Source organism: Pinus tabuliformis, chromosome J, assembly GCF_031772625.1.
Source record: "Pinus tabuliformis cultivar Carrire ecotype Pingquan chromosome J, CPIR1, whole genome shotgun sequence".
Taxonomy (NCBI): domain Eukaryota; kingdom Viridiplantae; phylum Streptophyta; class Pinopsida; order Pinales; family Pinaceae; genus Pinus; species Pinus tabuliformis.
The window spans coordinates 348,570,775-348,708,098 of record NC_142295.1 but is presented as its reverse complement, the minus strand read 5'-3'; the positions used below and the strand labels follow the sequence as shown (position 1 = coordinate 348,708,098).

The 137,324-nt window shown below is 37.8% G+C and overlaps 3 protein-coding genes and 2 pseudogenes across 5 annotated transcripts; 3 read left to right on the top strand and 2 right to left on the bottom strand.

Annotated features, from left to right (window-relative positions):
* Positions 1–31,296: 31,296 nt before the first annotated feature.
* Positions 31,297–65,724, bottom strand: CHR8 (chromatin remodeling 8). 3 transcript variants are annotated; one of them, XM_089377706.1, is made up of 8 exons: positions 65,531–65,724; positions 65,244–65,358; positions 57,970–58,083; positions 57,241–57,798; positions 56,613–57,021; positions 33,318–34,840; positions 32,604–33,071; positions 31,297–32,341 (listed from the first exon to the last, which is right to left on the bottom strand). In XM_089377706.1, exons 3-8 carry the CDS (start codon positions 58,054–58,056, stop codon positions 31,625–31,627), a joined length of 3,762 nt encoding a protein of 1,253 aa, XP_089233832.1. In that variant the 5' UTR covers positions 58,057–58,083; positions 65,244–65,358; positions 65,531–65,724; the 3' UTR covers positions 31,297–31,624. The 3 variants fall into 3 exon arrangements, with proteins under 3 accessions (XP_089233832.1, XP_089233831.1, XP_089233833.1); XM_089377705.1 differs by lacking the exon at positions 65,244–65,358; XM_089377707.1 differs by lacking the exon at positions 65,244–65,358 and having other exon boundaries at positions 33,318–34,837.
* On the top strand, positions 63,765–64,421 carry LOC149227194 (uncharacterized). Its single transcript, XM_089380424.1, has one exon. The coding sequence runs from the start codon at positions 63,765–63,767 to the stop codon at positions 64,419–64,421; it is 657 nt and encodes a 218-aa protein (XP_089236550.1).
* Positions 65,725–72,125: 6,401 nt separating the features above from the next.
* On the top strand, positions 72,126–74,016 carry LOC149227192 (L-type lectin-domain containing receptor kinase S.4 pseudogene; annotated as a pseudogene).
* Positions 74,017–79,246: 5,230 nt separating this feature from the next.
* Positions 79,247–81,155, bottom strand: LOC149227191 (L-type lectin-domain containing receptor kinase S.4 pseudogene; annotated as a pseudogene).
* Positions 81,156–136,099: 54,944 nt separating this feature from the next.
* Positions 136,100–136,567, top strand: LOC149227190 (uncharacterized). Its single transcript, XM_089380422.1, has one exon. The coding sequence runs from the start codon at positions 136,100–136,102 to the stop codon at positions 136,565–136,567; it is 468 nt and encodes a 155-aa protein (XP_089236548.1).
* The last annotated feature ends 757 nt before the right edge of the window (positions 136,568–137,324 follow it).

Genomic DNA, 137,324 nt, shown 5'->3' with positions numbered 1-137,324 from the left:
TTTTTGTAACAAAGATTATCTTCAGAATGTAGAAAAAATGGTGACAAAATGTTGGGTTATGACTTTGAAATCATCTACAAAAAAGGGAAGAATTGTTGTTTGCATATGCACTCTCAAGAAAGGATGAGGATGTGGAAGCATTTCTTTGTGCCATTTTTATTATCCAACCTGAGTGGATAACTGAAGCAAGGGATGAATGGAAGAATGATGAAGAGGTGTGGTCACTTATTCAAAAGTTGTAGCAATATCCTAGTACATCTGATACATTTAGCTGGAAAAATGATTCATTATGGTACAAAGATTGCTTATATATTTGTAAGACTTCCCAAATCAAATAAAATACTCTTTTGGAACTGCACACCTCTTCCTTAGGAGGGCACTCGAGATTTTTAAAAAATTACCATAGGGTCAAGAATGATTTTTTTTTGGGATGGCCTTCAATATGATATTCAGAAGTTTGTGGTAGAATGTTTGGTTTGCCAGCAAAAATAAAGTTGAGAAAATTAAGGCCCCGGGTCTGTTACAACCTTTAGCCATTCCAATTGAGCGTTGGGAGGAGGTCTCAATGGATTTTGTCACAGGTTTACCCAAGTATAAAGGAAAGTGTGTCATCATGGTGGTAGCTGATATACTTACTAAGTATGCACGCTTTTGTGCATTGTCTCATCCTTTTAAATCCATTACAGATACTACTACATTTATGGAAACAATTCAAAAGCTTCATGGAAACCCAAGATTATAGTAAGTGAGAGAGATCCTACTTTCACTAGAAATTTTTGGATAGAATTATTTTCTGTCTTAGTACTCAATTAGTTCATAGCTCATCTTATGATCCTCAATCTGATGGGAAAAATAAGAAAGTGAACAAATTTTTGGAAGGTTGTCTTCGTTGCTTTGTATCTAATAAACAAACACAATGGTTCAAGTGGTTACCTCAAGTTGAATGGTGGTATAACACTTCCTTCCATAATGCAGTAAAAATGACCCCATTTATGGAACTTTATCGACATCATCCACCATCCATCACATCATCTTTAAGAGAAAGTTCTAAGGTTCAAGCAATGGAATATCACATCGAGCATAAACAACAAGTTCTCCAACTCTTAAAGGATAACCTCACTCTGGCTCCAAATCAAATGAAACAACAGGCAGATCAACATCGTAGTGAAATAAGTTTTGATGAATGTGACTAGATATTTTTACGACCACAACCATAAAACAAATGTCTCTCAAGCAAGCTAAGAAGGAGAATAGATTATCACTCAAGTACTACAGTCCTTACAAGGTGTTGCAAATGATTGGTACTATGGCATACAAATTGGAGTTGCCTGCATATTCCCGAGTACGCCTAGTTTTCCATGTTTCATGCTTGACGAAGGGTATCAATGATAAGATTCTAGTTCGAACAATGTTGCCAGAACTTGACGAAGAAGGAAAAATCATATTTGAGCCTGAAGCAGTCACAGAAACAGGAACCCAATAGCTATGAAATCAATAAATTTCAGAGTATCTCATTAAGTGGAAGAACTTACCCACTAAATATTCCATGGGAGAGGATGAGAATTTTATACAGAAGCATTCAAAACTACTCAAGCATTGAGGACAACAATTTTTTGAAGGACAGGGGCATGTTAGGTCCCTATAATACTAGTGTACCCCCTTATTGTTATTGTTAGTGTATTGTTATTGTTAGTGTATCCCCCTTATTTTTCTTATTGTGCCCATGTAGCCCTCATATTGTGATTGTTGGTCCCCATAGAAGCCCACTATTATTATTGTTGTGCCCTTACATTATTATTGTTATGTAGGCTCTAATTATATTGTGACCCCTTAGATTCCTATATATACAAAAGAGGTAATGTCATTTGTATCATCCAAGAATTGTTCACTTATGTATTGTAAAGGAGGTTTCCCCCTCGAAGAGGATTATTTTTAAGTCATTGATCTATCCATTTGGAGTTTGTTGCATAAAAAAGAAGGATATCATAGGGAAAGTGAAATCCCATATCAGTAAGATTAGTTACATCCATTCAAGCCAAGAGAAGCTACATGAAGAGATGCACCCTATTTGTTGTGCAAATTTCTAGCGATGTTGAAGCTAACAACAACGTTGGGGAGAGAGACAGTGATGTTTTGTCAAAATATCCCATTTTGAAACAATTCCAAGATGTATTTCTTGAAGAGATACATGGATTACCTCCTCATAGAGATTTGGATTTCTCTATTTAATTAATACCATGAGAAACTCCAACATACAAGGCTCCATATAGAATGAGCACTCTAGAATTAGTTGAGTTGAAGCTACAACTCAAGGAGATGTTGGACAAGGGCTACATAAGGCCAAGTGTGTCTCCATGAGGAGCACTAGTTTTATTCGTGAGGAAGAAGGATGGCACACTTAGGTTTTGCATCGACTATAGACATCTAAATAAGGTGACCATCGTGAACAGATAACCATTGCCACAGACTGGTGATCTATTCAATCAGTTAAGAGGAACTACAATCTTCTTCAAGATTGATTTGAGATCAGGCTATCATTAGGTGCGCATTAAGGACGAGGATATCCATAAAATAACCTTCATAACAAGGTATGGGAATTACGAATTTGTGGTAGTGCTCTTTGGAATTACCAATGCACCTACAACCTTTATGTGCCTTATGAACAACGTGTTGCACCCTTACTTAGAGAAGTTTGTAGTGGTTTTTTTTTATGGCATTTTGGTTTATTCAAAGATCAAGGAGGAACATGAATAACATATGGCCGCAGTATTATAGTTTCTAAGAGAACAAAAGCTTTATGCAAATCTAAATAAATGTTATTTCTTTCAATCATGGATTCATTATTTTGGGGCACATTGTCTCAAAAGACGGAGTAGCAGTTGATCTAGAGAATATTAAATCCATCATAGACTGGTCAACACTAAAGAATGTCGTCGAAATTAGGTCCTTTATGGAACTGAAAGGCTATTACAAGAGGTTCGCCAAGAATTTCTCCAAGATTGGTTGTTTGATCACTACGTTGCAAAAGAAGGGAAAGAAGTTTGAATGGAAATTTGATTGTGTTGCAAGCTTTGATCAGCTAAAGCAATTATTAACTAATGCACCAATGCTAAGAATAGTAGATCCTGAGAAATATTTTTTTGTATGCACCGATGTCTACAAGGAGGAACTTGGTGGATGCTGATGCAGAAAGGCCAAGTGGTTTGCTACAAATCTTGAAAATTAAACAAGCATGAGTAAAACTATGTAACTTGTGACTTGGAATTGGATGCCATCATCCATATATTGAAAATGTTGAGACACTACCTTCTCGGTATAAGATTTACTCTAGTGATTGATCATGGAGGGATGAAATATTTTCTTGATTAGCCTAAATTAAATGTTGGGCAAGCTAGATAGTTAGGCACAGTCAACTGTAGTTTGATTTTGAGATCAAATATATTAAAGATAAGGTGAACAAAGTGGTTGTTGCACTTGGTGGGAGAATGAAAATAAACCATATAGAAACCATAAGTTCCTATGGAACTGACCTTGAAGAAAGGATCAAAGATGTTGGATAGAAAGATCATAAATATCAACAGTTAAAGGAGAAATTTCATGACAAGGAATCTTGCCTCTCATAAAATGGGTTGATTAGATTCAAAACAAAATCTATGTACCAAATGAGGGCAATCTAAAGAAGTTGGTATTGAAGGAGTTTGATGAATTAGAGAAATTTTGAGGTCTAAAATGGGCCTCCTAAGGAATATTATAAAATAATAGTGGAAATAATAAAATAAGATTAAATTACATCATCAAATTTTAGAGGAAAAAAGAAAAAACTACTTTTTCAACTTATCTCCCTACTGTTTTACTCAAATTTCGAGTGGGAGCACTCGTTGGATGCATAATTTAATTCCTCATCCAAGGAGTACCCATGTTGCATAGTTTTTATGGACCCTACTACACGAAAAATGAGAAATACATGAAAAACGTGATTGCAATCATGTTTTTCATGTATTTCTCATTTTTCATGTAGCAAGGTCCATCAAAAGTATGCAACATGGGTACTCCTTGGATAAGGAATTAAATTTTGCATCCAACGAGGGCTCTCGCTTGAAATTGCAATCATGTTTTTTCATGTATTTCTCATTTTTCATGTAGCAGGGTCCATTAAAAGTATTCCACATGGGTACTCCCTAGATGAGGAATTAAATTTTTCACCCAACGAGTGCTCCCGCTCGAAATCTGAGTAAAATCGTAGGGAGATAATTTGAAAATATGAGTTGAAAAAGTAATTTTTGTATTTATTTATGTTTTAATCTTTTTACTTTTTTCTCCAAAAATGGTGAATCGTCCCCCATGGTTGACATCATCATCTTGAATCCTATTGGTTCTTATAAAGTTGATTTTGGTTATGCTTTTTTGTTTTGAGGCCCATTTTAAACCTCAAAAATTTTCTAGTGGCTAAACCATACTCCAGCCTCTCGAGTTATCAGCCATCAATAAATTTTACTATTGGCTCGACTTAAAAAGGGAGGTGGTTGATTTCATCTCCAAGTGCATAAAGTGTCAACAAGTAAAGCTTGAGTGCAAGAACCTAGCTAGCTTATTGCAGCATATTCCCATTCCAGAATGGAAGTGGGAAATCATTTCTATGGACTTTATTACAGGGTTTCCAAAGACTTCTAAACAAAATGATGCAATCATGGTAGTGGTTGACATGTTGAGAAAAGTGGCTCACTTTGTAGTTGTTACATCTAAAAATTCATCTAATGATGTGGCTCAATTATTCATGAAGGAAATCGTGAGATTGCATGGAGTTTCCAAGAAAATCATCTCAGTAAGGGATGCCAAATTTAATTCAATGTTCTGGAAGGATTATTTGTAGGCGTGGGAACAAAGTTGGATTTTAGTACAACATACCATCGTCGGTCTTGTGGAAAAGGGAGAGGACAAACAAAACTCTTGAAAACATGCTAAGAATGTATGTAATGCACTAGCCAAGGAAGTGGGAAGAATATCTTCCACTTGTAGAATTTTCATATAACAATGGGTATCAGGAATCACTAAGAATGAGCCCATTTGAAGCACTTTATAGGAGAAGTTGTAATACTCATATCAACTAGAGTGATCCAGTAAATCGGGTCTTCATTGGGCCTGATATGTTGAAAGAAATGGAACAAGAAATGAAAATCATCACAAGGAATTTAAAGGTGGCATATGATAGACAAAAGAGCTATGCGAACCAACATAGAGTTCACAAAGAGTTCTAGGTTGGCAAGCATGTTTACCTGCGAGTTAGACCCAAGAAGAGTTGCTTGAAATTTGGGTCATGTGCCAAGTTGGCACCATGATTTTTTGGGCCCTTTGAAGTGCTTGAGAGAATGAAATTTCACGATGTCTTTCATGTTTCATTTCTTTAAATATATGTACGCGATGCTAATTAGGTGATTCATTGGTCTGTGATACCATAAACCAGAGGGAGAGTTCCAACTGGAACCTCTATGCATCTTAGATCAAAGGAAGCCCACACTCCGAAATCGAGCAATAGAGCAATTCAAAGTGTAGTGGAGGCTCTTTAGGCTTAAGGAAACCACATGGGAAATGGTTGACCAAATACAGGCACCATATATTTTTTATTTTTGGTTGAGGTAAAAGTAAATACAATGTAAATGTTGTAAGGAGTTGTGTGTATAAAGTTCCAAATCAATTATGCTTGGTTTAAAGCATGTTTATGTTTTGTGTTTGATTATAGATTATTGAGGATGGTGTTCCTCCAAAGGGAGGGGTTTTTGATAGCCCTAGGTTGATTCCCCTTCATTGTAAATTTTTCATATATTACGTTTAAAAAAATAAAAGGCTTGATAATCGGACACAAATTCCAGAGTATGAGGAAGGAGGTTGCTTTGGATTTGAAGTAAGTTTTACTTGTCTCATGACATCCATTGAAGGTTGGTAGTTGTGCCTTAAATGGACTAGTTTTACAAATTAAATGAGTTAGAAAAAAGGACAGAAGAACCATGATTGTCTTGGATAAATATACAAGGAAGAAAGGACAAAATAAATAGAGAATGGGTTGCATGGGTAGTTGGGACTAACCGGAAGTGGGTGGAAGCAAGTGTTGACACACAACACTCTCACCACTAGTCATATATGACAGAACCACCATAGTCTAGAAGTAATAGGGGGAACAAAAATGGCTTCCCATGCAACCAAAAATTGTTGCACCGACGTAATGGAAAAATAAAAAAAATAATAAAAATAAAAACATTATAGGGGGAGAAGACATGGGACACACTACAGAGAATAGAGAATTGGAAAAAAGAGAACTCTCACGCACATTGATAAGGGGGAATGACATAGAAAAGGAGACAAAGAACGCAAACACGCCCAACTGAACTAGAGTGGGAGAAGAAAACTATGTGTTGTTACCAGAACACAGGGAATAGGCCATCCTTTGGTTGAGCATTGGGAGGTGGAAGAATAGCTCTCATGTGAGGAAATTAGTATTTTGGATTCCCTGTAAGACTAGAGGGTGGAGATGGTTTTCTATGGATTCCCTTGACAACTTGGGTGGAGGCTTGTTCCTTGGATTCCTGAAAGAGAGTTCTTTAGCCCCCTATACTTATTCTCTTGTTTCTAGAGTGATATTTGGTTTCCCTTGTTGTTTTGAGGGTGGAGTTAATCCTCTAGATTCTCTTGTTGTTTTTTAGGGTAAGGTATAGCCTATGTATTCCCTTATTGCTTTGAAGGGTGGAAGTGGTGGACCTTTGGATTCCCTATGAATATTGACTGCATGAAGTAGTTGGTGTGTGGAAGTGGATGGTCCTCTAGAGTCCTTTCAGCTGGAAGATCTAGGTAAATCCTTACGCACTCTTCCTCAAGCTCTTGAATCTGGATCAAGGGTGACTATTACAATAAAGGCTTGGTTGCATTGTGTTTGAGGTTGGGTGGAGAGTTGAAGTCTCAATCTGAGTTGTCTAGTTCAATCTATCATAGATAAGTGTCCCTCTATGACTCCTATGTTATGATTGCATTATGATTTCTTAATGTATTTAATATCATAACTTGTAATGTTGAAATGAGACATTCCTATATGAATAATAGTTGTTTCTTTAAAAGCATGGGTGTTGTTGGGAGAAGTATCCAATACGGAATGACCCTATCCCACTCTAAGGGTGATAGTACCTCAGCAACAACCGAATGCAAAGCTATTCAAGATTACTTCTTTATGAGATGTAAGAGAGAGGAGAAAGAGATCCACTAACCGTTATCTTCCGCTAATGATTGATCCAATCTTCCCTCTTTGCTGCTTGCTCCCAGCTCCTTGCTCTTTCACTGGCCCAGCTACACAAAGATCCTGCAAAAGCACAAGAAAAGGAAACTACAAGAAGCATACATCCATAAATGATTCAAGGATTAGAATAAATCAAATATACAAGCATCAATACGCCACGAGACACATGCATATAGAAGAACCTCAAATGCTTTATTAATGGAAGAAGTAAAGTTCTGAGAGTGTTACAACCATAAGAGGCCCAATCCAGCAACACCTCCCAGCAGAAAGAAATCTCCTCTTCACCTCCTTCAAAGCAATCACCCAATAGTTCTATACTCAAACCAACAGCCCTTCCTTACATTCACCAGATTCCCTCCTCCCTAGACCTCATGAGAGAGCTCTATATATAGGAGTTTTGGAGAAAGGAATGAGTCAGCTTGAGGCTGGCATGAAGCTGACTAGTGTCCTCTCCCACTTCAGTTATTCTTCAGTTCTTGAGTCCACTTGGAGTTTCTTGCTTCCACTTGGAGATCTAGATCCTCTTACTCATCACAAGGCGAATTCCTGATCCAAGTGTCATTTTGGAAGCTTCCTGGGCATTTGACACCTTGCAGAATGACTGTGCCACTTGGCCAATCTCGCCCAGCGCAGGTAGCCTTCATTGGAGTTGACATTCAGCGCAGGTACAGAGTGGAGCAGTTGACATTCAGCGCAGATGCTCAGTGGAGCAGCTGACATGATCCAGAATTAGCTTGTTTTTTAGTGTTTTCAGGTGGAGAACTGATTTTCAGTGCTGTGGTTTGCTGACCTTGTTCCTCTAGGGTAGGAACAACATGTTTAGGGACTTTGGATCCCTCAGATTATTGACATTTCATGCTTCATGCTGTTAGGCACAAAAATGTCTATAACAGTTGCCCCCTAAAGTATGAGGTCGTTTATCGGGTGAAATGCTTTATCAGGAGGATCCGAAGTTCATTCAATCGCTCAGAGGTGCCCTGTAATAAAATACAATACAATACATTATTTTTCATTTTGCTTTCATGATCTAGCTGAGGCGGGCATTCCCATGCTCATCTTTATAAATTCATTTTGGTACATAGAACAGACGATCGTCTGATGGTAGATTGATAATTCTCTGCTGAAATTATCATCCTTTGAGTAGGATGATCATCTGCTGCAATGATGTACATATCAAATGTATTTATATTTCCTGAATATATATCGCAGCCCGAATGGATGAAACTAGATCCGGGGTCTTCAAAACTCGTTCGATCTTCACTCTAAGTACAAGTCGATCCATGTGAGAATTGCGCTGAAGTCGAACATGGAAAGACATTGCTTGATTACCGGTCAATAATGTAAACCGTTAACAAGCGCGAGAGGAATCACCAATAATGACAATGACCCTCAAGGTACTGCAGTACAATTCACGTGGTGTGAATAAAGGACTTGGCGTCAAACACCACGCAAAATCTTCTGGTCGAAGGTCATTAATGTATACCTGTCGCCGGAAGTGAGAAACTTGCCATTGAGGCATGCAAGCTTCAAAGTACTGGGGGGGGTGTTCCTAGATCAACTTCTTGGATAATGAGCTGAAGTCGACAAGAAGCGATCCGTCAAAGGAGGGCCTTAATGAATCCCACATCAGTGACACGGAACGGAGCTAATGATTTTAGTGGAGGTGAAAACAATCTGTGAAATATGATTCAGGGTGGCGATCATGGGTGGATGAAGGATAATGTATGGCAGTGGATGGGACATGGTTGACTCTTTCTGAACAACATCTCTTGAACATATAACGACACTGATGTGATGGATCGGTAGCATTACCCCAAATGTGGATGGTTTGGCGAGGACCATGGTGATGAGACCGGTGAATGAAACAACCCAACCCGATGTGATACGGAGGACAAAGTGTCATGTTCAAGAGCGACTTGCTACCATTAAAGCTTTGAGGTTCTCCCAATTTTTCCCCAGTCATTTCTGACCAGTACCTCTTTATTTTTGTCAAGCTTGAGGAGGATAACATATGCTTGTTCTATAACCTGCCCTTCGGGCAAGCCCATCGCTATGTTTTAACGAGCCTAGCGATAGGGAAACTCGTTCTCGTCTAAAGACAAGTTTGTCGCTATTTAATCATTTTAACGAGTCTAACGACAAAGAAAACTCGGTCCTTTTCATTTTTAGAGAGTCTGAAAAGGTACAGAAAGTTAACTCCAAAATTCCTTTTTCGTCATCTAATCCCTTAAGTCCGAAAAAGTATAAAACAATACAGAAGGGATGAGTTTTCGATAACTTTAACGAGCCGAATAAAACAAGCGCTCGACCTTTTTGTGCAATAATCCCTCAGGTCCAAAAAGATTAAAATCTAGAGGAGGGATAGCTCTTCCGGTCACTTTAACGAGCTGGAAGGCCAAAACTCGGCAAACTTTTCATATTTTACGAGTCAAGAGAAAGAGCTCAAAGAAGACTCGTCTTTTGAGGAACGAGTGATAAACAGGATAGCAGCAGATTCCAGGTACAGGTTGGAATTTTCCAATCACGGCAGTGTCACAAGGATGGCTAAGTGAAATCACTCTTCGCAGCTGTTCCTCAAAATGGGTAAACAATCATATGGGGGTGAACGATCGGCCAAATGAATGGAGGTGGCAAGTGCAAACACGACCAAGGCTTTTATGGCTAATAAATTTACGATCACAATGGTTATTTACCGGATAGGTATTTTCATTTTTTAATGAGCTTAAACTCTGGAGGAAACTCTTGCTCACGCTTTCTATTTTTTAACGAGCATAAATTCCACGGTAAAACTGCTCGAATTTTTGCTTTTCTATTTTTTAACGAGCATAGATTCCGCGGTAAGACTGCTCGATATACCAGTCATAAGATAAGAAATGTCTCCTGCGAGACTCCAATTTTTATAGAGCTTGCGCCTCACATAAGTTATGCTCCCTCTAATCCTTTCTTTATGCAAGTTCGGAAACGGCTAATCCCAAAAACAGATAAATAACCGCTCCTAGCTTGCACTTCAAAAGGTTTGCATGCCCCCAGGTATAAAGTACAATTTCAAGGCTGCCCCTACTTATCCGATAAAACATTTGTTTTAAAGGGTGAGGCTTGCCTCTTCCTAGTTACCCAAAGATTGTTTTGTTAACACCATCAAACGAAAACACTTCCTCGGCACTGTCTACCGAAGTAGACAATGGTGAATGACCTTTGTCAGACAAGTAACCTTATCAAAAGAATCTTGTTCTAGAACAACCCCTCTTCCTTCCACGGACGGGGTACGGACTAGTCATATTCCTTCGCGGAAATTCTACCTTATACCCAAGGTTTCCTCTGCCCGAAGCAGACCAGGATGCATGCCCCCTGGGTTCCAGTCCCATCTTTCCGAATCACTCGCACTCATCGGGAAGGAGGACTGGGGGGGGAGACATTTCTTGGGTGAATAGACCATTCAGGGTTGGTATTTGACTATTTGCGATGTGTGATCCCGGAAATGAAAATTGGTCTACGAGCTTGACCATTCTTCCTTCGTGTGGAAAACACATTACTCTAAAAGTGAGGAGACTATAGCTCCCATGCAATATATATAGTCTCGTCCAAGGAGTAGGTTATAATCCAAGGGTCCTTGAACGACCATCACGTTCATTTGAACGGTCTTCCCTTTCAATGTAACAGGTACATTGGGGAGGATCCCTAATGGTCGACTGGTTCCTTTATCAAAACCCGAGAGATTTCTTATCTCAGGCAAAAGCTCCGGGGAACCCAGTGCTTTCCAAGCAATAGAGGAAAGGATACTCACAGATGCCCCTTCATCAATGATAGTTCCAGCCATTACCATTCTATAAATTTGGACTATGATTTTGAATGGTATACTGGCTGGTAACCGGGGTCTGCCTAGTTGGTTCCAATCAAAGGACACAACCAGGTTGCTTGGTGGTGGGACCAAATACACGGCCGGATATGACCCTGACGATGTTCCTTCCTGCGATAAAGGAATGGGCGCATTGCCCTGATGCTCATCAGAATCTGTGTTGATGAAAAGAATCTGGATGGTGTCATCCTTATTCTCTTCAGTGAGGGTGTCGTTTGAAGATGAATCTTTAATGACGGTGTCATTTGAAGATGAAACCTCTGAAGGCGGAACCGGGTCAACTGCCGTATCGACCTTTAGACTTTCGTCTGGTCTGGATTCAGTAGGTTCATTTTCAATGACTGACGCTTCAGCTGACCACTTGAGCGGGCCAGCTGTATTTTCAACCAACGAAGGACTTGGCACGAGTTTTTTGTATCCAGGAGGAAGCATAACGGTGAAACCGGACAATCTTCCAAAACTCTCTTCGCTTCGTCTAAGAAGGGACAACGATGGATGGCGTGATCGCCTTTACACAGTTTGCAGGGGGATCTTGCTCCCCCTCTTTGTCTTGAACCTTCACTTTCGCTGGTTGATGGTAAGCATTCAACATGGCTATCAGAGGTTGATGCTCCCGAATTGTGCAAACGAGGTGACCAGTCCCTTAGTATCCGGGGAATACAGGGACAATCTCTATGGAAGTGGTCTCCTCTACATATGACACATGGCGATTTAGGCCCGGTCTGTGCTGTGTGTGGATTTTTGTTAGATGTCTTTTGCTTGCCCCCAGTCGCCTTAGGCTCCTTCTTCTTCTTCTCTCTCTCCTTCTTCTCCTTCTTCTTCATGGGAGCTTAGCTTTTACCGGCTCTACCTTGCGAAGATGAAGGATTGGAGGAAGAGTTATAGGAAGTTGAAGGCTGGTGGGTAGCTCTAGACTCATCTAACTGTTGACTCGACAATTCAGGAACCATGGTGGTCTGAACTACATTAGTTGAGAATAGCCAGATAGGCAGGCCAATTGTCAGTCCTGGAAGCGACAATGTGGCCATGTGGGGCGCACCAACTTCTCCCCAAGAGGAGAATGGACTAGGATTCCCATCATGTGGAATTCCTTGGTTGGGGTGTTCTCAACCTAAGATCAACGCGGGAATAGGAGGTGATTATGTTCCGTTTAAAATAAATTTTATAACGACGCTTTAGACACAACTTGCTTTTTCACTTTTTAAGAGTCGAGAAAAAGCTAAAGATGACTCTAGTCTCCTTCGATGTTTTAACGAGCCCGAAGTGACAAATGCTCGGATGGAATTTTTCAGTTATAGAGTTTGAAAAAGGCCAAAAGAAACTACTCTGGAGTTCTAGGCAGAGGGTGTGCCAAACTTTTCGCAAAACCACAAAATACGTTTTACGGTATGAGTGGTCGATCTTCGTGAATGTTGTGTTCACTGCATTGCGATCAGTAGGGCGGCCGACACGGTTTCCTATGGATAAAGGCTTTATTCCTATAGGGGTCTCCCAATATATACGCGACGGTACGTGGGAGCACAAGTCCGTATTGATACTTATCGCTTCACCGTGGAGGAATCACCCAACCACTCAACGCTAAGATATCACGTTTAACGACGCCGGAACACGTCTCTAGCTTAGACCTCTATGTGTTTGCGTTATGTTTCAATGCGTTGTTATGTAAATTCAATTTATTTTAAGGTTGATCTTGTTTAGCAGTTTGCCTTTATGGATCACCACGAGATGTATGATAACACTCCTAAATGCAGTCTAAGATGATAAGCAAGCTTTTCAATCTTTCAACTTTGAAAATCTTAACTACTGAGGGAAAAGAAAGATAACATCTTTTCACACAGATCATAGAGCACACACTAATGCACTTTTTCCTAAATCAACATGCAAACTGTCATAATGCACATGCACAATGCAGGTATTTCTTTTCTCTTTCTTTAATGTTGGCGTAATACAAAAAGAAAGCTGTTGTATAACTTTGAATTCAATTTCAAGTGAAAGCAAACAAGCTTGTCCAAAATCAAAAGACACCTTAAGATTTACTTGTTTCGACACTAGAAATATATAAATTCAAACCATATGACGAAAGCAAAAGCTCAATCAGCCATGAACAACAAATAAACTAACTCTTAAGATCAAAACGACACTTTATCAGAGGTCTAGATCTAAGAGGCCACGGCAAGACTAGTTCACTTTCGTTACGGGAACTGTAAATGATATAAGAAATACACAAAGAACAAACACAGTTTCTTTATACAACCGAGGCGGAATAGTGGCAAGGAAAGTTGGTTTCAGATAGGCACATTGACTGGTAACAGGCAGCAAAAACAAGAGTGAAAACAGGGCAAGAAACAGCAGGAAACCCCAGTAGCACAAGGCAAGACTGGTCCAGCGCAGGTGGTACACAGGCAGTTTGACCTTCAGCGTAGGTAGCCCCTTCGGGAACTGCGCTGAAATGCAGACTGCCTTCACAGCACCTGCACTGAAGAACGAAACTTTCGTTTCTCTTGGTTTCCGGGTCACAGATTGCTCAAAAATTCACAGTTTTTGGCCAAATCAGAAGCTATCAGTCAAGTACACACTAAGGGATGAAAAGGAGGATGAAAAGCTATCACTAAGAGCTTATTAGAGTCCTTGTGGATCAGCTCTTCAAATCATAAACTTGCCCAGAAACTGAGCTAGAGTAGCTGCTGCCCTCTACTTTGCATTTGAAAGATCCAAATGCAGTTCGATTCGGTACTCCCTGTGTTTATGAAATGAATAGCAAAAACACAAACAACCAACAAGATACGATCCCCAGCGGAGTCGCCAATTTGTTGTTGGGAAAAGTATCCAATACGGAATGACCCTATCCCACTCTAAGGGTGATAGTACCTCAGCAACAACCGAATGCAAAGCTATTCAAGATTACTTCTTTATGAGATGTAAGAGAGAGGAGAAAGAGATCCACTAACCATTATCTTCCGCTAATGATTGATCCAATCTTCCCTCTTTGCTGCTTGCTCCCAGCTCCTTGCTCTTTCACTGGCCCAGCTACACAAAGATCCTACAAAAGCACAAGAAAAGGAAACTACAAGAAGCATACATCCATAATTGATTCAAGGATTAGAATAAATCAAATATACAAGCATCAATACGCCACAGAGACACATGCATATAGAAGAACCTCAAATGCTTTATTAATGGAAGAAGTAAAGTTCTGAGAGTGTTACAACCATAAGAGGCCCAATCCAGCAACACCTCCCAGCAGAAAGAAATCTCCTCTTCACCTCCTTCAAAGCAATCACCCAATAGTTCTATACTCAAACCAACAACACTTCCTTACATTCACCAGATTCCCTCCCCCTAGACCTCATGAGAGAGCTCTATATATAGGAGTTTTGGAGAAAGGATGAGTCAGCTTGAGGCTGGCATGAAGCTAACTAGTGTCCTCTCCCACTTCAGTTATTCTTCAGTTCTTGAGTCCACTTGGAGTTTCTTGCTTCCACTTGGAGATCTAGATCCTCTTACTCATCACAAGGCGAATTCCCTGATCCAAGTGTCATTTTGGAAGCTTCTTGGGCATTTGACACCTTGCAGAATGACTGTGCCACTTGGCCAATCTCGCCCAGCGCAGGTAGCCTTCATTGGAGTTGACATTCAGCGCAGGTACAGAGTGGAGCAGTTGACATTCAGCGCAGATGCTCAGTGGAGCAGCTGACATGATCCAGAATTAGCTTGTTTTGAGTGTTTTCAGGTGGAGAACTGATTTTCAGTGCTGTGGTTTGCTGACCTTGTTCCTCTAGGGGTAGGAACAACATGTTTAGGGACTTTGGATCCCTCAGATTATTGACATTTCATGCTTCATGCTATTAGGCACAAAAATGTCTATAACAATGGGTATGGAATGGTTTAGGTTCTTGTGTTTTAATTTGAGCATAATCCTAGTTTAGATGGCTTGAATGTATATATGCCTAAATATCTATGTATTTGCAGGCTAGGTTGAAGCCTGGTAAGACCGGGAGGGATAACCCAAAAGGCTTACATAACTTACGTATGTCCATAGACTATGTGTTGGAGGCCTAGGCAAAGTCCTTTAAGTTACATCAACTGTGACACTAAACAAGCACTGTGAGGCTGGGAAACCAAGGTCGAAGGAGAAAAAAGGGACTTAAACTTAAGCATTTTATGGCCAAGAGCCAAGTCCAAGTGCGAAGGTAGGATAGATTTGAGTCGTAGAGGAAAGAGAACACGGGCGTCATCCACGTATCTCGGAGGTTTGGTATCCCCCGATATTTCGATGAGAGGTGGGAAAAAACCGTCAGGAATGAAATGTCAAGATGACGTGGCATGCAGGGTCGATCATTCAATAATTAGCGCTTTGAGGCGTAAGACCCCCAAACACTTGTACTGTGAATATTCGATTGCACCATGCAAGGGAAGACTTATGTGGGACTCGTGCCATGTGAATGGCGTGATGATGGATGATGTCACCTCAGAACCCCGGTCCCCGACAGTTTTGAATAGGGGACATGGCAAAACTCCCAGGATTTAAGTATCAATGTGACATGGAGTGTGGGGGAACTACCTAATTGGTCAAATTTTAACCAACCATATATTTTGATCTGGGAGTCGAATCAAGGAAAATATTATTGGAAAGGCCTCGATGAAACAAAGGCAATGTTGTCATCTATTTGAAGTTTTGAGAAAGTTGGAAAAAGGTTAAAAAATTGGACCCCATATCCATAACTGGACTTTGGAATTTGGGTCAACTTAGTAATTTCCTCCTACCCCTAGTTGGGACTAGGGATAGTAGGCGGTATGTTATAGCATAACAAATTATGTTTTATAGATTGAATATAGTCAGGTCAGTTCATATAAATTGTCTTTCTAAGAATATTACGTCCTTGATCTAACGAAATAGCACTATTCGAGGAAGGATTTTCAATTTCAAAATATGTTTTGATCTTCGATAGATCAACTATCCTATTAATTAATTAATAGAACTGTGAATCCCTAAAATCTTGAGAAAACATTTTGTATTTTCAATAATCTTTTGGATAAGTTGAAATCTTCAATGGGCTTCTTAGTACACTAGGACCACCCATACACGGTTCATCTCTTGGAAATATGTAAAAAAGAAAAAGAATAACAAATTTATTTTGTAAACTTTTCAATGACATACACACACACATAATAATTTATATTTATATTACATTTAAATGTTTTGGAGAAATATTTTGATGGATTGTCCAACCGTAAAAGTTGGATAAAGCTTACATAAGGTTTGATAAAAAAAATGGATACAATAAGAATAGATATTATAATAAAAATAAAAATAAATTCAATAAAATAATACATCATTTAAATATAAAAATAAATACAATTAAATAAATAATTAAAAGAAAAAGAAAAATAAATATAAATGTGGAAATTTTGTGTAGGGGAAAGGTATGAGTATTTCATTAAACAGGATTTTTAATGGAGATAACTTTGTCCTTGTAGCTTCAAATCAAGTAAGATTACAGGCATTGGAAAGCTCATGACAAGTATCATGTCATTGTCAAGTTAAATAACGGTGTTAACAGTGAATCCTAGCGAAATTTTTTGATATCCCACCTTCTTAAATGAACTTAGGGGTTGGTAGGTGACATAATTGCAAGCCAAGTTTTCATTGGTGTTATCCTAGATTATGAATTAATGAGTATGTTATCTTCCTCTAAAACAATTGTTTAGGGTTTCACAAGTCAAAGGTCATGGGGCATGAGGGATTCGAGAAGGCAAGGAAGTAATGTAAATGAATTAAGAGGAAGCAGGATTTAGCTATATACACTTGGATGGAAAATAAATTACATGTGATCCTAGAGTTGGTAGACTTAATTCTTGTTGGACACTTTGCAAGCAAAAGAATGGGAGGCAATACATTGAAGGATTAGACACAAGAAAACTTTCAACTAATGGTAGGTTATTCCCCTTGAATTCTTTCTCTCATAAAAGGTGGATGGTGTTAACAAAATCCTACAAAATTGGTGGAAGTGAGGAGCATATCCCTTGTTTTAAAGAATATGGCACTTGGATTTAGATGCTAGAGAGTTTCCCAGTCTAGGTTAGGATTCCAGGGCTTCCGTTGGTTTAGTGTTTTGATGAATTTTTGTGGATAATGGAAATGATCTAGATACTTTTTATGAGGATGATGAGTCCTACTATGATTTTGGGTATATGGGGATCGTTGAAATTCTACTAAGACTATATTTGGAAGAGGGTGTGGAAAACTCTTTGATGATCAATTTATTGATTATGAAGGCATCCCATTTAGGGGTAGGATATGCCATGTGTAAGGAAATCTAGCAATCAAATGTCTAAATCGAAGGAATATATTCATGTGAAAGGAGAAACAAGGAGATTTTAAAGCAGGTTTGATTGGTGGCTTACAAATTCCTAGGGTTGTGATGGATTATTAGGATAACTTGACAAGTATAACATGAACATAAGGAACCCCTATGGTAGAAGCTCCAAATCTTATGGACATAGGACTATTGTTGTTGTAGAATTTGGAATTTGATAAGAACAAAAGGGACATCTCAATAGTATTGAGTAAGTCTAAAAATCAATTGGCACTTATGATAAGAAATAATTCTAATATTTTACTTTTGGGCCTTGTGGGATAAGTTTAGATAAAAGAGAAGTGGATCAGATGGTTTATCTCCTCCACAATAAATCAAATACTAAAAAAAGAAAATCCCAAGCATCATCCTCTTATCCCAATAAAACGGTTAGGAGGGCATGAAGATGGTGAGGCCTACTCATCTAGTGAAGCTATAAATTTAAGAGAGGAAAAAGGGCATCTAGGATCCCATAGTGAAACTCATTCCTTGAGATTACAAAATACAACATTGGGCCAAGAGCGAAAGGACCTACAACTTTTCCAAGAGAGGTATAGTGGGGTTTGGGTTTTTTAGAAGAAAAGGTTGAAAAAGTACCACAAAGAGGAAGAAATATGTATATGTCTCTCGCTAAAAAACAAGCAAGATTTGAAATCAAAAGTGGAAAACAATTGTCTTTAATTAGGACTCTTAGAGAAAATCCCACCAAGAATGTTTTGAAATGGTTTTTTTTAACCCTGAACTATCAAGGGCTGGCCAATCTCTCAAGAAAATTGCCATAAAAAAATAAGAGAAGTTAATAACCCATATACCATTTACTTGTGAAAAATAATTGTTAAAAATTTGAATGTTTTATGTAGAAACTTAAAAAATTCTTTGCAGAAACTTAAAAGATCTATGTAGAAAATTGTATGTACTTTGCTGAAAATTAAATGTTCTATGTTGTTACAATTACTTAGAATGCAGATGTCTTCTTCAAAAAAAATTATATCAGCAATTGTAGATAGAACATAATCATAAGGATCATATGAAGACAACTAATTACAAATATGAGACGTTGAGGTTTCGGTCAAATGACTAGGGGAAAACCCAAATGATTCTTCTTCTATTAGATTTCTTCAATTGTTCAGCAGAGTAAAGAGGAGGAGTGAATGGTAATGAATAAATTCACCAGTATAATCAACTCGTAGTTGAAGTGTTCTTGCTCTTTGCTTGAATATTTCCTCCTTGCTCTTGCTCTTCACTTGCTCTCACACTTCTCACACTTAATACTTGCTCTCCTTCTTCACAATGAAAATGATGCTCTCAACTCTCACTTGATCTTTCTTAAATAGATGAGAAAGGAGAAGAGTTACAAGTTTAATTCATGCCTTGAGCCAACAATAGGAGAATTGAATTCTATGATGGAGGAGTTACTTGAGGAGATTCATTGTAACTCGTCCTAAGAATAGAGAGAGAATAGAGAGAGGGGTACACTTGTCTTGAGGAGTTACAATTAAAATTAGGGGGAGAGAGAGTTACACTTAGACATAAGAGAATATTTATTTAGAGTTACAAATCGAATTAAGTGAGGGAGTTACAAGTGCATTTAATGATGAGTAGTTACACTTTTTCCATATGTCGAATTAGTGAGGGAGAGTTACATTCTCTTAACTGTGGAGTTACTATTTTATTCCAAGATAGAGGTTTGATTTTTCAAGTAAGAGATTCTTAATTTAATTGACTTATTCCATGAAACTATTGAGAATTCATTTTTTATTAATCCGTTAAAGGTGAATGTCTTAAGACTACTTTATAACTAATAGTACCGTAATAATAATAATACTATTAAGGATAAAATATTAATTATTGACTTGTATAATCATGATCGTTTTGATTTTAAAGTGGATTCCATATGTCGAGATCATCCTTGATCTTTTAGACATGACTTTCTATTTTTGGAAAGTCACTTCCAAATTAAGATGTGACTTACTATTTCTAGAAAGTCATATTAGAATTGTCAGAAATGAAATTTTACTATAGGTGGTTCAAACAAAACTAAAATATATGATTTCTTCTAGGAGAAATTTATCCCTGAGTTACCAAATTTTAACACTCCCTCTCAGTTAGGGAGGAATTTCTTTCTGCACCAACGATCTTTGCTTCCTATGATCTCCTTCATTCATCTTTGTTCAACTTTTCTTGAAACATTTGTAACAATGAAGTTGCAATCTAAATAAGAATCATCCACTTGACACAAATTCGGAAAGGAAAGGATTATCACATGTCACATAGACAAGGATTACACTCAACCAATTTTCATCTCAAAAAAGTGACAGAACACAGGTATCACATAAAAAAGACTCAAAAAATTCACACAGACAAGAATCAACCACAACCAAGTTTGTTTAAACATCAAGTGGTGGAACACCTACATCCTATACAAGTTACACAAACAAGTCTACACCTATTGGTCATATAGGTGGCTCTTCCCACATCCCAGATTGTGGGTCAGATGCATACTGAGGCCGACACTTGTGGCACACACTACACAAGAGGTCCATCACCCTTAGGAGCTTTCGAGCATCATTCCCTAATCATGGTAGCTTAGTTTTCTCGATCAGTCATGACCACTTCCCGAAAGGGTCACGTCCATAAGAACAAGTTTCTCTCTAAAAACCAAGAACTTTCCTTTCAGTAAAGCCTTGGTAAGAACGGCGGTTATCTGATCATCAGTGGATATGTGATGGAGCCTCACTACTCCACTCTGCACCATATCTCAGATATAGTGGTACTTGATTTCAATATGCTTGGACTTGTCATGAAACACAAGATTTTTTGCAAGACGAATCCCACACTTATTGTCACAATATATAATTCTTGTGTCTAGAACTTGCTCAAATAGTTCCCCAAAAACCCTTCTCACCTAACTTGTCTCACAGCTAGCCATGCTACCAATAATGCAATCAGTTGTACTTAGTGCAATATAATTATGCTTTCTACTCATCCAAGAGATCATGGAAAATCCCAAGCTAAATCAACATCCAGAACTATTTTTTCTATCAACAGAGTTAACATACCAATCAACATTAGTATATCTATGAAATATTACATTTTTAGCAGTGTATTCAATCCTAGATTGATGGTTCCATGCAAGTATATGAGTACACATTTTGTAGCAATCTAATGGGCATGAAAGGGATCAATCATATGTTGACTTAAAGTGTTTACAGCAAAGCATATGTCAGGCCTAGTGTTTACCAAAAACATCAAAGCACCAATGAGTTGTCTATACTCTGTGGGATTTGCCAGATTAGGTATTGCAGCTTCGCCACATAATTTCTTAAAGTTCATTTCCATAGGAGTATGCATGGACTTACATTCTACCATAGCAAATCTTTCAAGAAGCTTAACAACATATTTTCCTTGAGAAAGATAAATTTCACCAAGTCTTTACCAGACCTCTAGACCCAGAAAGTAATGCATCAAACCAAGGTCTTTCATTTCAAATTCAGAAGCTAACTCCCTCTTACACTGGAGGATAAGAGGTTCTCCTCCTGTCAAGAATAAATCATCAACATACAATACCAAAATCAAAGGTATACCTTGGACAATCTTGAAGTAGAGGTTTGGGTCTGCACTGCTTCTGGTGAAACCAAGCTTCATCAAGTAGTTATCAATGTGAGCATACCAAGCTCTTGGAGCTTGCTTCAATCCATATATGGATTTCTTCAGTCTACATACATGAGTTTCCATGTCATGCTCTTCAAATATTTGTGGTTTTTCCATAAATACCTCTTCATTGAGGAAGCCATGCAAGAAATCAATTTTCACGTCCATTTGGTGAGGAGTAAAACCCCGGCTAGCAGCTAAAGCAACAATAGATCGAATAATAGTATATAAAGCTATAGGTGCAAAAATCTCATCATAATATATTCCCTCATTTTCAGAGAAACCTCTAGCTACAAATCTAGCCTTATATTTTTCAATACTACCATATGCACCATGTTTAATCTTAAACAACCATTTGGAAGTGACAACAGATTTACCTTGAGGTCTAGGAACCGGACCACTTCCAAAACATCATTTTGGATGATGGACTTATGTTCTTCAATCAAGGCATCTTTCCATACTTTTTCTTTTGTAGCTTCTTCAAAGGTGCAAGGTTTTTCTTGAATGATGTTTCTCACGGCAACAACATACCCTTGAAACTGACTTGGCTTCTTACTTTCTTTGAACGTTCCTTTTGGGGAAGCATGTTGTTAAGCATCTTGTAAGGTATCTCACAACCATAGTGGTATATTTATGGTAGGAGGATCATGTGGTGGAGTATCTAGAGGATCCATGGAACCCATGGGATTATTAACAATCTCATTCTCAGGTTCCGTTGAGAATCAGATGCATATTCTTTTTCATTAATAGCTTTCCTTTCAGCAATTATGGCAGGAGGAGGAGAGTCTATTTCTTTTCCAAGAGTTGCATATTCATCAAATTTTATGTGTCTACTTAAATATATTGTTCATTGACCAGGTTCATACATTCCATAAGCTTTTGAATCACAATAACCAACAAACGTACCTTTCTTACCTGAAGCTCTCAGTTTGTTCCTTTTTTATTTCGGCACATGGAAGTACATAAGATAGCCAAAGATTCTCAAACGACTCACTTAGGCCTTTCACCAATGAAGACTTATTCGGGAGTCTTATTGTCTAAGGCTTGATGAGGAGTTCTGTTTTGCACATAAACAACAATATTTGCAGCTTCTCCCCATATAAACTTTGGTAGTTTTTTTTATCATGCAACATGGCTCTGATCACCTCCATAATGGTTTTGTTCTTCCTCTCAACCACACCATTTCGTTGTGGATTGTAAGGCACAGTGGTTTCTTTCTTTATTCTGGTGTCTTTGCAAAGATCATGAAAATCATTGGAGGTAAACTCTCCCCTATTATCAGATCTAAAAGCTTTGATTAACTTTCCAGTCTGATTTTCAATCAGAGCCTTGAAATCCTTGAACATGCCAAATGTTTCCCCTTTCTTTTTCAAAAACCATATCCATGTATTTAGAGAAAAATCATCAACAAAAATTATGAAATACAAGTAGCCGCCAAGAGAAGTAACAGGCATAGGTCCACATAAATCACAATGTATGAGCTGAAGTACTGACTAGTTTTCGTTCTACTTGAAAGAAATGGTCCCTTTACATGCTTTCCACTTGCACATCTTGGTCAAACTCCTTCATGGTCCATTATGATATCAGGAATTCCAGAAACCATCTTACTTATATGAGGTAATTCTTTCTAGTGTAGGTGACTGAATCTTATCTGTCGTAGCTCACACTGAAGATCGATATCATGGACCCGTGCATGAATGGGTTTACCATTGACTTTGTAAAGCCCTTCACATCTTGATCCAAGAGTGAAGGTTTCTCTCTTACTTGAGTTCAAAGTCTAGGATAGAAATTTTCCATTGATAAAAGAAACTTTTATTCCTGTATCTTCTAGCGCAGATATGGATACTAAATTCTTTTTCAAACCAGGTACATACAAAACTTCTCGCAGAAAAATAGATTTGCAATTATCTAACTAAAATGAAACTAAACCATAATCCTTAACTTGGTGAGTAGAATTATCTCAAAAGATGAAATTTAAATTAGTCTCCCTCTCAACGAGATTAGAGCGTGCTTCTTTGTAACCAATAAAATGTTTGGAAGCACCACTATCAACTAGTCGGCTATCAAAATGAATCTGCAGAAGAAGAACTAGAAAGAGCATAAACAAGAAAATATTTTGATTGAGTTTCCATGGCATTATTTCTATACCTTGGATTTCTTGTTTTCTTAAGATGGTATTTTCTTTTATTTTCATAAGTGACTTTTCTATAATTATATTTGTTTTTTAATCTAGGTGCTCTTCTTCTTTCCTAAAATCATGAGCAGTGACCATGCTTTTGACAGTTAAAGCATCTAACTTTTGACATGTCTAGATTTCCTTTAAAGGAATCATTTGATTTGAAAGAATATTTCTTTGAAAAATGATGAGAGTCTTTATTACCTTTATTTCTCTTGTCCTATGTTGAAAATGTAGTAGGTTCTCCTTCTTCATAATGTGAAATTCTCCCTTTGGAGATCATTCTATCCTCCTCTTGAATAGACTTTCCCAGGAGCTCATCAAATGTGGGAATAGTGTTAATATTGTTGATGGTGGTGATAAAAGTTCCCAAATAGGATAAAGGAATCCAAGTGCAGTCAACACCATTTCTTTGTCAAGTACAACTTCACGAATTGTTGACAATTGATTCTTGATTTTGGTCATTCTCAGGAAGTATGCTTGAACTGTCTCTCCTTTATTCATCTTGATGTCCTTCAGTTGATTTTTCAAGGTAATAATCTGGTTCAAATTACTAATTACAAACATGTCAATTAGTGTGTCATACATTTCTTTAGCTTTATTCAAACCAGAAACATAAATAATGAGATGATCACAAATAAAATCAAGGATAATTTTTCTATCTTTGATTTCACCATTTTTATGTTTGGATTTGATAGCAGCACTTGTATTTTTTGGTGGATCGGTTAATGTGTCTTCAACATACTCCATAACTTCGTGTTCTTCAATAGTGATATCTAGCCTTGATTTCCAAGGACCAATGTTTGATTCATCATTTAGCTTCTCCTCTACCTTGAAGTAGGATGAAGTCATCTTGATCAAAAACATTTAGTAGCAAGTGAGGTCTCTTCATGTTATCTCTGATCTCCTTGGACTTGTCTTCACCAAGGCTCTGATACCATGTTAAAATTTTGAAATTTCTATGCATAAACTTAAAAAATTATTTACAGAAAATTGAAAGATCTATGCAAAAAATTGAATGTACTTTGCAGAAAACTAAATGTTCTATATTGTTACAATTACTTAGAATGCATATTTCATCTTCATAACTTTTTATATTAGCAATTGTAGATAGAACATAATAATAAGGATCATATGAAGATAGTCAAGCAAAAATATGAGAAACTGATATTTAGGTCCAATGACCAGAGGAAAACCTAAATGATTCTTCTTCTATTAGATTTATTCAATTGTTTAACAAAGTATAGAGAGAGAGAATGAGAATGAATAAAGTCACTAATTTCTGATCAACTTACAGTTGAATTTCTCTTGCTCTTTGCTTGAACATCTCCTCCTTGCTCTTTTCTTGAACATCTCCTCCTTGCTCTTGCTCTCGCACTTCTCACACTCAACACTTGCTCTCCTTCTTCACAATAAACATCCTACTCTCAACTCTCACTTTCTCTTGCTTAAATAGATGATAAAGGAGAGGAGTTACAAGATGAATCCATGACTTGAGCCAACAATAGAAAAATTGAATTCCATGAGGGAGGAGTTACTTGAAGAGAAGTGTAATTCATCTCAAGAATAGAGAGAGAGTTACACTTGTCTTGAGGAGCTATAAGTCGAATCAGGGAGAGAGAGAGTTACACTTAGACATGAGAGAATATTTAGTGAGAGTTACAAATTGAATTGAGTGAGGGAGTTACAAGTGCATTTAACGAGAAGGAGTTACAAGTTTCCCATACATCAAATTAGTGAGGGAGAGTTACATTCTCTAAAGTGTGGAGTTACTATTTTATTTGAGGAGAGGTTTGATTTGTCAAGTAAGAGATTCTCAATTTAATTGACTTATTTCATGAGATTATTGAGTTTTTTTTTATTATTAATCCATTAAAAGTGAATGACTTTAGACTATTTTATAAATAATAGTGTCATACTAATAATAATAATAATAGTAAGGATAAAATATTAATTCTTGATTTCTATAATCATGATTGATTTGATTTTAAAGTGGATTCTATATGTCGAGATCATCCTTGATCATTTAGACGTGACTTTCTATTTTTGGAAAGTCATTTCCAAATTGAGATGTGACTTACTATTTTTGGAAGTCATATTAGAATTTTTAGAAATGAAATTTTATTATAGATGGTTCAAACAGAACTGAAAGATATTATTTCTTCTTGGAGAGATTCATCCCTGAGCTGTCAAATTTTAACATTAATGATGAACTAGGAGAGATTAGTTTATGAACTTACAAAAATAATAGGGAGTTGGGAATTTATTTATATGGATGCAAAAGGAGGACCAAGGGGAAAAGGACGACTTTATGGCCGCAGGCTGGTGACGAGAACACATTTTTTTTCATAGATATGCCAATTGGAGGAAGAACATTAACTCAAAAAGGAATATGGCACATGAAAAACAAATTTTAGTGATATGGCCACAAAAAGGTGTAAATTACTTCAAATCCTTATTTATGGCCAAGAATCAAAATACAATTGTAGAAGTAATAAGACTGCCAAATACCTTCCCAAGTTTTGTAAATATGGAAGACAATGAGGATTTTCCAACCAATCTCTTTCTGCAATCACATACATAAAGTCATAAAAAATTATTTCTAGAAGACTAAAAGGGATCTTGTAAAAGTAAATCTCTACTAAACGGTTTGAATTTTTGGAGGGGAGGAAAATTCATGATGCAGTGGGGCCTATGGAAGCAGAACTTCATTCAATGAAGGCAAGAAATTTAAGAGTGATGTTTGTAAAAGTGGACTTATCCAAAGCATATGATAGTGTGAGTTGGCTCTATATAAGATTAGTGATAATACATGTAAAGTTTTGTCCACATTATGTTTCTTAGCTGAGGAATTGCATTACAGTTGTTTTGTTTGTTATTCTTATAAATGGTGTAGCCTTTCGTCTCCGTGTTCCTAGTACTCTTGCTTTTAGTTGTTGAAGGTTTAAATATATGGCTAAATGAGGCCATTAGAAATGGTAGTTTCAAAGATATAAATGTAGGATAATTCTGTCATATCACACTTTTTTTTGGGACTAGAGGAATCAGTCACTGGGTCAGGCTCATACTCGCTTGACATGGGATTGATTCTAACCGCTACCACCATAACCTCTAAGAGAAACCACACGTGCCCAAACATGTGGGTCACAGGCTAAATGGAGGGATTTGAACCTGGGATCTCATACTTCATAATGCTTCATTTTTTGTTTGTAAATGATATCCTCATTTTTGTTATGCTTGAAGGAGAGTGGTTGGGAAGCTCAAATAAATTATTGATCTTTTTGGCATCCAGTATAGACATGGAAATAAATATAGCAAAATCAACAATATCCTTTTAGGTATATTTGATGTGGTAACAATCTTAATCACACAATTGTTCACGTACAATATAATTGAATTATATGTTTGATTGAAATATTTGGGCTTTCAACTAAAATAAAATCTATAAAAAAAGTGTGACTGCAATGGTTGATAGCAAAGGTGGAGAAAACAACTAAACACTTGGTGTAATCGGTGGTTATCCAAAGGGGGTCATCTAGTTTTGGTGAAAGTGGTCCTAGAAGCTATTCTAGTGTATTAAATGTTACTCGCATGGATCCCAAAAGTAGTTTCGGAAAGGATTAGAAGATTATGTTATGGGTTCATTTGGTCAAGTGGTCAAGAAAAAAAAAGGCATTGTTTTGGTATCTTGGAAAAAAATAGCATTTCCCAAGGCATAGGGATGATGGTGTTTAAAGAATATTTCCCTTTTCTCTAATGCTTTAGCCGCAAAGAATGTGAGGTGATTAATGCAAATAATTGATCCATGGGATCAAGTTAGTAAGGACAAGTACATAGCTCCAAATTCAATGGAGGAATGGGTTAGAAATCTTGTAAAGAGAATCCACAATGCCAAAATTATATGGAAAGTGGTTAATACAACATTGCTCCTAGTTGGGAATTGGTTGACATGGTGAGTGGAAAAAGGAGACAAACTCCAAATTGGCTTGAATCCATGGATGGGAAATGAGAGACTTCATTGGTTACCTCTACAAATCATACGTGACCTAAGAGATAGGGGTCTTTATACCTTATGATTGATTGTTCACTATGATAGGACTACTATACGGCAACAAAATTGTCTTTTCTTAAGGAAAATGATCTTAGGGAGGAGGATGAAATTGCTTGGTAGAGGTACAATGATAACTTAAAATCTTATTTTGTAAGACTAAGATATGAAAAGGAACAATTGTCTAGTCAGATTACTGTACAGGGGACTATGTCCCAAGATTTGGATATAAAGCTTTAGTCACTAAGGGAAGAGAGGATTTCCAAGTTTGGTGGTGGAAATTACTTTGCTTGGTATTGTCTATGGAAAAAAAGAAGAGAAAACAAATTTGAATATTATTGTGTCTTGCCCTTATGCAAAGTAGGTCTAGGATGAAGTGGAATAACTGTAAAGTCTAAAAAATGTATGGGATGGGAATTTCATTAAAGAGGCTCTCATGATCTGGTGCACAAACAACAAAATTGGAAGGTATAGAGCTCTTATATTAAATATTGTTTGGGGAGTTTGATGATAAGAATATTTTACGTCAAACTTTATCTAGTGTGTTGTTTAAGGCATAAATGTAATATCTATCTTTCCACAATTCCAAGATTAACAATCTATTAAACGATAAGTGAAAGAAGAAATTATAGAGACTTTCGAAAGGCATACTTTGATGGCGCTTCATAGGGGACAACCCAAGGGGTGGGAGAAGGGGGGTTTTTCATCTCTCCCTATAACCCATAGTATATCTTTCAAATCTAGAAGCTAAGAAACAAACAATCCCATGAATAATTGGTGCTTAAGTTGGTTTTGATGTTGGCCCTAGAACATGGAGTAACACCTACAAATTTCAAAGTTCGTTAGAGAAATTTTGAAGTAAAAAATGGGCCTCAAAACAAAAATGTCCAACAAAAAACAACTTTATAAGAACCAATAGGATTCAATATGATGATGTCAACCATGGGGGATGATCCACCATTTTTGGAGTAAAAAAAAAAAAAAATTACTTTTTCAACTTGTAATTTAAACTTATCTCCCTACAATTTTACTCAAATTTCGAGCGGGAGCACTCGTTGGATGCAGAATTTAATTTTGCATCCAAAGAGTACCAATGTTACATACTTTCGATGAACCCTACTACACAAAAAATGTGAAGTACATGAAAAATATGATTGCAATCACAATTTTTCGTGTGGTAAGGTGCATCGGAAGTATGAAAGATGGGTGCTCCCACTTGAAATTTGAGAAAAATTATAGGGAGATAAGTTGAAAATTCGAGTTGAAAAAATAGTTTTCTTTTTTCCCTCCAATACTTGATGAGGTAATCTAATCTTATTTTATTATTTCCACTATTATTTTATAATATTCCTTAGGAGGCCCATTTTAGACCTCAAAATTTCTCTAATGAAGGTTTTTATGAGTAAAGGCTTTTGTGACTAAAAATTTCAATGTGATGGATCCGCAAATACCAAATCAACATATACAAATTGTTGGGGATTTGCTTGTAATAAAGTGGATGAGACAAAGGTTGGCCTTAAGAAATTCCTCTCTATAACCTCTGTTTCTTGATATATGGTCTTTATAATTAACCTTCACTCATATTTCTTATGCACATAGTTATCTGGACAGGGACGAGACAATGGATGGATTATCAAAAGCAAGACTCAAATTGGACTGAGGAGTCTAAAAATTCTTAGAATATCAAAAGGGCAAAAATCTGAATACATTATGATCATTGGCTATAAAATTACACACTCTTACTTGAACTTTGTGTTTTTCTTTCCAAGTTATCTCATGGTTGATGGAAGAAACATATAGGGATTGATAGTTGTACCATTTTTTGCCTATAAAATTATGGAAGCAAACAATTTATTTGGGGAAGTAGGGAATACCATCCTGATGTATTTGTTAGTTTTTTATGTAAGAGGATTCTTATTGGTATTTTCTACATGACCTATGAGGCAAAATATGAATGTTTTACAATATCTGTCAAATGTAATTTTTCCTATAAATAAAATTGCAAAACTCTTTTTCTCAAATGTACATGTACGTATGTATTACATATTATATACACAAAAATTATTTATGGCATGTTGAAATGCTTGTCACTTACATTTACTTATTAAAATTTAACCCCCCTTACCCATGCATGCTTATACATAGTACCCTATATTTTGAGCCCTTGTTTGACAACAATTTAGGTCTTGTCATTGTTGATTAAATCAAGTATGTATGCATGCATGTATGTATTACATATTATAGACACAAAAATTATTTATGGCATGTTGAAATTCTTGTCACATACATTGACTTGGTCAAATTTAACGCCCCTTACCCATGCATGCATATACATAGTACTCTATATTTTGAGCCCCTATTTGACCCCAATTTAGGTCTTGTCATTGTTGATTAAATCGAGTTCATTTCACGTAGCTATGAGTAATAGTCTTATATATGTGTATAAAATAACATAACTTGTGTCAATAAGTAATCATGTCAACGAGTAATTGTATTTACCTTGCAATTCTAACATACATGATCATGGTCATCTTATCTTTACACTACTTGGAGATGACATACACTAATAGTGAGATTTCACTATTTACTTACAATGATTAATTTGTTTAATGAAATATAGGCAGTTTTATACATAATGTTTTATGTGTGTTAAACTGTGCAAGTCTATGTAAAGGATGTTACATTATTACACTTGCAAGCTTGTGCATGGTTTAGTGTAAGAAATCCTATGTGTGATGCCAAATGTAATGCCTAAATTGAATATGTTTGATGCATATTATATCCACTGTGATGATAATGATAGATGTACACATATTTTTACGAACTAACAATAAGATTGTAGACCCTTCAAAGTCTTGGAGGATAGTATCAATAGGTTGACTATAAGACATTGGTTTAGATAATAATATCAATAACAAGGATGATATCAAATATTGATTTTATTTTAATATATCATGCGATGATATCAAAGTTTCTTTCATTAGTTGTCATATAGAACATGGGTAGTTGTCCAATCAACCATTATCTTAGATGCGACTAGACACACGGATGTAGGATGGGGGAGGCTAAAGGGGATTGGTGGGAGCATTCCAATGCAAGTAGGGACAAGGTCACTAGAAAGGGTGGAGATTTGTTCCCTTAGAGTTATATTATTATTCATACACCAACCTTGAGATTGTGAGAATGGGCAAGAAGATCCATTTTCCCCTGACAGATGTGAAAAACCCTGAGATCTCGATGTTGTCCAGGACATAATGGTCTCGTCTAATTTTTGAATTCTATCTTATAGAGTTGTGCATGAGCGAAAAAAGTGTGGTATGGGAAAAGTTAGGAATTGATTTTTTTTAAATCATTTAGATATGACATAACACTTTTGTGTCTCCTCTCCTTGAGGGTGTATTTGTTTAATCAATGTGAAACATGTGTCTCTCTATAGAACACCTTTATAAAGTGATTAATTTTGTGTTATTTTAGTGTGGTGTGTGTGAATAGTCATCTTAATATTAATGTTCCTTATATTGTGATTAATTAAAATAATCACTAAATACACAAATCCATAATTAATATGCTGCATATTTATTGTGTAAAAACTAAAGTTTTTGTTAAATAATATTTTATAGTGTATATGCATATAATCTTTATATATCTCTCACACAATATTTTTATTGTTAAGCAAGATTACTTTGCATGTAATAATATAAACCACATGACACAATATTTTTATTGTTAAGCAAGATTACTTTGCATGTAATAATATAAACCACATGATTTATATTTAAAAAATAATATATATATATATAAAACATGGTTTATATATGACTTTTTTATATATATATATATATATATATATATATTAATGAACCAATCATTTGACAAAGACAAAGAAGCCATCGTTCAAAACAATGAAAAGCATAAGCAGACACAATGATGTGCATCTCAAAAATCCAACTAGCAGTTGTGACCTTCAAATTTCTCAAAATTAATTGTAAAAAGGAGTTCAGACCAGATTTAGTGTGAGTATTCCAAAATACAACCGCTCACCTATGTCAAATGATAATTAGAGACGTGAACACGGATGTCCAATTTGTCTTCTAGACACATTAAGTATGGATTCCAAAACTTTTCTTATTGCACAACATTTACACGTTATTAGAACAGAAAAGGACCTAGTCGGATAACAGGAGGTCTCAACTTGTAGCTGTAGTAATATATGAGACTGAAAACTGTAACTTCAAGAACTCCTGAAACATTCACTGTATCAACCAGCACCAAATTTGTCAATCTGGTAGTCTGGTTTTAATACCCACTCACCTTCTCCACTTTCTTTTCTCAATACAGCAATTTCTTTCAAGAGTTTCTTAAACAAAGCCATATCTTTAGAAGGAACTGTGTCTTTAAAATGCTCAACAATTTTTGCTGATCGTACACTTCCACCACTCTGCTGTACGAATGTACACAGCTGGCGAATTAGAATCTCAGGCTGAATAGATACAGGAGGAAAGCGACTGGTAGTAGGCCTGCTGCTTCCTGGTGGCCTTTCAGATCCATTCACCAGCCTAGGGGTTGCTCTAGATACCGTCTGACACTCTATCCCTGCACCTATAGCACTTTCTCGATTACCCCGTATCCGTGCAAGAAGAGCACCAGAACTCAAGGCCTTCCCCAAGGAGGCTCCAGCAAGGCCTGCTGTAGAACCCTGGGATGTACTTGCTCCATTGATCCTGGAACATTCAGTAGAAGCAGAAACCAATTGGGCATTTATTTTTGATCCAAATCTCCTCCTTACATCTGCTGGAGCTCCAGCTGCACCAGACCTTCCTGTCCACGTCGGGATTGATATGCTATCTTCACGTCTGAGCATCCGTGATTGTCTTAAAGCTTCAGCTGCTCTTTGTGCAACTAGGGAAGCTTCATCATCAAGCTTCATCTTCTCTTCATCATTGATGTCAAGAATAGCATCGTGATCCATAGCGCTCTGGACCATGCAAATTCAAAGTTCAAAAATGGTAAAGAGAGACAGCATATTCTGCAGAAGATGCGAAGTATTCAAGTGATAAACATGCATAGCACAAAGTGATAAACATGCATTAAAAGATTTTAGCCCTTTTACTAGTTTGCGTTTATGAGCAGTTTGCACAACTTGCTCCATGTCATTAAATATAGTTTCAATAAAAAAGAACTGTAAATATTTCTACTTCAAAAATTAACAATTGCGTTCCAACAATATCACCACTTACATGAATTCCGTTAACCAACAAGATTTTTAACATATCAGATTCATCCTTATTTGAGGCCTCTTCCTTAGGTTCAACCTTTTCTTTCCCTTTACTTCTAGACATATCTTTGCCTCGGCCTCCATCACGCTTGCTACGAGTTGAAGAATTTTCACCTTCTACAGGAACAGAAGATACTGCTTGCATGTGATGTTCGTACTGATCATCTAATTTGATTTCTCCAGCCAATTCACTGAAAATGTTAGATGTCTCTGTTTTATCCTGACCTAGGTCATCTTGTAGAGTGAAAAGATCCCGCATGTCTCTGGATTTAAAGAACCTTCGCTGTCGAGGGTTCTTGAGGATCTTATTTGTCAGGAAATGCTTGTAAATCTGTCTATGGTAAACTTTCTCCTCAATTGTTCCACGGGTAATCAATCTGTAAACAGTCACATCTCGGGTTTGACCTATACGCCAAGCACGCTCCCTTGCCTGAGCTATACATTAAGTATGATCAGTTCAACAATAAAGAAGAAACTAGAAAACTAAGATTCAATATTAGCAACCACCCACCTTATCCACCAGCATTTCTTCCTCAGAAAATAGGTACAAAAAAGGCACACAAATGACTAAGTAAAAAGATTGGAACTTCAATTGTGGACACCTAGCTACTCTTGTTGCCTATCTTCCCCGTCTTCCTCATAATAAACTTATAATAGAATATTTACAGAATCATACCTGCATGTCAGTGGAAGGATTCCAATCTGGATCAAAAATTATCACCCTATCTGCCCCGATCAAGTTTGTTCCTAGGCCCCCAACTTTTGTAGTTAGAATAAAGACAAACACATGTGTAGACTCATTGAATTCATCCATTAAGGCTGTTCGTTGTTTGACAGGAGTTAATCCATCCATTCGCCTATAAGTTAGGCCTTCAGACACAAGGTAATTTTCAATGATATCCAGCATTTGCTGTGTTTGAGTAAAAATCAGAACTCGATGACCTTGATCCTTCCATACCTTCAAGACTTGAGAAACCACCTTCAGTTTTCCACTGCGTTCTGGATTTCCAAAATCTGGATGTGTAGCACTGTGGTCCCTTTCCAGCAAATCAGGATGATTGCATATTTTTCGCAATATATCTATTCCATAAAGTGAATTTCTGCTCCCTTCGAATATTTGCTCCACATCAGAACTCGCAAGAAAAGAACGATATGATGTTCGCTGCTCCGCAGTCAAGCTACAAAAAAGAACATGTTCCGTTTTCTTTGTAAGATGTGCATTTACATCCACTTTCATTCGGCGCAACATATAGGGCATTATCAGATCCCGAAGAACCACGGCACATTTATAAGCAGTTGAAACTTGTAATGGACTTGCATTAGCATAACCACCAATTGCAATCGGTACAGCAAATTGGGCCTCAAATATGGGCAACACTCCCAACTTCCCAGGAAAGACAAAGTCAAACAGTGACCACAACTCTGTAAGTTTGTTCTGAATTGGGGCACCAGTCATTATAATACGATGCACAGTTTGCAGTTGTTTGCACACAAGGGTGATTTCTGCATTTGGGTTTCTTATGCGGTGCCCTTCATCCAAAACAGCATACCCCCATTCCATGTCCAGTAATTTTTCCCTTAGAAGACGAAGATGTTCATAAGTAGTAATGAGCAACCCAGATCGAGATTCTATTATACGGCTAATCAAAACATCCCACTTGTTTGGACCTTTCACAGGCTGGACTTCCTCCTCATCACTGACTAATATGGGTTCATCTTCATCATCGCCCTTTATTTGTTTTGCTTTCTTTTTCTTCCAGGAAGATGCTGGAACAGAATCATGCAATATTGCAACATGGAATTGTGGGTACCACTTTCGGACTTCCCGTCTCCATTGGCGTAAGAGAGTTACTGGGCATACAATTATGCTGGGCTTATACATACCACTGAAGTGCAGAGCTGCCAAAAAGGCTATCACCTGAATAGTTTTTCCAAGACCCATTTCATCTCCCATTATTCCTCCTGCCCTCTGGCTATGTAACTCCCGTAGCCACTTTACTCCTGTTTTCTGATAATCAAAGAGATTGTCAAAGATTCGAGCAGGAATTTCCAATCCTCCTTCAAGAGTTACAATGTCTTCCTTAATGCTGCCAGCATCATCCATAGCTTCCTCACAACGTTCAATTTTGCAATCATAGTCTGCTAAATCTGAACCTTCCTGCTGTTCATTCCTATCATTCTGTTTTTGCAAGATGTCTTCTGCCAAAACAGTAAAACCATTAACTGTTAGGCAAAGATAGATTTCTAAAGGACAAAAAACTTCCAAAATATTTTCAACTTTTAGCAAGATAAAGTGGTAATCCTGAGAAGATTGATATTTATAATTTTGTTCTAGGTTTCACTCACAGTTTACATTGCAATATTCCCTAGAACTACACAGAACTGTCATATCCCAGAGTCACCAATCACAATAAGGGAGAAAACAAAGAATTTGCAAAGCATGGTGATCAACCACTTCAAGCACATCTTCCAGACAAATATAGGACATTAACCCAGATGACAGGACTGTTATCCCTTGTTTTGTAGTGTTATCCCAGTAAATTTCTTCGCTTAGATAAGTAATTTTAGGCAATATTGAGTTTTGGACAATAGCAGTAATTCTGTGGCTGCATGGACTGAATAACCATCGACTTTAGTGGCCTTTGATGAGTCCCAAATTGAGAAGACTATGACCCATGGTAAACCACAGACATAGATTAGGTCAAAGGGTTAGCTGGAACACTTTGTTGATGATCGTTGGACCATTAAAAATAACAGTTTAATCACTAGTGTAAACCCTCTCTCAGCATACTCATTCTTTCTTTGCGTCTCATTATCACAGTTAAATGTGGATTCCTGGTGCAATAGCTATCCAAAAGCCAACAAGGTATAATTGTGCTAGAAGTGTGACTTTTTCCATTGCTGGGTAGCTTAGGTAGGTAGGTATTGAGTGACCCAGCAGATGCAGTCATTGGTTGTACCTCCAGCAAGATTTAGGGCATGAGAGGCTCATTCTACAGCCCAGTATGAGATAGATGTGTAAGTATGTCCGTCTTCAACTTGAAGCTAACACGTGGCCCTTTTAAAATAAAATATTTAAATTTAAAAAAACAAAAACAAAACATCAATTATAATTAAAAAACAAAAATGAATATAAGTGTTTGCTTTGTTTAATTAAAGGTCCTATAAAAAATCAATAATCTCACTCTCAACCATAAATAAAATATTTAATAAAGAAACAAAAATGAATATATGTGGTTGGTTTGTTTAATTAAAAGTATAATTAAACATCAATAATCTAACTCTTTGTCCATACTAAGGAGAAGTGAAAATAGTTCACTCTCACTCTCAACCATAAATAAAATATTTCGATGTTCATATGAAACAACATAATCTTATATCAACTTTATAGAAAAACATATTTTAAAGTTAAAAAGAAAATATATATAAATTATATAGAGCAATTGAAAAAAAATATTTTTTTATTGTTAAAACATTTTAAAGATTAAAAAATGCAATATAAACAACAAAAAATTACAAGTAGTCTCATATATATATATATATATATATATGTTGCATGAGTTTCTGGAACATGGGAACATTGGGAACTAGGGTACGGGTGTCGGGAACGGCTAGAGGTTTCCCCAATATTTACAGGAAACGGCTAATTGGGAACGGTAATAAGAAAAAAAAAATATATATATATATATATAAAATAATCAAAATTAATATTAAATCAAAATATTCAAATATTAAAATCAATTTAAATATATAATCTCTCTTATATATAAATATATTCTCTGGGTGTCTCTCTTCCTGAGTCTCTCCCTTTTATATATATAAAATATTAAAATGTCAAGTTCATTATCAGTTCTCTGACACATGACCAGTATTTGAAACAACCTGCCTTAAAAATACAAAGAAACAATTTTACCTATGTTTCTCTAGTTATTCTTATAAGAAAAAGTAAAGCGACTCTAATGGTTAAGCATTGACTGCGACATACAATATGCACACAATCTTCTGCAATACATATACATAAACAAAAAAATAAATACTCATCAACATGATATCCCAGATATCGCCCTTACATTGAGGTGTCACACGCTTCCTTAACCCATCAAGAGATTGCTCCAGTTTCTCAATTAAAGATATCGGTGTTAAGGATGTCTTTGGCCTTTCTTCCTGCGAAGGTTTCAACAAAGCCTCATCTTTTGTGGGCAATTCAACATATTTTTCTACATGCTTTGTATTCCCCAACCCCAGGGAACGTGGGAACTCCAAAAAAAAACAATCTTCAAAGCTCCTGGAACTTTCCCAAGCTCCCATTGCCGCTCTCACAGAAAAGGGAACGTTCCCATACAGCTCCAAAGCTTCCGGGAGCTCGAGAACCACTGGAACGAGTTTCCCACCACTAGGGAGCGGTTCCCGTGTAACATAGATATATATTATCAAATTTGTTGAGGTGCAAACATTTTATTCAAATTTTGCCCTCTAAAATAAGTTTTCACCTCAAGAGATTTGATCCTTCTCAACTCTTGCTAGATCTGTGGTTAAGATGGATCTATGCTGGAGCATATCCATGTTATGAGGATATCATAGCAACGATTTCATGGTGTATATTTGCCTTCTCTTTCCCAGATCTGCGCTATTTCAAACCTCCTATTGATTGTATCGATTAAGTTATACAAAGAACAGGGGATTCTCCCAAATCACACTATCTACTTTGGAGTTTCATTATATGTATAAAAGACACAGCGTATTCATATGTTGGGGGGGGTTGGGGTGGAAGGTGTTGAAATTTGATAAACAAAAAAAAGTTTCCTACAATCCCAACCCTGTTTTAATTTCACCTTATCACTCCCATTCAGTTAAATGCACTTTCCCATAAACATACATTCAACATATAGAATTCTGAAAATGAAATTTTCAGATTAAAACACATGGGACTGTCAACACATGCTTAAAATAAATATGGACATAACCTGACCAGCGACACACATAAAAATACACACAGATCTTTTATCAACTTAGACCCAGGCAAAACCCCTTCAATCTTCTCTAAAGAAAACCTGTTAGAGAGCTCTTCAAATTTATTTATTTATCTTTCAAGTTCAGGAAAAATACATTTGCAGACAAAACAAAACGAAAAAATACAACTTATCTCTTCAGCGCAAAACTCCTTGAAAACTGTGCCCACTTTGCCTTGATTTCCGTGCCCACTTGAAGCTGAAAATATGTACTATACGGATACCACTGTACGGATTTTTTTCAAAAAAAAAAATTAAAAACTTCTCTCGAACAGTGTGCAGCTCACAGCATTCAATGTTGTTCGTACTGTACCTTCTGATGTCTTCTATGCCTTGATTTCCATGCCCAGCTTTGCCCAGAAATCACTCCTTCAGCTTGCTGCAACAAATTTCTCCTTCAAAACTTTTCTCCAACTCTCAGCCTCCTTTCTCCAATCTGCTCATGAAGAATGAATGTAGTCTCTCTTTTCTTTTCCCCCTTTTGTTTCCTTAAATGACTTTTGGGCAACCCTAAGATCTAATGGCTCAAATTCATTTAGATCAAGGGATGAAAATAAATGTGCATTTAATTCTCACTTTCTATTTTTAACTCACCCATTAAATAAAGTACCCACATTGTACTTTATGTCTAAAGTCACTTTTCCCTTTATAATTTAACATTGACTTTACCACTTATAAAATCACTTTCACTTTATAAAGTCACACTTGGGAAAAGAATTATTTTGGACACTTTTCCCTAGGTAGAGACTAACCCATGGGAAACCACTTGTCCAAGGTACATTAAAAATCAACAAAATGAAGCAAAGAGGATAGCTGTTGGTAGTATTTTAGATTCAGACTTGCTCACTATAGTGTAATTTGACCCGCTGATTAACAAGAAAAAGCACTGCCATTTCAAGTTTTTATGTGTTATGTCCTTATTGATTTAACAGTCCTGTAATTATCCTAAGCATCGGGAGTCCAACTGGTAGGGCCCACCAGTCTGGCTCTCGTTGTCTTCTTGCTTAGTGACAGTAGAGGTAACGAATTCCATGCTTGTTTATTTATATTTCAAACAATGGTTGATGATGAATGGCTCCTGTAAATACTTTGCAGCCTCGCTATAATCATAAGTTAAGGAATAATATTATATGATGCTACCAGATCTGCGCTATTTCAAACCTCCTGTTGATTGTATCAATTTAGTTATACAAAAAACAGAGGATTTTTCCAAATCACCCTGTCTACTTTGGGCTTTCAATATATGTATAAAAGACAGCATATTCATATGTTAGGGGTAGAAAAAGGAGGCAAAAAGGGTAGCTGTTGGTAGTATTTTAGATTCAGACTTGCTGACTACAATGTAATTTGACCCGCTGATTAACAAGAAAAGCACTGCCATTTCAAGTTTTATGTGTTATGTTGTTATTGATTTAACAGTCCTGTAATTCTCTTTAGCAACAAGAGTCCAACTGGGTGGGCCCACCAGTCTGGCTCTTGTTGTCTTCTTACTTAGTGGCAGTAGAGGTAACGAATTCCATGTTTGTTTTATTATATTTCAAGCAATTGATTGATGATGAATGGCTACTGTAATACTTTGCAGCCTCGCTATAATCATAAGTTAAGGAATAATATTATATGCTGTGACTGCAGGTGATTACAGATTCAAGTGTATATATTTTAGTTTGCATAACTATTCCCGTTGTGATATAAATATGTAGAGTGACTCTGTTTTGGTTTGAATATTCATGGTACTTAAACTCAGTCTTGTTTTACCTCTGATGTGTATATATAAATAATGTTCTAATGAGAAGTATTATGAGAGTGTGACAAGGACTAGTCCACATCTTCATGTCTTTCTTTGAATCTCTTTCCAATTAGACTGTTCTGATACGATAGGATTCATTGGGAGATGGCTGGTAATAGTAGGTTTGATTTGTTATGCTAACACTATAACCCTTATAGTGGAAGACACATAACTGGTGCCATTAAAGCCCTGTTATACCCAATGGAGATTGCCCTCTTAGTATTGAGTGAATACTCTAGTTCTTTTCTCAAGTGTTTGTTAATCACAAGGACAGAGTCGCTTGAAGGTGAGGATGAGAATTGCCTCAAGCATTAGCCACATGAACGCTTTGTTTACTCATTGTGAAAGATTTTAGCTTGTGCTAGCAGGGGCAACTTTCTTGTTTTGTCACCCAATGACAAGTTTCTTGCAGGTTGCATTCTTTAGTTGTTTGCTTTTATTCCTGCGATCTTGCCATTCACCATAAGAATTCATTGAAGGATATTAAAACATTAGCAAGCTACTCACGATAGATCACATGAACATACATACATGAAAGATTGTAACCCTAAGCCCTTATAAGGGCTATGTGGTTTTATTTCCCAGTGATAGGTCTTGTGGTAGTCTGTCATTTGATTCCGAAGTGTGTTTTGCCGGCATTAGTTGTTAGCATAGATTAGACTAGGCCCTCATCCTGCATTTCCCGTGCTTGCACCTCAAAGCTTACGAGCCCCAGATTGATGATTTAATGTTTAGAATTGAGACATAACAATTTACCCAACAATGACAATTTACCCGTGTCAGTGCTGTGCAGTTTCTTGGCAGGAATATAAAGCTACGGTAAGAGAACAAATAATTGAAACAATTATAAGCCTGGCCAATGTACTGCACTACCTCAAAAAAATTCATTGGGTTTGATGATTGCCTATGTTACCTGAAAGGCTGAACATGATGGTTTCAAGCTGGTATACCCATATTTATCCACAGATGTACTGCAGTAGCACCACTCATCCTAGATCAGAATTTTGATGTGATGCTCCCAAGAAAGGTTTTAGGACTTTCATCCTGGTTATAGCCAAAATGTGCAATATTCCAGAAGCCCTACCTTTTCCTTGTCACTCCAAGATCTATGGAAGAAAACTCATCAGCTCTCCAACAATTACGACACGAGAACAGGGCTATGTTTGAGGATCCTGGTGCAAAATTTGAATTTTAAGGACTTCAAGTCAGCCCTGTTTATGTTGATGATTTTAAATAAGTTTAAGCCTCGGCCTGGTCTATATTTTTGACATATATGTATAAATGGGAGATCAAACAGTTCAATATGTATAGTGAAAAGAGCACCCGGGTCTAGAAATCAATATGATGCAGGATAAACATATGTAGCAGTTTTCTAGCGTTTCCTCTGGCAGAATTCAGTACATTTTGAAGGCTTTGAAGTCACTACAGATATGATGTAAAACAGAGCCCTTGCATACATCATATACCATGTTATTAAAAATTGTTTGAAGTGAGATAGCATGTGCCATATTGATGAGTAAATGCAGCAAAGGAGGCATGTTTGTGGACTGTTGCTGTTGCAGAACAGAAAAGTAGATGGCATGGTTCATGTATGATGAGCTTTTTTGGTATCCTGAGTCAAGGACTTTGAATAGCTCCTCCAGAGGCTACAACAACTGGATATCTGATTGGCAATGGTCTTTACTTTGCAGACCTAGTGAGCAAGAGTGCGTAGTGTTGTTGCACACATAAGAAGAATCCCATGGGATTGATGCTGCTCAGTAAAGTGGAATTGGGAGAAGTTCATGAGCTGAAAAGTGCAAGGTATGTGGACAAGCCTCCCAAAGGGAAGCATTAGGCAAAGAGCGTGGATAAGAATGTAACTCATGGACACCCTGTACCTTCAGGTGTTAAAAACAGTGATTTGATATACAATGAGTATATGATATACAATCCTGCTTAGGTAAAGCTGCAGTTTTTTTTTGAAGCTACTCTAACAAAGGATGGATTGAAGCAATAGCCCAGCATCATGAGAGATAGATTGAAGGGATGGCACTCAACATTTCAAACAGCAAGCTGATGATACATGCTCTGGTGTAATTTCCAACAGATTTGGAGAATTGTATGGCATCATTTCCAAAGGAATTCATCACCAGCATGTCACAAAAGGCAAGAAAATGATAAATCTGGGACAGTTTTAGCCATGTATAACAGCAGGAGGATTAAGTTACAGGGTTATAGCAAGGTCAGAACTCCTGTAACAGAACATTAAGTTACACGTAGAACCCTTCAGCCCTAGAAATCCACAATTGGAGCACGCACATGCATTGGCAAGGTTTGGAGCTTGTTCCAATTTTGAAGTTTGGGTTGATTGCATTTTGAAGAGATGTGCTTAACCTTGGATACTTTGTGATGTATATATATGTGACCAACAATCTTCTTGGAGAAAAGTTGGCATATCTGATAGGCCAACCTTGGAAGGATGTGTCCAAGCTAGAAGAACCATAGGAGAGAGAGTTTGACCTTTGTTGACTTCCAACGCTGGTTACAGGAGGAGATTTGGAAAGGCCGACCCCTTTGAGATATTTTGACTCATGATTTGGAGAAGTGCTTCACCAATGGAGACCACAATGTCAACTTGGAGGGGCAAGGGGGGCTACCAGAACCATTTGGCTTATTTGCAGAAGATTGCTAGCCCCATAAATGGTTTATGCCATATGGAACTGAGTTGGAGGGGTTTGGTTCATAATTTAATGTTTCGTGCATCTTGGAAGCCCGTAGGTCCATTTTGGAGCAGACCTAGGAGGGCTGACTTTGCAAATTATGAGGAACCCACACCCTGGAGAAGTCTTTGGAGGTTAGATGTTGCACCTTGAGGACACCTTTCTCCCTTATTTTTGGTGGAGGAGCCTTTCTATTTAGGGCTTGTTTTCACTTGATTACTGTACATATGGCTTGAACAACCCATCTTTTATGTACTTTGGATTGGTTAGTGGTAGAGAAGTGTGTTTTACTTCTTCGTAGGCTAGATTAGTGGATTTCACTTGAAATATTAATGTTTTAATGTAAAGGAAGTTGAGCATCTCTTTATAAATAGAGATGCACTTCCTCATTTGTACTAATGGTTGGATCGGGGAAGAAATCCCTAAGAATTTCTGAAATTTTGGAGACTTGTATTTTTTCTGTGCTATGGATGGCTAGCTAGAGAAATCTCCTAAAGGTGCTATATAGTGGATGCTTCTTAATGGATGGATGAATGCCTTTGGCTAGCTAGATATGTAAATAAGTAATTGATATCTACAGATAGTTAATTTTATGAATATTTATATAGAGTTATTAGTGTTTCAACTTTATGTGGAAGGGCAAGAAAGACAAGCGGGCTATTCCTCTGGTCAACTGGCAAAGGCTTGCCAAGCATAAAGCTCGGGGGAGGGTGGAGGGGTGGCGGGGGAGGGTGGAGGGGTGGCGGGGAAGGGGGAATAGGGGCTGAAAATTAACCATTTTCGGAAAGTATTGACAACTAAGAGCCTTTGAAGGCTGATCAAACACTCTGATTTGTGGCAGAAAGTGATAAAAATCAAGTATATAGATCCTCTATCAATTGAGGATCGGTTAAGGCTTGGAACTAAAGCTATTGCAGATGCATCCATTATGTGGAAAGCACTGGTTCTGGCTTCCCCACTCATTGGCAACTGTTTGGCATAGAGAAAATTGGAAACCGAATGAAGATTAAAATTGGTATTGATTTGTGGATAGAAAGCAATGGAGAGCACAGGCTTTCAGAAGAATTAGATAGGACTTTTGGCAGCAAGGCTGGAAAAAGGCAAGGGGCATGGAGTTAGTTTGAAAGGAGGCAGTGGAACAGGATTACCTGGTAAATATAGTGTCAATTTGTTCTATGAGGTCGAGGGGAGATGACGATGATTTGGTATGGTCTCAAAATATATCTGCTGTTTAAACTTATACAGCAAGCTTGGGTATAACCGTATAAGGCAATACCTCTGAAATCTATATTATTTTTTTAGTTGGCTTTGTATAATAAAGTTCTAGTTGGGATATACTTCAATAGAGAACTTGGCCAGGGCCAGGGTTCTGCGTACTGCGAAACGTGACAAGGAGAGTATAAAACACATTCTTATGGATTTCCCCTTCTCACGGAAGCTTGGAAAGAAGCCTAGTTTTTAACAGGGGGTACAGGGTCATAAGAAGCTCAGTCCCTAATGGAGGGTGATAAAAATGGATGAGCTTGCAGTTGTTAATCACAAAGCTTTATCTTCGGTGGTTCCTCGGGGTTTGTGGCTCACTAGGAATGTTGCACTTTTCCAAGATCTTTCTTTCCGTCCCTTGGAAATATTTCACAAAATAGAAATATCTGACCATATCAAAATCAGGTAGGCAAAAATCACCCAGATAAATGGGGGTCTAACTTTCTAAGAGATAGAGGTCAAAAGCTTGGGGGTTCTTTGACGATGTCAGCCAAGGCAACCCTAGACGCTTGGGGGTTCTTTGACGATGTCAGCCAAGGCAACCTAGACCTTGTGGTGCCAGGGGTGTTCTGTTTCTCAATAATGGCATTACCTATACTTTTAAGTTGGGGCTAGGGAGAGGCAGTAATAAGGGCAGAGTTTTGTGCTCCGAAATCTTTGCTGAGATTGGCCCTGGAAAAAAAAAGTGCAGAGATTGCAAGTGTTTGATGATTTGAAGCTGGGGATTGAGTGGTCAAGGGTACTTATATCCTAAAGGTTGCAAAACATATACCTGGGCCCCCTATTGAATCGGATCAACTCTGCTGTTTCACAGTTTAGTGAAATCAGTTTCCAACATGTTTATAGGGAACATAACACAGGCTGATGAATTGTCTAAGCATGCTGTCAGTGGTCAGATTGAAGAACTTCTGGAGGAGCAAAGGGTGGATAGATACATGCTCCCCTTCTCCCTTTGAAGCTGAATCTTTTTCCTTGCTTTTTATGGACTGTTTGTCTGAATTGGAGGCTGTGATGAGATGACCCATATTTTTTTTAACGACGTAATTCAGATATATGCTTTTTGTAATGCTTTTAAGCACAGACTACTTTTTTCTGTAGACCAAGTGCCATCCAGGCATATTCTAGACTATATTGAGGGCAGTACAGGAGATAATATAGGCAGAAAAAAATTTCTGCTGGACTGTTTATTAGCTTTTATTTGATATCAGTGCTCTGAGCACCTTCAGAATGTAACTTTCTTCTTGAATACAAAGTTACAGTTTGTTCCTTGGAAAAAAGAATATCAAGACATTCACACACATGTGTGCGTGCACACACACACAACACACACCATGTGCAATTAAAATACATTTATTTTTATATTGATACTGATCGTAAAGATACTTACATATTTATCATACAATATAAATAATCTATTTATAATATGTATTTATAAATATATACAGCTGAAAATATCTACATAACATATATATATATATATATATATATATTAAAACTTAATTAAAATATATCAATGTAAAGATAGTATTTGTTGGTTAAGTTATCGTTCTTGGTTTGTTTCCTTATTTTATTCCACTGGATACTGTGGGGGATTCAATTAAAAGGATTTATCCCGAATATAACCCATATGGATCCAACCCATTTCCAAGATGAATGTATATTCCACCTGGATCTAAGCTATATCCAAGTTGTATCAGTATCTGGATCTGGACAGATCCAAGGGCCTGGTAGCCGGATCCAGTACTATAGATTTGAATATGTGGACATGACAGAAGGCATGGATGAATATGTGTTAAAATTGACAACTAGGGCCAAATTCCACCTTATGACAGCTCATATGATGGAGATGATTATTGCATTGGATTCCTCTTTTCAAGAGGTCCAATTTTGATATAAAGATCATCTCATTCTGAGAAGCAGAAGTGGAATTTTGAATTTATTCTCTCTAATGCACAAATTATCAAGGTCGGTCTCAGTCAAATGCAGTGTTGCGAAAATCGCGATATTATCAGCAAATCACGATTTTTTGAGTTTGGCGATATTATCGCCCGATTTTTACACTAACTTTTTTCTCAAAAAATCGCGAAAAAAAATCACGATAACTTGAAAAAATCGTGATTTTTGAGGGAAAAAAATCTTTTGGGAAAATAAAATAAAATATTTTTTTTTCTCCAATTTTTTTATGGAGAGGAGGAGGTGACACAACCTACCTAGGCTACCCCTGTCACCAGTAGAGGACGTGGTCTACCTCCTGTAGCTCCTAGTTCTTCAGCTTCTAGAGCACAGCAGAGTCCACTGCCAACTCCACCGGCATCTACATCTAGAGGCAAAGGGAAAGCTATTGCATTTTCTCGCAAGAGGGGCAGAGGAAATCAGTAGTATTAGACTTTAGTTATTTGGTTCATTTCATTGTATATGACATTATGATTCATGATATGAGATACATTATTATATTTTTTGTTGATATTTTGAGGCTGAGTTGGGACTCGGGAGTCAGGACTTACTATTCAGGACATGATTCACTGTTATGTGTGATTTAGCACTAGAAATGATATTACACATCTTATATATTAGTTCTTTTATCATATTTATGTGTCAATGTATTTATTTTATGTTGTAGATGCTTTAGATATTAAAAAAATTGATAAAAAAATGAATATTTTTGTATTTTATGATTTTTACCGATTTTTCCTGATTTTTTCCCCTCGCCGATAATATCCCGATAACGATAACTACAACATTGGTCAAATGTAGACTCAAGAAGCCCAATGGATGTGTCTCCTCGCCCTCAACGAATTGTATAAATAGGAGTGACCTCTCTCCTCATTTAGACATCACTCATCACATAATTTCATATCTCTCACTTCTCTTGATTGGTTCGTACAGGTTGGGCAGCCTCTCTCTCTTCTTTGCACGTGTGGCAGGAGGCCGAAAATTTCAAGACAAGGGCAGGCCGAAATTTCAGAGAATCAGACTGGCATTGGCCAGGGGTCATTTGACCAAGTTTGACTTCGGTTTTCAGGGCAGAAATTTGTTTTTCCTAGGCCAAGTTGCTGGGCACAAAAACCAAGGTGTTTTGGGAAGGTTGATTTCAGTGTTGACTTCAGATCTGACCGCAGATAATTACAGAAGTTTCTCTCTCCTTTGATTGGGTTTGACCGAATTGTTTTGGGCTGACTTTGACTCTCCTTGAACGCTGAATTGCGCTGCTGTTGACTGAGCTGCTTGGAGGACGCTTTGGTGCTGATTTGACCAGCGTTGACTTTCTGGTTAGGGCTGTAGTTTACTGTTGTTGACTGCTGATTTTGACAGGGTTGTTTTGACTATGTATTGGGCAAGGGAATTTGATCTATGCACACTTTCTCTTTGTTGAACTATTGAATAATAATAAGAAGATATGATCAGAGGGTTTTCCCCACATTGAGGTGTTTCCCTGGCATCCGCCAAATCTGGTGTCCTCTTGTCTTGGCTTGTTTTCTGCATATGTTTTTATGTTCCATCTGTATTTACTGTCAATGTGATTAAGTTAATGTGATTGCTACTAGATATAATTGGAAATTGTCATTGGACTACTAAAGGAACATTAGAAGTAAATTGTGTTAAAGCATAGAACATACCATTGTTATCTAAAATTAACATGGTATCGGAGCTCAGGTGAAGACAAAGCCCAAGCAAGAGTGAGGAAAAGAAATCACTAAGGGAAGTTGTTGGACAAGAACTTGGAAATAGTCCCAATGATGACTACATCTTACTTCAAATCCGCGAACAAGCTTAAGAACAAATCCAACTATCATGCATGGAAGATGTCTCTAGATTTGACATTGGAAGAAAATGATGCCATGGACTATGTCAAAGGAAGAGTAGTGGAGCCTCCTTCAAATGCATCCGCAGCTACACAAACAAAGTAAAAGAAAGGTGAAGTTAAAGCTAAGAAAATTATTGTTGATTCTATTCACAAACCTTTGGTTGCCTATATTTCTGATTTGGAAACATCTAAGAAGATGTATGACAAGCTGGTTGGGATGTTCAAAGTAAATAATGCAAATCAAATTCTCTTTCTCAAGAACAAGTTGAAAGACATCAAGATGGATAGAGAAGAATCCATTCAATCCTACTTCATGAGGATTACTGAAATCAAGAATGATCTCCTATCTATTGGAGAAGTCATTAGTGACAGGAAACTCACTCTTATTGCACTTGGAGGCCTTACAAGAGAATGGGGTGTCTTTAACACTATCATCCTCAACAATGACAGGATTCCAGGATTTGATGAATTATTGACTAGATGCACTCAAGAAGAAATAAGGATGATGGAAAGAGACAAACCCTCAAATGGAAACAATCCTACCACCTTCTACGCTCATTCTAAGAGGAATAACAATGTTGGCCCAAGAAGACAAGGTCAAGGGTTCAAGTCGGGATTCACAGAAGGAAGAAAAGGAAGATGCTTCAATTGCAACAGGTTTGGCCACATCACTAGAGAGTGTCCTCACAAGAAAGATACTCCAAGAGATGATGAAAACAATAAAAACAACTACAAGGGCAATGGCAATCAAAGGAACAATAGGTTCAACAACAAAGGAAAGAGGAATGCTCCCGCTGCTCGAAATGGAAATGGTCGTCCTCCCAAGAAGTCGAAAGACTCCAGGTATGAAGAAGTTAATATTATAAAGCAAAAAGAATTTTATCTTATTTTTGCCCTCACCACTGCCTCTCCTCTGAATACATTAGATCATTGGTTGATTGATAGTGGTGCCTCAAGGGACTTCACTGGGTACAAAGAGGCTCTCTCAAACTTGATTGAAAAGAAGACAAATATGGAGATTATACTTAGGGATAAGTGGCATTATCCCGTGAAAGGAATTGGGACTGTTACTCTTTACTTAAATCAAGGTCAAACCCTTCATTTACAAGAAGTGTTGTATGTACCTGATCTGAAAAAGAACCTGGTCTCTATTTCTGCAATAGAAGATAAAGGTTTCAAGGTGACATTCATTGATGGGAAAGTTCATGTTTGGCAAAGGAACCCAAGAGATGCATTCACTCTTGGATTCAGGGTTGAAGGTCTCTATCAGGTTGGAGAAAGTCTGTTGGGAGCCATGACTTGCGATGCTTCTCTTCAATCCGAATTATGGCACTGAAGATTTGTTCACCTTCATTACAAAGCCTTACCTGATATAAGGAAGATGGTCACAAGCATGCCCAAATTCAACTTGTCTTGGAAAACATACAAGGGGACCATTCCCCTCAAGTCAAAGTCAAACTACCGATATTCTTCAATTGGTTCATTCTGATCTATCAGGTATGTTGTCTGTGACATCTTTGGGTGGGTATCTGTAATATGCAATTTTTGTGGATGACTTCTCTCGCAAAACATGGATCTATTTCTTAAAGAAGAAGGACGAAGTGTTCAAATGGTTCTGCTTTTCCAAAGCCTTGGTCGAGAATCAAACAAGGAAGAAGATCAAAATATTGAGGACCGATAATGGGACTGAATATGAGCCAAATGAATTCATTGACTATTGTAGAGAAGATGGGATCAAGAGGGAGACCACTACTACATATACTCCTGAGCAAAATGGAGTTGTCGAAAAGAAGAATAGGACTATCATAGAAGCCACATGTGCCATGCTTCATGACTAAGGTCTATCAAAGTTCTTATGGGGAGAAGCTGCCAACACCGCTATGTATGTTCAAAACAGATGCCCACATCAAGCATTGGATTTCAACACACCCAAAGAAGCATTCACCGGTAAGAAACCTGATGCTTCTCATTTTAGAATTTTTGGTTGTCTCGTATATTTTCATGTGCTGAAAGAAAAAAGAAACAAACTAGATGCATCTAGGAAGAAAGAAACGTTTGTGGGCTACAATGAAAATTCGAAGGCATATAGAATCTATGTGTCTGGTGAAAGAAGTGGAATCAGTGTTACTTGGGAGCGGGAGCGGGAGCGGGGAGCGGGAGCGGGGAGCGGGAACGGAAGCGGGAGCGGGAGCGACCATTTTCAGAAGCTCCCGGTTTGGGAGCGAATCCCGGAGCGATTTTTTAAAAATATATATATTTTTTATATTTTTTAATTTTTGATACATATATGTCAACAAAAACATGTAGAATGATGAAATAGACATAAAAAACATAAAAAAACATAAATTGATCATTGAACCATATCACATCAATCATCTAGAAATTATAATCGTCATCAACCTTAGTAAAATAATAAATTAAAATAACATTCAATTCAATAACATTTATCATCATTGATCACCAAAGTAACAAGTTGTACTTGTAAGCCAAGTTTAACCATTACAAGAAGTAATATCGAAGATATTTCTAAGTCCTAACTTCTAACTGTTAACATGATATGAAATGTTAAAAATTTATAAAATGAAACATGAATAATGAGATGAAATGAAACAACTTTAGTCTTTCACAAAGCATCATATTCATAATTCACAATCATTACCAATGAGTTATAATTGCCAAGGCCCAACTTCAAACTTCAAATTTTCATTGTCACAGTGATATAATGTTTACAAAAAATATCATAATGTCATAATGATATGAAAGAGTCAAGAGTCAAGAGTCAAGGACTCAAAACTCAACACTGAACAGTTATGAAAACTAAAGTGACAAGTCTAATAGAAACTAAAAAAGACAAGTAAACTGTAAATCTACAAGTGGCCCTTGCCACGAGAGTCTCCAGGAGTATAAGTAGGTCTTGGCGGTCTTCTAGGAGTCTCCCGCCCAGACCGACGACCAGAACTAGAGCCTCCACGCGAGGGTGTCGATGGAGGTGGCGACAGCAATGGAACAAGACTCGGGCCCCGAGAACTGCTACTGGATGGTGGAGGTGGAGGTGGCATGGCTGCTGCAGCTGCTTCAGCTTCATCCCGTACAAGCTCATCTTCTAGTTCTTCCATATGTACAATGCCATCCTCCAAATTGTCGTCCTCAGGGTGATTGTCCCAAATTTTATATGTGGGATCTTCATTAGCCCGATCACAGTAATGGCTCAACAACCTCAAATTGTAGTGCACATAAACCAAGCTTTCTGCTCGGTTTTCGTTGAGCCTGTTTCTTTTCACATTATGTATATAACTATAGGTGCTCCAACACCTCTCTGCAGAAGAAGAATTTACAACCTGTGCAAGAACTTTCAATGCCAATTTTCGCAAAAGTCCGTCGCCGCCATATGTTTCCCACCATGTGAGAGAATCAAATTTATCTTTGTCGTCCATTGCATGGAAGTTACCATACAAACCACTGCCAGTGAAGTATCTGCCTATTTCAAGGCGCACAGCTGCACATTCCTCCCTGTCAGGCACCAACTTTTCTAATGCATCCAGATATCCTTTAGTTACCTCTCGATCTAAATGGGGTTTGGTCCTAACACCACCCCCTGCTGCAGGTTTGCCCAACCAAGAATCTGAGTAGTATTTTGGCGTAAGGATATACGCCAAGCAATGTAGTGGAAGGTTAAGCCTTTTCCACCGTTCACACACACAATCGTGAATCAGATTGTACAAGTCGGGATCTCTGTTATTAACAATGTCTTTTATTTCCCCCAACATGGTATCCATTTGCTCATACACCTCGCCAATCACTGGTTTGTCTGTATCTGCAAACCGAATCATGTTATAAATTGGCTTGGTGAAATCCAATACCTGTCTCACAGTTGTCCAAAACTGCCCATCAAGAGCGGCCTCCTCCACCGTTTCAAAACCTGCAATGTCAGCTACATTTGTAGCCCTTTCCTTTAACACCTGCCAATTTGGACTTGATACCATGCTAGCTAAACCCTCTCTTACCTTCAAAAGGCGCCTGAAGGTGAGGTAATAGCTACCAAATCTAGTCCTCGCAATCTTCAGCAACTCCAATCTCGAGTGACTGCGGAAAAGGCCATGGGTATTGCTATGATTTGTAATAAATTTTATCATTTTTTTTCCTCTCTTGTACAAATCACCAATCCATTGGTATTGTTCATTTTTGTTTTTGACAATATCATGCAACAGAAGGTTCAATGTGTGAACCAAACATCCAGACCAAAATATGTTCGGGTATCTATCCTCAATAATTGCTCCCGCTGCCTTACAATTAGGAGCATTATCAGTGATGACTTGGATGACATTGTATGGGCCAATACGCTCAATTGTTTCAAGCAATGCTTCTGCAATGTTGATAGCGGTCTTGAACTTGTCTGAGTAATCATGTGCAGCTAGAAAAATGGGACCACTTCGGGACACAGCAAGAACACTTATCAATGGCTTGCCTTTTACATTTGTCCATCCATCAGATACAATGGACACCCCATTGTCAGTCCAAGAACTTGTCATTTTATTCAAAGAATGTGATATTTTTGCTTTTTCATGATCAAGGCCAACTGTTCTTGCCTTGTCATACCCAGGGCTCTTGTATCCTTTAGGGGCATCATTTATGGCAGAAACCATTTCGTGCCAATAAGGTGAGCGTAGAACATTGAATGGTATCCCATTTGCATAGAGGAACCTGTAAATTTTTGAATCCACATCATTCCTACACCCCTCATCAAGGAAATCTGATATGGTTCTACGGCGTAAAGATGATGACCCTGAGCCTCCATGTCCATATCCACTGCCTTGGGAGGATGCTGAAGGAGTTCTTTGTGAGCTTTCAAAGAAACCCCTTGATCTTTTTGCTTTGTATTGGGCGTCCTCCTCTTCCTTTATGTATTTGGCTCTATCTGCTGTTGACACCGCGTCGCAAGTTCTGATTCCTATTTGTTTCTCTCCATCCCATGCCCTTTTCCCGCAAAGGTGTCTTCTCAAACGGGTGTATGAGCCTGTGAAATCAGTGTTGCAATGGGGGCAATGAAATTTAGTGGTTCCACCCCCTCTCCCTGTTTCAGGCCTCTGAACATATTTCCACAATGGAGTTTGGTCTTGTTTAGTTTTTTGACCCTCATGTTCACCCTCCACATCCTCCTCACTGGGGTTTTCACCTATTTGACTTCCTCCGGCTTCTTCATCCACCTCTTCAGTTTCAGGCCCCCTCCGTTTCCTACTCTCCACCACCATAATAACCAGAAAAGGGACCAGGAAAAGGAAAATGCCAATAAAAATCCCCAGGTCCATCGTGTTTGATGTTTGTAGGGTTTGAGTCTTGAATCTGCAAATTAATTTAGTTTATTGGGATTAATTCATTTAATTTATTAATTTAATTTAAATTAATGATCTTTAAACTCAAACAGGTAAATTAAACTAAACAAACTAACTACCTAACCAACTAAACTAACTAAATGATTAAGTTACTTACCTCTGCAAGCTTGCTCCTCGCTCCTTGGCACTTGCTCCTCGCTCCTCAGCTCTGGCTCCTTGCTCCTCAGCTCTTGCTCCTTGCTCCTTTGCTCTCAAACTCAAGCTCAATCTCATTGAAATGATTTTGTTTTGGCCCATTGGGCTTATAAACCCAAAAAAATTAGTTAAATTTTTTGTTTTTTTTCGGGTCCGCGGAATTTTTTTCCGCCGAACCGCTCCCGGTTCACTAAAATTCGCTCCCGGAGCGTTTTTTAATGCCCGGGAGCGATCAGGGAGCGATCGCTCCCCGATCGCTCCCGGGCATTAAAAAGCGCTCCGGGAGCGCGGGAGCGATCGCTCCCTGAAGCGCTCCCTCACAGACCAGGGAGCGCAAATTTTTTTACGGGAGCGCGCTCCCGCTCCCGAGCCGCTCCCGCCCGGAGCGCGCTTCGGGAGCGGGTTCGAAGGGGGGGGGCGCTCCCCCGCATCACTGAGTGGAATTGTAGAAATAAGTCATGATGTCACTTTCGATGAAAATTCTACCCTTAGAAAAGTTTGAGATCTTCCTATCCCTAGGAAGGACAATAATGATGATGATGCAAGAAAGCAGGATGAACCTCCGTCTGATGACCCGATGCCTGATGTGGAAGGTCTGATGGATCCCATTGATCCACCTCCTAGTGAGCCCTCTACTTCAAGAAAAAGACCTTTGTGGCTCAAAGATACTCTTGAAGATGCTGAGAAACATATTGCACCGAGGGGGACATTTCGTTAAAGCAAGAAGTCGAACAAGTACTAAGGGTACTTAGCTGCCGTGAGTACCATTATACAATCTAAGCCTTGTACATTCGAAGAAGCCGTGAAACACCAAGTTTGGAAGGATGCGATGAACGAGGAGTATGAGTCGATCAAACATGGAGCTGATAGAAGTGCTGAAAAGTTCAAGGCCAGATTTGTTGCTTGAGGCTTCTCTCAAAAGGAAAGAGTAGACTATGATGAGATATTCGCACCAGTTGCCTGATATACCACCATTTGTTCGATCATAGCCTTTGTTGCCTCGCAAGGATGAAGCCTACACCAAATGGATGTCAAAATTGTTTTCTTGCATGGCTTGCTTAAAGAAGAAGTCTAAGTAGAACCAGAGGGGTTCGAAGTTCAAGATCATAAGACACATGTATGCAGGTTGAAGAAAACCCTCTATGGGTTGAAGCAAGCCCCTAGGGCTTGGTATGAAAGGACTGATAGCTATCTTATGAAATTGGGATTTACAAGGAGTGACCCTGACTCGAACCTATACTTCAAGATTGAAAAGGATAGGCCTCTCATTCTGGTCCTTTATGTAGATGATCTCTTTCTGAAAGGTGATGACCCTCTCATTCATCAATGCAAGAGGGAGTTGGCTTCTGAGTTTGAAATGAAGGACCTAGGATTGATGCACTACTTCCTAGGGCTGGAGGTCTAGTAAAATCCAAGAGAGGTTTTCCTTTCACAAGAAAAATACATTGTGAAGTTGCTTAAGAGATGTGGGATGGTGGATTGCAAGTCTGTGTCTACTCCAATGGAACTCAACTTCAAGAAGCTATGTGGAAGTGTTGTTGGGCCCAGATTAGCGAACCCTTCCGAGTATCATCAACTTGTGGGGGCCTTGATGTTCTTGGTAAACTCTCGTCCTGACATATGCTTCGTTGTGAACACGTTAAGTCAATTTCTGGTTAAGCCTCATCACATTCATTGGATTGTTGCTAAGAATCTCTTGAGAGTCTGCCCAAGCTCTTGCATTTTACCAAAATGGGATTCACCTATCAGAGAATCTTGTGTTCCACAACCGCTTCAAGCACATTGATACCAGGTACCACTTTATTCGAGATATGGTACAACGGGGAGCAATAAGGCTCCAACACATCAAGACGGATGAGCAAGTCACAAACATTCTCACGAAGCCTTTGGGAAAGGTCAAATTCTTAACCTTTTGCGAGAGACTTGGAGTTGTGGAACAACCCTCCTATGAGGGTCTCGTATGAGTTGGACACTAAGCTCTAGGAGCGCTCCTGGGGTTTGGGGTACTTCTTGGAGCTATGAGCAACCATAGGGTCAGTGGTTCACCTTCCACTAGTGGTGCACTGGATACAAGGTAAGTGGTTCACCTTCCCCTGTGATATCCCATGATGGTTGACATGTGTGTAGGGTGAGTGGTTCGCCTTCCCCTACGATTGTGGACACATGTATATAGGGTGAGTGGTTCACCTTCCCCTTTGATTGACATATGCATAAGATGAGTGGTTCACCTTCTCCTATGGCATATGAGCAGGATGAGTGTTTCGCCTTCTCCTTCCGATGCCCCAACACACATCCTACCCATGGAGTCTGGGACTCATGGGAAGTACCTCTCATCTGGCCAATGAGTTGGAAAAAGATAATTAGGGACCATAGCACTACCGATGGACGCATCGTGTACTGTTGTACTCCCTATGACTAGGATGCATGGTGTTCAACAACTTGATCTGGGATCAAGGACTAACTTTTGTCAATGGAGAGTGGTATGATCTTGTGACTGGCTCTCGATCACTTCTTCATTATTACTTCATGGTTCAGTAGAGCAGTGCAGAGTATAGCATGATGACAAGATGGCATGATGGATTGGTAGGTGGAATTCTCCCTAATTGAGAGGGAGTGTTAAAATTGGAAACTAGGGCCAAATTCCACCTTAGGACAGCTCATATGATGGAGATAATTATTGCATTGGATTCCTCTTTTCGAGAGGTCCAATTTTGATATAAAGATCATCTTATTTTGACATGCAAAGGTGGAATTTTGAATTTATTCTCTCTCATGCACAAATTATCAAGGTCAGCGTTAGTCAAATGTAGGCTCAAGAAACCCAATGGATGTGTCTCCGCACCCTCAACGAATTGTATAAATAAGAGTGACCTCTCTCTTCATTTGGACATGACTCGTCACATCATTTCATCTCTCTCTCTTCTCTTGATTGGTTCTTACAGCTTGGGCAGACTCTCTCTCTTCTTTGCACATGTGGTAGGAGGCCGAAAATTTCAGGACAAGGACAGGCCAAAATTTCAGAGAATTAGACCAGCATTGACCACAGATCATTTGACCAAGTTTGACTTTGGTTTTCAGGGTAGAAATTCGATTTTCCTAGGCCGAGTTGTTGGGCACAGAAACCGAGGTGTTTTGGGCAGGTTGACTTCAGCATTGACTTCAGATTTGACCGCAGAAAATTACAGCAGTATTTCTCTCTCCTTTGACTGGGTTTGACCGAATTGTTTTGGGCTGACTTTGACTCTCCTTGAAGGCTGAATTGGACTGCTGTTGACCGAGCTGCTTGGAGGACGTTTTGGTGCTGATTTGACCAATGTTGACTTTCTGGTTAGGGCTGCAGTTGACTGTTGTTGACTGCTGATTTTGACAGAACTGTTTTGACTATGTATTGGGCAAGTGAATTTGATCTATGTACTCTCTCTCTCTCTCTCTGCTGAACTATTGAATATTAATAAGAAGATTTGATCAAACGGTTTTCCCCACATTGGGGTTTCTCCCTGGCATCCGCGAAATCTGGTGTCCTCTTGTCTTGGCTTGTTTTCTGCATATGTTTTTATGTTCTATTTGCATTTACTGTCAATGTGATTAAGTTAATGTGATTGCTACTGGATATAATTGGAAATTGTCATTGGGCTACTAAAGGAACATTGAAGTAAATTGTGTTAAAGCATAAAACATATCATTGTTATCTAAAGTTAACAATATGTGAACATGACAGAAGGCATGGATCTATGTCTGCCACATAAGCACACCTACAACATTATAAGAATGTGATTAAGAACTCTAGTTTGATATAAGTATCAAGTTTCAACATACCATAGTATCCTCTAGATGATGTCCTACATGCTCTGAAATAAACAAAAGATTTATGATCTGCTTACCATAGCTTTCATGGTGATCAGAATCATTCCATGGCTCATCATCACTTGAGGTAGCTTTCCTCCAGTATTGATCAGGTACAGGTCGTCTTCTTCGCTTTCCTAAATGATTTGTTTGATCCTTTGGAGGTTTCTCAACCTCAATGGATTCTTGAATATTGACAGGTCTTCTAAGCCTTCGGAATTCATGTGTGGGAGGATTCAGTTTAGGTAAATCTGCTGCATCAAGCAACTTTGTCGAATGTCGAGCTATTGAGAGTGCAGACAACGATCTGGAAGCTTTTGAGACAGAATTTAAAGAAAATTTGTCCCCATCATCCTCTGTTGGGCGAGACCTTTGAACACGGCGTTCAAAACCTTTGACTTGGTCAAAAGGTGTCAACACTCCTTTACGGATAAGCTTATCACGTTCCTGCCAAAGCAAATAATTGCCAGGTGGTGTCATTCAAAGATTCAAAATTATGTTATCTGCAGTACAAAACTATCTTCAAGATGCACGATACAACACAGAAAACATAGAACTTTGCTTACCGCCCCTGAATTTTACTCTTTTAAAAGAAAGTTCAATAGAATTCATATTGCATTTAAGACATCTGATTCTAATACAGGACTAAAGGGCAATGCAAATTACAGTTTCAATGAGCCCTGAAGTTGCTGCATCCAACACTGCATCAAACTCATCATCCTCCTGCAATGAAACAATCTTCTTTTTCCCTCTTGTTGGCTTATCCAACAGACGCCCAGTTCCCTTAATCACTGCTTCTTCTTTTTTCTTCGCTGAATTCAGAAGCACTTTATGTTCCTCAAGTTCCCGTGTCTTGCCATCTCCCTCAAAAGCTTTCAGGTGTTTCTTAAGCTGTCCTCTTTTCTGCTTAAGGCTTCTAAGCCTTTCAGTAGCTAATGCTCGTTGAAGCACTCCTCCATCCACTACAAAAGGCTTATGTTCACTCAAGTCTTGATCATTTTCATCCTTTTCACCTTCTGAACTCTCTGAATCTTTGTCTGCAATGCTTTGAACTATTTCAAGGCCTGCTGAAACTGCAGCTATTTCAGCCTCCAGTGCCCTTAATTGAGCATGAATTTGCACCTCCGTAAGCAAATTTTCCTGATTTCCTTCTCTTTCAGGAGTTTTTCCACCATCACTTACCTGTGCAGGTTGACTGATGTTTTCGTAAGCTCTGTTCTCAGCCTATCACACCAAGAACCAGTACAATGATAAGTGGGAAGCAATACAGGAAAGTGAGCTACATTTAACAAAAAAATAAAATGCCTCAGTGATACACTCTAGAAGACTAAGTACAGTGACAAGACATATGATCATCTTGTAAACTTATTAAGCTAATTTCACAAGAAAAGATACCTTGGCAAGTAGCTGGTGCTCAATGTCATCTGGGTTAGCAGATACAACACCTAAGCTAGTCAGCAAAAGTCTGTCCTCCTCTTTCATGCCTGTTTTATGTGGTACTTGATTTCACTATAAAAATAGTAAATTGGCAAAACATAAACAAGCGTTAATTTCTCATGCAAAGCATAAAGGGAATAAAGACTTAATTAAAGTATTAAACAATGATAGAACTAACATTTTAGATCTCTAGTTGCACCAAGAGAAAGTGAGGTGCATTAAAGCCTGGGTGGCAGAGAAATCATTGTAACAGACTTGGACACTGAAAAAATAACATGGCAAATATTTCATATCCAATGTTTAATGTTACAAATATATATAAACTAGCATAGATCCATCTTGACCCTAGACTTTTTAAGCCCGAGAAGTTATTTATCCCTTTTGTTGCTTAATAGATCCAGAGTTACAATGAATCTATACTAGTATTTGCATCATTTCTTCCCTAACAAAAGTCTAAGGTTGATGTGACCATTGGTCTATGAGAGTTTATGTGCATCTTTTTCTGTAACAGGATTTTTATGTGTATAACTAGAATCCAAAAAAATTTGAGGTGCTAAGAACGGAAGGCATCTGAGGAACTGTCCCTTCATACTCTTCCCATGGCATGCATGTAGATTTAAGATTTGTTTGAAACATTGAACCGTGGCCATTGTCTGGACAATAGGAGCCTTAGGTACCACGAGACCCCACTCCATCTTGAACACATTATTATCGCAATCAATGCAAAAGACTCAAATGTACTGGAGTTAAGAGAATTGTAAGGGACTTTCGCAAATATGTATAGAAATGGAAAAAGCACCGACTAGTATTTTTCAGAGTAAATGATTCAACATTTTCGCAGAAAATGTGCAGTGCACAACAGGGTCACTTGGGTTCTTCCCCTCGACTACTTGGCCCCAAGATGACCTTCAGGCTTCTATACTGAGCATTTCATGCAGATAGTAGACAATCTTATAATTCACTCAGACTACTTTTCAGTAGTACTGGTCACATGGTTTTAGAATCCCTCTCAGTCAGTTGAGGATTTGCGTTCATCAGTTTTGGGTTGGGCCTTATCACCAATGAATAAATAGGATCTGTTGACTATGTTCTACTCTGGGGACGAGGCTGAGGAGCATTTTAGTTTCAGATGCCCCATTTATTACGAAATTCTGGGAAGATTTTACTATCTATATGAAGATTTTGGGAGGGTTTCTTGCCACCTTTCTGCTGCTAACCTGATCAGAGATGTTTAGCTCTCTATTTCGAGAAGTAATGACTTTCAGGGGGCAGACTGTATTGGACTCCTCCAGATCCAGATCCATTAGATTGATCATGTCATCTTTTGGAATACTTTGGTCAATTGGAAGATCAAGCACCCCAGGAGATAATCTGGTTATAGAGTCTGAGGGCATTAGACCAATGAAGATGTATCCCTATCGAGAATGACCTTGAGATCAACCCATGCCTGTTCTACGCGTAAATGATGACACTCACAGATATCTAATGAGCTAATGTCTTTGCCTTGATTAAATCATTTTTCTGCCATTAAAATGAATACTGATTCTTCAAAAGAATAGACAGTGTCCACTACACCATTAAAAGCTTGACTGGCTGGTCAAGCGGGGCCAGTGATATTCCTCCTCACCAAGGTTCAATTCCTGGGCAACAAAGACAGGCACACAAATCAAAAACTTCTAAGTGATTGGGCAACCAAGAAAAAGCGCACTCCTTTCCTTGGAAACATCTAAGTGTAGAAAAGACGAAACATCTAAAAAACTAGGAAAAAAGGAAACATCTCAATGTATTTGCTTTATCTAATAATGTATTTGATTTTTATGCAATATCTTTTGTAATTACAAAATTAAAAATAACGAGAACGTTTGCATTGCTTATAAAATGCTCATCTCTCCCTCATAATAAATGATGATATTGTTTCCAGAGCTGTTATGTTATCCTCTTTTCTTTGTTATGTGATTCTCTGAATCAGTTTTTTAGATCTGCAGGTAGATCAATTGGTATCAGAGCATAAGATCTTGGAAGCCATCCACCTCTTCGAAGAATTTTTTTTTTTTTAGGCTCATAGATTTCAATCCATTCGGTGGATGAAAATCATGCCTCCCCGTCAAGAGCCCTCAACTGCAGACTCACCAGTCCATGACTTAGCCATGGCTCTTCAAGAGCTAATTACATTGCAGCAACAATGGCGCCCCCAGGGCAATTGCAGCTCGATACACGCTTTCAGCTGCCCAAATTCTCAGGCCAAATGAATGGTGAGGCTATCGATTCTTGGCTCCGCAGTCTCTCCAACTATTTCAGAACATGTCCAACGATGGAAGAGGAAATGAAACTTCAAATCGCCAGTCTACAATATATGTCCTTGGTTGTCAAACTTGGAGAACCAACAGAGACCAGATCGACACCTATCACATCTTGGGATAACTTTTTCCAGGCCTTAAGAGAACGCTTCTATCCCCCAAGATATATCCAAAATCTCCTTGCCAAATGGTTACAGCTTCGACAACTACCAAATCAATCAGTGCAAGCTTACATTGATGTCTTCTGCAAGTTGCGGATTCAACTCCGTATCTTCGATCCATAAGAGGTACTAATTATCAAATTTAATTCTGGTTTGCTAATGCATTTTGGCCGAGAAGTTGATTTGTTTGATGGTACTTCATTAGACAAGGCGTTTATTTGGGCCCTGACTGTGGAACGCAAAGTGGGTCCTCGATCTCCTCAAGCCAGAAATGGTCCATCTCCCTCTAGTTCTTCTAATATATCCTTTGCCTCATCCCCCACACCTCACAATACCCCCTGGTGTACATTTCATAAGACCAACTCACATGCTTTTGTAGATTGTAAAGTACTGAAAAATCTATGCCCTAACAAGACTCTTATTACAGAGGTCGAGCAACCAAATGCCACTACCCCACTTGCAGTTGTTTCTCTTGACAACCCTACCAAAGTGGACCCCTCTCTCATCCTCATGACTGCTAATGCAACAAACACCTCTGTTGCACCTTTGTTTACCCATAATTGTCAAATCAAACATGAGTTGGCCACTCTTATTCTCGACAATGGGAGTCAAAAGAATCTTGTGGCATAGGACTTGGTTCAACACCTTTGCCTTCCCACCACTCCACACCCACACCCTTATCAGCTTGGTTGGGTCCAAAATGACGGTCCTCATCTTACCATCTCCCAATGATGTGTTGTAACCTTTGCTATTGGCCCTTTCCACGATACTATGGTATGTGATGTTTCTCCTCTCGATTGTGTCGATTTGTTACTGGGCATTCCATACCAACAAGCCCAACATGTTGTTTATCATGCTAAAGATCACCAATACCACTTGCAGCACGATGGGCACACCTATGTGCTCACATCCTCAGCTAGCACATCAACCCAACCTTCTACTGGCAAAGCTCCCATTACGAGAGTCAATTTAAACCAATGTGTTTCTTTGTGCTTGGTTCGCCCTGTCAAGCCAGACAACCTCACCAATCTGGTCCCTCCTGCAATGGCTCCTCTACTCCAAGAATTTGCAGATGTCTTCACCCAACCCACAAGGTTGCCTCCAGCACACTCTGTTGAACACAAAATCATCTTATTCCTGGTGCTTCCTTACCCAATACCCCATCTTATCGCCTCGCTCCTCGAGAGGCCACTGAGATAGAATGCCAAATTGAACAATTGTTGACATCTGATCATATTCAACCTTCATCCTCGCCATGTGCATCTCTAGCTTTTATTATTCCCAAAAAGGATACTTTTGAATGGTGCCTCGTGACAGACTACCGGGCCATTAATAAAGCCACTGTTAAAAACCACTACCCCCTACCCTGCATTGAGGATTTGTTGGACCACTTACATGGGGCTTGTTTCTTCACAAAGATGGATTTCACTGCAGGCTACCATCAAGTTCGCATGCATGCATCCGACACATGGAAAATTGCTTTCAAAACAAAGTTTGGGCTATTTGAATGGTTGGTCATGCCATTTGGACTAACCAATGCACCAACGACCTTTATGAGATTCATTAATGATGTTTTCAAGGCACACTTGGGTAAGTTTGTGGTCATTTACCTTGATGATATTTTGGTATTCAATAAATCTTGGGAAGACCATCTTCAGCACGTTCACAACATACTTGAGTTATTGTGAACACATCAACTTCAAGTCAAAGAGAAGAAATCCTATTTTGGACAAACATCAGTTCAATATTTGGGATTTATTATTGACAGCACAGGGGTTCGCCCAAATCCCTCTCGGGTACAGGCTTTGGCACAATGGCCAACACCTTCCAATGCACATGATCTCAAGAGCTTCATGGGAGGTATTAATTTCTACAGAAAATTTGTCTCTCATTTCTCACAGTTGGCTCGCCCTTTGCACCAGTTGTCAAATCATGCAAAGTTTGTTTGGGATGTCGAATCTGAGCAACAGTTTGCTCAACTCAAGAATGCATTATGCTTGGCCCCTATTCTTCGTTTGCAAAATTGCAAGATATGAATCAACCATTTGAGATGGAAACTGATGCCTCTCAATTCGCCATTGGGGTTGTTCTTAAACAGGGAGGCCACCCTATGGCATACCATTCTAAGGCGCTTGCGGATGCTAAGCTCATGTACAACACATATGACAAGGAATTCTACAGTTTAGTGCAAGCTTTGAAGCAATGGCGCCATTACATTCTTGGCAAAGAGACCATCCTCCATACAAATCATCATCCATTGATCTTCATCAACTCACAACACAAGATTCAAGAGCAACACCATCTAAAGTGGGTTGCTTACATTCAACAATTCCATCTAGTGATTAAATTTAAGAAGGGGACAACAAATAAAATGGTTGATTTGTTAAGTCAACCACCTACTCAGGTCCTACACATTCTAGAGGTGCGTTGTGCTGCATATGATGCCTGGAAAGATATGTATGCAACAGATCCGGTCTTTGGGGAGATATGGGAAGCTCTGCAACAACCTACAATCATCAACCAAACTCCCTTTCTTGATTATACCATTCGTGATGGTTGGTTGTATAAACTTAACCAACTCTGTGTGCCACAATCTGATGATCATCTCCTTCTCATCTATGAAGCACATGCCTCTTCATGCAGAGGGCATTTTGGCACAACCAAGACCATTCTCAATCTTCAACGCCACTTCTATTGGCCTGCCTTACCCAAGCAAGTGGAAAAATTCATTCGAGCATGTTCTCTTTGTTCACAAAGCAAGCCCTCAAACCGTAAGCATGGTTTGTATCAACCATTACCAATTCCCTCTCATCCTTGGGAATCCATTTCCATGGAATTTTTAAGTGGTCTTCCTACTACTTTCCACAAACATGATGCTATTTGGGTAGTGGTCTGTCGTTTCTCCAAGATGGCTATCTTTCTTCCTTGTCATAAGACTACCTTTGTTGTTCAGATTGCGGATCTCTTCTTCCAACATGTTTGGCCACACTTTGGTTTGCCAAGTAGCATTATTTCTAATAGTGACTCTCGTTTTCTTAGTACATTTTGGTGTACTCTTTGGTCTTTGTTGGGTTGCCAACTTCGTTTCTCCACTGCCTTTCACCCACAAACAGATGGACAAACCGAAGTTGTCAATCGTACTTTGGTTCACTCCCTTCACAGTTATTTTTCCAGAAACAAACAGTGGGATACATATTTGCACATCATTCAGCATAGTTACAATAGGGCCACACACTCAACTAGTTTCTCACCTTTTGAGGTTTGTTTTGGGTTTCAGCCAAGTGCGCCCTCTAAGATGCCACTGACTATCACCCCTTCTGGGTCTGCACATCAACAACAGGAACAAAAATCAGCTCAGCATTTCATACACTCCATATCTCAACGCCAAACTCAAGTAAATGTTGCTTTGCAAGCAGCCCAAGATTGCGCCAAACAAAGGCATGACAAGCAGCGAACACCTTTGTCTTTTCAACCTAGAGATCGTGTCTGGCTCTTATTGGACAAGCAATGCTTCAAGGGCCACCACCATAAGTTGCACCCTCTGCGATATGGCCCATATACTGTTCTGGAACGCATTGGCGACAATGCATATCGCTTGGACTTGCCTTCCCAACTTGGCATCCATGATGTGCTTAATGTTCTCGAGCTCTTTGAACCACCTCTCGTTGAGGAATCTGTTATAGTTCGTCGCCTGGTAGATAATATTCCAGATTTTCAGCCTCCTCTGCTCAATGATACAATTCTTGACTCCAGGAAAAGGAATACACGCAAGCAGCCTTACTTATCATATCTGGTTGGTCGGAAGGGACACACACCAGCACAGGCAAAATGGATGACTGTTGAAACATTGCAACGCACTTTCCCTCATTTGGTGGAGGAAGCATGGACGCTTCCTGCTCTAAACAGGGAGGAATTGGGCAACCAAGACAGGCACACAATCAGAAACTTCTAACTGATTGGGCAACCAAGAAAAAACGCACTCCTCTCCTTGGAAACATCTAAGAGTAGAAAAGACGAAAACATCTTAAAAAAACTAGGAAAAAAAGAAACATCTCAATGTATTTGCTTTATCTAATAATGTATTTGATTTTTATGCAATATCTTTTGTAATTACAAAATTAAAAATGAGGAGAATGTTTGCATTGTTTATAAAATGCTCATCTCTCCCTCATAATAAATGATGATATTGTTTCCAGAGCTGTTCTGTTATCATCTTTTCTTTGTTATGTGATTCTCTGAATCAGTATTTTAGATCTGCAGGTAGATCAATTCCCCTCAAGAGTGTGATATGCTTTGCCCCATCATTGAGGCTGGCCACCAAGGCCAATTCAAGCAGGCCAGGCATGGTGATGGACAAGGTTCCTAGCCCCCAGGGCGGTCAGCTCATCTGCTAATAAAGACATTGATGGGGCACTCGATTTAACTAGGTCAGTCACAAGCGTGGAATCGATGAGTATGTACTAGGGTTTAATAACTCTGGTTCGTGAAGCGAGGTAGCATTATATCAAATACAGATTCTGTTTAGTTCGCTTATTTGAAAGGAATCAAGGGCATTCATCGTAGGAGATGGCAAATTACTATCACAGGAGGCCTTCCACGCTAAATGAAAACCTTGCCAACCAAACTGGATCAACGGTTATGACGATATAGAAAATCAATTGAATTGTGAGGAGGATAAAAAATGCAACTCATTGTCAAATCATGCCTCTAAGATGATAGTCGTCTCAGAAAAGCATTAAAAGAATAAGATGAAGAAGCATTCTGGGGAAATTACATCAACTGAAGCGAATCCTTTGGCAGAAATATTAGCTCTATTGCAATTCAGACACCTCAAATCTGCGGCAAAACAACGGGTTTGCGGGATCCTGGTCGAAAGAATCAAGAGCGCCCTAGAATTCAACGGACATTAAAAAAAAGGATTATTAATTTTTGGTACAGTTGAAAATAGTCAATTAAAAGTGGATTTTGATATGAATTCATGGACCTAAATGGGCATTCAGAGGTTTGTCTTTAAATCGAATTTACAGTATTATTTTCTATTGGAGCTGCGGGAACTCTTACCGCAATAATTATTGGGTTAAAAGCATGCTGAGTCCGTATCCTCTGATAAATTTCCTGCGCCCCTTCGAGACCTGAGCTTTTGGCAATGGAGATGTGGGGCGAAAGTTGAATACGTCTACAAAAATGGACGGCCCAATGAACAGTAAACACGACTTTACCTCCTCCCTGCTAGTTACAAAAGATACCAAAATAATAAAAAATTATTTGCGATATAAGATGATCTGATATCTATCTCTCTTGTTGGTTGATTTGATACACGTAAGCTTAAATTTCAGTTGCTATTGTGAACTTTTCAGTGGTTCCACATCTCGTGGTAGCTCTTCCTCAACGTCGGCCCTTCTTAGGGTGTAACGGAACCAGCTTCGTTTGTGATGGGATAGAATATACGGGTGTTTTTAAAGCTTCTTTAACTAAACTCATTGCGAAAATTAAAAAACCTAAGAGTGGTATTTATTAAAAATTTAATTATTTAGACATGTTATAATAAATATAATAATTTAATTTTAAGGTTACAATAAGTTGGACATTAAATTGGTATATGAAACTTATAGTTTATTCGAGAAGAGATTTATTTCTATTCAAAGATTTGACTCAAAGGACATATTCATACTATTTGTATATATCGAGGGGAAAAAAACTTGTAAATGACATGCATTTCAAAAAATACATTAGTCTACTTGGGATAGCTCAATTGGCAATGGTCATGGAAATAAAGTCTCACTGAATCGGAAGTCTTGGGTTCAAATCTTGTGCTATCCCTCCCGATGGGGTGAGAAGTTGGACATTATGAAGATGTAGTCCTACCAAGCTTACAAAACAAAAAATACATTAATCCAAGCACGTGGCTCAATAAGTTGTTGGTATAGTAGAACCTCCTCCAAAATTTATCATGATCCTTAGTTCGGCCCAACTTTCAATAGCAAGTTTAGGGTTGAGAATTTTTGAGCTCTCGAGTTTCTTAAAATATGAAATTAGCAGAGTAAGTATGGAATTAATCATTCTAGTGGGTAAGAGGCAGAAGTTGATGAGCACAAGGTGTAAAACTCCTCCCTTCCACTCTCTTAAGGATCCTCGAGTTGACAAAGGTATTTCCTATTTGACTTGATCCCCCAAGGTTTGTTATGGAGATGGGGTTAACAAAAACTTCATTTTTGCAAGTCTACGGAATTTAATTCTGACACCGCCATTGAGATCAACTCATCAAGAGCTTTCTGACAATATAAATTTTACCTCAATCCACATTCTAGATCAAAAGTTATTCTCGTTAGAAGTTTTAGCATATTAATATAGGTCATGTCATCACAAGGATGTCATGTGGCACCCAAATGGCTTTCGCCCTACTCACATGGCACCGCCACACCATCTGTAGATGGGTCTCAAGTTACCATGCCATGAGACTGTGCTTCCCCTCATTGCACTGTGTGTCTGAGGTTGAGCCCGTTGGCCCACATCATCTCAACGTCTCAGCATCAAGGGTTTTCTCCTCACACGTGAACACTTTGGGCTGATGGTCAAGGTTTGAAATCGGCCCATCAACAGCAAGTCTTTCCATAAGATGGTTCTCAGAACTTTCTTTGAGGCCTGATGGCCCAATGGCAAAGTTCCATGACCAAGGTTTCGCCTTGGTCCCACTCGTTTCATTTCCACGAACATATGTTATGTTTTAGCCAACGCTCGACCAAAATAGTTGGTAACGCAGACCCCCAACGGTCGTTTCAAATTTGGGGAAGGGGAGGCCCTTAATTAATCTCAACCATCAATTAGAGATTAGTGGTTTGGCGCTAATCCCAACCACCCCCTATTAGTTAAACTTCAACCATGAAGGGGCCTCCTCAATCAATCTCAATTTTTGATCTCTAGGCCGCTTTCCACTTAATTCCTTTGAAAAGCCAAGTGGCTCGAAGAACCATAAGCCCTGTAGGCTCCACCCCTAAGCCATGTTATCCCAGGCCATGTATCCTCAAGCCACATCATCATTATGATGCCACATGGCCCCTACCTGGCCCTTGTGGCACTGCCACCCAACACAACATGGGATCCGCCATATACTCCCATGTCATTACGAATGTATCTGACCCTAGCTAAATATGGGCTTGCACATTTGTGTTGTCACTTTCCACCCACAGATTCCTAGACTCTCAGATAGCCTAGTGAAAGGTTTTGTTGTGACATGGTTTCGTTGGTGGGGCAGCCTTCCAGCACCGAGAAAAAAAATCTAGTTCTAGCCATATATGGGTTGTTGAAAGGTGTGCGCTTTTGGCCACCCTCGGATCCCTAGACCCCCAGATTCAATACTCATATAAAATAATAAGCACGGACATTAACATTATATATGCAATGCTAGCCTAGGTGAATACTAAAAAGGATTAATCTAGACCCAAACACATCTGAGCCTCTAAGAGGTGTGCGCCCTTTTCCACCCTATACTTTTGAATCTCAAATACAATTTGACTAGGGATCAATCCAATCCAGGTGCAGTATAGGCATGGACAAAAGCATGAGTCGCATTAACCCCTAGACCCTTGGATAAAAACATAACTCAAAAAGGGATCCATGCCATTGCAAAGAAGGCTACTCCCTACCAGCCCTGGACCTCTAAATTTTCTAGATTCTACCAACACATAAGCGAAAAGGAAGAACAGGGAAATTTCTTAAGGCATAAAGGTGACACCTGAACAACAATTCTTGGATTTATGGCCCAAGGCCTAAACATTGATCTCTAGATCACTAAGACAAAACCTGAATAAGAAAAGGGTATTGGCATGGCCCAAAATATACTAGCTCTCAGATGAGAGAAAGGGCATGGCCCCCAAAGGCCAATTCACACATATCACAACGTTGTTAAAAAAAAAGGCACACAAAGTAATCCAACTTTGTTGTCGATTACAAATTGGTCAAAATTATGGAATGAAAGATGAATCCATAAAACATACAAGGATGTACACCACTCAAAGAGACCTATAGCATGTCTTTTACACAATATGAAATCTCTTAACATCAAAAATTGTTGCAATCCTCAATCAAAGCAATTAAAAGAGTATGCATAAATCCACATATTATCACCTCATTTAGGAACTATGTAGTCATCAGTATAAAGTAGATATTCATTCAATTCACAATAAGTATACAAGATAGCATGCAAAGCATGAGTATTGAAACAACTTCATAGTGCAACCATTCACTATAATGATAAGCATATAAGACAACGGTCAATGAGTATAATAGTGAATTTTAGGCATTCAATCATGAATATACAAGACCATTCAACAATCAAAAACATAACAAGGACTGCCATAGCCCATAATCCAAATACGCATACAATTCATACTTATTTTAGTGTGTTAGAATTTGTGGCAACTAAAGGAGGGACTTCCACTCTCCACCCAACCATAGGCCAATTACACTGCAACTCTCTTTTAGTTGACCACCCTTGAGACAGATCCAAAGTTTGAGGGGATGTTTGCTCAAGGATATTTCACACCAATGCTTGGTAAAAACGTAGGAGATGGAGTCCATTATCCAAGTTATTTATCAATTTCCCTCTAGCAATAAGCACCATAGTGACCCACTCACTCCTTTGACATCATTTATAAGGTTTCATCTAAGGTCCAGATAGGGTATTACGTAGTCCAAGAAGTTGAATCCATTGTTCGGGTGGTTTTTCAATTATCTTTTAAAGCAATCACTACAAGGGTATGCATTCCCTTGTCCACGTGGTTTATCATCTCTCCAGCAAGCACCATAGAGACTCAGATTGCTTTGTTGAAGTGGTTTATCAGATATACAACAAGCACCACAGTGATTCAATCATCCACAGAGACTCCCACTAACCACTCAGACTTAGACACACAGTCTAGTGGCCTCGAACAATTCACAGGGAATATCACCCAATTTCATAGCAATTCAAATTGATCACAAGGTTCAACAATCAGTTCCCCAATTAATCTAACTACTACTATCACTACTCCATAGGTCTATGCAGTCCACAAGTGGTATTGAATGACCTTTGTCCCCTAGTAGAATGAGAGAAAGCTCACACACAAGAAGTCGGAGAGAGAGAAGGAGAGACAGAGACAACTCTCTCACATGACCAGTGATAAATGAGCATCTCCCACCAGAAAAGTACCAACCCATGTCTCTCTTTTGTTGTGCATATTTATATTTTTCCTATGCATCCCTTCGCATGTCTGAGAGAGCACTCAATTGGCTCTTCCTTCCTGTTAGGGACATGGGCACTATTTTATGCTTTCATTGCCCCAATCGAATCACATAACTGATTGTCGACCAGTCAACTCTTCCCCGATTGCATCATATACAAAATTTGTCAAGTCGATTAATTTGTCGAGTTTAGTATTTAATTTAGTTGGGCTCATGGCATTTCAAGGCACACAAGCTCACCACCCCCTCAAAGTATGGATCTGTGCGTCCCTTCCTTCAGGCCACAATCAAAATTTTATATTTTTAAAAAGATTTTCAAGTGTCTTTAGGAATGTGATTTAGCCAATTGTGGCTTTCACACTAGCATACACAGTCATAATTAATTTTACAAAAACAAGGAGAGTTGGGGATGTCGCACAAGGGGTTATTTCAATCAACCATCATTAACATTATTGGATATTTAACTAGTTTGTGTTAATAGATTTCAAGTTTGAACTCTCGAGATGAGACACATTAGTTTATGTCGACAAGTTCACTATGGATGTCATCCATGAATGTGGGGAAGTATTCTAAGCTTCCCTGTGAGATTTTCCTTGGAACCAAAAGAAAAGGAAACTTATTATGGTGTTGTTCCCTTTATTCCCTAACAATGTCAATAACCCAATGGGAAGGTCTTCTCTCACAGTTTCCGCACCATCAAGAACAAAACAAATGTGCAAGAGAAGAACTTAGGAGCACCTTGCTCATGGTGCAAAGAACACCCCCCACCGTAAGGAAAGAAAAAAGAAAAAGAAAAAGAAAGAAGATGATGTTGATGCAAGGATCTCAAGTGAACCATATTCATATCAATCTTCTAAACATATAATATGTATGTGTATAAATATAAATTAAATGGTTAGTAAATGTTAATAGGCATCAATCCATGATAAACATCAAAACACACACTTGCTAAAAAAAAAAAATATCTAAATTATAACTTTATTATTTTATTAAAATTATAAAAATAATTGCAGTGTTTGCAAATGAGTGTAAACATTTTAAAGTCGGTTCGATAAAATTTTATAAGAGAGGAAATATTGTAGTATTAGTAAATGAGTGCAAACATTTAAATGTCTACTCAATAAAAATTTCTTTCAAAAAGTATATACATATATTTTGGGTTTAGAATTTCATATGACAATCCTTTATAGCACATGGATTAATATAAACAAATAAATATATACTCATATAAATAAATATATCTACCTAGAATTACTTCCTACCATAATTTAAGCAAGTCATTCCACCAAAATAGGTAGGATTCATATGAATTACTACCCACCATTATTTATGCATTTCTTAGTACAAAAAGGATGAAAGTATTAGAATTCCATATGACAATTCTTTATATGACACGGATTAATATAGACAAATAAATATATATTCATGTAAATAAATATATTTACTATCTATCATAATTTAAACAAGACTTCTCACCAAAATAGGTAGAATAGTGGCCAATATTAGTTATGCATTTGAAGTGTTAGAATTCTATATGACAATAATTTATATCACATGGATTAATATAAACAGGTAAATGTACACTCATGTAAATAAATCTATTTACCTAGAGTTACGACCTACCGTAATTTAAGCATTTTCACCCAAATAGATACAATTTGTATATAATTAAACATATTGACCAAGAGTTACTCCTAGGCGTTTCTTAGCACAAAAATAGATAGAAGTAAAAATTTGATAGTTGGTTCCCTTAACATATATTTTAACTATAAAAAATTCATGTATAAAATACATATTAGATAAAATTATTATTATTATTAATTTATATAATTAAAGTACGTGATTCACACTTATCAATATACATTAATATATTGATATTACGTTGTATGATGATTGTTTTATAACTATTATCATATTATAATTATTTATGATACCGCGATAATAGATTTAATATAAATTATATATTTTACATCATACTAAGTTATTTAAGTGAGATAGGATTGTTGTATGACTTGGAAATGAAGGTGATGTTTCTGTCATGAAATTCATAAAGAATTTGTCCAGAATAAACTTCAAAATGATAGAAAAAGAGGTGAAGATTGTCATGGAGGACCTTTTTATAGGAGTAGTCTATCTAGGCGGTAGAATGGCCCGTTTTCCGGCACCGGCCGGAAAATCGTCCGGCTCCGGCCACCGGGAATGTCTCCGCCCTCCGCCACCCTCCTCCTCCGCTTCTCCGCCACCCTCCCCTGGCAATCCTGACATTCCTGCCACGGACTAAACCAAAAATCGGATTCCGAGCGCAGGGAATGGAGCCTGACATCCCCTGACAGACTACTCCGATCCGGTTCCAATTCGAATTGTCACCCGCGCGCTGGTATTCATAATCATAACCCTGTTGCATAATCGCCAAGATTGCAATGCATAATCGCTGACTCGGAGAGGTAGACTACTCCTGATATCTATTCATGTTAACCTCTCAGATGTCCTTCTTGATTATATGTATGTTGGGTTTTCAGCATCCACAGGGCTGCTTTCTAGTGCTCATCGCCTTCTCGGATGGAGTTTCAGGATGAATGGGCCTGCACAGGACCTTGAACTCTCAAAGCTTCCTCAGATTACATCTGCAAATTCTATGGTGAAGACTAGAAGGTTCATAGTTGAGGTATCCATAGCTGCCGTAAGTATCACAGTTCTTGCAAGTCTGGCAGCAGTTTACCTTATTAGGGGGATTCGACAGAGTGAGGTGATTGAAGAATGGGAGCTTGAATATGGTCCTCATAGATTCCCCTACAGTGAACTTAAAGTGGCCACAAAGGGATTTAGGGACAAACAGCTGCTGGGGTTTGGAGGTTTTGGCAGGGTTTATAAGGGCGTTATTCCCAGCACTGGGCGGGAAGTTGCAGTGAAGCGGGTTTCGCATGAATCCAAGCAAGGGGTGAGGGAATTTATTGCAGAGATTGCAAGCATTGGCCGGCTGAGGCACAGGAACTTAGTTCAGCTTCAAGGTTGGTGTCGGTATAAGGAAGAGCTTCTGCTTATCTATGATTACATGCCAAATGGTAGCCTTGACAAGCTCTTGTTTGAGAGCACACAGAATATGTTGACTTGGTCGCAGAGGTATACAATTTTGAAAGGGGTTGCTTCGGCTTTGCTTTATCTTCATGAAGAATGGGAGCAGACAGTAGTCCATAGAGATGTCAAAGCAAGCAATGTATTATTAGATGCATATTTGAATGGCAGGTTAGGGGACTTTGGGCTTGCTCGTTTATAGGAACATGGTTCAAATCCTCACACCACCCATGTAGTTGGAACTATTGGATACCTTGCTCTAGAGCTTCCTCGTACTGGTAAGGCCACAACAAGCACTGATGTGTTCGGATTTGGGGCTTTATTGCTTGAAGTGGCTTGTGGAAGAAGACCCATTGAGCCGAAGATGTCTCCCGAAGAATTAATTTTGGTTGACTGGGTTTGAGAGTTGCATTCCAAGGGAAAGCTTTTGGAAGCAGTTGATCCTAGACTTCTTAATGAGTACCCTGTTGAAGAAGTTGGGCTCGTTCTTCAACTGGGTTTGCTCTGTTCCCATCCTCATCCCGAAGCTCGACCTAGTATGAGAGAAGTAGTGCAAATGCTTGCAGGCGATAAAGCACATCCTGTGCCACCTTCTGAACCTCCTTCGGCAGACACACCTACAAGAACTGAAAATCTTGATGAATTCATTGTTTCATTTTCTTCATACAAGCATGGTTCATCTATTGCTATCTCACATCCTAACAGAAGCTCAGATGGTAGGCTAGTTTTCACACCGGATAGAACATCACCACTTTCACTGTTAGCAGCAACAGCTTGAAAGGTGTGTGTAATTAAAACAAGTCATGGAGTAACTGTTGTTGAAAAAACATATTTATTTTGGTCCGTTGGTGCATGATCCATGTCTTCTTGTTTATTGGACTGGCCAATGATGAGTTACTTCCTCTTCAAACAGAATAAGAGCTGGAGTTCCAGAGATACAGAGCTTGGAGTTTTCCTTTTGATATATCAGAAAAAAGGCTAACAGATCTGAAGTCTATGATTGCTGAGTGTAGACAAACTGTGTGCAGTTTTACTAATCTTCAAAGAGTATTTGATGCAACAAAATGTAGTGATTTTTCTTCAGTTGACCCAGTTTTTCATCTCAGCAAATGGCTTGATTATCTGATACAACAGAGTGTAAATTTAGAGGAGAATTTCTTCTCTGATGTTTAAATTATATTTACAAGTCACAAAAAAATAACAGTGTGTGTTGAGTTTCTTTCAAGTGTGAAGATATGCCGAGTTACATTATCTGTGTAACTAGCAGTTTCCATTGTATTTGAAATGCATAAAGAAATCTCTGGCTTGCATTCTTGTGCTTCAGAAACAAAGTTGTTTCCCAATTGTATTTATGATTTTAGGGGCGACATTGTTTCAATGTTTCTACATTCCTTATAGAAAAAAAGGTGAACAATCATCTGTTCCCTCTATATTAAAAAAACAATCCTTGTTGCTTTATGTACTTCTTTGTTATAGTTTTAAATATTTTGAATTTCCTATTTATCTTCACAATTTTTCTGCTGTAGATTCTTCTCTAATTGCTATAGGTTGCTCTCCAGGTAAAACAATTTAGTATCAAGTGGTTGTTGGTTTCAAAGGGGGACATCTTTGTTGCCAAGTTGAAGAAGCTTGGTTTGCAGAATCTTGTGTTCTTGAGGCCTTGTTTTGAGGTCTTGATCAGAAAGCTAGAGAAATCTCATTTTCTAGGTAAAGAAGCTCAAGTTGGACAATGTTGTGTTGTTGTAGTAGTGATTATTTTGAGGTAGCTAGCTAACAATTTTTATCTAACTTCTTCGGAAAATGAGGAACTGATGTATACAAGCACTGTATATGCAAGCACTGTATATGCAGAGTATACAAGCACTGTATACAAGCACTGTATATGCAGAGTTTAGGGCATTAGTGGCTTTATAACTTATGCTACAAACAAATGACAAAAAACAATTTTAGGGAAGAAAAATTTGGCTGTAAGTTCTAATAATCAAAAGCAAATAGTTTCTATTCTATGAAGCCTGATTTGGTACTTTTGAAGAAGATTACAAACTTGCCCATGCCCAGGTCTGATACCACTTGAAAGCTTGGTATTGCATATTCAAGTGTCAATGTTTGATAATTGGGTGCTTGTGTGAATTTATTATCTTAACATCATGGATCTGCATATCATATCTTTGTTTAGATGGACATAATGAATCACTTCTAGAGGCTACAGTTTCTTTTTTCTCCTTGTAAACAAATAAACCCTTACATCCATACCAACCAATACATTATGCATCCTGTCCTTACTCTATAACCTTCAATGCTTACATAAATACAAGTTTGTAGTTTTATAAAGTACACAAATAAAAAATATGTCCATACCAACCAACACATTTGTCTCCTTTACATAAGAAATCATGGTGATGTCCATGCTTTTGATGCATTCCTCCTGTCATTTGTGTTGTAGATGATCCATCCTCTTGTCAAGTAATGACTTGAACCACTAACTTGACACTGCTTCATTGTGCACTATGACATTTTTATCTAACTTCTTCGGAAAATGAGGAACTGATGTATACAAGCACTATATATGCAAGCACTGTATATGCAGAGTATACTCTGCACTGTATATGCAGAGTATACAAGCACTGTATATGTCTCAGATTTTATGGATAAGAATCAGCAACTGTGGAGTATATATCAGATTTCAAGGCATTGGGTCAGCAATCAACTGTGGATCTAATTCAGATTTGAAGCATTCCATTTCATCATTTCCAGATTTCCTGTAACATGCCAGAGATTGTTTTATTTTTAGTTTATTGTTAGGATTTCATTCCTTAAAGCTAGTAGCTTTATTTCTCTGTAAAGTTGATCATTTTCAATGTAATAGGGGTTGGCTTTCGGGCCAAAGGGAATAGTCTACCAAAAATCAAAGAAAAGGGTGTTGATTGCTTTGCTAAACAAAATCTAACCCATGTAGCATGCTTACAATAAATCCTCACTTAATTATATTATATGACTTGTCAAGATCAAATTCAAGGAAGTGAGCCTTCTTACTCATCTCCCTGGCCAATTTGATGCTCTGCAAGGTGATAATATTCTTTCTTATGATTTTGGAAGCTTGCGACTTGAATCATTTTCTTAAAATGTTTGTAATAACCTCGTGGGAGACATTGAGGAGGGTTATAGGCCTCCAGCCTCAAATTTCTTGGCATAGTAACATACTACATTGTTGACATCATCATAGTTTTATATCATCTCATGACACAAATGATTGGGAAATATAGAAAATATATTTTGTTAAATATTGATTGAATCTCATATCAAGGTTATAGTGTCTAAGTCACCTTTATGAAATTGTTGAAGTGATTTGCCTCTCCATCAACAAACTCTGGTTGATCAAAGACATGTTCACATATTTTAGAAACCTAAATGTGAGAACTAGATTGAGATTAAATGAAGATGTTCAATTCTATGTACAGTTTCACCCATTGCTTATATACTTGTTTTAGTCCCTTTTAGCATTCAGTGAGTGAATTAGTAATCTAAGGTACCTTTTCTTTTCTTTTCTACTTTGCCTTATGGACCAGCATTGATCTCTTTTATATTTGCTTATGAATGGCTTGACATTGGTAATTCAACTATATGAATGAGTTATAGCTCATATTTAGCATGGCTCTTATTGATTTTGTCTGTATATCATTTAGTTATGGCACGGTAATAGAATACGGTTATTTGCTTTTCTAAAGCATTAAACAAAGAGAGTGATTTGGTCACAAAATGAGAAATTTTGAATAATAATTCTAACGGTGCATCCATTTTCTATGGCTTCATTTCAAGCTTAAAAAGTGTATGTTGTAAATTTGTAACTTCCTTTTGTATCTATACACTACATCTCTAGAAGGGCAGGAATGGAAGTGAACAGATTCTTGAAATCTGCAAATGAATCTTCAGAGGAACAAACAGTGTTGTAGTGGGTAATAGACTGTCAAAGGATTTGATAAAGTCTGCGGATGAACCAACGGTGTTTTGGAATGTATTAAGTGAAAAGCAAAGCTATGTGAGCCAGAGGGGAGCCGTCGAAAGCTAGACACACAAACCAATGGCACCTCTATGTATTTTGAATCTGCTCCTTTGGGCACTCATTTTGTAGTTCATGTTTCAAAACCACCTGATGCTTTAAACAAGCAAAATGCTCGAGATTTAATTTGAGTTACTCTTCCTCGAGGGAGAATACTTCTCCTGGTAAAAGAAAAAGGTGTTGTGTGACAACAGATAGGTGGCAAAATTTGCGTTGTTTAAAGGATATCTGACAAATTTTCAGGGAACAGCTTCATGTCTCAGATTTTATGGAGAAGAATCAGCAACTGTGGAGTATATATCAGATTTCAAGGCATTGGGTCAGCAATCAACTGTGGATCTAATTCAGATTTGAAGCATTCCATTTCATCATTTCCAGATTTCCTGTAACATGCGAGAGATTGTTTTATTTTAGTTTATTGTTAGGATTTCATTCCTTAAAGCTAGTAGCTTTATTTCTCTGTAAAGTTGATCATTTTCAATGTAATAGGGGTTGGCTTTCGGGCCAAAAGGAGTAGTCTACCAAAAATCAAAGAAAAGGGTGTTGATTGCTTTGCTAAACAAAATCTAACCCATGTATCATGCTTACAATAAATCCTCACTTAATTATAGTACACATTTTCAGGTTAAGTTTGTGTTATGTACTATCGATAATTGTCATATTTGTGCCTTTGGAAACATATTAATCTCGTTAACTGAGTTTCTTTGAATAAACAACTGTTAGTTTATTTTATCAGTTTACATGGAATGTCAAATTAAACAAAGCCATAGTAGCTTTAAACAGGTGCATTTTTCATTATTCATATAAATTCTTGGAAAACACCACTTTGAAATCAATCTTTGTTTGTGTTAGATATGGATAATGACCTAGATGAAGCAATTCCCTTAATGACCTAGATGAAGCATATCTATGCCCTCTTAATTCTGACGTCATGGAATCTAGCTATATCTGAGCTCATATAAATTTATTAGTCATACAAGAAGACTTCATTAATAAATCTAGGGACTTCAAGGTCTTATGTGTAGTGATTTCACATCTGCTTAATAGGGAACTATTTCAACAACTCTTTGAAGTTTACAGAGATTTGGTGTCTTTATCAATCAATAATACTTGATAGCCCAATTGGGTTTGATACATGTATGCTTTATGATTATTATTGCCAGGTCTGAAGGCTTAAGTTATGAAATCATTCATTTTAACTGTCATCCGAGTTGGAATCTAAACATGAGTGGAGAGGTTCACTGCCCTACTCAGATTTTGTGGCAATTCCTGTTACTTTATGCTCATCCTTCAATAGTACCTATTCTGCAGATGAGCTACTTTCACACATATATTATAGCTGTTATCAATCAAATTGTGCACCCTGTTTAAGTTAGCTTCTCCTAACACATCCATTAACATAGAATTTGATATATCAAGACCAATCAAGGCCATGACCTTATCATTCATCTTGCCCCAGTCCTCCTACTTCACGATGTCAGACTTTGTGTCCTTCATACTGATTTCTACTCTCTTTCAATAAGAAAATATTCCATCTTCAACCTCCATAAATGGAAGTTGTGGCCATAGAATTTATCGATCTCTAAATGTCTAGATGTCATTTCTCCTACCACATATATCTTATTAGCCTCTCACTGAAGCTAGCTACCTCAAAATAATCACTACTACAACAACACAACATTGTCCAACTTGAGCTTCTTTACCTAGAAAATGAGATTTCTCTAGCTTTCTGATCAAGACCTCAAAACAAGGCCTCAAGAACACAAGATTCTGCAAACCAAGCTTCTTCAACTTGGCAACAAAGATGTCCCCCTTTGAAACCAACAACCACTTGATACTAAATTGTTTTACCTGGAGAGCAACCTATAGCAATTAGAGAAGAATCTACAGCAGAAAAATTGTGAAGATAAATAGGAAATTCAAAATATTTAAAACTATAACAAAGAAGTACATAAAGCAACAAGGATTGTTTTTTTTAATATAGAGGGAACAAATGATTGTTCACCTTTTTTTCTATAAGGAATGTAGAAACATTGAAACAATGTCACCCCTAAAATCAGAAATACAATTGGGAAACAACTTTGTTTCTGAAGCACAAGAATGCAAGCCAGATATTTCTTTATGCATTTCATATACAATGGAAACTGCTAGTTACACAGATAATGTAACTCGGCATATCTTCACACTTGAAAGAAACTCAACACACACTGTTATTTTTTTGTGACTTGTAAATATAATTTAAACATCAGAGAAGAAATTCTCCTCTAAATTTACACTCTGTTGTATCAGATAATCAAGCCATTTGCTGAGATGAAAAACTGGGTCAACTGAAGAAAAATCACTACATTTTGTTGCATCAAATACTCTTTGAAGATTAGTAAAACTGCACACAGTTTGTCTACACTCAGTAATCATAGACTTCAGATCTGTTAGCCTTTTTTTTCTGATATATCAAAAGGAAAACTCCAAGCTCTGTATCTCTGGAACTCCAGCTCTTAGTCTGTTTGAAGAGGAAGTAACTCATCATTGGCCAGTCCAATAAACAAGAAGACATGGATCATGCACCAACGGACCAAAATAAATATGTTTTTTCAACAACAGTTGCTCCATGACTTGTTTTAATTACACACACCTTTCAAGCTGTTGCTGCTAACAGTGAAAGTGGTGATGTTCTATCCGGTGTGAAAACTAGCCTACCATCTGAGCTTCTGTTAGGATGTGAGATAGCAATAGATGAACCATGCTTGTATGAAGAAAATGAAACAATGAATTCATCAAGATTTTCAGTTCTTGTAGGTGTGTCTGCTGAAGGAGGTTCAGAAGGTGGCACAGGATGTGCTTTATCGCCTGCAAGCATTTGCACTACTTCTCTCATACTAGGTCGAGCTTCGGGATGAGGATGGGAACAAAGCAAACCCAGTTCAAGAACGAGCCCAACTTCTTCAACAGGGTACTCATTAAGAAGTCTAGGATCAACTGCTTCCAAAAGCTTTCCCTTGGAATGCAACTCTCGAACCCAGTCAACCAAAATTAATTCTTCGGGAGACATCTTCGGCTCAATGGGTCTTCTTCCACAAGCCACTTCAAGCAATAAAGCCCCAAATCCGAACACATCAGTGCTTGTTGTGGCCTTACCAGTACGAGGAAGCTCTGGAGCAAGGTATCCAATAGTTCCAACTACATGGGTGGTGTGAGGATTTGAACCATGTTCATATAAACGAGCAAGCCCAAAGTCCCCTAACCTGCCATTCAAATATGCATCTAATAATACATTGCTTGCTTTGACATCTCTATGGACTACTGTCTGCTCCCATTCTTCATGAAGATAAAGCAAAGCCGAAGCAACCCCTTTCAAAATTGTATACCTCTGCGACCAAGTCAACATATTCTGTGTGCTCTCAAACAAGAGCTTGTCAAGGCTACCATTTGGCATGTAATCATAGATAAGCAGAAGCTCTTCCTTATACCGACACCAACCTTGAAGCTGAACTAAGTTCCTGTGCCTCAGCTGGCCAATTCTTGCAATCTATGCAATAAATTCCCTCACCCCTTGCTTGGATTCATGCGAAACCCGCTTCACTGCAACTTCCCGCCCAGTGCTGGGAATAATGCCCTTATAAACCCTGCCAAAACCTCCAAACCCCAGCAGCTGTTTGTCCCTAAATCCCTTTGTGGCCACTTTAAGTTCACTGTAGGGGAATCTATGAGGACCATATTCAAGCTCCCATTCTTCAATCACCTCACTCTGTCGAATCCCCCTAATAAGGTAAACTGTTGCTAGACTTGCAAGAACTGTGATACTTACGGCAGCTATGGATACCTCAACTATGAACCTTCTAGTCTTCACCATAGAATTTGCAGATGTAATCTGAGGAAGCTTTGAGAGTTCAAGGTCCTGTGCAGGCCCATTCATCTTGAAACTCCATCCGAGAAGGCGATGAGCACTAGAAAGCAGCCCTGTGGATGCTAAAAACCCAACATACATATAATCAAGAAGGACATCTGAGAGGTTAACATGAATAGATATAAGGAGTAGTCTACCTCTCCGGGTCAGCGATTATGCATTGCAATCTTGGCGATTATGCAACAGGGTTATGATTATGAATACCAGCGCGCGGGTGACAATTCGAATTGGAACCGGATCGGAGTAGTCTGTCAGGGGATGTCAGGCCCCATTCCCTGCGATCCGAATCCGATTTTTTGTCAGGCCGTGGCAGGAATGTCAGGATTGCCAGGGGAGGGTGGCAGAGAAGCGGAGAAGGAGGGTGGCGGAGGGCGGAGACATTCCCGGTGGCTGGAGCTGGACCATTTTCCGGCCGGTGCCAGAAAACGGGCCATTCTACCGCCCAGGTAGACTACTCCCTTTTTATATAGTTATATCTAATTTTCACTTACTATAACTTGAGAGATGGATGAGTATTTGAATAATATAAAGAGTTTTAATATAATATTGGGTTTAATATTAATATTGAATGGAATATTAATATATTCTTAGGCACAATCTAAGTTATAGACAAAATAACTCAAAATAACTTTTTTCACGGGAATTCAATAATACAATTCCAAGCAAAATTGTGATTTTGTGTTGTTTAAAATAATTCTTTTAAATGCATATATGGATTTAGCACCCTGAAAAACCCTAGGACACTAGAATTCTACAAATTAAACAACTTAAATTCAAGTTTTTTTAAAATCTCTTCGTGATTTTAGTTAAAATTAACCAAATAAAATATCGTGCCAAAGACCATTTCGTTTATTAGACTACATGTTTATTGTTATATTAATATTATTATGTTTTATATAATATAATATATATTAATGCATTAGAGTAGAGAGCTTTAATATCATATAATATCATATAATATGATATGATAATAAAAAATCTTAATATTATAAAACTATATTATATTAGACATAATATTATCAAATGATAATGTTAAAGATAATGCCCACGGGGATTTGGATTGACGGTGAATGGGTGCACTGTTAAGGCACTCCTTGCGATAGGTCACTGGTTCAAATCCCCCGTGGGTGCTTACCTACCAAAAAAAAGATAATGTTAAAGATAATATTATAATGCCTAAAAATAAACTATTATATATTATTTAACATAATATTATATAATATTATATGATTTTTTTCAATGTGGTTCACGGACCCTAAAGATTAGTGGTCACTACGTCCATGGAATATTTGTACCAAGCAAATCCACCCGAAGGGATCGCTTCATGCCGACTCAACCACAGACCCTGACCCCAAGGGCATCGAGAGAATTGAACTTGTAGAATTCTTTAGAATTTTTCTACACATCAACTAGCTCCAATACCATGTGGAACTTTTTCTACAAATCAACTAGCTCTGATACCATGTAGAAATTTACCACCTGTAGATCACCTGGTAATGCAATATACTAAAGCAAAACACTTGATCTACTTCTACAAACAATTTAACAGAAGCTTAATCAACCATGAGCAACATCAATAAGAACACATATCACTGATAAGAAGGAATCAATCACACATAACACAGAAGAATTTACCCGGGGAAAGGACCTGCCTAAAACCCCATCTCTGTATTATCATACAAGTGGAAATATAGTCTAGATTACACAAAGCCTGAGCTCAGAAGCTATCCAGCTCTCAGTACAATCCCTCTGCTGCTCATAGACAGTCAAAGGCCTCTCACAAACCTTCTCCTCTGCCCTCCAAGCCTCCTATTTCTATGCACAGTTTTCCTGGGTCCTCTAGCTGCAACCTGTGTGATTCTCACCTCACACACAATACTGACCTCTGAAATAACTGCACAAACCTGAAGGAGATAAACCCTCATCATGGATGAGCTTCCTTTATAAGAAAAATATTCATCCAACTGATAGTGCATTGTCCCTTCTCTAATCTCAACTGGGTCTCTATCTGAACTGACATGCATCAGTTATCCATGAGTGAATACACAGTTATCTGAAAATAATAGTTGTCACATGCATGCAAACATCAACAAACTATATCTCATTAATTTAACAACTTGTTAAATTAATCTAACTGGACTTGACTAAGTAAAACTAAGTCAACTGATCCTCACATTATAGAACTGAACCTTATCTCTTTTAATCAAGGGATAAATTCCTAAATCAAGGGAGAAAATAATTGCATGATCTCACAAAGACTTCAAGTTTGCTTTTTCTTAACTAATTAACTCATGGAGAATTAATTAATTAATATTCCAAACTACTGGTAAGACCAAATTCGAATTTTACTTCCTATTTCTAGTCCGGGGACTGACTAAAATAGGAATCCACACTGAATTGCTAAAAATAGAACTTCTATTTTTAGCACTTCCATTTTTCATTCCCTGTTGCCCAGTCCAGCATTAGTACCCAAATTGTTATTTTTAGCAGTGCTATTTTCAGCACTTCTGTTTTTAACAATTTCTTGTTGCCACTTTTCAACACTCCCTCTCAACAAGAAAGGCTTCCTCTCGAACCCGATCATGTACCTCTGGAATGTTCTACATGCAACACATCTACCAAGTGTGGTTACTCCAACAACTCTTGAAACAAAAAAACTCCCAACTAACCTCTCTATTGGGCTAGAAACATACTCTAATGTTGAAGCTCTACCTGCTGCTAACAAGTGCTCCCTCACTGACCTGTACACTGCTACAACATCTCCATGCATCTTGCACTGTTGCACCCTTCTCTGTGCTACCCTGCACTATGCAACACACTTGTGCCTCTCACATTGCTGCAGCCTGCATGCTCTGCGCTATCCTGGGATTCCCTGCACTGTAGCTCTCTCTGCCGCTCCATCCGCATCTGTCTCTACCCAATCAGTCAGTTCCTGCTACTCCACATCGGGGCTCCCATAACAAGGTATCATCCAAGAGGTTGGGTACCTCAAGGATCCTACCCCTCCTCCTTGGGACGATCACTTTACATCGCCCCACCTCCTACTTGGAGGTATGGCTGCATGTGATCCCTCTGCCCACCTGGCTCGAAGTTTCCCCCTACTGGAGGTCTCTGCATGAGTAGATGTCTCTACTCGATCTCCTCTCAGCTTCTCTAGTTGTGGCTACTCCACAACCTCCTAAAGCTGCTGCACCAATCGTGGCTCCTCCACAATCGTCTGAGACTTCTTCTGGCGCTGCATGTTGAGAGGTAATTTACCCTCCCTCTCAACCACCAAGTATATAACCTTTGCCCTGCTCCTCAAGGCTTTGCATGCATCTTGTACCTCAAGTGCATACAGGTTCTTGCCTAGCACACCAATCTATTTCCACTTTCTCGCCGTCACGAAATTTTCTAGAAAAATAGTTGATTTTAAATCAGCAATATCTCCCTCATCCGAACTCCGATTCAGTCGATCTTTTTTTTGATTTTGGGTATTTTTCCGCAAGGAATCCAAATCTGCTATTTATTTCTGAAATTTTGTACAGAAATTTTCAGATCTACTCTGCAAACTCTCGGCCCAAAAGTCAAAACTTTGAAATCTCCTCTTAGTATACGGTTCTTCCTTGATCACCTGTGCTCTGATACCATGTAGAATTTTGTAGAATTTTTCGACACATCAACTAGCTCCAATACAATGTGGAACTTTTTCTACAAATCAGCTAGCTCCGATATCATGTAGAAATTTACCACCTGTATATCACCTGGTAATGCAATATACTAAAGCAAAACACTTGATCTACTTTTACAAACAATTTAGCAGAAGCTTAATCAACCATGAGCAACATCAATAAGAACACATATAACTGATAAGAAGGAATCAATCACACATAACACAGAAGAATTTACCCGGGGAAAGCACCTGCCTAAAACCCCATCTCTGTATTATCATACAAGTGGAAATATAGTCTGGATTACACAAAGCCTTAGCTCAGAAGCTATCCAGCTCTCAGTACAATCCCTCTGTTGCTCATAGACAGTCAAAGGCTTCTCACAAACCTTCTCCTCTGCCCTCCAAGCCTCCTATTTCTATGCACAGTTTTCCTGGGTCCTCTAGCTGCAACCTGTGTGATTCTCACCTCACACACAACACTAACCTCTGAAATAACTGCACAAACCTGAAGGAGATAAATCCTCATCATGGATGAGCTTCCTTTATAGGAAAAATATTCATCCAACTGATAGTACATTGTCCCTTCTCTGATCTCAACTGGGTCTCTATCTGAACTGACATGCATCAGTTATCCATGAGTGAATACATAGTTATCTGAAAATAATAGTTGTCACATGCATGCAAGCATCAACAAACTATATCTCATTAATTTAACAACTTGTTAAATTAATCTACCTGGACTTGACTAAGTAAAACTAAGTCAACTGATCCTCACATTATAGAACTGAACCTTATCTCTTTTAATCAAGGGATAAATTCCTAAATCAAGGGAGAAAATAATTGCATGATCTCACAAAGACTTCAAGTTTGCTTTTTCTTAACTAATTAACTCATGGAGAATTAATTAATTAATATTCCAAACTGCTGGTAAGACCAAATTCGAATTTTACTTCCTATTTCTAGTCCAGGGACTCACTAAAATAGGAATCCACACTGAATTGCTAAAAATAGAACTTCTATTTTTAGCACTTCTATTTTTCATTCCCTGTTGCCCAGTCCAGCATTAGTACCCAAACTGTTATTTTTAGCAGTGCTATTTTTAGCACTTCTATTTTTAACAATTTCTTGTTGCCACTTTTCAACAGAACTCGTGATCTCTCAATAGCAAAGGTGCTTTAATGAAGGACTTGACCAATTGAGCTAACCCCGGGGCTACCTAATATTATATGATAATATATAATATTGAGCATTATTCATTATAGAGAAAGTGAAAGTAATGAACACTTCTAAACAGATCCTTTTCAGGATCTTTGATATGATATGTAATGAATATATAGTGAGAAACTTATGGGCTACATGCCATATGAATGTTATAAGTATTTGCGTCAATGTATTTTATTTTGCCTAGGAAACAAGCAAACAAACAAAAACTGGAAGGTTTTTAAAAAAGGTAAAGAAGTTGGATTTAGAAACCCGTCAAAGTTTCAAAATTAGATTAAAAAGAAGATACAAAAAATTGTTGAAATTTCACTAAATTAAAAGGGTAAAGACATATGTAAGATCCTAACTTGAGTTTAGATTATTTTGACAATAATATTTTGTTTTTGTTACAGAAATATATGCATTGATTTCAGAGTAGATGTTGATTTCTAACCTTATTTGATTGATTGCACTTGATGCGTTAATTTTAGTCTAGATATTGATTTCTAATCATATTTGATTGACTTGATGCATTGACTTCAGCGTAAATGTTGATTTCTAATCTTATTTGATTGTTTGCACTAGGCGCATCAATTTTAGGGTATATGTTAATTTCTAATCTAATGTAATTAGATGAACAATTTGCATTGCTTTCAAAATAATTAGATTAATAGTGTGTATTGATTTCAATGTATGCACAAAGTAATTATTAACGACATGTATTGATTTTCATGTTACAGTTATCATCAGTTTAGATCCATATTAAATAGAAATGAACAAACAAAGAGCCTAGATCCATCTTAACCATTAGCCTTGATCCATTTTAAATAGAATTGAACAATAAAGAGTAGGTCAAAAGAGAAAGGCACAAGAAATGACAACTAAAGATGCATTGATTTCAATGTAGATGTTAATTTGTGATATGATGTAAATAGATGGATGATGTGCATTATTTTCAAAGTAATTAAATTAATAGTGTGCATTGATTTCAGTTTATGCACAAAGTAAATAGTGTTGAAAATGTAGCGAGTAAAGGTCTTCTAGCTTGTGTTTTAGCTAGTGAAGACCTTGAATTGTCCTTCTCCTAGTATGAGTGTGAGCTCATGAGATTGACTTCAATTAGGTTGAGTTATTTCTAGTTTATTAGAATAATCATCAAGTTAGCATGCATAGAGTTTGAGCTTCAGTTAAGTGGATTCTTCATCAATTTGACTACAGAATGAGGTGGCAGTTACAAGTTTAGTTAGATCAGGTTAGTTTTCAATCTTGATTGAAGGAAGAATGAGTTAAGACTCCAAGTGTTGATTAGAGAGATAAAGAGTATCACTCTCAGTTAACTCGTTAATTAGAACTTGAGTTCTAAAATTAAACTAAGCCTTCCATGTATGATCGAATTGGGTCTATAAAGAAGAGGACAATGTTAGGTCCCTATACTACTAGTGTAACCCCTTATTGTTATTAGTACAACCCCCTTATTATATTGTTGTGCCCATGTAGTCCCCATATTGTTATTATTGTGCCCTTACATTATTATTGTTATTCCGGCTCTGATTATATTATGACCCCTTAGACTCCTATATATAGAAAGGAGGTCTTGTCATTTGTATAATCCAAGAATTGTTCATTTGTGTAATATAAAGGAGGTTGCCCCCTCGAAGAGGCTGAATTCTAAGGCGTTGATCTATCTTTTCTATCTTTTTGTGAGCTGGTTTCATAACAAACAAGGCACAAAGAATTCATTTGTTTTGTGCATAGAGGTTTGTGTGATAAGACAAAGTTCATGAGTTTGTGAGAGAACCTTCATTGTGGAGAGCATAGGAATTGTTTCCTAAGAAATAGGAGGAACAAGTGTGCTAGGATTTAGGAGTTAGTTGTGCGCAGAGAAGAGGATTTGGGTCTTAATAAATAGGGTTGGCAAGTGCGAAAGGAATTAGGGATTTCCCCTATAAAATAGGAGTTGAGTTGCGCTAAAGAATAGGGGCTCATGTGCGCTATGAAACATGGATCTAGTGCACAAGGATTAAGGAGCCTCTAGTGCGCAAAGATCAACTAGAAGAGAGCAGGTTTTGCAGAGCAAGTCAAGGAGGCAGTAAAGGAACAATTGTGTATTAGAGGGTCGAGATCAAGCAGGATCAAGGCCAACCAAGATCAATTGCATCAACTGAGATTTGAGAGAGAAGCAGAACGCTTTCTCAAAGAGACAAATTGCTTTGCAATAGATCCAAGTGCTCATGAACAATTAATAAAATAGCCACATTAAGCATGCAGGTTTCTCTGTTGGGTTTCCTGAGAAGATAAGTGCGTCAATTTGTGCATGTGTTTTTATCTCTATGTTTTTTATCCTACTGCTTATGAATTTTTAAGAGACTATATCTTAGTGAAATTAAACTAGATTTCAATTTTTAGATATTTATCTAAGTAGTTACAGAGTTTCAAGGAAATTTAGTATGGTATCATAGCAAAGATCAATATAAAGACTAGCACCAAATTGGCTAGTTAGTGGACAGTGTAGATCAAGAAGAAGGCTTGTGCTATAGTTTGAAGTGCAGATTTGTTCTTTGGATAATGGTATGGCGTTCCAAGGACTGAGGTCAGATCATAGTTTAGAAGGATCCTCAAATTTATGCTCGTGGAAGGAGTAGATATCAGTGGTATTGGAAGGTAATGGAGTGTTTGAGTATGTAAAGCGGGCAATAGATCCACCTCAAGATGCCCAACAATTGATCCAACATAACAAGAATGGAACCAAGGCAAGGAGGATCATTCTTGATGAGATTAGAGATCATATTATCCCTCATCTCCATGAGAAGAAGACAGCATATGAGATAGCCATCTTATATTTGTATCAGGGTTCCAAGGAGAAGCTAAGGAGTATCCAAATGAGCAAAGGAGAGCCCATCATCACATATCTTTCTAAGTTCACTTAGGTCTAGGATGAGCTAGGTGGTGTGGGCATGGTTGTAGCAGACAATGACCTTGTGAGTCTTGCGCTTCTAGGACTTCATAAGGCTTGGGAGAATTTCCAGGATGTAGTAAGTGGCAGAGAGAATATTCCTAGTTGGGAAAGGTTATGGAGTGACTACGTTCAAGAATAAATTCAGAGAGGAATGAGGGCTAATAGAGAAGTTTCATTAGAAGATGAGGAGAACTTTTCCCTATCAAGCAAAGGTAGCAGATCCAAGGGAAAGAAGGGCCAAGGAGAGGTCGAGTCCAGTCAGAAGGGAAAGAAGAAGAAGAATAAGGATTTGAGAAAATATCAAGTGGTTCCATTGCCATGATTTTAGACATTATGCCACTAGGTCTCCTAATCGAAAGGTGGGGTCTAAAAAGGATCATGTAGCTGCATCAGTTGAGGTAGATGGGTTTTCTACTGAGTTCAAAAAATATTTATGATTGATAGATTGTATGGAAAGCTCAGGAAAAAATAATGTATGGTATATTTATTCATGAGCACCCTTCCACGTGACTAGGAACAAGAAGTATTTCGGCTACCTGGATGAGAAGTACATGTAATTTCAGATTAAGCTAGGAGACGATGCAAAGTATGCAAGTAGGGGAGTTGGTACTGTCAGTTTTGAGAGGGAGTCGGGTAGCTCTCTCCATCTCAGAGATGTCCTCTTTGTTTTAGGCCTAAAGCATAACCTTTTTTCAGTAGTTACTCTTGAGGAGAAGGGTTATGATGTCATCTTTCGCAGAGGCAAGGCTTACCTCAAGCACTTAACCTCTAGACGTAAGAAGCAAATAGGTGTGAGGAAGAAGAATTTATACCTGCTACAAGTTAAGACAGGCATAGCCATGAGAAACAAGGTAGGAAGTGTGTAGAGTAGAGACATGAGAGTTTAGGAGAGCGGAGCTCTGAGGGAATCCTTAGAGCAAGAGCATGATAAAGCTCCCAAGAAAGAGCCTCATCTAGTATCACAGTTTGAGTCTCAACTAGTTGGCAAATGGGTCAACCAGCAGGATGATGAGGAGAAGATACCAAGGTGAGTAGAGGCAACCACTCAGCCAGTGACTCCCAATACAGGGAGAGTTTAAGCCAATTGGGCAGACGAGTTTTTAGGCGGGGTCAAGAGAGAGTCGGTGTTACAGATCCATTTGGGCACATCATTCCCATCATCCATATCAGTGTTTTAGGGCTCATCAAACCCTAATTTCAGTTGCTACATGCCCTAAACAAGTCAACCTTTTGAATGCCTCCTTCCCAGACAGTTTCATGGCCTGAAGACATCCTGAAATGACCTCTAGAGGGACCAGCGCAGGTAGGCCCATGCAAGGGTGCGCTGCAGAGCAATTAAGTCCATGCCAGGGTGCTCTGCAGAGCACTTAGGCCCTCTTTGACCTACGCTGGGCGAGTTTGAGCGAAATTCACATAGGGTTTGGGGAATATTCTTATCTTCTGGAGCCTTCTAGAATATTCCCACACTTATCATCTCCTATGAGCTCAAAAATGGATGAGGAATGAGTTAAGATGCCTCTTATCCTCTCATCCATTCCTCCATGGAACTAATTCTAAGTATGGAAGGCCATTCAATACCCTCATTGATGACAAAACCTCCTCCATCTTCCTATAAATTGAGCACTCATCTAAGTGATCAGGGGCTGGACTTTGATGAATTGTAAGGAGATAATGTTAGTTTGAGAATTGAGACTATTGTAAGTGTTGTTATGCTGCCAGAATGCCATGCTTATGATGTGATGTGGATGGAACCAAAGCTGGAGGAGTGAATGTCATCAATGATATGTGATGCTTATATGTGTGAATGTATCTGATTCCATTTACTTGTAATCAATAGATCTTTTGCTTTGATTGGTTCTTTGTCTTCTATTGATGTTTACAGGTACTTCTCAAGCGTGTTAAGTACAAGAAGGAGCGACAAGACCGATACAAAGGAGACAAGAGGAAAGAGAAAGTACAAGTAAGTCATCTCATTCTCTTTGTCTTATCTATTGTTTATAGAAAAAGGTTAAAGTGCTTTAAACTGTTGTTCTAGATATGGTTACTTATCTAGGGAATTAGTATTTATCCGTAGATACCAAATTCTTCATAACAAATTAGCGACTCCGCTGGGGATCGATCATCATTCCAAGTAGCTTATCCACATCCTAGGACACTCTAGCAGACCTTACTGCCTTTCATTGATTGTATTTCAGCCTTGTTGAAGTGAATTTTGGTCAAAAACTGTGTTTAGTTGCCTCTTGAAATGGCTTACTGTCACCAATGCAAGCTTGTGAGGGACACAGTGCGCTGCAGAGCACCCTTGGCTTAGGGACAATGCTCTGAAGCGCACTGTCTCCCATTTAGGGCTACGCTGATCCTCCTTGGGTCAGTTTTCCACCTTTGGATAGGGTTTTTTACCAAATTTCTTCTGTTTGATTGCTTGCTGAATGATTAATGTGTGTCATGTCTCTGAAATCAATATTGTATCTCCTTTGCTAGCCCTACTTTGTCCTTGATTTTTTAGTGTTTCTTAAATGATTTCTTTATCACTATCAATTCATTGTCAAATCTAGTTTATAGTCAATTAATATTTGTTCAAAAGAAAGTGTCGTAAAATTATTCATTTCTTTCAAAAAGGAACTGTCGTAAAGTCTTCGTTCTTGCAAAAAGATTTGCAAAAAGATTGATTGATTGTAAGTGCATTAGTTTCCTTTTGTTCATTTTAACATTAAGGGAATTGAAAAGAAAAACATGCATTGTGCATTGAAAAGTTTGTGTGTCCTCATAGGAATAGTTTAGGGAAATTGCATTAGATTGTGCTATTTGCTCTTTGATTGGAAGAAATCTGATTGCTCTATCCCTATTAGCTAAGGTTTTCATTGTTAAATTGAATGGAAATAATGCTTATCATATTAGTTTCATTCTAGGAATTGCAAACATACATCACGTGGTGAACCTTGAAAGGCAAATTGTTAAGAAACAACTTAAAATTCTGAATTAACCTAATGGAGCATTGTCACCTAACGCAAAACATTTAGAAGTTCTAGGCTAGAGACGTGTTCCGACGTCGTAAAACATAGCAGATGTCGCTAACTTGTCTGCAATACATCCCGAGTGTGATACCTCATTCCATATACGTGAGTATATCGTAGCTCGTCCACGTACCTTTGGGTATATAGGGCGGTGTTACAGTATGTAAAGTATATGGGAATGCTCTCTCTATGCAGTTTCGTATTAGACAGTGTTAATACAGATTGGGCCTCCACGTACTTTCAGGTATATATGGGAGGACAACCCTAGGTTGTTATCCATCTTTAGGTAACCGAGTTGGCCGCCTTGTACACTGTGATACACCGCACATAACATTCGAGGAGATTGCTTGCCCGTACTTATAAGTTCACCGGGAGGTATTCTGCAGTTCACAGTTGCTTGGTAATCCTTTTTACTAGATCATCCATCTTTTGTTTTGTTATGTTATTTTGATTAAAATAAAATTAATTGACCGCAGATAACATCCTCAACGCTCGCTCCTTAGTTGATCTTAGGTTGAGACATATGACGACAAATCCGGAGTCCACCAATCAAGGAATTCCTTTTGATGGGTATCCTAGTCCTTCTCCTCCTTTCGGAAATATTGGTGCTCCTTATATGGCTACATTGTCCCTTCTGAGATTTACCATTGGCTTGCCAGTGTGGTTCTTTTCAACCTCCTTGGTTCAAAATGTTGTGATTTCTCCACAATCGAGTACTCCTCCAACTAGACAAAATCAACCTCCAGTTGATCCCAAAGTTGACCCTTTGCCTTCTTCGTCAGTTGTTTCTTCCTCCCCTTCTTCCTCTTCGCCTGGTGAAAGTATTGATACTAGTAACCAGGTGGCTAAGAAGAAGAAGAAAGGGAAGAAAAAGAAGAAAAAGAAAATTCAGCAGGGGGGCAACCAAGCAACCATTACTTTGAATGCAACTTCTGATGAGAAACCGTCTGATAAACCTCACAAAGTTCGATATCCATGAAAACTTTGTACGAGAGACCATCTTCTTCGAAATTCTCCTGATATTCCTCTGATCTTAGAAGAATGGTCTTCTCGTTCATATCATCCTGTGTCATCAACTTCTGGAGATCATGCTGGTGACACACCATCAACTAGTGGTAGTAAAGTTCATGGAAAGAAGGGTAAAGTTAAGTTTCCCTGTAGGTTATGTGAAGGGAATCACCCCATTCACCTTTGTCCCTATCTGGATGAAGCCAAAAAAGTGTTGGATAACCATCCTGCTTCTCTGCAATAACTTCCATCTGGTTACAGGAGACTCTCCCTTAATCCTTCACTAGTTGATAAAGTGACTGACCCAAATCAACTGTCGGTCAAACCCACTCTCTCTGAATGTGAATCCCATGAGTCTATACCTGACCAATCACAGGTCGAGGAAATAGTTGACCCGATTTCACCTTTAGTTAATTTTAATTTTCCCGAAGAGAGTGAATATGATACCACTCAGGTTCTTTTTGTTTCTTCAGATTCTAATGAGCTTCGATACAACCCTCCTGTTCCATCAAGACAAGAGGAAAATTCTCCCGTTCTCGTAACAAAAGGGGATAATATTCTCGTTTCTATGGTACCCCCTCCAAGTAGTCTAGTCACTTCCTTTGATTGGAATCGACTGGTAGGATGTCGTCCTCCTTCTTATGTGCCCTTCCAGATCATAGTACAGGTTTGTAATATGATTGTACCTAGCACTATTATAGATGAAGGTGCATCTATGAGTATACTTTCCTCCACAGCTTGGAAAGTGCTCGGTTCACTACCACTTGTACCTGTTACCCAGAATCTGTTGGCTTTTAACAGAGGAACCAGTCAACCATTAGGGATCCTTCCTCAGTTGCCTATTACTTTGGGAGGAAAAATTGTTTATTTGAATGTGATGGTAGTCCCAGGCCCTTTAGATTAAAATTTACTTCTTGGGCGCGACTATGTTTATGACATGGGAGCTATTGTTTCAACACTCTTTCGAGTGATTTGTTTCCTGCATGAAGGCAAAATTGTCACCGTTTACTAGCTTTCATTTCCCGGTCCAAATATGGCTTCCAATCAACCATCTTCCCTAAATTGTCCTTTTGTACCAATAGTATCATCCCCGCCATGGGTTAATTATGTGGCAACCCATTCCATGCCTACATCAACTAACGATCAATTCAGTGATGTTGTACATTATGTACTGGGGGCATTGGAACCAGATCTCTCTAATGGATTCCTTGCTACGGATCCCTTCCAGAGCATTGTTCTCCCATCTGATGAGAACCTCTTGGAAGTCATGACCTCTTATGGGTCGTGATCAAGGAATATGAGGATATTTCTTAGTCTTGTGTCAACCTCGTTAAAAAATGAAACAAAGGGCATGAGCATAGTTCCTTGTCTTGTGTCAAGCTCGTTAAAAAGTGAAACAAAGGGTATGAGGATAGTTTCTGGTCTTGTGTCAACCTCGTTAAAAAATGAAACAAAGGGTATGGGGATAGTTCCTTGTCTTGTGTCAACCTCGTTAAAAAATGAAACCAAGGATATGAGGATAGTTCCTGGTCTTGTGTCAACCTCGTTAAAAAATGAAACAAAGGGTATGAGCACAGTTCCTTGTCTTGTGTCACCTCGTTAAAAAATGAAACAATGAATACAAGGATAGTTCTTTGTCTTGTGCCAACCTCGTTAAAAAATGAAACAAGGAATATGAGGATAGTTATTTTACTTTGTCAAGCTCATTAAAAAATGAAACAGGTCTCAGAGCATAGTTCCTTGTCTTGTGTCAAGCTCGTTAAACAATGAAACAAGGAATCTGAGCAGAGCTATTTGCCTTGTGTCAAGCTCATTAAAAAATGAAACAAGGTCCCCTGGAGCAAAGTTCCAATTCGAGTCTTTGATTAGATCTCGTAAAATCCCAGTTGAGTCTTTCACTTGATCTCGTATATGAACCTTCATTCCATCCACCTCATAGCCACGAATAGTCTACTTAGGTGACTGTAATGAAGCTTGGAGGGCATGCACCTAGAATCGAGTCATCACACTGGGGGCATGTAAACCAATCTCAAGCATAGTTCTTCATTTTAAGCTTGTGTAAAAATGAAACTGAATCCAAGCATAGTTTTTCGTTTCAAGCTTGTGTAATAATGAAACTGAATCCAAGCATAGTTTTTCATTTCAAGCTTATGTAAACATGAAACTAAATCCATGTATAGTTCCCTATCATTCAAGCTTGTGTAAAAATGAACCCATCTCCATTTTAACCCTCGTGATTGCCATTCTATCAAGCTCTTCCATCAGATGAGCCTTGGTTTTTCTACTTCCATTGTCAATATCTGCTTGGCTGATCATACACTTTCACTTGGTTGTTTCACCCTTTTTGAGGAACAGTTTCAATGAGTGGTCTTATTATCCAGCCTCTTCACAGAAATCAACATGTTTTGAGAAGTTCCAACATCACCGGAACCAGTCGTTATCCTACTTTAAGCTCTTTTCAAACTCTCGAAATATGAAAAGATTGCCGAGTGCTTGTCCTTTCCAGCACGTTAACGGATTGGAAACGACATCTACTCAGTATAAGTTTAACCCTTTTTCGAGCTGAGATAGATTATTTACGAAAAAGGAATACGTTGAACAAACATGGTCAATAGGTTCTCTCTTGTATTATTTTACACTTTTTCGGAATAGAGAGACAAAACTACGAAAAATAACTTGTGGATTTTTCTTTTTGTCCCTTTTCAAACTCTCTAAACATGAAAAGGACAGAGTTATCTTTGTCGTTAAACTCGTTAAAACATCAAATAGCGACAAACTTGTCCATCACGACAAGACTGAGTTTCACCTTTGCTAGACTCATTAAAACATCACATAGTGATGGATTCACCTGAAGGGTGGAATTATACAACAAGCATATGTTATCCTCCTCAAGCTTGATAAAAATAAAGAGGTACTGGTCAACAATGACTAGGGAAAATTGGAAAAGGGGTAAACCACTTTATGGTGGCAGGTCACTTTGAACACGACACTTTCACTTCATCACTGTGACTATTTGGGTTAGGTTATTTACTTGATGGTTATCATACCTATGGTCTATCACACCATCCATCACTTTTGTTTTGGGTTAATGCTACCAATTCATTCAGATTATTTGGGTTGGGTTATCTGCTTGATGGTTATCATACTGATGGTCTATCATACCATCCATTACTTTGTTTTGGGTCAATGTTGCCAATTCATTCAGTGTCACCGACATGTTCAAGAGAAGTCATTTAGTTAAAATTCATCCTTTGCGATACAATAAACCTTCATTTTCATGACTGCCATTCCTGAACCTTGTGTCGTCAGTCAAATTCCGTCTCCAAAATCATTACACTCATTTTGTGTCGTTGATGTGGGATACATCAAGGCCCTCCTGTGACAAGTCACTTCTTGTCGACATCAGCTCATTATCCAAGAAGTTGACTTAGAAACACCCTTCCAGTACCTTGAGGCTTGCATACATCAATGACAAGTTTCTTGCTTCTGGCGATAGGTTGACATCACTGGCCTTCGACCGAAAGACTTTGTATGGTGTTCGACATCAAAACATCTATTCATACCATGCAGAATGTGCTGCAGTACCTTGAGAATCATTATCATTATCGGTGATTTCTCTTGTGTTTGTTAACAAATTACATCATTGGCTGGTAATCAAACTGTGTCTTCCCATGTTCGACTTCAGATAACATATTCACATGGTTAGACTCGTACTTGAGTGAATGATTGAAAGAGATAGAATACCCCAGATCTAGTTTCATCCATCTGGGCTGCGATTTCAAGAAATGTACCAAATCATCCATACAATGGCTTTACATTGATGGCCATCCGATCATGGGTCTATATCTGTAGACCACTGTCTATGTACTTGTAATGAAAGTTTATATGTTAAGCATGGGGATGCCTTCCCTCAGTAATTAATGAAAAATCCAAAATATCATGAGATTATGTATTGTAATTAATGAAGGTCACCATCCACTTCGGAACCTCCTCATCACATGGTAAAGCATATCACCCGATATTATTATTTTTGACTTCATGCTTTAGGGGCAGTTATTACAGATCCATTTGGGCACATCACTGCCATCATCCAGATCAATGTTTTAGGGCTCATCAAACCCTAATTTCTGTTGCTACATGCCCTAAACAAGTCAACCTTTTGAATGCCTCCTTCCCAGACAGTTTCATGGCCTGAAGACATCCTGAAATGACCTCTAGAGAGACTAGCACAGGTAGGCCCATGCAAAGGTGCGCTGTAGAGCAGTTAAGTCCATGCTAGGGTGCTCTGCAAAGCACTTAGACCCTCTTTGACCTGCGCTAGGCGAGTTTGAGCGAAATTCACATAGGGTTTGGGGAATATTCTTATATTCTGGATCCTTCTAGAAGATTCCCACACTTATCATCTCCTATGAGCTCGAAAATGGATGAGGAATGAGTTAAGATACCTCTTATCCTTGCATCCCTTCCTCCATGGAACTAATTCTAAGTATGGAAGGCCATTCAATACCCTCATTGATGACAAAACCTCCTCCATCTTCCTATAAATTGAGCACTCATCTAAGTGATCAGGGGTTGGAATTTGATGAATTGTAAGGAGATAATGTTAGTTTGAGAATTGAGACTATTGTAAGTGTCGTTATGCTGCTAGAATGTCATGCTTATGATGTGATGTGGATGGAACCAAAGCTGGAGGAGTGACTTCGAATCAGGCTTCATGGTTGTAATTCTTCCTTCTATTCAATAAAGTATTTACACCTTTTTCCATATGCTTATCTTGATATGTGATGCTTATATGTGTGAATGTATCTGATTCCATTTACTTGTAATCAATAGATCTTTTGCTTTGATTGGTTCTTTGTCTTCTGTTGATGTTTACAGGTACTTCTCAAGCGTGTTAAGTACGAGAAGGAGCGACAGGACCGATACAAAGGAGACAAGAGGAAAGCGAAAGTACAAGTAGGTCCTCTCATTCTCTTTGTCTTATCTATTATTTATAGAAAAAGGTTAGAGCGCTTTAAACTATTGTTCTAGATATGGATGCTTATCTAGGGAATTAGTATTTATCCGTAGATACCAAATTATTCATAACAGTTGGACCTCGCAGTACCACATTCAGGAAAAGTAAGTAGCCACAAAGGTACACCGGGTATATGGAACTAATGAATGGGTTGATAGACTCAGAGCCAGAGGGAAAATCAGTAGTAGGCTCAAATGGGGTGTACAAGGTGGATCATAGGAGCATGGTTGGAAAGAACATGCATTCAGATCAGATTATGCAACAAGAAGTAGGGAAGCCTTCTAGTTCAGAGGGAGAAGCTGCAGCAACAGATAACATGGTGGTTTTGGAGACAGATCCAAGTGGAAGAGGTTCTTCCAGAAGTACCTTGTTAAGAGGGAGTGTTGAAAATGTAGTGAGTAAAGGTCTTCTGGATTGTGCCTTAGCTAGCGAATACCTTGAATTGTTCTTCTCCCAATATGAGTGTGAGCTCATGAGTTTGACGTCAGTCAGGATGAGTTATTTCCAATTTACTGAAATAATCATCAAGTTAGCCTCCGTAGAGTTGGAGCTTCAGTTAAGTGGATCTTCATTAGTTTGACTATAGAACGAGGTGGCAGTCACAAGTTCAATTAGAGCTAGTTAGTCTTTAGTCTTGATTAAAGGTTGAATGAGTTAAGACTCCAAGTGTTGACTGGAGAGAGAAAGAGTATCACTCTCAGTTAACTTGTCAATTAGAACTCGAGTTCTAAAATTTAATTGAGTCTTCCTTACATGATCAAATTGGGTCTATAATGAGGAGGATGAAGGCACAAAGAAATTATTTGTTTTGTGCATAAAGGTTTGTGTGACAAGACAAAGCTCACGAGTTTGTGAGAGAGCCTTGATTATGGAGAGCACAAGAATCGTTTCCTAATAAATAGGAGGAACAAGTGTGTTATGATTTAGGAATTGGTTGTGTGCAGAGAAGAGGAGTTGGGTCCTAAGAAATAAGACTGCCAAGTGTGCAAGGAAATATAGATTTTCCCTATAAAATAGGAGTTGATCTACGCTATAGAATAGGGGCTAATGTATGCTAGGAAATATGGACCTAGTGCACAAGGATCAAGGAGTCTCTAGTGCGCAAAGATCAAGTAGAAGAGAGTGGGTTTTGCAGAGTAAGTCAAGGAGGCAACAAAGGAACAATTGTGTGCTAGAGGATCGAGATCAAGCAGGATTAAGGCCATCCAAGATCAACTATATTAGCTGAGATTTGAGAGAGAAGTAGAACAATTTCTCAAAGAGATAGACTGCTTTGTAATAGATCCAAGTGCTCAAGAACAATCAATAAAATAACCACATGAAGCAAGCAGGTTTTCCTTGTTGGGTTTCCTAAGAAAATAAGTGTGTCAATTTGTGCATGTGTTTTTATCTCTGGGTTCTTTATTCTGCTGCTTATGAATTGTTATGAGACTTTGTATCTTGGTGAAAGTAAACTAGATTTTATTTTTCAGATATTCATCTAAGTAGTTTCCAAGTTTTAAGGAAATTTAACAATTAGTGATGTCGGACATTGATTTTTGTGTTACAGTAATCATAAGTCTAGATCCATATTAAATAAAAATGAAAAACAGAGAACATGGATCCATCTTAACATTAGCCTAGATCCATCTTAAATATAAGAACAACAAAGAGAAAATTGACGGAGAAAGCCATAAGAGATGGCAGTTATCGAGGAGTGTCAACAACAAAGGGAGAAGCAAAAATAAGATCAAATGAAAGTCACAACAAATGACAGTTGGACAACGACAAGAATAGATGAAGGAAAAACTTAAAGGACAAAGAGCATATCAAAAATAACATCAAAAAACATATCGACAAAGAAGGTCACAACAAACGACAACTAGATAGTGTCAAAGAGTAATTAATACAAGAAAATGTGCAATGAAGAGGAAATAGACCAAAAAAAGGGCAGAGGGAATGACAATTAAAGAGAATAAAGAACAAAGGAAACAAAAATATGAATAACAAAGAGCATATCAATAAAGAAAACAATATTCAACCAACTCAAGAATAGTACAAGATGGAAAAAAATCCTATGAAAAATAAAATTGTCTAAATATTTTAATCTATGCCCAAGCTCGACCTGTAACTCTCACTAATATGAATATTGCACATCGAAATTTGCATGGCGGGATTTATCGATTAGCACAAGTTCAAATATGTCTTTTGTGTGAGGAGTCATATGTTGGAATTTAGGAGTTTAATATAAATATAGGCCTAATGTGCATGAGGTGTAGAAGGGAAGGAACTCATTATATTAATCTAAGACGTATTTAACATATTTAAAATGATTAGATTAATCATATGTTAGACAAATTTTATGTGGTTGCACACAAATAAAACCAGTGTTGGGTGTGGAGCCTGATTATCTTTTGTATTCAAAGGTATTGCTGCATTGAACCCCAGTTCGAAATGGGGCGGCAATGTCGCCCGTAAAATATTCGCTGCAGGGGGGGTCCAGGGGAGGGTAGCTACGACATTTTGGGAGCCCCCCCCTGGCGGGGGGATCGGGGGCAGCACCCCCGAAGCTAAGAATAGATGTAAAATTGCCTTGTAAAATGTTGTAATTTCGTAGTTAATCTAGGCCGTTCATTAGGCAGAGATCTGACAGTAGAAGTTATGCTTAATTTAGGGTTTTTTGCCCTAGAAGGCAACCCCTCGCTATATATGAGGGAATTGTATTGCGTCTATGTAGATCTGTATTCTGAGTGAGGAAGAGAGAGGAGATTGAGAACGAAGAGGGAATTACAATGGATATGCTGTAGGTTGTATCTCTTCAGTTTGCTGGATAATATAAATCGAAGGACTGGCTATTTCTCTGTGGACGTAGCCCAAACTAGGTGAACCACGTATATCTATGTCTCTCTTGTTTTATGTGTTTTCTGTGTTTATATTTCTGCAATATTTTATGTGTTCCATTGCTCTGTAATATATATTTTTCTAACAACTAGCATAGATCCATCTTAACTACGAATCTATCAAGCACTAAAAGGGATCAAATCTCTTGAGGTGCAAACCTTTCCTCAAATTTTTCACTCAAAAATAAGTTTGCACCTCGAGGTATTCGATCCCTCTTGGAGCTTCATAGATCCAGAGTTACGATGGATATATGTTGGTTAATATATAAGTTTTAGCATATATACATTTAAAAAAACATGTAACACGATTCTTAACCATGGAAATTCACACCCACTTTACCATAGAGATTTTTTATTTGTAAATATGCTTTGTTACAATACCATGTCTTATCAATAATACATGAGAAAAAAGTCATAACTCATTTCATATGACATTTTTTTAATTAACCAATTTAATTAAAAGGGAAAAAAGAGCATAACTAGTTAGGAGATAAATCTCAACCTATGTTTTATGGATAATACTAAGAATGTTTTAGAATATTTTTTGGAGGTTAAATCCCTACCATGCACCTAATAATTATTGATGGTTAAATTAAAATTCCACAAGTCGTATTCCAAAATAGACATGCCTATTGACACAATTCATAAATTTTCATATTATAAATTCTTAGCATATTAAGTACAATTAAACTTAAAATTACTTATTTTCTTCCCTATGACCATAAAATAAAAAAAATAAAAAACACTTACGTTCTTATTAAGTGACATGCTACTTGAAACTCCACATCTCATCAACTTTCTAGATAAATAATGTGGGAAGGCACTAATCACAAAAGGTAGAGACATGGACACAATCTAGCTAGATAGATGGGCTTGAACAAGACAAGCTTTGAAGAATTTCAACCCTACCATATGAAGGGACATTTGCATTATTGAATACCTTGATTAGTAATACTGCATTTTTTTTGTATTAAGGTATCTTTTTTTGCCCTTTTTTTAATATATATATATATATATATATATATATATATTTGAAGATGATGTGTAAATAATGTATTGGTGAGATTGAGGGACGAAGAATGGAGGTGTGCGCTAGGGGTTTTTCTCGCCACCGCTCTCAGCTTTACGCCACCAAGGATTTCAGACATGTGAGAGGATGGGATCTATATTGATCATGAAGTCCCTCTCACATTATGGAGTGACGCCTCCAGGGAAATCCATGTTTGTGATTTCATGAATCTTCAATCGAACCCCAACACACGGAGCTACAAAAGCGATGGGGTTGGATCATGATGGATGAGTTTTTATTTGAGACTATTGCAATGGTGTGTTCTTTCCATGTGGAAAACCTCCAAAGTATACCCTTTCATCACAATTCAACTTGTTTCTAGGCAGATCAGGCTGTCAGACTTTACGATACCAGTTCGCATGGATCACTAGGGATCTGAGAAGACCCAAGTTTGTTGGCTAGGGTTTTGATATGTTATTATTTATATATGGTCAACGCAAACATGCCTAAGGTTATAAAATATTTCAAGGGACATTGGTCAAATTCTCCCCAGATCACCATGCCCAGTTCACATACCAATAACCCTAACTGGTTGTAATGTGATTGCAATTTAAAGGATTCCCATGAGCAATCTGTCTAGCTAGATCTGGGATCTTATCAATCTCTATCAGATCCAACAAAGTGACAAAAGGAGAAGGAAAATTTTCAAATCTTCATAAAAAACTCAATGGGAAGACCTTCGTCTACTAGATTCAGGGTTTGCATCTAGTGGAAAACTTGAAGTAGACCATCCAAAACAAGATGGGTATACCAGAAATGCTCCAAGTGTTGAAATATGAAGGTAAAGTTCTACAAGTCTCTTTTTGTCTGGAAGATTATGATGTGGCAAAGGACTCTACTATAATATTAAATTTGAGGATGTGGGGAACTTCTTTAGCCTTCAGAAACCCTAACAAAAATCTTAGGAAACCTAACGGACATGTATCATTCAAGGATGCACTCAATGCGAAGATTATCGCTCAAGTTCACCAGCGTCAAAATCTACGAGGACCTTACATTCTCAAGCAATTGGACAAGGTACCAACCATGGACGTAAAAACCCCAAAGGTAAAATCTTACTTTGTTGACCTTTAATCTACAACATTAATATGTCGATTTAATGGTTTTTAGTCAAAACCAGAAGATTTATATGAATGGGTGTACTCTTCTTAGACAACAAGGTGTGATCTCTACTTGTGCTCAAAAGGTTTCTTCATAGTACGATTTGAGACACAACAAGATATGGAAAAAGTTCTAAACGAAGGATGATAGTTTTGAGGTAGAGATAGGATTTTTGTTATCCCATGGCTCCCAGAGTTTGATGCAAATAACATAGTGGTAACTATGATATTAGTCTGGGTGAGGTTGCAAAACCTCCCCCTTCCTATCTGGCACCATCAAGTCTTGTAGGATATTCAAAATATATTGGTAAATTTAAAAAAACGGGACCTGGATAGAACATCAAAAGACATTTTCACTTTTTCCAAGATATGTGTAGAGAATGACCTTAACAATGGTCTTCATGATTGTCTCCTTATAAAACATGAAATTTTCAGTGGACACGTGTTAAACTGTGAGAATATGGCTTTTATATGTTGAAAATGCTTCCAAACAGGATATCTGCAGAATTCTTGCCCACAAGAAAAAAGGGTACCAAAAAAGAAAAAGAAGCATTCCCCTAAGCAAAGGGGATGGCAATTTCCTGATAGCTCAAAAGATGAAAAAGAAGAGCCCGAGGAAAAGCAAACTCAACCCAACAACCAATCAAAAGGTGGTGAAGGGGTTATGTCAGAATTAGTGGATGTTACCTAGAAGGCTATTGAAACAACAAAGATCATAATACTAGAGCAGGAGAAAGTGGAATCACCCATGGAAAAGGATCCAAGAGGCATAAAGAAATCTCATTTATCTAAGAGCTCATACTTAGATAAAGAAATCCCCCCGTAGACATATGTAAATAAACTGGAAATAGTAACAACTACTCCCAATCAAGGAGTTTGGCAAAAGGTGGAGAAAAAGAAAGGAAAAAAGGGGAAGCTAAATGATTTTTAGTATACTTAGCCCTGTAAAATTTATGTAGTTTTTATATAAACTATTTTCTTCTTACTGTGCATTAGTTACAAGACTGTTACGACTAATGCTTTAGATCATCTACATAATGTAATTGTGTTCCTTGTTTTCTCAATTTGAATCAAACTAGCAATTGCACCACATTTTGCAAAGGAAACACCGTAAGGCAGTAGCATAGAAGAAATAAGTAAAAAATTAATGCAATTTTTTTCTTTATTAGCGTTTGTCTGAGAAAAAACTTTGAAATTTAAACTTTGCATAATTGAGTTACAATAGTTAGGAAGGACGGTAGTTTGAGGAATCCCATAAATATCCACTTCTCAAAAGTATGTTCACTTATAATGTGTGCTTCTTATTCTGGAGGCTTGGATTTACCAAAATCATTTTGTAGGAATTTTTACGTTTCGGGTCTGTAAATGGATCCATCATGAGGACAAAAATTCTTGAGGAAATAGTACCAAGAGAACAACATATCTATCTAAGAAATGAGAAGCAAAAAGAAAAGTGTGCTTCTTTAGAATGTATGTAGTATGTACTTGCAAACAACAAAAACAATAGAGGTGTGTGTTGTCTTCTCGTCCAAGGGCACATAGCTATTATGGTGCCACCAATAGGTAAATGGAAGGGAAAATGGAACTGAATCCTGAAAGGTCTGCATTGAAAGCATTTGATGTGAATTTGTTCGTGAGATGTGAATTTGTGCTTAGATTTACTTATACAAACACTCAAGTTGTGCTATTCACAATTTAAACCTATTATATTTTGCATATATGAAGCCTCTTGTAAGAGAAGGGAAGAATATCCTCTTCATGTAGCTTCATCTAATGCAATCCAAAATTGTTCAACAACAACACTACTCTAGGAAACTGCATGTTGTGAAATGTGACATGTATTACCAAGGCTAGAATTGAGAGGCCATAGGATATTGAGATATTGTTGCAATGAGGCCTATTTCACTTTATTAAGTTTGTTTTGCATTAGGTTATACGTAAATTTGATTAGCTAGCTAGCCTAACCTTCTTATATATTACTTGATTATCTCTTGTACACTAATTCCTCTTGTAAGCACTAAAGAGGCCATCCATCTTCAATGTGTTTTGAATAACTCAATTCTCTTTCATCGACCATCTTATCTTTGGGTCTATTAAGCACCTAGAAGATCAAAAACAGATTGAGACAAAAATCTCTTTATGCTTAAAAGATCTCATATTTATACTACTATGTGTGTTAATTAATGCTTGGTATTCCTTTCTTACACTAATGATTTATTTTTATTTTTTTATAATTTGATTTATAAGCATGGCAGTTACACATTAGCTTCATATTATGGTGTTATATAACATATTCCACATATCACTTCAGCATTAAGCATGGACATTACACAACTTCTTCATACTACCTCACTATTGTGAGTGCAATGAAAATTTATGTCTTGAAACACTATAGTTAGAAGCCCAAGCCACATATTGAAAGCATCATGTAATCATCAAAGTCTTCAAAATAGAATCCTTGCGACATGGATTTTAGTTTACAAACACCTTACCAACAAAGTAAAATCTCAAGATTAATGTTAAAAACAACATTTGAGTAAGTAGATTTTCATAGTTCAGCATAGTTCAAGTAGGATTTCAGAATTTAAACTATGGAAAAGTTTATAAATATATTAGAGATGTGGTAGTTGATGTGCAATATGAGCATCCAATTAGATTGTTTTATGTTAAACAACTCTACGTAACACTTATCATATCCATAGTACTAAATACTCTCATGATTAATGCACTTTATTAATGGCATAAGAACTTATGAAAATGACAAGCTATAAGTTGTAAGAGACTACTAAGAATCTTAAGTATGGTATATAATTCTAATATTTACGGTAGTGAGTTAAGCATTTGATGAGAAGATTTTTGTTTTTTGGATTTCGAAGTTTCAATGATTGTTGACAATGGGTTGCATTTTGTGATATGGAAAATGTGCCAATTTAAGGAACCTTTAAAGTTCGCGAGATGTGAATTTGTTCTTGAGAAGTGAATTTGTGCTTAGATTTACTTATACAGACATTCAAGTTGTACTATTCATAGTTTAAACCACTTATATTTTGCATATATGAAGCCTCTTCTAAGAGAAGGGATGAATATCATGTAGCTTCATCTGATGCAATCCAAAATTGTTCAACAACAACACTGCTCTAGATTGTTGAAATATGTAACTAGATTCGGTCTTCATAATGTCTTATGTATTATTGATTTTATGTATTTGATGTAAAGAGAAAAGAAAAAAATATTATTGTTATTTTATAGCATGGGTTTCATGCTCAAGGTCAATTTATTTATAGGTCAAGCACCCATTTTGTGCTTCTAGGGTTTGTCATAGAGTCAAGAAGTCAATAGAGTCATTGCCATATATAAAAGACCCCATTGGGGATCTTGTAACAAGTCAAAATAATTTATTTGAGTCAAAATTGTGTGAAAAGATCCTCCAAGATCAAGTCGTCCTACAAGAGATTAAGTCTGTCTCATGAATGTAATTCGTACCCTTGGGTAGTCTATATATAAGAGGCATTCAACCTCATTTGAAAAATACATCCAATACATGTAAAAAAGCAAGATAAGAAGTTTGATCTTAAGGAGAAGAAGTCTAAGAGGCAAGTGAAGTTCAAGAAGGAAGTTGGAATCGAAGTTGTGGGTCTCTCTCTCTCTCTAATGTACAACGAAATTTAGAAGTTGCTAGGTCGGAGCTCTGAAGACGCAGGGTCGAAGTTGTGAAGTTGCATCAAGGTTGAAGTTGTAAAGATGCATCAAGGTTGAAGATCTGGAGTTTCATTAAGAACGAAGTTGTGAAACTGCATCAAGGTCGAAGTTGTGAAGCTACATCAAGGTTGAATTTGTGAAGATGCATCAATGTTGAAGTTGTTGAAGCTGCTAGGTCAAAGTTGTTGGAATGTTGAAGTTTGTTGCTGAAAGTTGTGTAAGGAAAGCTCATCAAGAAGGAAGGTTGGCTTGGTCTTGGAGGGGTCTTTGTCTTGGGTATAAAGGTCTTGGAATTCATCATTTGAAGATTCTATAAGAAGAGAAGAATTACTTGTAGGTTTTCCTCTCTAGGAGAGGTTTTGACCCTGGTTAACAACCTATATCTTGTGTCCATTTGTGTTATTGATCTTCATATTTCGGTAGTTGTTTGATGATAAAAACACTACAATAATCAAGTGAAGAAGAATCTAATTACAAGTACATCAAGATAAAGTAAAAGAACATCACAAGTAGTTATCAAAGTAAAGAGAAACCACCCTAATCTAGTTGCCCTTGATTTCTCAACATAAACAAATCTATGGTGTGAAATGTGACATGTATTACTAAGGGGAGAATTGAGAGGCAATAAGATGTTGAGATATTGTCTCAATGAGTCCCATTTCCCTTTATTAAGTTTGTTTTGCATTAGGTTATACATAAGTTTTATTGGCTAGCTAGCCCAACCTTCTTATATATTACTTGATAATCTCGTGTACACTAATTCCTCTTATAAGCACTAAATTGGCAATCCATCTTCAATGTGTTTTTAATAACTCAGTTCTCTTTTATTCACCATCTTATCTTTGGGTCTATTAAGCACCTAGAAGATCAAAAACAGATTGAGACGCAAATCTCTTTATGCTTAAAATATCCCAAATTTATACTATTGTGTGTGTTAATTAATGTTTGGTATTCTTTTCTTATACTGAGGATTTTTATTTTTTTTCGTGTTTCTTTTTGTTTTTTTGTTTTTGTTTTTTTTTGTTTGTTTGTTTTTGTTTTGTTTGTTTGTTTGTTTGTTTTTTTTGTTTGTTTGTTTGTTTGTTTGTTTGTTTGTTTGTTTGTTTGTTTGTTTGTTTGTTTGTTTGTTTGTTTTTTTTTTTTTTTTTTTTTTTAACCATGGAAATTGCACATCACATTCATATTATGGTGTTATATAACATATTCCACATATCACTTCAACATTAAGCATGGACATTACACAGTGTCCTCATACTACCTCGCTATTCTCAGTGCAAGGAAAATTTATGTCTGTACATCACATTCATATTATGGTGTTATATAACATATTCCACATATCACTTCAACATTAAGCATGGACATTACACAGTGTCCTCATACTACCTCGCTATTCTCAGTGCAAGGAAAATTTATGTCTGTATATATATCTTTAGTCTTGAATAGCTTTTTCTCTACTAGGCTATATAATGTTTGACATGAACTTGAAAGGAAGAACTTTGTATTTGAAAATATTCCTACCCAAAGAAATTAAGAAACATCTAATTTCCTTGCACTTTTTCTATTTGCCCAAAGGGGAATGTATTTTGCAATCAAAAGTCTTGTAAGCCTATCGCATGTATTTTAACATAAAACCACATTTCAGGTATTAGGAAATCCAAAAAAAAACTAGTATTAACACAATCTATGGTTAAGCATTTTGAAAATATAAAAAAAATAAGTTCTAATTCAATAATTAGCATTGTTAATCACTTTGAAAAATAAAAATAAAAAGTAATAGTACTTCAATAATTCTAAAATTAACTATCTAAATTTAAGTAAAATATTTAATCTGATTTTTTATTCCAAGTAAAATATTTAATCTAAATTTTATATAGAGAATCAATTTAAATTCATTTTTACACTTCATATTTTATGTATATGGAAATGAATCAATAAAGCACCTCATAATCATGAAAGTCTTCAACATAGAATCCTTGTGACAAAGGTTGCTTTATTAACAAAGTGAAATGTCAACCTTAATGTTAAAAACAACATCAAGAGTACATGTACGTAGATTTTCACAGTTAAGCATTGTTCAAGTAGGATTTCCGGATTTAGACTGTGGCAAAGTTTATTAAAATATTAGAGACATGGTAGTTGATGTGCAGTATGAGCCTCCAATCAGTATTTTTTTTTTTAAACAACTCTACGTTATTTTTATTAATGCTTGGTATTCTTTTCTTACACTAAGGATTTATTTTTATTTTTTTATAATTTGATTTATAAGCATGGAAATTACACATCACATTCATTTTATGGTGTTATATAACATATTCCACATATCACTTCAACATTAAGCATGGACATTACACAACTTCCTCATACTACCTCGTTATTCTTAGTGCAATGAAAATTTATATCTTTATATATATCTTTAGTCTCGAATAACTTTTTTTCTACCAGACTATATAATGTTTGACATGAACTTGAAAGGAAGAACTTTGTATTTGAAAATATTTCTACCCAAAGAAATTAAGAAACATCTAATTTCCTTGCACTTTTTCTATTTGCCCAAAGGGGAATGTCTTTTGCAGTCAAAAGTGACGTAAACCTCTTGCATGTATTTTAACATAGAACCGCATTTCACGTATTAGGAAATCCAAAAACACAAGTACTAACACAATCTATGGTTAAGCATTTTGAAAATATAAAAAAAATAGTTATAATTAAATAATTAACATTTTAATAATACTTCAATAATTCTAAAATTAACTATGTAAATCTAAGTAAATTATTTAATCTAATTTTTTATTTCAATTAAAATATTTAATCCAAATTTTATATAGAGAGTCAAGTTAAATTCATTTACACTTCATATTTTATGTATATGGAAATGAATCAATAAAGCATCCCATAATCACCAAAGTCTTCAACCTAGAATCCTTGTGACAGAGGTTGCTTTATCAACAAGTGAAATGTCAAGATTAATGTTTAAAACAACATTCAAGTACATGTACGTAGATTTTCACAGGTAAGCATTGTTCAAGTAGGATTTATGGATTTAAACTGTGGCAAAGTTTATAAAAATATTAGAGACATGGTAGTTGATGTGCAGTATGAGCCTCCAATCATATTTTTTTTATGTTAAACAACTCTACGTAATAGTTATCCTATCCATAGTACTAATTACTCTAATGATTAGTGCACTCTATTAATGACATGGCAAGTTATGACAATGATACGATGTACTTCGTAAGAGACTACTATGAAGCTTAAGTATGGTATATAATTCTAATATTTATGCTAGTGGGTTAAGCATTTGATGAGAAGATTTTTCTTTTTCTTTTTCGAAGTTTCAATGACTATTGACAATGGTTTACAGTTTGTGATATGGAAAATGTGCTAATTTAAGGAATATTTAAAGTTCACGAGATGTGAATTTGTGCTTAGATTTACTTATATAGACACTCGAGTTGTACTATTCACACTTTAAACCTTTTATATTTTGCATATATGAAGCCTCTTCTAAGAGAAGTAGTGAATATCCTCTTCATGTAGCTTCATATGATGCAATCCATAATTGTTCAACAACAACACTACTCTAGACAATTGTATGTTGCGAAATATGATATATATTGCTAAGGGGAGAGTTGAGAGGCCATAGGATGTTGAGATATTGTTGCAATGAGGCACATTTCCCTTTATTAAGTTCATTTTGTATTAGGTTATACATAAGTTTGATTTTCTAGCTAGCCCAAAATTCTTATATATTACTTGATAATCTCTTGTACACTAATTCCTCTTGTAAGCACTAAACTAGCCATCCATCTTCAGTGTGTTTTGACTAAATCATATCTCTTTTATTGACCATCTTATCTTCTGGTCTATTAAGCACCTGGAAGATAAAAAACAAATTGAGACACAAATCTCTTTGTGCTTAAAAGATCCCAGATTTACACTATTGCGTGTGTTAATTAAGGCTTGGTATTCTTTTGTTACACTAAGGATTTATCTTTATTTTTTTATAATTTGATTTATAAGCATGGCAGTTACACATCACCTTCATATTATGGTGTTATATAACATATTCCACATATCACTTTAACATTAAGCATGGCAATTACACAACTTCCTCATACTTCCTCAATATTCTCATAGTTAGAAGCCCAAGCCACACATTGAAAGCATCATGTAACCAAAGTCTTCAAAATAGAATCCTTGTGACAGAGATTGTAGTTTACAAATACCTTATCGACAAAGTGAAATGTCAAGATTAATGTTAAAAACAACATCCGAGTACATAAATTTTCACAGTTCAACATAGTTCAAGAAGGATTTCTTGATTTAAAAGGTGGCAAAGTTTATAAACATATTAGAGACATGGTAGTTGATGTGCAGTATGAGCCTCCAATCATATTGTTTTATGTTAAACAACTCTACGTAATAGTTATCTTGTCCATAGTACTAATTACTCTAATGATTAGTGCACTCTATTAATGGCATAACAACTTATGACAATGACACTACTAAGAAGCTTACGTATGATACATAATTCTAATATTTATGCTAATGGGTTAAGCATTTGATGAGAGCATTTCATGAGAAGATTTGTCTTTTGGATTTTGAAGTTTCAACGACTCTAGACAATGGGTTGCATTTTGTGATATCAAAAATGTGCCAATTTAAAGAATCTTTAAAGTTTGTGAGATGTGAATTTGTTCGTGAGATGTGAATTTGTGCTTATATTTACTTATATAGACACTCAAGTTGTACTATTCACAGTTTAAACCTCTTATATTTTGCATATATGAAGCCTCTTCTAAGAGAAGGGATGAATATCCTCTTCATGTAGCTTCATCTGATGCAATCCAAAATTGTTCAACAACAACACAACTCTAAACAATTGTATGTTGTGAATTGTGATATGTATTACTAAAGAGAGAATTGAAAGGCCATAGGATGTTGATATATTATCGCAATGAGACCCATTTCCCTTTATCAAGTTTGTTTTGCATTAGGTTATGCATAAGTTTGATTTGCTAGGTAGCCCAACCTTCTTATATATTACTTGATAATCTATTGTACACTAATTCCTCTTGTAAGCACTAAATTGATCATCCATCTTTAGTATGTTTTGAATAACTTAGTTATCTTTTATTGACCATCTTATCTTTGGGTCTATTAAGCACCTGCAAGATCAAAAACAGATTGAGACATAAATCTTTTTATGCTTAAAAGAACCCAGATTTATACTGTTGTGTGTGTTAATTAATGTTTGGTATTATTTTCTTACACTAAAGATTTATTTTTATTTTTTTATGATTTGATTTGTAAGCATGGCAATTACACATCACAATTATATTATGGTTTTATATAACATATTCCACATACCACTTCAGCATTAAGCATGGACATTACACAACTTTCTCATACTACCCCGCTATTCTTAGTGCAATAAAAATTTATGTATTTATATATGTCGTTAGTCTCAAATAACGTTTTTGCTACCAGGCTATATAATGTTTGACATGAACTTGAAAGGAAGAACTTTGTATTTGAAAATCTTCCTACCCAAAGAAATTAAGAAACATCTATTTTCCTTGCACTTTTGTTCGCCTAGAGGCGAATGTCTTTTGCACTCAAAATTATCGTAAACAAACCTCTAAGACGCATTTTAACATAGAACCACCACATTTCGGGTATCAAGAAATCCAAAAAAAAATGTTTTAACATAATCTATGACTAAGCATTTTGAAAATATATAAAAAAAAATAGTTATAATGAAATAATTAACATTGTTAATCACTTTAAAAAAATAAAAATTAATAATACTTCAATAATTCTAAAATTAGCAAATCTAAATTTAAGTAAAGTATTTAATCTAAATTTTTATTTCAAGTAAAATATTTAGTCTAAAATTAAGAAACATCTAATTTCCTTGCACTTTTTCTGTTAGGGAATGTCTTTTGCACGCCCGTAAACCTAATGTCTTTTGTGGTCATAATTCCCGTAAACCTCTAGCATGTGTTTTAACATAGAGCCACCACATTTGGCATACCAAGAAATCCAAAAGATTAGTTTCAACACAATTTATGGTTAATCACTTTGAAAACTAAAAAATTAAAAAATTACTTCAATAATTCTAAAATTAACATTATAAATTTAAGTAAAATATTTAATCTAAATTTTATATAGAGAATCAATTTAAATTCATTTACAGTTTATATATATATATATATATATATATATATATATATATCTATATGTATGGAAATGAATCAATATCTTTTTTAATGTAAATTGGGGAAAATAATTACATCTATAAAAAAATTATTAGTCTTAATATATAACCAACTTAGATCCATCTTAACTTCATATTTTTCAAGGATCAAAATTATGGAGCCCACATTAATAATTACCAATTAGAATTACTAAGTTTGTTTATTTCATTTTTATTTTTTTTTAATGTAATTTTACTGAGTCAAAATGTTTATGTAACATAAATTCCAAAAATCCAAGTCCTTTTCGTGTCAACTTCAGATTTTGGCCCTCCTTCCTTCTGTGAAATTTCATAACTAATCATAAGGAATTTTTTTCGCTCTGCGCAAGCTGCTGCAGATCGGATCGAATCTCGCAGAGGGCTTCCTTCGCGCCTGCAGCCCGGGCGCTGGCTATTGTCGCAGAGGTCAAGAAGGCGTTGAATCCTCAGCACGCAGGAAGACATCGGCAGGAAAAATGTATTTGGGACAGGTCAAAATATATTTGGTAGGATCCGCGCCCCCGCATGGAGGCGCTGCTACTGACCTAGCAGCGCCAAGCCAGCCTTTCTAACTTCGAGTGCTTTAGACATGGATCCTGGTGGGGGCTCTGTGGCTACCCCCCCATTACCTCCAGAACTAGAAGCGTTCAGATCCCTAGTTGCAGCATCAGGGAAACGGACGACTGGCTCCCAGTCCAAGTTTGTCAAAAAACTAGGAAGTATTCCCACGGTGGCATTGTCGGTGGAAGAAACATGTAGAACAACGTTGAATCTTGCTGAAAGAGGCCTCATCGGTCAGTTCACAGGGTTATGGCCATCCCCGAAAGCTGTTGAGGAATGGGTAAGGCGAAACTGGACACCCCTGGTCAGAGAAGGTATAAAAAGTCATTTCGTTGGCAAGGGTTTCTTTGTGTTTGTGTTCGAAAATGCGGAGGATAGAAGCCTGATATTTAGAAACGGACCATACTTCATGGGTCCTCAAGGGCTCTATCTGAACAAATGGTCTCCTGACTTTGATCCAGCTCAGGATGTGCCCACGGCGGTACCTGTGTGGGTACGCCTTCCACATCTCCCCCTCCACTGCTGGAGCCAGAACTCACTGCAATCCATAGGTAACGCTCTTGGCAGATACATAGATCAGGCGCCGAGGAAGGATCAATACTCATGTGCCCGCATCTGCATTGAGGTCGATCTTGAAGTTGGATTACCCGAAGCCATCAAACTCTCAGTAGCAGACTGGACCCATATTCAAGAGCTTGATTATGAGCAGTTGCCTTTTAAGTGCCGGCACTGCCATGAATATGGGCACTTTGCAAGATATTGCAAGAAAAAAAATGAGGAAACTGCAGAGAAAGAAAAAGGAGAGCAATGGAAACAGGTAAAGAAACCAGCAAATAACAGGCAGAACAACAAAAACAAAGGCAAGGAGACAGGAAACAAAGCAGGGCAAGAAAATGGAAGCACACAAAACGCTGGAAGCAAGGAAACCATCAGCATAGAGGAGGACAAAAATCCTTTTGAATCTCTCATTCCATCCTCAGATCCTCCAGAGGCAGAAAGGGAAGAACCTCCCCAACAGAACAACACCGAGCCATCAGATCCAGGTAACACCTCAAATCCGAACCCATGCAATATTTCATCCCCCTCATATGCTGATATAATCAAACAAAAGAAGAAGAATGTCGAAAACGAGGGCTCATCGGATGAAGAGACCCTAGAAAGGACATCAAAGCGAGCGGGAAGGAAATCAAACAGAGAAACTAGGGAGGAAGAATCAGAGAGACAAAAAACCCTGGGAAGTCAAGCCACCATAGAAATGACTCTCGGAAGGAACACCAGACCAAGGGTCCCTAAGGGAGGTGGACCTACCCCAACAAGTCATAAATGATGCAGCTGGTCTCTTGGAACTGCAGGGGTCTGGGGAATCCCAATAAGGCAGAGGCTATTAGAGATTTACTGAAGATGGAAACCACAGACATACTTATGCTCCAAGAGACAAAAATAGAAGGGGAAACCCTTCTTAACACAAGCAATACAAGATGGAAATTTGATTCAGGAAAGGTAGTCAGCGCAAGAGGTTCAGCGGGAGGAATAGGCACATTCTGGTCCAAAAACTTCTTCTCTTTAGAGAGCTCCCATGTGACCCAGCACTGGATTTATACAGAACTGCGCCACATAGTAAGTAATTTCAAGCTAGCCTTGTTTAATATGTATGTACCTGTGCATTATGATGAGAAGAAAGATTGTTGGAAAACTCTCTTGGACTACTTGGAATTGCATAATCCTCTGAATATAGTCATAGGGGGAGATCTGAATATAATCTTAGACTTCAAAGAAAAGAGAGGAGGGACCAACTTGAGAGACCCCTTCCTCACCACAGTGGAAAATCTCATCCAACAATGGGACTTAGTAGACTTCAAACCTGTAAAAGGGGAATACACCTGGACTAATAATAGAACAGGGGAACAGCACATCTCAGCAAGGCTGGACAGATTTCTCACCAGCAATTCTATTATGCTGAATAAAAGAATTGTTTTCTCTAAGATTCTTCCGAAATTAACCTCAGATCATAAACCAATCTTACTATGTCTAAAGGAAGAAGAAGACCTCGGCCCTCTTCCATTTCGTTTCAGCCCTCTTTGGACAGAAAGGGAAGGGTTCCACGAAACGGTCCAAACAGCATGGAGAATAGAAGTATCAGGCTCCCCAAGTTACGTTTGGGAACAAAAAATGAAAAACACAAAGAAGGCTTTAAAAGAATGGATAAAGAAAGTCACAGTCACTCCCACCAGTCAGAGAAAAGATGCAGTCAACCAGTTGGAAGATCTCCAAGTGGAAATGGAAGAGAAAGATATCTCAGCTATTGATCTAGATAATGAAAAAATTGCACAGAGGAAAACATACAATTCTTTTAGAATCGAGGAAGAATATTGGCGCATCAAGTCACGCAGCTTGTGGCTCAAAGCTGGGGATAGAAATACTAAGTATTTCCATAGACAATACAGGGCTCGTCTGTCGAGAAATCACATTGCAGAAATCATCACAACTAGGGGTCAGGTATGCAGAGGATTTGATCAAATCAAGGAGGCCGCTGTGAACCACTTTCAAAACCTACTCAACGCAGATAAGGACGGGAGTGAGGAGGATGTTGAAGAATTCCTCACAAATATTCCACAGCTTGTCAGCGCAGAGGACAATAACATTCTTTTGAGCCCCGCCACAGAGGAGGAGATTGCCAATATTGTCTGGTCCATGGAGCCAGATAAAGCACCTGGGCCAGATGGGTTTTCAATCCACTTCTACAGAAAATGTTGGGATCTAATTAAAACTGATCTCATCAGAATGGTTCACGGTTTCATGAGAAAGGCAAAGATTGGAGGAGGCATAAATTCTACCTTCCTTGCACTAATTCCAAAGGAAGCAAGCCCAAGCTCTTTTGACAGATACAGGCCAATCTCCCTGTGTAATTCGTCCTACAAGATTGTGGCCAAACTGTTGGCAAATAGAATCAAACCTCTTCTGCAAAAATTAATTTCTCCTGCCCAAGGGGGGTTTGTGAAAGGAAGGCACATTCTGGACAATGTCATTCAAGTCCAGGAAGCTCTACACTCCAGCCACTCACGCAAAGAACAAGGTATGCTCATAAAACTTGATATGTGCAATGCATTTGATAGAGTGAATCGTTCCTATTTGTACAGGGTACTTTCATCATTTGGCTTCAGTCAGGACTTCATCAATCTTATCAAGGCATGCCTGGAGAAGATTTGGATCGTGCCCATGATAAACGGTAGACCTGCTAACTTCTTCATGGCCACCAGGGGTTTGAGACAGGGCTGCCCCCTCTCACCATTTCTCTACATTCTGATGGCAGATTCCCTGAGCAGAAAACTGACTCTAGAAAAACAAAAGGGGTGTCTACCAGGGATCAGAATTGTGAAAGGCATAGACCCGGTGAATCATGCCCTTTTCGCCGACGATTCACTATTGCTTGGAGGGGCCTCTCCAAGAATAGCTAAATCTTTCAAAAGCATACTTCAGAAATATTGCAGCATATCAGGAGCACTGGTAAGTGAGAGGAAAAGTGTTGTATATGGGTGGAACACTGAGCAGCACAAGATTGAGACAATTGCAAACGAGTTGGGGTACACAGGACATGCAGATTGGGAAAAAATAAAATATTTGGGCCTTCCAATAACCCTGGGATCCAACAGAAACCAACTGTGGGAGGAAGTTATCTCGAAATTCAAAAGGAAGATCACTGCGTGGGGAGGCTTTTGGCTAACCACAGGGGGCAAATTGACGCTCATCAAATCAGTTCTCTCTGCTCTGCCCACGTTCCAAGCATCTCTCATGCTGGCTCCAAAACTAATTTCAGATCAAATTTCCAGACTTATGCGCAATTTCTTATGGAACGGTGGGAGAGGAAACGCAAATAGATTTCATTTAGTAAGCTGGGATATGGTGAAACGGCCGCTGGCAGAAGGCGGACTTCAAATCCACGACCCAGTCAATGCAAATGTAGCTTTGGGATGTAAGCTGTTATGGCAGCTCCACGCAGAGCCGTCCCATCCAGTGAGTCAGATCTTCAATCTGAAATACCTGAACAATCAGCCATTAAAAACATATAATATTGAGAAACCCCCAAAAGGAACGCAGGTCTGGAAGCTGTGTAACAGAAGCATCGAATTTTTCAGATCCCATTTGTACCGAATCCCTGGTAATGGTAAAAACACAAAACTTTGGAGAGACAGCGTTATGGGACATCGCCCTCTAGCAGAAAACCACGAGATTGCAGAAATAAGAGTCTGGCTACAGTCGAAAGGCATAAGGAAATAAGAGGATATCTCTAGTTGGGACAGAAAGGGGAACTGGCAACGTTGGACTTTCCCCAGAATTCTAGAACATTTAAACACTCAGCTAGACGCTCTTCAAGTCGCAATCTCTGACTTTTCCCCAGTTCACAAAGAAGACGAAGATGTTTGGGGCTGGGGTAAGACCGGGGAATACACAGCTAGTCAAGGATATTATCAGATGCAGAGCAAAAAGGATTCACCTCACCTGGAATCCGTGTGGAAGCAGATTTGGGACAGCTTCAGCATTCCCAAAATCAACTTCTTTTTCTGGACATTGTTCCACAACAAAATTTTGACAGGAGATAATCTGTGTAAAAGGAACATAGCTGGACCACATAGATGCGTCCTCTGCAAAAGAGACTCGGAAACAACAAATCATCTGTTTTTAGCCTGCGAATTTGCAAAAGCGGTCTGGTCATTCTTTCTCACCGGGCTGAGTGTGCCTCCTCCAACTCAAAACTCGATTGACACCATGTTCTCCTCCTGGAATAACAGTTATCCCTACAGCATAGTAAGCAAATCACTTTGGCAAAAGGTGTGGATAGCTGTACCAAAGTATGTTTGTTGGAAACTTTGGTTAGCTCGGAATGAAACAATATTTAACAACACTGAATTGCCCGCAGCAAAAGTGGCGGAACAGGCAAAGAACCTCCTCTTAGAAACATTGAACCACTCCTCTGTCAAAGACGACAACTCCTTGCGAACCGAAGAGAGGGAGTGGTTGGATGCCTATACAGGAAAGGCTAATCTACCAGCACCCAACCGAACATTGCACAAAGGAAAATGGCAGATTCGAGAATCAGAGGACAGCTTCCAGCAATGGTGGAAATCACAGGCCAAGTGCACCATTTTTTTCGATGGAGCCTCAAAAGGCAATCCAGGGAGGTCCGGAGCAGGAGGAGCGATCTTCTTCCAAGATGGGAAAAAAGACGACTTCAGCTGGGGCCTTGGAATGAAAACCAACAATCAAGCTGAAATTCTCAGCCTCTTGAAAGCCTGCCAAATGGCCAGAAAAGGAAATCCAGAAGAAATTATAATCTTTGGCGACTCTGAACTGCTGATCAAAATGATGGTAGATAAGAAAAGACTCAAGGACCCAGTGCTAAACAAACAACTTTCAAGAGTGACCAGAACTCTGAAAGAATTTCAATCAGTCCAATTCTTCCACATTCTCAGAGGATTAAACAAGGAAGCAGACAGATTGGCAAATATTGGATGCACTTTACAGGAAGGAATGATCAACACAAATGCAAGAACAACGATCTTGGACATCATCCCTTAAGCAGAAAGAAAGTCAATGTAAACTCTGAATGCTGTAATGGTTGATTAGGCTCTGCCCAACCTGCTTTCTATCAATAAAACATAACCGTTTCAGTTAAAAAAAAAATGTTGATGTAACATGACATTTCATCATCTCTTCTACACCACACTAAGCTCCTAAGCGCAATAAACTTAATATTAAAATAAAATTACACATGTTTAAATAAAAAATAAAATAAATTAAAATTTTAAATAAACAAAATTATTCTAACTTGCAAAATTCTAAAACATCAAAGAAAATAAAAAGCTAAGTTGATAGACACCAAAATTTTGCAAAAGCAACACTTTACAATTTCAAACAATGTAGGATATTTGTCTTTTTTAATTCTAGTTTCAAAGGTATACACACTCGAGTCACGGGGGTTTCACTCAATGAACCTCTCACATATCAGGTGAGTTCAAGGCATACTAAACAATATCCCTTATTTGACTACATATTGGAAAATGCCTCTAAAAATCACATTATTTAACCTGCTACCAATACAAAGCCAATGCACCTTCCCAATTTAAAAAATCCATAGTTTCACTAGATATTGTAGGTATACATTTTTTATTAACATTTTTTATACCCCTTATATTTTTTCATTAACATTGAGCTCTGTTTTTATGCCTTCCAATATAAAAACCCTTTACCCCTTAATATATGCTCAATATATTATGTCATTTTTCCCTCAATATATATCCCCCAATATGAACCCACCTAGTATGGTATTTCTCCCCCAGTGAAGCGCCATGATTGGAGTAAAGTGTGAATTTGTATCTTTTAATATAAAAATATATTTGACATATTGAGGCTTGAATATGGTATTTTTGATATATATACATATTATATATCTTTTAGTACTATTTTTGATGTGGCATTTGCTTTCTTTTTTTAATATAAAAAACATGCAATTGTATAGTGTTTGACATTAATTTGAAAAAGATAATTTTTTATTTGAAAATCTCCCTACCCAAAAAAATATTAAGACATATCTAATTTCCACCCATTTTTTATGTTTGCCGAGAGAAGAACGTTGTTTTTTGTTTTTTTGTTTTTTTGTTTTTGTTTTTTATCAATGAAAGCTCTAATAAATCTCTAACATGTATTTTAACATAGAACCACATTCAAGTATCAGTAAATCCAAAAAAAAAGTTTTGACCTAATTTATGGTTAAATATTTTGAAAATATCAAAAAATGAAGTTATAATGAAATAATTAACGTTAATCACTTTGAAAAATAAAAGAATTTAATAATACTTTAATAATTTCAAAATTAACAATGTAAATTTTAGTAAAATATTTATTTTACATTTTTATTTTAAGTAAAATATTTAATCTAAATACTTCGATTCAAAGTCTCCATTACGCTCATCTCTCATATTCATGTTTAATCAATAACAATCACTTTACTCAAATCCTCTCATCTCTCATACTCTTGTTCAATCAATAACAATCACTTTACCCAAAAACTATTTAGATCTCTAGAAAAACATGGCTCGTGTGTACAGTTTGAAAATATCAAAACAATTAGTTAAATGAAATAATTACTTTTTTATTTTAAATAAATTATTTAATTTAAATACCTCGATTCAGAATCTCTATTACTCTCATCCCTCATACTATTGATCAATCAAATAGCAATCACTTTACCTAAACCTATTCAGATCTGTGGAAAAATATAGTTCTTTTTGCACTCAAAATTCTAGTAAACCTAATGTCTTTTGCAGTCATAATTCTTGTAAACCTCTAGCATGTATTTTAACATAGAACCACCACATTTAGGCTATGAAGAAATCCAAAAAATTAGTTTTAACAAAATCTATGGTTAATCACTTTGAAAAAAAAAAGTTTAATAATACTTCAATAATTCTAAAATTAACAATCTAAATTTTATATAGAGAATTAATTTAAATTCATTTACACTTCATATTTTATGTATATGTATAGAAATGAATCTATAATTTTTTAATGTAAATTAGGGAAAATAATTACATCTATAAAAAAATATTAGTCTTAATATATAATCAAGTTAGATCCATCTTAAATTCATAATTTTCAAGAATCAAAATTATGGAGCCCACATTAATAGTTACCAACTAAAATTACTGAGTTCGTTTATTTCATTTTATTTTTATGTAATTTTACTGAATCAAAATGTTTTTGTGACATGCCATTTCATTATCTCTTCCACACCACACTAAGTTTCTAGCACAATAAACTTAATATTAAAATAAAATTACACACATTTAATTAAAAAATAAAATAAAATAAACGTTATAGACTTTTAAATAAACAACACTATTGCAACTTGCAAAATTCTAAAACATCAAAGCAAATAAAAAGCTAAGTTGATGGAAACCAGAATTTTGCAAAAGCAACACGTTACCATTTCAAACAATGTAGTATATTCGTCTTTTTAAATTCTAGTTTCAAAGGTAAATACACTGGAGTAAGTGTGAATTTATATCTTTTGATATAAACCTATATTTGACATATTGAGGCTTTAACGTGGTATTTTTTGTTTTTATATATGCATATTATATATTTTTTATTACTATTTTTTATGTGATATTTGTTATTTTTTTAATATAAAAAGCATGTAAGATTGTATAGTGCTTGACATGAATTTGAAAGGAAGAACTTTTTATTTGAAAATCTCTTTATCCAAAAAAATAAAGAAATATCTAATTTCCATGCACTTTTTTTTGTTCGCCTAAAGAGAAATGTCTTTTGCAGTCAAAACTCCCATAAATCTCTCACAATAGTTTTAACACAATCTATGGTTAAACATTTTGAAAATATATAATAAAAAAAATGTAGTTATAATGAAATAATTAACGTTAATCACTTTGAAAAATAGAAGAATTTAATAATACTTTAATAACTCCAAAATTAACAATCTAAATTTCAGTAAAATATCTAATCTAGATTTTTATTTTAAATAAAATATTTAATCTAAATACTTCGATTCAAAGTCTCCATTACTTTCATCCCTCATACTCCTCGTCAATCAAATAACAATCACTTTACCCAAACCTATTCAAATCTCTAGAAAAATATGGCTCTTGTGTACAATTAGAAAATATCAAAAAAATTAGTTATAATGAAATAATTACATTTTTATTTTAAAAATATGGCTCTTGCGTACAATTAGAAAATATAAAAAAAAATTAGTTATAATGAAATAGTTACATTTTTATTTTAAAAATATGGCTCTTGTGTACAATTAGAAATAAAAATAAAAATAAAAAAATAAAATAAAATAAAATAAAATAAAATAAATAAATTAGTTATAATGAAATAATTACATTTTTATTTTAAATAAATTATTTAATTTAAATACCTCGATTCAAAATCTTTATGACTCTCATTCCTCATACTCGTGGTCAATCAAATAACAATCACTTTACTAGAATCTATTCACATCTTTAGAAAAATATTGTTCTTGATTAAAATTGTCTATCATTTATTTTTTATTTTATCTTTATTTTTTTCCATTAAATATTTAACTAACTATGATACAAATATTTAATTAAATATTGATTATGAACACATTTGTGTATAAATATTTTCTTTCAATTTTTTTCATCTTCAATAAAAATGGAAAATAATAATTTCCTATTCCAGATATTTTTATTTTTTTTTTAATAAGATAACAACAGTATCTTGAATTGAATATTATTTATATTTCCATATTATGTTCTTTCCTAAATATGCATTAGCCACATTTAGCTTCTATTCTTTCCCTAACTATAAAGATATTTTATTATCACATTTTAGAGATCTATCCTGATGATGAGCCACAGTGGATGGCTCGAAACGTCAATTCTAAAAATAATGGATGCGATAATTCCGGAAGAAAATTTACACACAGTACAAATCACAGAAGCCTCAAAACAACGATATATATATATATATATATATATATATATATATATATATATATAAATGGAGACGAGAATCCAAAGTATCAGTAATTGTTAAAATATAATGTAGTCGGGAATTGAAAGAGAGAGGAGAGACTCACATGTTTTTTTTTTTCTCTGCAAATACTAAATTCTATTAACTGTAAGGCAAAATATTTTTACATAGTATCGAGGCTTGGAAGCGCTCAACAGAACAGAACTGCCCCTTTACAAACATAAGCTGGGGAAACCAGTTACAAAGATCAAGAAACCAGATAAAAGACATAAAGAGAGACATGTTTTGCCGAGAAGGAGAACTGAGCCAGCACAGAAACACAAAATCATTGCAAACCAACACATAATGTGTCACCAAATCCCCATCTGGAAGCCAAAAACAGTAGGATATTAGCACTGAACCTTGACCATGAGCCTGAAGTAGTAGCCGAAACAAAAAAAGAGGCAGTCCCAGGTGGCGCTACTTCTCCTTTGTCGGGCCATGGTTCTTCTTCTCAGCCAGACCTGCATCACCAGTCTTCAGACCTTCATTGCTGCCCAAGTCGTTACCAGGGATTGCCATGGCATGGCCTGCTACGCCATGAGTCCCTTCCTCAGCAGCAGGTCCTGTATCTTCAAGGGGAGGAAGATTTTTGAGAAATTCCTCCTGTTCAGACTTCTCATTTTTCCAATTCTCCAAGCTGTCTTTGTCCGTGGAATGCTCACTACTTTGGGAAGGATCAGGGGTTATGCAGGCCAGAGGGGAGACCTGATTTTCCTCTTCCGAAAGAATGATAGTGATGTGAGTAGAGATAAGGGGTCTATGCAAATTACTTTGAAATTTAAAGTGCGTGGTTTGGAAGGCACTGTTCGGAATAGGCTTACGACTAGAGCTTAAAGATGGCCCAGCTTCATGGACGGGGGAGGGATTGAAGGGTTCTGGCGCAGTTTCCATAGCATGACCGGCTGGGGGATGCAAGCGGCTGTCACGACGCCCCCCTGAACGATGCCTCTTGCCCGAACGAACCATGATGACAGACAGGAGGTAGGGCGCAAATGGATTATGGACAGGAGAACCAACAGAACAGAGTCGGTTGAGGCGAGAGGGATGCCCAACAGAACTTGCAACCGACAACACAATACAACAGAACTTGCAGACGACCACAGAACTTGCAGACAACAACACAATGCGTGAATCCAGAACAGGGGAGAAATTACCCTTGATAGAGTTGGCTTGGAGCTCGCAGCAGTGAACCAGAATTAGTCCATCACCAACAGCCTCCGCAAACCAGGTTCCATTGCCGAGCGACTGAGCACAAGGCATGGTGAAATAGCTATGGAGCAGCATGATTATAACTGAAGGAATGTTGCGTCGATCAGCGCAGAGCATAAATGCGAATCCGCCAACCGATCCAGCATTAATAACTTTCCCCAGCTCGCATGAGTTTAAGTCCCGGGAGGCCACGCTGCTCTGCAGCTGGCAGTACCAGACATTAATTCCTTGCATGGGAAAGAGTAAGGTTGATGGTGCCACCCGCATCCGGGAGAGAGACTCACATGTTATTTGCATGGTTTGCATTGAATTATTTTGGAAGCAAGGGGATTCGATTCTTGCTTGGTCTGTGTGACGCGTGGCATCACTGCGATGTTTCAGGGGTAATTTTGTTTTCACGGATAATTTGATTGAAATATGGGAGGGGAAGAGGGCCTATTGTACGTTGTATGGGAACAGGCTAAAGAAATAAACGAAAAGTATTTGCCCTGAGGTCGTTGTTAGCAGGTCCATCGCAACCACAATAATATTATGAATAATCAAGGCCCATTTTGTTTTTCACCGCCCAATGTGATCTGGGCCTCGCTAGTTTTTGGAATGGGCGTTAGCCATAAGTAGGGTAGCTGCTTATTGTAATTTTTCATTGTATTGTGGTCTCCACAGATACATAAAAAATAAAAAATAAACACGCTAAATCACACAATTTTCTCTGACATTAAAGTCTAAATATATAAGAAAATTTATAGAAGTAGTCCACGAAAATTACGACATCATGGGATTTACTTCATGAAGAAAGAAACATTTTGAGTGTAATTGGCCTCATGAACTATACGGTTTGAACGGATTAGGATCGCTGAGCTCTGGAGCGCTGCCATGAAACCCTAGCCTGCACCTCGGTGCCTTTGCGCCCTTGCTGCTCTGCGGCCCGTGGCTTTGGGCCCTCTGCCCTCCCGTGCTGTTCCTGCGTTCTTTTTTGAGTTCTTGTGTTTTAGAGCGCTCGTCTGCTGCTGGGAGGGACTAGTAAGCCGGGCTCGCCCCTCGCAGGCCCCCCCCTTCGCCTTCATCTACCGAAGTCTTCTCTCGGCTCTTGGCTGGCTTGCTGCAGAAGAAAAAGAGTGAAGTAGCCAAGTTTGTCAAGAGGCTGGAAGACATTCCTGAAATCTCCCTGCCGCCAGATACTCCAATTCAAGTCGCCCTCTCCTTGGTTGAGTGGGCTCTCGTTGGCCAGTTCACCAGTCTATGGCCTTCTCCTAAGACCACTGAGACCTGGGTTAACAAGAACTGGGCTCCTCTGATCAAGAGCAGCGTCACCTCTTACTTCTTAGGACGAGGGTTCTTCCTCTTCGAATTCACCTCAAAGGACGACAAGGACCTGATCTTTCAGAATGGCCCCTATTTCATGGGCCCCCAAGGCTTGTACCTCAACAGATGGATGCCGGATTTCGACCCTGCAGTCGATGTTCCCACGGCTGTCCCTGTATGGGTCAGACTCCCTAATCTCCCAGTACATTGTTGGAACTGGGACTCGTTGAAACACATCGGAAACGCCCTTGGGAAATTCATAGATAGGGAAAACAACAAAGATCAATATGACTGTGCCCGTATCTGCGTAGAAGTAGACCTAGAGGTGGGTCTCCCGGAAGCCATCAAAATCAAAGTAGGAAACTAGACCCATTTGCAGAAGTTGGATTACGAGCAGTTGCCTTTCAAATGCCGAAAATGTCATGTCTACGGTCACTTCACCAGAGGATGCCCATCCAATGTGGAACTAGATAAGGGTAAAGAAGAACGCTGGAACCAGGTCAAGCACGCTAGGAAAATCCAAAAGCAGGCTGGTCCAAATGGAAGAGGTCCTCAGGCCCCTCCTCAACAACCCCCTCCCAGAATGGATCAAGAAAATGAATTCGTCCCTCTAAGCTCACAAATAGAGGAAACACAGGAACCAGACAATCAAAAATCAACCCCACCCTCTAAAGGTACCCCCTCTTCTCCCAAGGGGGCAAGCCTTGCTGAGAGTTCCAAAGGAAACACTATCGAAGTAGAGGAAGATGAGCATGAATCAGATTGCTCGGAGGAAGAAGGGGAAATAGGAGAATCCCAAGCTTCGATAAGGAGATCCACAAGAGGCCGCAAATCAGATTAGGAAAAAAGAGAGCAGGAAACTTTCAAAGATAAGCTCCAAGGCAGCCAACCAACCCTTGAGAAGCTACTAGCATAAAAAACAAAGATGGCGAGAAACCAGCCCCAAGGCTCCAAGGGAGCCAACCAGAAATACAAATGATGAAGATAATCTCCTGGAACTGTAGAGGTATGGGGAGCATAATCAAAGAAGAAGCCATCAGAAGTTTAATAAGAACAGAAGCTCTGACATACTCCTCATCTAAGAGACTAAACTGGAAGACTCTGTCTTCCTTCAAGCAAGTAAGAAACTCTGGAACAAATGTGAGGCGAAAGCAATCTCAACCCGAGGGGCTTCTGGTAGGTTGGGCACTCTTTGGAACGCTAGCAAATTCTCAGTCGTTTTTGAGACCCTCAACATTCACCGGCTATTCTTAAAATTGCAGCACTTAGACTCAAAAGATATTATCAGTCTGTTCAACGTGTACATCCCTGTGGACGCTACGGAAAAAAAGGCCTGCTGGGAATCCATAAGAACCCAAGCAGACCTCGTTAATCTTGAGAATACCATCATAGCAGGAGATCTTAACCTCACTCTCTTATCAGTAGACAAGAGAGTGTTATGAAACCAGCTCACAAAAAGATAGAAAAGAGAGATCCACGCCTTAGAATTCAGCCTCTTCGAGGGGGCAACCTCCTTTACATTACATAAATGAACAATTCTTGGATGATACAAATGACAAAACCTCCTTTCTATATATAGGAGTCTAAGGAGTCACAATATAATCCAGCCGACCTAACAATAATAATATAAAGCCACAAAAATAACAATAGAGGGATTCTATGGGGCACAGAAATAACAATATGGGGGTAATAGGGGCACAACAATATAAATAAGGGGTATAACTACAATAGTAATGGGGTAATCACTAGTATTATAGGGACCCAACATGCCCCTCTCCTTCAAAAAAGTGTTGTCCTCAACGCTTGAGTAGTTCTGGATACTTCTGCATAAAATTCTCATCCTCCCATGTGGAATCTTCAGCGGATAAGTTCTTCCACTTGATAAGATACTCTGAAATTGATCGATTTCGTAGCTGTCGAGTTCTTGTTTCTGTGACTGCTTCCAGTTCCAATATAATTTTTCCTTCCTCATCAAGTTCTGGCAATATTGTTTGAATTGGGAGCTTGTCACCTATAACTTCTTTAAACATGAAACATGGAAAACTGGGTGCAATCGAGAAGCTGCAGGAAGCTCCAATTTGTATGCCATAGTACCAATCTTTTGCAACACCTTGTACGGACCATAATACTTTGGTGATAATTTATTATCCTTCTTAGCTTGCTTTAGGGACATTTGCTTATATGGTTGTAGCCGTAGGAATACCCAATCACCTACATCAAAACTTCTTTCACTGCGATGTTGATCTGCCTGTTGTTTCATTCTATTTTGTGCCAACACGAGGTTATCCTTTAAGAGTTGGAGGACTTGTTGTTGATGTTCGATGTGATGTTCCACTGCCTGAACCTTAGAATTTTCTCTTAAATATGATGTGATGGATGGTGGTTGATACCCATAAAGTGCCATAAATGGGGTCATTTTTGTTGCTGTATGGAAGGAAGTGTTATACCACCATTCAGCCAGAGGCAACCATTTGACCCATTGTGTCTGTTTATCAGATACAAAGCAACGAAGATATCCTTCCAAACATTTGTTTACTATCTCAGTTTGCCCATCAGATTGAGGATGATAAGATGAGCTATGAGCTAACTGAGTACCAAGACAAGAAAATAATTCTGTCCAAAAATTTCCAGTGAAAATGGGATCTCTGTCACTTACAATAATCTTTGGGTTTCCATGTAGCTTTTGAACTGTTTCCATAAATGCAGTAGAAACTGTACTGGCTTTAAATGGATGTGATAATGCACAAAAGTGTGCATACTTGGTAAGTCTGTCAACTACCACCATGATGACACTCTTTCCCTCAGACTTGGGTAAACCTGTGATAAAATCCATTGAAACCTCCTCCCAACGTTGGCTTGGAATGGATAAAGGTTGTAATAGACCCGGTGTCTTAATTGTTTCAACTTTATTTTGCTGGCAAACCAAACATTCCGCCACAAACTTTTGAATATCTGATTTAAGGCCATCCCAAAAAAATTCCTTCTTAACCCTGTGGTAAGTTTTTAAAAATCCTGAGTGCCCTCCTAAGGGAGAAGTGTGCAATTCCATAAGAATCTTTTGTTTTAGCTGGGAATTCTTACAGAGGTATAAGCGATCTTTGTACCATAACGAATCATTTTGCCAGCTAAATGTATCAGAAGTACTGGAATCTTGTTGTAGCTTTCGAATAAGTGCCCACACTTCTTCGTCATTCTTCCATTCCTCCCTTGCTTCGTTTATCCAATCTGGTTGGATAATAGAAATGGCACACAACAATGCTTCCACATCCTCATCCTTTCTTGAGAGTGCATCTGCCACCACATTTTGCTTCCCTTTTTTGTAGATGATTTCAAAGTCATAACCCAACATCTTTGTGACCCACTTTTGTTGCTCTTCAGAGGATAATCTTTGTTCTAAAAAGTATTTAAGGCTATCATGATCCGTTTTTACCTTGAAGTGTCTTCCCATTAGGTAGGGTCGCCATTTCTTAAGTGCATGGAGTATTGCCAACATTTCCTTCTCATAAATAGCTTTGCTTAAAAACTTTCCCTTGATTGGACGACTTTCAAAAGCAATGGGTCTTTCATCTTGCATTAGAACAGCACCAATTCCATTTCCTGAAGCATCACATTCCACAATAAAGGTTTTGTGAAGTCCGGTGTAGCTAAGACCGGTGCTTGGCACATTGCCTCTTTAAGATGTTCAAAGGCCTTTGTTGCTTCCGAAGTCCATGAAAATGAATCTTTCTTCAATAATGTTGTTAGAGGTGCTGCTATTCTCCCATAATTCTTAACAAACTTGCGATAATACCCTGTCAACCCAAGAAATCCTCGCAGATGCTTTATGGATGTGGGGATTTTCCATTCCTTAATGGCTTTAATTTTGCTAGGGTCTACCTTAACTCCTTCATGAGATACAATATGACCCAAATATTCCACCTCCTGGACTCCAAAGAAACATTTGGATCTTTTTGCATATAATTGTTTCTCCTCCAATAGTTGTAGCACCCTGTCAACATGTTCAACATGATCCTTCCAAGACTTGCTGTAGATTAGTATATCATCAAAAAATACTAACACAAATTTTCTAAGGAATGGTTTGAAAATTGAATTCATCAAACCTTGAAATGTTGAAGGTGCATTGGTAAGGCCAAAAGGCATGACCAAAAATTCATAATGACCCTCATGAGTTCTAAATGTCGTTTTTGGAATGTCTTCAATCTTCATTCTGATTTGATGATATCCCGAACGAAGATCCAACTTGGTGAAGTAAATTGATCCATGCAATTCATCCAGTAATTCATCAATAACAGGAATGGGGAACTTATCTTTAATAGTGAGCTTGTTGAGCTCCCTATAATCTGGACACATGCGCCATGATCCATCCTTCTTGTGCACCAATACTACTGGAGCTGAGAAAGAACTTTGACTCGGTTGAATTATACCAGCCTCTAGCATTTCTGCAACCATACGTTCAATTTCACTTTTTTGGACATAGGGATATCTGTACGGCCTGATGTTTGGAGGAACACTTCCTGGAATCAGATGAATAGCATGATCATGATCACGCATAGGTGGGAGACCCTTGGGAGTCTCAAATACCTTGGAATGATTGTCCAAGACTTTTTGGAGATCTGGAGAAATAGATGATTCCAATGTGGAAACATCTAGCGAACATAATTGTGCAATTACACCTCTTTGCTCCTTTTTTAGAAGCTTTGTCATACCATTAGAGCTGATTATCTTTCCTGGTTTCCCTGCAATACCCCTTAATTCAACTTCCTTTCCTTCCGAAGAAAATTTGATGAAAAGTTCTTGAAAATTAAAAGCTATTGTACCCAAGGATTGTAGCCATTGGACTCCTAGTACAACATCAGCACCTCCCATTGGAATGGAAAGCATTGGGCTAGTCAATACATATTCTCCCATGGATAGCTTGATATTATGGCACTTTCCAGAGCAATTTATTGTTCCTCCATTTGCAATCATCACTTGACACTCTGGTGCTGGATATAGGAAGCAATTCAATTCTTTTGCTACCCTACAATGAATAAAATTGTGGGTGCTTCCTGAATCAATCAACACTATTACCTTTTTCTTCTTGATTTGTCCTTCTATCTTGATGGTTTGAGGAGTGGTAATTCCCGCCAATGCATTACAAGATATGGTCGGATTTATTTTTTCTTCATCTAGGCTTTGTTCCTGGAATATATCCTCTTCTTTTGACCTTTCTTGCTCCTTTTCTTCTTCCTCTTCACAATCTATGTAGAATAATTTCTTCTCAGCACACTTATGACCTTTTGTGTATTTGCTATCACAATTGTAACAAAGCCCTTTTGCTCTTTTTTCTTCCAATTGTTGTGGTGTCAACCTTGTAGGTTGTGGAAGACTATGGGCAACAACACTTCCATCTTTATAGTTGTGAATGGTATGCTTCCTAGTTGCCATAATTTTGCTTTCCATTTTTCTTGCTAACCTGAATGCCTTCTCTAATGAATCAGGTTCCCAAAGGCGCACATCATGTTGGATATTATCCTTTAAAGACCCTATGAACACATCAATCCTATGCTCCTCTGGAATATCTTTTACCCTTATGTTCAATTTTTGGAACTCCTCAATGTGCTCCATTATTGAACCCTTTTGTTTGAGACTTATCAATTGGCTAAAAAAAGTGTTGCTTTTTGTATCCTCATAATGTGCTATCAATTCTTCCGTAAAAATTGCCCAAGTGATAAATTGTTTACGAGAAAAAAGCCATTGATACCATACAAACTGATTTGGTTCCAAATATAAAGTTGCCATACGTACCTTTTGTGTGTTTTGCACATTATTGAGATCGAAGAATTGCTCCATCTGTAATATCCATGTGGCGGGATCCTTGCCATCAAACTTCCTCATATCGATTTTTGGAACATGGTGAGTCTTCGATCCAACATTAGAGTCTATGGAATCATGATTAACATTTCTTTTGTTCTCATCATGAGTTTCCTTTACTACCTTTTCACCATTAGTGACCCTTTTTGTAGCAAGTTCTTCAATTCTTCCATGTCTGTCTTCAAATCTATCTTCAAATTTACCATCGAATCCTCCATCTTAGCTTCCATGCCCTTTATCTTAGATTCCACGCCATTTATCTTAGATTCCACACCAATTATCTTAGCTTCTGTTAGCTTTTGTGAGCGTGACATTTGTTGCACTTGTTCTTGTAATTTTGATATATCATGTAGCATTTCTTCCTCTTCTTCATGAGTCATGCTAGAGCTTTCAGGTTCCTTACTAGGTGTTTGCATTTTCTTTCCTTGGGGCATCAGTTACCGATAATAATGCTTTACTATGCCCTTTGAATTCCGTTAAACCAAGCTTAGATAAAAAATTTAAAAAAAACTACACACCTTTTTTCACTTTATAGAAGCCTGATATTGAATCTGATGTATCTTTGTAATTTCGGATCCTCCAGTTCTGAAATTGCTACCTGTAGTAGCCTTCTGCGTCCTCTTTCCAATGCCACAAGTCTGAGCCAAATTGGATTCTCCAAGTAAGAGTTATGTGAAATCTCCCACAGTGACTTGCTTTTAGACTAGTTCAGTAGAGCGAACTTGTACGACGTGCCACGAGTCACTGTTTCAACCTTTGAATCTGAAACACACATACAAGAAACTACAGTCCGTCCTCTTTCTATACCTTTTTACGAAATTTCAATCCGATCCTCAGAAAGAGAGTTATGACGATTTTCCCCAGGTCACCTGTTTTGAATGTAATTCAGGAGTCTGCAAAAAGGCCAACTTCCTCAGATCATATCTCCGAAAATATCATGCGAAAAGATCTGAAATTTGGACCCAAGGTTCAGCACCAATTCTTCTCAAATGGGTTTTTTTTGCGACTTTTGAAACGTCACAGAAAAAAAGTTATAGTGAAAATTCCACGATGACTTGTTTGGAGCAGCGAAACCCTAGAATCCAAAGCTCTGATACCAAATGTTATGAAACCAGCTCACAAAAAGATGGAAAAGAGAGATCCACGCCTTAGAATTCAGCCTCTTTGAGGAGGCAACCTCCTTTACATTACATAAATGAACAATTCTTTGGTGATATAAATGACAAAACCTCCTTTCTATATATAGGAGTCTAAGGAGTCACAATATAATCCAGCCGACCTAACAATAATAATATAAAGCCACAAAAATAACAATAGAGGGATTCTATGGGGCACAGAAATAACAATATGGGGGTAATAGGGGCACAACAATATAAATAAGGGGTATAAATACAATAGTAATGGGGTAATCACTAGTATTATAGGGACCCAACAGAGAGGAGGCAGCATTGTTCGAGATCCGGCAAGGGAATGGGCAGAGGACTTTATCCAGGACTAGGACCTGCTGGACATCAAGCCAATCTCTGGTAAGTACACTTGGACTAATAAAAGAATTGGTCCTAGCCACATTGCTGCCAGATTGGATAGATTCTTACTTCAAAGCTCTTTTCTTCTGCTTGGATTAGAGGCTAGAGTTCATATTCTCCCATGTAACACTTCGGATCATAAACCCATCAAGCTGGAACTGGTGTTTCAGCTTGACCTAGGACCGATTCCCTTTAGATTTAGCCCGCTTTGGGCTAAGGAATCAGACTTCATGCAATTAGTTAAGGGCATCTGGATGCAACCGGTCAAAGGCTCCCCCTTTTTCGTTTGGGAGGAGAAGCTTAGAAGAGTGAAAAGGGCTTTGAAAAGCTGGGCCAAAACTCTGCCCAATCCAGCAAATGAAAGAAAAAATATCCAACGCATTCTGGAAAATCATCATCTCCAAGCTGAAACAGCTGACATAACTAAAGAGATTCTAGACAAAGAAGCCCAGCTCCAGCAAAACTACCACAAGGCTTGTCTAGCAGAAGAAGAGTACTGGAGACTTAAGTCACGCAGCCTTTGGCTTAAAGCAGGGGACAAGAACTCTTCCTTCTTCCATAAACAAGCTCAGGCAAGGAAATGTACCAATTCCATTTCCGAAATCAAAGATGGCACTATTATTCACAAAGACAATGCAAGCATCAAAAAAGTTGCCTCCCTTCACTTTAAAAGCCTATATAGTGAAGATATAAATCTGGACCAAATCTCTAATATGATTGACGTGGTTCCCTCCTTGATTACTCTTGAAATGAATCAACTTCTTGAAGCTAAAGTCACCAAGAACGAAGTCAAGGATGCCCTCTTCACCATGGACCTAGACAAAACCTCTGGGTCGGATGGATTTACAGCCAGATTCCTCCAATCTTGCTGGCCGATTGTGGAAAAATATCTATACAAAATGGTTATTAAGTCCCAAGCTTGCCAGAAAATCAGAGGCAGCACGAACTCTGCTTTTCTTGCTCTCATCCCCAAAGAGAAAGGAGCCAACACCTTCAACAGGTTTCGACTGATTTCGCTATGTAATATTGGTTACAAACTGATTACTAAAGTCATCGCTAATAGACTTAAGCTCATCCTCCCCAAAGTCATTCCGGAAAGCCAAGGAGGATTCATTCAAGGTAGACAGATAGTGGACAATTTCATTCTGGTCCAAGAGGCAATCCACTCAAGCCTGAGTCGCAATGAAAAAGGTATGGTTGTCAAGCTTGATTTAGCAAATGCTTTTGATAGAGTTAAGCATAGTTTTCTGTTGAAAGTCTTACACAAATTTGGATTTGGGGAGAAATTTATAAATTGGATTCGGGCCTGCATTTTGGAGCCTTGGATTGCTCCATTAGTAAACGGCAGAGCTGCTGAATTTTTCAAAGCCACGAGAGGGCTTAGGCAGGGGTGCCCTCTCTCACCCCTTCTATTCGTTCTTCAAGCCTCTGTCCTCGGTTTCTATTTAGACAAAAAAATGAGGGACCAGGAAATTGCTGGGCTATGTATAGCAAGAGGTGTTAAAAACATCAATCATGCCCTCTTTGTGGATGACACCTTATTATTGGGAGTTGCCTCTGTGCTTATAGCCTCCAGATTTAAAGGAGTCCTGGACGAGTTTTGTATGGTTTCGGGAAGCAGTCTAAACAATGGCAAATGCCATATCTATTGCTGGAACACCACTTCCAGCTTGCTCAATTCCATTTCCAGAACCTTTGGTTTCGCAGCCTCCTCAAACTGGACTTCCTTCAAGTACTTAGGCCTTCTTGTTTTTCTTAAAAGAGCCTTCAGCAGAGATTGGCTCCCTCAATTGGAGAAATTCAAGAACAAGTTGCTTGCCTGGGGCTTTTCCTGGCTCAACATTGCTGGTAAGTATGTCCTCATTAAATCAGTCCTTAACAGTCTTCCCTTATTTCAGTTTTCTGTTCTTCTCGCTCCCTCTGGCATTCTCAGAAAAATGGAGGAGATCATTTGAAAAAAAAATTGGAAGGGGGGCAAGCAAAATGAGAAAAAGATTTCGTTAGTCAGCTGGGAATCCATCTCCAAACCGCTCTTGGAAGGAGGTTTGAACTTCAAAAATCTTGGATATCAAAATATCGCTATGGGAGCTAAGCTCATCTAGAGAATTATTGCTCCTAACCCTAGCTGGGCACAATTAGCTCTTTGGAAAAAATACTTTAAAGGCAAGCGCTCCCGCTGTCTAGATCATCCTCTGTTGCTCCTGAATACACCCTTCCTGAAGCTCTATACCAAAGCCTATCCTCTTATAAATACTCATGCCTACTGGGTCCCTGGCAATGGAAAAAGGATCAACCTTTGGACACAAGAATTATGAACAATGAGCTGCTGGGAGACTGTCGCTCTCTTCAAGCATTGCGCAGTTGGATGAACGATGTTGGATTGCGTTCCCTGTGGGACATTTCAGTCTGGCAGGATTCACGTTGGGCTGGCTGGAAACTTGAAACGCCCCCAGATTTGTCTATGGAACGCGAGGTACTGCTCTCCAAGCTTCACGGATTGGCTCCAACGCGGATGCGAAGTAGGGATTCAAGAGGTTGGGGTGTGCAGGCTGGTGGTTATTCCGTTGCTCAGGGATACACCAAGCTGTGTGAGCGCCCCCATGTGGCCACGAATCCAGAGCCATGGAAAGGGATATGGAATTATCCCTCACTACCAAAAATCGACTTCTTCAATTGGCTGTTATGCCATTCCAAAATCTTGACAAACGATAATCTTCAGAAGCGAGGCTTCCACGGCCCTTCAAGGTGCAGACTTTGCAAGGTAAACCAGGAAAGCGTTTCTCATCTGATGCTTGAGTGTTCCTTTACATTGCAGATCTGGAACGAGCTGCTGGAAACTTTGAGTTCCAGCTTTGCGTTACCTTCCTTCACTTCTGATTTTTTTGTCAAATGGCTACAAAAATTTGCTCACAATCAATGCCTTTCGCGTCGACATGTCTGTTGTTTAGCCAGCTTAGCACCCTAGCATCGAAATCAGGGTTCGTAGCTAGCGGGATGTGTTCGTAGCTAGCGGGATAGAGTGTGCTAAATGTAGACTTTCAAATCAGGGACGGAGTCACTCACTATTCCGATGGTGAGGACCGGCAGGATGCGTAAGCATGCTCGACTGGCCGCCATCGGCTCGCCCCCCTCTCAAATAAGTAACTAAGGCCGCCATCGATTTCACATCGATACCTAAACTACCACATGCTCATATATAACTACCACCATTTCACCTATCCTCTTTCGTAGCACCTACCCTTCTTCGTAGCACTTATCTTCCTTGCCCTCAGAAGCGCAAGCCCTCCGTACCCTGGTCCTCCTCCAAAAAACAAAATTATTAGAGCTACTTGGTTTATTCTCCCTAAAATTATCTGCTGGCAAATTTGGCTTGAGAGAAACAAAAGGATTTTCAGAAACTGTGAACAGGATGTCAAGCTAGTGGTAGTTAAAATTAAATGCCAGTTAAAAGAGTGCCTGAGAGACCACAAAGATGATTTAAGTCTCACCCAACAAGATAAAAATTGGGGTTCTTCTCTTGATCTTCAGTTCCAAAAAATGGCAAAGAGTATCTCCCTCCCAAAAGTTTGGCAAATAAGGGCTACAACAAAAGAGTTCCAGGGATGGATTGCAAACCATCAGAGGCACTTTCTATTTTTTGATGGGGCTGCAAAGGGCAATCCTAGAAGAGCTGGTGCTGGAGGAGTTATATTGAATCCAGCTGGTTTTAGGATCCACAGTTTCGCCTGGGGTTTGGGCATCGCTTCTAGCATTCAAGCTGAGGCTTTGGCTCTTTTTCAAGGACTCAAGATTTTGAAAGTGTTGAACATCAAGGAGGCTAATGTTATTGGAGACTCTCAGGTTATCATTAACACTATGGTGACTCATTCTAAGCCAATGGACCTAAGGCTAGCAAGGCTGATTCACAGAATTTCAGACCTTGGAGACTCTTTCCAGAACTTGAATTTCTATCATGTATTGAGAGCCAATAATAAGGAGGTGGACACTGAAGCGAACAAAGTATAACTTCTTACGGCTGGTGCCCTGCTCAGAGGCGGACAGGAAATATGGGAACCAATTCATTAATTTAGAAAGTTGTCATGTTTTATTGCCTACTGTTAAATCAGTTTGTTTGTATCCAAAAGCTTGGGAAAATATCTGAAATTGACCGCATAGTAGCGGCTAAAAATAGATGTGAGCTAAACATAATTGTCACAGTCTTGCAAGGTTGTTCATCATTTCTGGATTTAGACTCACCTTTTGTAATCCAGTATCTGGCATTAAGGCCAAGTTTCTAATATATCCACTACCCGTTTCTGTAAAAAAAGACTATACGTTTTGAATAACTATTGAATAATTCGTATTACATAAATTATTACGACTACTAAATAATTCGTCACTGAAAATATATTCTTAAATATATATGAAAATTTACAGAACCAGTTGTGATAGGAAAAAAGAGAGCCATATACTCTTAAATATATATGAAATTTTACCGAACTAGTTGTGGTAGGAAACAAAAGGGCCATTGTAGCAAGCGAGGCTCCGGTTGCAGTTGGGAACTGTTCTTATTGTGGTTAGGTGTCTCCGTAAGAACCAAAGGAAGCACGAACGAGTGGATAGTGGAAAACTACTGAATATTGAATAATTCGTCACTGAAAATATATTCATCAACATATAAAAATAAAATTACCGAAGTAGTTGATGCAGGAAAAATAAAGAGGGTTTCCACTGTAGCAGATGAGACTCCTGTTGAGGAAGGGGTTGATATGAAGAAGCAAAA

Excerpts from the sequence above, each read along its gene's own strand:
- CHR8 (XM_089377706.1), bottom strand. The coding sequence starts at position 58,056 with ATGAAAGAGGAGGACAGACTTTTGCTGACTAGCTTAGGTGTTGTATCT. Across the intron at positions 34,841-56,612 it reads TGATCACCATGAAAGCTATG|AAGACATCTTGCAAAAACAG; the intron begins GTAAGCAGATCA and ends CTGTTTTGGCAG. Across the intron at positions 33,072-33,317 it reads ATCCTTCCACTGACATGCAG|GCAAGGGAGCGTGCTTGGCG; the intron begins GTATGATTCTGT and ends TGTATAGCTCAG.
- LOC149227194 (XM_089380424.1), top strand. The coding sequence starts at position 63,765 with ATGCCACTGACTATCACCCCTTCTGGGTCTGCACATCAACAACAGGAA.
- LOC149227190 (XM_089380422.1), top strand. The coding sequence starts at position 136,100 with ATGGCAAAGAGTATCTCCCTCCCAAAAGTTTGGCAAATAAGGGCTACA.